General features: G+C 42.3%; 1 protein-coding gene and 1 pseudogene across 1 annotated transcript; one reads left to right on the top strand and one right to left on the bottom strand.

Annotated features, from left to right (window-relative positions):
* Positions 1-11,313: 11,313 nt before the first annotated feature.
* Positions 11,314-89,030, top strand: ARFIP1 (ADP ribosylation factor interacting protein 1). The gene is given in 10 exon segments (XM_030563516.1): positions 11,314-11,410; positions 19,710-19,811; positions 45,100-45,208; positions 48,807-48,902; positions 51,099-51,211; positions 65,953-66,174; positions 68,843-69,000; positions 74,073-74,220; positions 74,222-74,248; positions 87,439-89,030. Coding segments are annotated over 10 exon segments (1,209 nt in total). The 5' UTR covers positions 11,314-11,332; the 3' UTR covers positions 87,595-89,030.
* LOC115652981 lies at positions 66,822-66,949 on the bottom strand (annotated as a pseudogene).
* Positions 89,031-110,135: the final 21,105 nt, after the last annotated feature.

The following is a 110,135-nucleotide window of genomic DNA, read 5'->3' as shown; positions in this document are numbered from 1 at the left end:
AGCACCGGCTAGCAACGGGGTACATGGAGAATAATGCAGCTCTGCCTACTGATCTCTGGTCTGGCCACAAGAAACCAGGCAGCCCTCCCTGCTTAGGAAAAGGTTGTTAAACAGGCCTAACCTAAACAAAGGATTGTTTGTTTATCTTAATTTACATGGAAGTAATAAACAGAACAATCAAGACAGTTGGTGCGAATGGGGAAGGAGAGTGCAGGAAACTGAACAATGTCCAATTTAGCAAACTCCAGCTATGTCGGGGGGGAGAAAGCGGGGAGGGAATAGAGCATGGAGCCTCCTTCACCACCAGGCTCCATCTCATCTTCCTCATTTCTTGAATAAACTTTATTGTAAGGCGTGACCTTCAGAAGAATCCATTTCAAAGGTTCATTGGACTATAAGAGAAAGGGGCAGAAAATCTCAAATGTATTAACCTAAGAAAACAAAGGAACCCATATCTTTCTCTCTCTAGAAGAGAGACTGACTTGAACAAAGCCTGAACCAAACAAACCCTGCTAGATTAAGTTTTAGACTTTTACGAGTATTAGCACTTTTATTTGCTTCTGTATTTCTAACTTCATCTTATACTTAAACTCACTTAAAATCCTATCTTCTATTATTTTATTGTTCATATAAACCAACAGTGCTGTGTCTGTACCAAAGTGAATGTTAAATCCAGTTAAAGTTGCAGGCTGTTGCATTTTGTCTCCTTCAAGGAGCAACTGGATCTTACTGTTCCTCTGAACCAGGGGTCAGCAACCTTTCAGAAGTGGTGTGCCAAATTCACAGTAACTTAAGATTTCCTGTGTCTTAACATTTGTAGAAGGTCTTTCTCTCTCTCTGTCTATATTATATAAATAAGCTATTGTGTTTAAAATAAATAAGGTTTTAAAAATATTTAACTAGCTTTTATTTAAAATAAAACTAAAATGGAGATCTTATCAATTTAGTGTGATCCTTCCCTGGAATCGTTGTCTGGGGTTCCAGCCACCAGCCCCGCTCAGCACTCTGCTAGTCTGGGGTCCAGTCGCTGGTCCTGCTCAGCCCGCTGCCGGTCTGTGGTTCTATTTACTCAGCCAGCGGCGGGCTGAGCAGGGCTGGCGGCAGGCTGAGTGGGTCAGTCTGCTGCCAGTCTGGGGTGCCAGTGGTACTCAGCCGGCTGCCGGTCTGGGGTTTTGGCTGCCGGTCTGAGTTTCTGGCTACCGGCCTCTTGCCATTCGAGGTCCCAGCCTCCGGCCCCACGCAGCCTCCTGATGGCCTCAGTGAGCAGAACCCCAGGCCGGTAGCAGGCTGAGGGGGGCCAGCGGCCAGGATCCTGGCTGGCAACAGGGCAGCAGCCGGAACCCCAGAAGAGCACGTGCCATTAAAAATCGGCTTGCATGCCACCTTTGGCACCTGTGCCGTAGGTTGCCGACCCCTGCTCTGAATGTTGGAGGAGAGGGCTGGACATATCAGAGTGTATGAGTCTAGGGGAAGATCAGGACTGGGGTAGTGTTAGGGTCACAAGTCTGGTAAAGTCTGTGATAACTTCTGCAGGCTGTTGGACTCGAAGCAGTTGAATGAGAGCTGTACAGTGTACAGAGTGCAAAGTGCCTGCTGGCTATGTGTGTCCCAGATAGGGAAACACTAGTAGCAGAAGCATTTTGGGTCACTCAGGGTTATAATACAATAAGTGACACACCCTTTCACTGATCTGAATTGCACTCCCAGAGTATGACATATTGCCAAAAACTTCACCCCAAATATTAAAAAACCCTAACAAAATATAGATTTTGGAACTACCATGCCAATTGCAGACCATCACATTATTCATCCTACTTGTATGTTATATCCCTTCCATCAACCCTTTATCTCCTGTCTGTTTAGACAATAACTGTTTCAGGACAGGGGCCGTCTTATTCTATGTATAGTGCCTGTGCTGGAATTATTAATATGGGAGACCACAAAACACTAATTTAACTATAAATTCCTTTTAAGTCCAGTGGTCAAATGATATTTTATACAATTGCTCTAAACGCATCTAACAGCCTATAAAATAAGCAGTTACTGCACCCAATATAGTAACTCAGGGGTTGGCTACACTGGAGAGTTGCAGCGCTGGTGAGGGGGTTACAGCGCTGCAACTCAGGATGTGGCCACACTTGCAAACCACAGCCAGCGCTGCAACTCCCTGGTTGCAGTGCTGGCTGTACACCTGGTCTGCCTCGGGTGTAGCTATTCCAGCCCTGGTGATGCAGCGCTGGTCATCAAGTGTGGACACCAACAGCACTTTTATTGGCCTCCGGGGTATAAGGAGGTATCCCAGCATACCTTTTCAGCCACTCTGGTAATCGTTTCACACTCCACTGCCCTGGGCTCAGCTGACCCCCCCTTTAAATGCCCCGGGAATTTTAAAAATCCCCTTCCTGTTTGCTCAGCCAGGTGTGGAGTGCAATCAATCAATCAATCAGCGACCATGCCTCCATGCCCCAAACGAACCCCAGCATGGAACAGTTCCGAGCTGCAGGACCTCATCAGTGTTTGGGGTGAGGAAGCTGTGCAATCACAGCTGCGCTCCAGCCGGAGAAATTATGATACCTATGGGCAGATATCAAAGTCCTTGCTGCTAAGGGGCCATGAACGGGGCACGTTGCAGTGCAGGGTAAAAATAAAGGAGCTGCGCAGTGCCTATTGCAAAGCCCGTGAGGGAAATCGCCGCTCAGGAGCTGCCCCCACGACCTGCCGTTTTTACAAGGAGCTGGATGCCATACTTGGGTGTGACCCCATTGCCAATCCGAGGAGCACGATGGAGAGTTCAGAGCAGGGAGAAGTGGGGGAGGGGGTAGAGGAAGCCGAGAGTCAGGCTACTGGGGTGGAGGGAGACACCCCAGAGTCCCAGGAGGCATGCAGCCAGGAGCTCTTCTCAAGCCAGGAGGAGGCTAGCCAGTCGCAGCAGCTGGAAGTTTCTGGTGAGGAAGAAGCAGAGGAGCGTGTTCCGGGTAAGCAGATTTTATGTTTTGGGAGAGGAGGGTTGGGGTTATGGCTGCCTACATGCATGCCTAAATGTGGAATAGCCCATTGATTTGCTCTATCACGTCTCTGTAATCGGCCTCGGTAATCTCTTGAAAACTTGCAGCCAGAGCGTGGGCAATGTGCTTGCACAAGTTTATAGGGAGAGCCACCGTGGTCCTTGTCCCGGTCAGGCTAACTCGTCCGAGCCACTGTGCCGCGAGGGGTGGGGGGACCATTGCTGCACACAGGCAAGCTGCATAGGGACCAGGGCGGAATCCACATTGCTGTAGAAGACCCTCCCTCTCTTCCCAGGTAACACGCAGCAGTGATATATCTGGCAGTAGGAAACCCTGTTGAGAATGTAGGGATACTGCTCAGTGCAGGTCGGCAGCTTCGCGGCCCCCCCCCTTGCAGGTCGGCAGCTTCGCGGCCCCCCCCCTTGCAGGTCGGCAGCTTCGCGGTCCCCCCCTCCCCCCTTGCAGGTCGGCAGCTTCCTGTTCTCTCCTGTCCCCTGTGCAGGCCCCCAGCTCCCTCCTCTACCCAGTGCAGAGAAACCCCAGTGAGCCATCAGGCAGTTCCCCTTCCCAGGTGAAGTCGGGGCAGAAACACTCACCCCATTGCTCGCCATGCCTTTGCTTCTGTGGCCTCTCTGTGCTATGTTAGGTATGTGGGAATGATGCTACAAAAAGTCTACAAACTCCTTCACTGACTGTGTGATAATAAACAATGTAGCCTCTGCGTATTACATGTTTCTATCTATGTTTTTTTAAGTGACCTTGAATAATGCAGCCGGATCACCGCCTGCCCATCGCTTGCAGAACTTGAGGAAAAATCCGCGAAAATCAAAAGAAGAATTGATCAAAGCAGTTATGAATCAGTACGCCAGAGAAAGTAGGAAGACGCAGGAATGGAGAGAGAAAATGCATGAGTGGAGGCAAACACAAAGCAGGAGAAAGGAATTGGCTACCAGAAAAAACCTCGAAGCAGTTGATAAGCCTCCTGGCTCGCCAAACTGACTCTTTCCAGTCTCTCGTAGCTGTGCAGGCAGATCTGTACCGTGGTAACCCACACCCCTCCCAAAGCTCTCTTTCTTGTTCCCCAGTATTTGCACAAAACACCCTTCTCCAGCAGCCTGTTTCTTACTACCCCCAGCTGCCCCAACACCTGTACGATCACCTACCAGCCCTGTTAACTACAATCCTTACTCTGTGCATTCCACCACCATGACGCTGCAGCATATTAATCCTGAAGTGCAGCAGACATTGAACAGCAATCCAAACAGGACATATTCAAACCTATGAATGTACAGTCCACCCTCCTACCCCCCTACCCTTTTATGTACTGTATTTTGAATAAAGGATTCATGGCTTTTACAATAGTTTTTATTATTGCAGAAAGTGGTAATACTGTACCCCAGGGAAAAACGAGCACAGCAAAGGTACCAAACATTACTGTTGGCTCTCAGCATCAAATTGCTCCCTTAAGGCATCTCTAATCGTTGAAGCCCTTTGCTGGGACTCTCTAGTAGCCCTGCTCTCTGGCTGTGCAAATTCAGCCTCTAGGCGTTGAACCTCGGAGGTCCATTCCTCAGTGAATCTTTCACCCTTCCCTTCACAAATATTATGGAGGGTACAGCACGCGGATATAACAGCGGAGATGCTGCTTTCCCCCAATCTAGCTTCCCATAAGACAACGCCAGCGGGCTTTCAAACGGCCAAAAGCACAGTCATTCTGCACCGGCTCAGCCTGTAGTTGAACTGGTCCTTGCTCCTGTCAAGCTTCCCTGTATACGGTTTCATGAGCCATGGCATTAAGGGGTAAGCGGGGTCTCCAAGGATCACAGTGGGCATTTCGACGTCCCCTACTGTGATCTTGCGGTCTGGGAAAAAAGTCCCGGCCTGAACATGGCACTGTTCCGAAAGATGCGTGCATCATGCACCTTTCCAGGCCATCTTGAGTAAATGTCAGTGAAACGCCCACGGTGATCCACAAGTGCTTGGAGAACCACGGAGAAATACCCCTTGCGATTAATGTACTCTGATGCCAGGTGGGGTGGTGCCAGAATAGGAATATGCGTCCCATCTATTGCCCCTCCACAGTTAGGGAAACCCATTTGTGCAAAGCCATCCACAATGTCCTGCACGTTCCCCAGAGTCACAGTTCTTAGCAGGGTGCGATTAATGGCTGTGCAAACTTGCATCAGCACTATTCCAACGGTGGACTTTCCCATTCCAAACTGGTTCGCCACCGATCGGTAGCTGTCTGGAGTTGCCAGCTTCCAGATTGCAATAGCCACCCGCTTCTCCACTGGCAGGGCAGCTCTCAATCTCGTGTCCCTGCACCGCAGGGTAGGGGCGAGCTCAGCACACAGTCCCATGAAAGTGGCTTTTCTCATCCAGAAGTTCTGCAGCCACTGCTCATCATCCCAGACTTGCAGGACGATGTGATCCCACCACTCAGTGCTCGTTTCCCGAGCCCAAAGGCGCCATTCCACGGTGCTGAGCACGTCTGTTACTGCCACAAGCAATTTACTGTCTTGAGCGTCAGGCGAATCAATATCATCGTCTGACTCCTCACTGTCACTTTGCAGCTGAAGGAATAGCTCCACTGCCATGCGTGATGTGCTGGCAACATTCATCAGCAAGGTCCTCAGCAGCTCGGGCTCCATTTGTAACAGAAATCGCGCTGCAGACTCACAATGGCGCCAAACTGCTTGGAATGTGTAGCAAAGCACCACAGGGCGTTGGAACAGGAAGTGGAAAGACCCGCACCCTTCCGTCCCCTTCCCACAAGCCACAGCGCCAAAATGGGAGGTGCTTTGTGGGATAGCTGCCCACAATGCACCACTCCCAACAGCGCTGCAAGTGCTGCAAATGTGGTCACACTGCAGCGCTGGCCCTACACAGCTGTACGAACACAGCTGTAACTACCAGCGCTGCAGAACTGTAAGTGTAGCCATGGCCAAAGTGTTCTTAAGCATGTGACCAAGATGCTTCCCACCAGGCCAGACCTAGGGAAAACCATGTCATCCTGACATGCTCCAGCATGATCAGGTAGGGTCTCACAATGAAACCTCAAATTCATAATTCTTTTTATTTCTTTCAACAAGCAAATTATGCCCTAGCCAATTACCACTTTATCTAAACAACTAATTAGAGACAGCTCACCCTAATTTCCACGTTTAATCCAGGTAAGATTTACAGTCTCTTTCTACCCAAGGTCTTTCCTCCTTATCTCTTCCCCTCCTTTCTGTTAACACTGGTATGCAAGATGGGAAGGCCCATGCTGGCTCCTCTTAAGACATTCCTTTTGTTTTATTTAAACCCATCTGCAGTCACTCCTATTGATTGAAGGCCTTCTTTTCATGAACATCCCTTTATGTCGTGTTCTCAACCTTCTTTGCACCATGACTCCCTTCTGAGAACAAAAATGACTACACAACTCCAGGAGGGGGGACCAAACCCTGACCCTGCCGGAGCCCCACTGTCCTGGTTGTGGGGGGAGAGGGGACCAAAGCCAAAGCCCGAGCCTCACCACTATGGGCTTTGGCTTTGGCTTTGGCCCTGAGAGGTGGGGCTTGGGCCCTGGGCTTCCTGGGTGGTGGGGCTCAGGCTTTGGCCACAGGCCCCAGCAAGTCTAAGCCAACCCTAGCAATCCTACTACAATGGGCTTGTGACCCACTCTGGGATTCCAACCCACTGTTTGAGAACTGTTGCTGTATCTCATTAGTTACTTGAACCAGACATCATCCCTACTCCATTCCTTCTGGTCTTAAACTCATTATTTTCTAGGCCTTCCTGCTACTGCTAGTCAGGGCATTTTTTTACAACACCTAGTTGAAGTTTGGTTAAGGAAATATAACTCCAGTTCTTCAATTTTATATTTATTCTACAGCCTAGAATAATGGTTCCCTGGTCTTGCTTGGGATCTCTAGGTGCTATCATAGTAATAAATAATAAGGGCTTGACATTTTAAAAGCCCACCTTTTGGTTTGTAAACTAGGTATGTTTGCTGGTGGAAGTTGAACCTTGGTAACACTGGGCATTTTTGTCCAGTTCAAAGTAGAACCATACTTAAAAAGATATAAGGCCAAAATGCTGTTGGCACCTTCTGCTTTATAAATGATCGCAAAACCAGTAAAAGTCATGGGAAGTTTGTGCAGAATATGTTGTTTGTGCTCTTCTGCTATCACAGACATTGTTCCACGCTTTACTGACCATAAATGTGGGATTTGAGGCTAAGGTTGAAAGGGGTTTGTTATACATAACCCAGATGATGGTCTGATAAGTCTCTGAATGCAGAGCTCCTGCTGTTTGGCAGTAGTCTGATTCTCAGTAGTATCCGCTACAGGCCCCTCTCCATGCTAGCTCAAAAGGTTGAGACTTGGGACAGTTCAGTGATTGCAAGCCCAGAATGGATCTCTGTGATTATCTTGTCTGACCTCCTGTATAATACAGGCCATGGGACTTCTCCAAAATAATGGAGAAAGAAGTAATGTTTAATGGCAAATTAGAAGAGAAACTGTGAGCACAGAGTCCGGAGGATGAACATAGTGGACAGCCTGAAGAAGGGAAGAGTGGAGAGGAGAGAGGGCCAGGAGTCCCAGCAGGTAAAGGAGTGAGAGAGGCATCAGGACATAATGGGGCTTTTCAGGCAGCGAACAAAAATAATGCAGACTCTGATGGACCTGCACATTTAACAATCCTGGTCTCTCCTCCATCTGTAGCCCATTGAGAATTCAATATTGGGGCCGCTTTATACACCCCCTTCAACATTCCATGTGGTATCGGGGATTGGTGTACTACATCTACAACCACACCCTGGGATATATTAAAGACAATCACAGCTGCACATACACAGACCTGTGAAACCTACGGTTGGTGTATGTGTAGCTGAAATGGACATGAATATTCTTTCCCTCTTCACAAATTGGTTATATTAATTATTAAGTTTATTAAGTTTATAATGTATTAGATTTAAAATTTCAGAACTTTTGCACTGATTTTGTTGCAAATAGTACAATTTTATTCTATAACACAAGTCATCTTTATTATTTCACAACATATGCTGCTTGGTGCTCAGTAGTTCTGAAAGCAACTAATTACCGGTCCCAGCAGTACAGACCCCTGGGGGACACCACTACTTACCTCTCTCCATTCTGAAAACTGGCCATTTATTCTTACCTTTTGTTTCCTGTCTTTTAACCGGTTACCAATCCATGAGAGGACCTTCCCTCTTATCCATGACTGCTTACTTTTCTTAAGAGCCTTTGGTGAGGGACTTATCAAAGGCTTTCTGAAAAATCTAAGTACACTATATCCAGTGAGTCCCCCTTGTCCACATGCTTGTTGACCCCCTTAAACAATTCTAGTAGATTGGTAAGGCATGATTTCCCTTTACTAAAACCGTGTTGACTATTCCCCAACAAATTGTTAATCTGTGTCTGACAATTTTGTTCTTTACTGTAGTTTCAACCAGTTTGCCCAATACTGAAGTTAGGCTTACCTGCCTGTAATTGCCAGAGTTTCCTCCAGAGTCCTTTTTAAAAATTAGCATCACATTAGCTATCCTCCAGTCGTTTGGTACAGAAGCTAATTTAAATGGTAGGTTACAGATGATAGTTAATAGTCCACCAATTTCACATTTTAGTTCCTTTAGAACTCTTGGGTGAATACCATCTGGTCCTGGTGACTTCTTACTGTTTAGTTTATCAGTTTGTTCCAAAGCCTTCTCTAATGACACCTCAGTCTGGGACAGTTGCTCAGATTTGTCATTTAAAAAGAATGGCTCAGGTTTGGAAATCTCCCTCATGTCCTCAACTGTGAAGACCGATGCAAAGAATTAATTTAGTTTCTCTGCAATGGCCTTATCATCCTTGAGTGCTCCTTTATCATCTCAATCATACATCTCAATCATGGGCAGACACTTTTGCCATTTATTCATAGATATTTGAAGGGCACGCAGGCAGCTTAAACCATTGGGATATCTTTTCACTGAGGTCCAGTCTTGTGAATGGACATCATTGACTCTTCAAATGAGCATAGGCACATTCGGCTGTCATTCTGCACCTGCTGAGCTGGTGGGTCAATCATTCCTTGATGCTGTCAAGGTGGCCGGTGTATGGCTTCATGAGCAAGGGGTAGATTGGGTTCCCCAATTCACTATTGCCATTTCAGCATTTCCCCAATGGTAATCCGCTGGTCTGAAAAGGAAGTCCCTGCTTGTAGCTTTCTGAACATTTTGTGTTCTTAAGATATAGGGTCATGCACCTTCCCTGACGAGCCCACGTTGATGTTGGTGAAGCGTTCCTGGTGGTGCACCAGTGCTTTCATAACCACAGAAAAAGTATCCTTTCGGTTGATGTACTCAGTGACAAGATGGTCTTGTGCCAAAATAGGGATATGTGTGTCATCTGTCTGTCCACTGCAGTTTGGAAACCCTATAGCTGTGAAGCTGACCACTATGTCCTGCACATTGCCAAGGGTCTCAGTGCTGCTTAGCAGAATGTGATTAATGGCCCTGCACACTTGCATCCCCCATGGTGGATTTGCCTACTCCAAATTGATTCCCAACTGACCAGCAGCAATCGGGTATTTCGAGTTTCCACAGTACAATCCCTCTTGCTTCTCAGCTGTCAGTGCAGCTCTTGTTTTTGTGTCCCTTTGCTGGAAGCTCAGTGGACAGATCTAGGAATGTAGCCGTGTGCAGCCAGAGGTTCTGCAGCCAATGTTTATTTTCCCAAATGTGCATTATGATGGGATCCTACCAGTCAGTGCTAAATTCTCAGGCCCAGAAGCAGTGCTTCACCATCTGCAGCTGCTCGAATGCCACCAACAACCTTGAATTGGTTCTCATTATGTCCCACAGCAGTCTGTCCTCCAAGGAATCCTCATGCTCTCCACTCATTTGGTTCTTTTTGCAGCTTTGGAAATGCTACAGGATTGTACACCCTTTGCTTGCAAAGTTCATGACAAAAATGCAGAGCTGTGCAGGCTCCATGCTTCTGTCAGAGATGGTGGACAGTCAGGAGGGCCATGCGGGTTTGTGGGATTTTGAAAAAAGTCATAAAAATTATGGGATATTGATACCGTTATGGGATGGAAATAATTGCAAACTGATAAGTTGCTTGCATGCTCCCAGTCACTGCTGCATAACTTACTTTGCCCCATCCGACATTGCCAAAACTTCCCAAAAGTCAGTGTGCTGATGGTGGGGAGTTGCACAGCGGGATGCCTGTCAATGGTGCACCACATTCTGCATTGACACAAGCACTGCTAGTGAGTACATGCATCACTAACACAAGGAGTCAAGTATGCATGTGCACAAATGATGATGTACTAATTACAGCAGCTGTATGTCAACATACCTTGAGTCGACGTAAGTTTGTAGTGCAGACATGGCCTTAAACACTTATTACCTCAAAACATCTTAAGGTATGTCTATATAGTAATGTAAGACCAGGGGTTTGAACTCGGGATCAAGCCTAATCTTCCCTCCCCACCACCACCCTTTCTGTCTACACACACACAGTGCTAATCCGGGAGTCAGACCCACAGTCTCAGGACCCCACGGGGGTAGAAGGTCTGAGCTTGAGTCAAGTCAGGACCCTGGGTTACAGCCTTATTTCTTTGCAGTGTAGATGTAGCCCCACTGGACTTGTGCTCTGGCAGTCTGCCAAAAGTATTCCACAACCCCATGTCTGACTTTCTTTGTCCAGGACAGTCAAGTTTAGTGAACAAACCATTTTTGTCACATTGCACCATGAACAAAGGGCTAGAGTGGCCACATTTTAGGGGAGGGTGCTAGGGAATCTGGGATAAGGGTGACTGGACTGGGGCCCACATAATGCAATGTAGATTCTGGAGCCTCAGGTTGGGACCTAGGATTCAACAGTTCCCAACCTGGGGTTACAAATGAGTATAGGTGTTCAGGCTGTAGGTTAACAAAGTGTTTACTCTCTTGATTTCTATTAATCTTGGGCTTCCATTGCAGTGTAGACATACTCTTAATGTTTTATGTGGTTTTCCAGGTGGTGGACACCAAAATCATGCTGACTGTCTTGTATACTTATAATGTGCTTATGAACATATCTGGCTGCTAAGAGATAAAACTAATTAATCTGCTAAAAACTGGCTAGTGATACTGTCCCTTTGACTTTTATAAAATATTCTACTATACAGCAGCAGCTATAGTGAATTTAGAAGAATTACATTTTAATGCAGAAGGAGCATGGCATTAATATTTTCTGAAAGTTCACTATTTTTCATCAGTAATGTCTGTAAGGTACAACATATAATCACTTGCATAAGAATTAATGCATGCTCAACATATTTCGTTTTCAGATATGTCAGGACACAGCAACGATCCCACAGCAGTTGATGAATCTCATCCAGCCGCAGAAGAGGTCCGGTCTGACTCTGAGGTGATTGGGTGATATTTGTGTAATACTGTAAAATCAACCAATCCCGGTAACAGTTTCAGACTACCCAAAAATGCATAATGCAATGCATAATAAAATTCTTGGGTGTGCACCCATGCATGTGGTGCTGCTAGATTTATATTCTGGCCTTTTTAACTTTGGGTCCGGTTTCCGATTGTTCTGTTGCATCTGAAGCAGTGAAACTAAATTTAGTCCATAATTCAGGATCACTTCAGCCAGCAACTTTCCTGCTGTGCTGTGCTACTATTTGATTGTATGAGCTAAATGGGTTTAGGTGGGATGGGGATTAGAAGGAACACACAGGTACTGCAGGAAGGGGCACTCGTAATTTAAAAAGATGATGATCTTTCCTCAGTCTGCCTGGATTAGTTCCTCAGCATGATAGAGTAGGAGGGGACATCGCATAGAGTGAAAACTAAAACAGAGAATCTGACCACTTGTAGTTGATGATTTAAGGTAGTAAATTTTGCCATCCTTCAGGATGAAAAGGGCTATATTGGACATTGTTAGTCAAAGGACTAAAATATTATTGAGTTTGGACAAGATGTAAAAAAATAAAAATAAAAACCTTAGGGAAAATTTTCTTTTGACACTGAAAGAAAAGACCTTCTTGAGGGGATAAATAACATTCATTCTGTGTAGTCATCTTATGTATGTCTCGTAATACTTATCAGTCTGAAGAATTTGGGCAAATGCATAGTGCACATCCCATTGTCACTGGTGGGATGTACTGCAATCCCTTTCACATGTAGCTGACATGGGAAGATAATTAATATTGTCCATAGAATTACCTCAGTGGAATAGTTTGAGTTAACTCAAGAAACTTTAAAAATACACTTAATTTTTATATTTTTCTTTCCATTACCTAAAATGCACTTTTAATTCAATTCTTCGGAGATCATTTCATCTTGCAAAGTTGGTGGCAAAAAGCCAAGGAACTTGTGCAATAGTCTCCCTTGATGCAGGCATGGCTTTGACCACAAAGTGGAAGTACTTGTCAAACACTGACTCATAAAGGATTTGGGAATTTGAGTGGGCGCCCAACTGTGTATAAAGGTGCTTCCATAGTGAATCAGTTGATTTTGTTGAACACATTTTCCCCATCACACAATGGGCCAAATACAATTTAGAAAAAAGAGTGCATCAGTTGATAGGCAAAACTGTTACAAAATGAATGTGCTTCTAAATGTGTCTATTCTAGAGTTTCCCTGTTGGTTCAAAGAACAGATGTGTATTATCTGTGGACTAATAACCTCATTAGGTAGGCACTGTTTCTGAATTTCACCCTCAGTTTGTAATATAGTTAAATTAATAGACAAAAGAGAGAATATGGTAATTAAAGAATGATTAAATTACTTTGATTACATATATTTGTCTTGGATTAAAGTAGCCATTTTAAAATTTAAAATGGGACCCTATTTAATCTAGATCCCTCTTTAGCATTTAGTTCATGCAAAAGTTTGTGATTTCACAGAACTCTTCAGAACCTTTTCAGTTGCTCAAATACTCTGACTCTGCCACCCCCCCCCCCACTGCTGCACAAAAAATTACTCTCCACTGAGATTGGGATTTTGCTCATATTTTTTGTGATGCATTTTGGTTTTTCCCCCCTGAAAATCTCCACAAAATACATCCACTTCATACTGTTTTGCTTCCTGTTTTTTTGCCACAGACTTCATATATTGTTTGGGGCAAGTCAGGTAACATGACTGTACTTCAGTTCTACCATCAATATAATAGTAATTGAGAGGCTTAATTCATTAATATGAGTAAAGTGACAAAGTCTTTGATGGAAGGCATTTGAGCAAAATATTTAATGCTCAAATTGTTGGTAATCCAAAATGTGCTTACTATTAAACTCATGTTTCTTGCATGACAATATGGAACAACTCCCACTTCTTCTAACCTCAACCTAACTATCTATATGAAGAATATAGTCTCTTGCACAGTTGATAGGATAACAAAGTATTTTGACTTGTCCAGAAACTGCAGTATCACATATAGAAACAATTGGAGCCATCTTGCCAATATAACCGATTATATTCTATTTCAAGTTGAAGCAGGTCATAATTCTATCATAACTTGGTCTGTATGGAGACTTAGTGTATGAGAGTTCAGTTCTGGAGCAATTTTTAAAAACAGTTGAGTTGTTTATAGGTTTCTTAAAATAAAGCTTAATTTTGGCAAGTGATTTGCATCTCTGTGCCCAATGTTCTTTCATAGGAGTGGGACAGATTATCTGTCTATCCACCAAGTACTTCTAATGCATTTAAAACACACCTTAAATATGTACTGAAGAGCCATAGGGCTTGTGTGGTGCACCTTAATGTATTTTTAGCTACATATTCACCCAATAAACATTGTTGGGTTTGTTTTTGTTTGTTTGTTTGTTTTTTAAGAGGGACACAGCATGGAAAAACTTACTAATCTCTATACACTGGACATACACTATTGTAAAACTGGAAGGTTTGTTTGGAAAATGCGTGATCCGTTTCGGGAAAATGTGAGGATTTCCAGGAGAGGGAATTCAAGTGATAATATTTGCAAAGAAGGGCTGGCTGTATTGAGCATTAATAAGAGGATGCAGTTTGAATTGCATGTTGTTCTTATTTTTCTCTCAAACTCCCCTAAAGGCTGAAAATACTGAGTCTACTTTAAATATTTCTAAGGTGTCTGTCATACATGGTATCTTGCTATCTTCATAGCATTCTTGTACCCTTCTGCTTCAGAAATCTGAAGCAAAGTTGGGATGGTGCAGGATATTGCATCTGTGACAGTAAATATTTTCAGCGCTTTGATAAATTTTCAGCAAGCTGAAATAAATCTACTTAAATCCCATGACCTAAAGTCTCTAGTACAATATAATTTCCATAGAAAAGGACTTGTTCTACTAACACTATTTAGGGATTGTATGTAGATGACCATTACTGTGATACCTGAACGTCTTGGTTATACCCTCCAAATCAGGGTATGTGCAATTTTCACTCTATTATGTTGTATGTATTTATTACAAAAGAGAAAGTAACACTTTTTCAGAGTAGGAAAAGATAAACTAACAAATTACTGTTATGCATATAACCAAGGTAAGTAGGGACATGGTGCCAAAAAAAAGGGTTAAATATTCACAACAGCACATGCACATCAAATATAACAAAGGAGGAAGCCATTCTCTCCAGCTTAAAAACTGAACTGTTCCCACAAACTGGGTTTGTGCTCTGAGACCTGCACTGCTTTGTGTATGGCCCCCAAGTAACTCTGGCAGTTGTATTTTTGAATAGAGTCATTAGAGTTCTATAAATCAATTAAAAAAACAACAAAAACAAACACGAATTCCAATAGAATGAGGACAAAAATTACTTCCCTTCTACTATGATAGCAAGGCAGGATAAAATGCATCAGTGCTCCCTATATGTATACTTCCTGAGCAAGGAGACACTATGCGTGTGTGTGTGTGTGTGTGTGTGCGCACGCTACATAAGGGCACCTTCAGATAGTTCACTATATTGTAAATCTCATTTCCATCTCATTACTGTTAAAGGACAAATGATTTTGTACAGTAACTTAAGGTGTGCAGTTTATGGATGGATATTTGTCAAATCTCAATAGAACTAGACTGCACTTTTTGATTGGCCACAAAGATTTCATATGGGACAGGAATTCTTAAACTTGTTCATCATATGCATCACATCTTAATAGCAACAGTGTTTTTGTGGCACGTATCTTCCCCCCCACCCCCATCTTCCCCCGTTCATTGTTGCATGGATCATCTTCCCTCCCACTGACCATTGAATAACATCCTTGTAACAACCACAGTAATTGTTTATCTGGAAAGGTGGTGGGAAAGCATTTAGTGCATGTCTTAGCTTTTGACGTGACTCTCGCAGGTGGAAACAAGCACCATGTGATGCTTTATGGACATGCACAGTTGAAGTGAAGGTGCTTTTTGTTTTTTTTTTTTTTTTTTTTTTTTTTTTTGCTTTGGTGTTGGACTGTTTTACCTAGTTGGTTGTCTGAACCTAAAATCCAAATATATTTAAGTCTAGTGGATTTTTTTGTTATGCTTCATAATTCACTTGGTTAAAGATGTATAATTTCACAGTTTACTTTATAGAACCTTTAAAGGATCAATTAAAAATAACCTGTTATTTTGTATTTTTGAGGCTGCTTATTATTCAGTGTCAATGTGCTAGATACTGTAAGGCCCAAAATAAAGGCAGCCCCTGTCCTGAAAGAGCTATGTCATTTAATCAGCTGAGTCTATTGGATAATCTTGACAGAAAAAGTTTTATTTTCCTGATGTAAATGTGATGATCACAACCATGTTAATAGATTTCTGAAAGATATATTCACTTATATTTTTTTTTTGCTTAAACCTTTGTTTTGTGAACACAGCCAGTTCCAGTGCTCAGATAAATAGATCAGCTGCTATTCAGTACCCATATATTTCTCATGTTGGCCTTAGACTGTCCCAACTCAAGGATTTGTAAATATTCTGGATCTCAAGGATTTTGAAACTGATTTCTTCTAACTAATTTGGAGGAAAAATCCAAATACCGTAACTAACTTTTTGCAGTGATGATGGAAATTGTCTTTTTCCTTCCCCCAGCCCAAAGAGCTTTCCTGAAATAAACAAAAATCTGAAATATTCAAAAACAGAAACTTTATTTCCTGTCTCAATGGATGTTTCTAAATATTTTTCTTTTTCTTTAAGACAACATTCTTTAACAAACACAAAAATCACTAATTTGCTTTGGACAGTAGCATACTGCTTTTAGTAGGTGTTTCTGAATGTATAGTTGATTTAAATTATAGTAATTCCTCACTTAGTCATCCCGTTTAATGGTTTTTCATTATGTTGCTGAAACATGCTCTTTCAAAGTTGTGTTAATGCTCCCTTTAATATAAGCGTCGTTGGCAGCTGCCTCTTTCATCTACCTGCTTGCAGGAAGAGCAACCCATTGGAGCGAGCTGGTGGGGGCTTGGAACCAGGGTGGACCGGCAGCCCCCTATCAGCTCCCCACTCTCCTAAGTTCCCTGTGCAGCAGCTGCCTGCAGTTCAGCTGTGTCCCAGCCCCCATTGCCATGTGCTGCTCCTGCCCTCTGCCTTGGAGCTGCTCCCCAAGTCGCCTGCTTGCTGTGCCGGGGAGGAGGGAAGGAAGATGAGGGCTAATGTCAGGGTGTCTCCCTCCCCTCTGCTCCTGCATCCTGCTTACCCCATCTTCCACAGAGCAGGAGGGACACACCAGGGCTGCAGTCTCAGCAAGCTGATCTAATTAACAAGGCAGTGTACTTAAGGGAAATGCACGTATCTCCCTCCATTACTGCTGCCTTGCAGAGTGAGAGAGTTAACCCTTGAGGGCTCAGCCAACTGCTATTTCATCATTTAGCAGTAAGGGAAATATCCCACCCTCTGGTTCCTCCACCTCAACCAAGCTTCACAATCATCATCACTGTGTACCAGGATTAAATTGTTTGTTGAAAACATATATATATCAACACACACAAAAAATATCATTTTTTTTTTTTGGTCGGGTTAAAAAAATTTCCCTGGAACCTAACCCCCTTATTTACGTTAATTCTTATGGGGAAATTGGATTTGCTTAACATCGTTTCGCTTAAAGTCACATTTTTCAGGAACATAACTACAACGTTAAGTGAGGAGTTACTGTATCTGTAATCTACTCTTCCTAATTCATTTCTGAATGCTTATAAGAGTTCTTTCAAAAGCCTGGTATCAAAGCCTTTTTGTTTTACACTTACAGCTTGATAGCAATGTAAGTTGTGAGAAGTCTTTCAAAAGTATAGGATTAGTTAAATATGGAAATTAGTTGATTCTTTGTGGCTTAAATGGAGAATAAAACTATAAATATACAACTTCAGATTTTCTTGGACCCTTTACACCTGCTTGCAGTGTGTTGTATAACTTTCCTAAAAGAAAGGAAGATCGTAATTCGTAAGCAAGAGTGCTAAGAATCAGAAATATACTTTCTTTCTCCCTCACCACCGCCTCCAAAAGCAACACTTCATCAGGATTTAAGGGATTTTTTCATTTGTCTTCACACTTTCCCTGTTCTTACAGTTACAGATTGATAATAATGTAAGCTATGAGGTCTTTCAAAAGTATACGGTTATTAAAGCAAATTGGTGCTGCTAGACCAAATTTTATAGATATTGCACAAAATCTTGTATATTGTATTGCAAGAGCATAGCACTTTGCAAACCTTTGCACATTTTTAACCCAATTTAAGGACAGTTAATGTTTCTATCCTTAATGGCTAACGTTCTTGCTTTGTGGCTCATGCAACGGACTCCCTGATCCACATGGGAAGCTAAATATTTATTCCCAGGTCCCTCATTTTGCTCTTTCACTTTCCACTGTGTTATTTGCAGTTGGATGAAATTATGATCTCTTCTTCAAAAGACTGAGTGGTGTGAAAAATCATTACTATAGTCAGTGATTTTCTTTTTTTTTATGCATGCAAGTGTAATTCATATAATGTTAATTTGCTTTTGAAAATCATCTGGTGACTGAGAAACACATGGATTAAAGTCCATGCTTCAGACACATGCACATTCAGAGCTTAGTTAAAAAATGGATCAATGGTTATCAGAGTCTAGGGAGAGTCTCAAGTTATTAATGAAGTATTCCATGTTGAACCAGACTTATTCTGTCAGCCACACAGTTGAAACAACAATGGAAGAGAGGAAAATATATATGACAACAAGCTTTATCAGTATGATTATGCAGGCCATCTCACGCAAGTGTCAATAAATCTTTGTACTACACTAAGTTTTCTGTGTGAGGGGCAGGAGAGATGCTGGCCTTTAACCCTTTTGAAGGCTTAATTTGTTGTCTAAAATTGTAGTCTTCCTTCCCCTAGCTAATGGAACAGATAAGATGCTTTTTGTCTAGTCTCTTCAGGACTGTTTAACTAACTGCTGTGCTGGAGTGGGAAAAGATGAACTCAATAATTTGATCTTTCCTCAGCCCCTTTCCTTTGGGTCTGTCTTTCACATAAATGGTTCCAGTAACTGTCTTCTATTGCTTACTGCAGGGTTTCTCAAACTGAGGTCGCAGCTTGTGTAGGGAAAGCCCCTGGCGGCTCCCACTGGCTGTGGATTGCTGCTCTGGGCCAGTGGGAGCCGCTACAAACAGCGGCCAGTATGTCCCTCAGCCTGCGCTGCTTCCAGCAGCTCCCATTGGCTTGGAACAGTGATCCACAGCCAGTTGGAGCTCGGTTGGCTGGACCTGCGGACAGGGCGGGTGAACAAACCGGCCTGGCCTGCCAGGTGCTTTCCCTACTCAAGTGGCCACCCCAGTTTGAGAAACCCTGGCTTACTGCTTTACCAAGCAGCAGCAGTGTGAAGCTGAAATGATTCTTTCTGAGTAGCAAAAGTATTGATTGTTGATTTGGCTCTGCTGCTTCTGGCAGAGCCATGAACAGCAACAGAAGTGCTATTGTTGTTTGGTCCAGAAGACAGCACTGCATTGGTAACATTTGTTCCACATTGCGACAGAAGAGCTAGAATCATAACTTTTTTTAAAAAACACGAACTTAAATTCTGCAGCAATTGATGATTAAAGCCACTTCCTTCTTCCATGCTGCTTGCTATGATGAGTGGGGTTTTTCAAGCTTGGCTCATTTCATTAAGTACTCTGGAATATGTGAGATATGACGGATGCTGGATGTACCATCTGTCTCTGGGTGCATACATGTACAAGTACAAAATAATTATTTATTTAGGGCCTTCTGAATTTAATTCTACCTTTCAGATTCTATCTAGAAATATAGATGGGGGGAGGGATAGCTCAGCGGTTTGAGCATTTGCCTGCTAAACCCAGGGCTGTGAGTTCAGTCCTTGAGGGGACCATGTAGGGATCTTGGGCAAAAATCTGTCTGGGAATTTGTCCTGCTTTGAGCAGGGGATTGGACTACATGACCTCCTGAGATCCCTTCCAACCCTGATATTCTATGATTCTGTAAACTGAATGACATTATTTAATTACCCAACACTGTGATATGGGTCAGGTCCTAACTATGGAATTGTGTTACACAACTTGCAAAAAAGTATCTAACACACAGTGACTTTGTTTTTGTGTGATTTAAAATACTGACTGAGTTCAGTTTTTGTATCAATGAAATGTTAGAATTAGATTTCCATTTTGTAACAGCAGCTGATATGTAAAATTAATTGTTAAATTTTCTGTTGAGCACTTTTATAATATTCTAGTCACTCTGGTGTATTGGCAAATACTAACCTGTTTCTTTTTACACTGTAGGAGTTTGCAATGGCTCAAGAGTCTCCCAAAAATTCAGCAGCAGAAATTCCTGTGACCAGTAATGGAGAGCTTGAAGATTCACGTGAACGCAGTTTTAACAGGGTAAAAAGAATTTCTTCAGTGTTGTTAATTACTACTAAATCACTATCAGAAATCCAATTAATGAAATGCTGAGATTACAAGGTAATATGTAATAAACAGAATCTGGCCTGGGTTGATTCCCTAGGGCTCACAGAAGGCTAGTTTGGTTAATATTTTATCATGTCAGAGGTGAACATATACCTATTCTTGTAGTTGAGGAGAAGGTTAGACTACAAACCACTACCTCAGTGCTACTCAGTCCTCAGTTGTTCAGGAGCCAACTTAGCGATCAGCATTTCCCAAAATGCCACAATAGTGTGAATTCATTGTTTCATTTACTATAGTAATATGTAGTCATATTTAAACAATATGATGGGAAATACTTAGTTTTTATATATCCTTATTCTCTCAGCAAAATGACTGGCCAAGTATTATTTTATCAACTACAATGGGTTAATAACATAGTAAAAGCATCCTGATAGGTTTATAATTTAGACTGGTGAATAATTAAGTCACACAGTGTTTTAATATCATGTGCTGCAAAAGAGCTGCAGGAGACACATTAAAGAGTCACTTGCAGCTTGCAGGCCTCAGTCTGAGTATCACTGTGCTACATAAAGATGCCTGCAGGCTTGCATTTGTTCAAAGAAATTAAATGGAAAATCATTCTAGTGGTTTATTAAACAGACAGAAATATGATAAAAATTTGAGCTTACTAACGTTAGTTTGGATAGCCTTCTGGACTACTAGGTTGTCTTGTTCACCCTGAAGCATTTCGTTAAGATACATCTGTAAATATGTTTAGTACTTTTAAGTGTTTCTAGTAGAGACTTAAGAAAATGTAAGTACTTACAGATTTGTATTATTTCTGCGTATAAATTCACCCTAATTCCAACTACAGTTACTACTGGGGTTGAGTTGAAAGTAGAATGTCTCCCATTACACAGATGTTTTCTGGTGTCTCAGGTTGCCTTCTGTATTTGGGTTTTTTTTTTTTGGTACGCTTCTATCCTAGTTGTAAACTTAATTTTATATGGAAAAAAGTAAGTTTGCAACAAGCAGTACCTTGAATTTTATTTCTCTGTGGATGAAATGTCTATTGGAGGAGGTAAGGGGATGTCAGTGATCTTGGCAGTCTTCTGACAGCATTAATGGAAAAACTTGTTAAAAAGCTCTATTGAAAAATTAAAGTTTAAAGTAAATAAAATCAAGCAGGCATCGCAAACTGGAGTAAGTTTTTGTACTGAAATTACTTTATGCTTTCACTATTGTACATTTACAAAACTCTGCCACTAGTAATGTACCATATAGCTCATAGTCCAGCATGTAAATCTTACATTCATAATAAAATTTCTCTACCAAAACAAAGAGAGCCTGCGTTGGGTTTTTGCCCTCAAGTTTTTTATTCATTAAAATTTCAAAACACATTTTTAAAATGGGTACTTGAGGGGCAGTGCAAATACTGTACAGGCAGCTAGTTTACACGATTAGCTGGTTCTTAAGTTTTACTTGCTACAAAGCAGGCCACTTCAAAAGGCTTTAAAATAAGAGGTGGCACATTTAAAATTACATATAACTGCACCTTGGCTTCTGTATGCAACTGCACCAAGTAGTGTTGCAGAAGGGAGAGGAGTGTAATAGTTTTGTTCATTTGGGTAACTGAAGTTTTTGTGCCACATATCTATCTGAAATATACCTATTGCTATATGGCAGGGGTCGGCAACCTTTCAAAAGTGGTATGCTGAGTCATCATTTATTCACTCTTAAGTTTTTGCGTGCCAGTAATACATTGAACATTTTTAGAAGGTCTCTTTCTATAAGTCTAGCATATATAACTAAACTATTGTTGTATGTAAAGTAAATAAGGTTTCTAAAATGTTTAAGAAGCTTCATTTAAAATTAAATTAAAATGCAGAGCCCCCTAGACTGGTGGCCAGGACCCAGGCAGTGTGAGTGCCACTGAAAATCAGCTTGCGTGCCGCCTTTGGCACGCGTGCCATAGGTTGCCTACCCCTGCTATATGGTATCAATAGTTTCCATTCTCTAAGATGGAATACAAAATGGTAACATTTATATTACATGGTAAAGAATTTGTGTGTATGCATGTGCCATTTCTTTCAACACCCATGCTTTTTTCCCCCAGACATTTAATTGATAGCTAATAATTTGTTCCTTGACTGACCAGCAGGGGCTGCTGTGGTTTAAGCCATAGAGATTTGGGCATTTTCAATTTCAGACTGTAAAAACAAAGGCTGGTTCCTGCTCTAAATTTTTGTTTACTCTGGTAGTCTAGAGTTAAGTGAGATCTTCTAGTAGAACATGAATTGGAATTAGACCCATACAACACTGAACTGGGGATATTTTTTGTGTGTTTAAAAAAAAAAATTGCTGGCAAGACCTAAAAATTAGTAGATCCTTACTGGATCCTTGAGTGAGGAAGAAACTAATATATATATATTTTTTTTATTGGCTGGAAGAATTGTTTTCAAGGTTAACACAATTGTGGTCATCAGGTAGGTGTAGTGACTGGCTGACAAGAAGAATGGAACTTCAAGGGGATGGAACACAATATGGTGTCCAATAATAAAGATATAAAGTTACTACTGCTCTTATCCCCGGTCATAAGTATATTTTTTAGTCACCCTGGATGTGTGTCCCTTTGCGTTTCCATGACTATGCTGTTAATACACATTATGGGAGAAAAGATACTTCAGTGACTTTAAATCTATGCTGTCAAATGGGAACTTCAAGAGGGCCCCCAGAGTCAGGATATGTGTAATAAATAAAAAGAAAAATTACAAATGAAGTTGTCTTAAAGGTAATTGTGAATGATTAGGGCAACTAAAACAGAACTTAGAGTTCTGCTGTGGCAATGAACTTGGGCCTTGTGCAATAGGGAGAAACATTGGGCTTGTAATCTGTTAAGGAATTAATTTAATTGTTTTTATAAGGAGTTTCCTCAGTCCTTGGTTAGTATTGTGACAGCAAACCTACACTGTATGGTAAAGAATGTTAAATAGACCAAATAAAAGTTAGACTAGAAAGTGATGTTTCGGGCAGTGAGGGTGGGGGTGGTGGTTGTTGTTTTTAAGGTTAAAGAGTAAATATCTGAAAATCACTAACTACCCAATCTGTGAAGTCAACTTCAGTTCTTTTATGGTCATAGACTGTTTATGCTAAAGATCCCAGTTGGAGCAAGGCTAACAATTCTTTTGATGCCCAAACTTGAATAGAATTCTAACTTACTCTGCTGTATCTTTGACTCTGCAGGGCTAATAGGTGAAAAGTAGCAGAAACTTGCTTTAGTTAGTAAAGCAAGTACTTAAGCAGATGTGGCTTTGAATGCTCACAGAGAGCATAGTAACATGGTACCATTTTTACATAGTTACTTTTCAGGTTAAATCCTGCTGAGTAAGAATTCTGATTTTTATTTTGCTGTGTGGTGCATAAAGCAAATGACTTTATGCTTGTCTTTAAAAATACAAAACTCTGTGGGCTTTCAGCTAGCCAGGTGCCAAATGGAGCTACCTACTTTCTAAGCATGATATTTTACACCTATATTCAAAGGGTGTATCTCTACTGTTGCCCAAAGTAAATATCAGCAGTATTCTGGGTGCTGACTAAAATATAATACAGGCAGATGCACAAAAAAAAAGTTTGTTTATTTTTAACCAAAATTTTTGAATTTACTGTGTGCAAGCTAAAAATGGTAATCTGAAAACTTGTCATGTTTTAAACCTGTGCAACTGTTCCAATTCTTGTAACTTATGCATGACTGTGCAAAGATTAAGAGGAAATTTGTTTTTTAACTTAAAATCAGATTTAGAGTAAGAATGGTATTTGAGAACCTTCAAGGAAATTTTATTAAACATTTTAAAATATTTAAAATTTAATAAATGCTAATGTACTGTGTTCAGAGAATCTGTGTTCTCTTCTAAATTCACTGTGCAGGCAAAATAAGTGTTTTTTTTGTGTTACAGGGCTAAATAATAGAATTCTAACTATAGAAAATTGGAATTATGTATAACTGTATAGTAGCTTTAGTTCATGATTACATATGAAAAGTTGCAGCAGTTAGTTTTTTTTTGTTCACTGACTTTTTCAGAAGTTACTTACTTTCTGCGTAACCCAGAAAGTAGAAAATACAAGCAATCCTCAGAGTATAGTGTGCATATATCACCAGTTTTCTGCAGCCTGAAGACGAGATCTGAATGTCTTCCATCTGCAGTAAGGAAACGTTCTTAAATATTTACTGTAAACCAGTTGGTTTAAGAAAATGGTGATCTAGAAACTCTGAGTGATGGAGGGAGGGGGGTGGGGCAAGGATGAGTGTTCGGTTTTCTGTGATTAGAAAGTTGGCAACCATACCCCCATGCTTGACTTGACCCATATTTTCATATACATTTTGCAAATATAATAACTTTGCAGATATTTCAGCAGCTTTAGGCGTATTTGTTCTCATCTGTGTGCACAGAGATCTAGCTGTGCCAATCTTGTTCAATGCTAATATGATTTACACAAACTCTTGTTCTGAGAGTATACCCCAATTTTACACTCACATCTGAGACGCCCTCTTAACTTGGAATGTGTGATGATCAGAATTATTGCAAAAAGATTAAAGGCTCATAGGTTGTTTCCTTTGGGATAGCTTTCTGGATCTGTTTACTATTGTCAGTCTCCAAAATCAGAACTATTATGCCTTCAAAAAAAAAAAAAAAGTGGTGTTCATCTTGCTTCATCTTTGTTACTTTTAATGCCTCTCTTTTGCTTTTTCCTTTTCTCCTGTAATTTTGGTCATTATTTCTGAGTTTAATGTAAAACTATATGTAATGTGTTAGTTACTGCCCTGAAATTTCTTCAGCTTTGCTGTGAGTATTAATTTATTAGTTTGTAGGCAGAGCCAGCACAGGAATGGTTAAGAGTTCACCTAAGATTGGAGGAAGGAATGTACTTCAGTTGTATAATTATAGTAGTTCTTCATAAATAAAAGAGGGTGGTGGAGGTGATTACAATGAGTAAATGGACTTAATTTCAGGGAAGTCTTTTTTGTTTTAAATAAGTTGGATTCAGTTGAGAAACATTTTAGTATTTGTTTTTTTGCTTTTTTAAACATGTGGTAGTGCCCCACTCAGGGATCTAGGGCCCCACGTAGGGTTGCCAGATGTCCAGTTTTCGACTGGAGCACCTAGTTGAAAAGGGACCCTGGTGGCTCCAGTCAGCACCACTGACCAGGCTGTTAAAAGTCTGATTGGTGGTACTGCTGGCACAGCGGGGCTGCCAGGCGCCGTGCAGCTCCCAGAAGCAGCCGGCATGTCCCTCCGGCTCCGAGGCAGCACACAGAGCCCCATGGCTACCCCTTCGCCTAGGAGCTGGAGGGATACGCCAGCCACTTCTGGGAACTGCCTGAGGTAAACGCTGTCTGGAGCCTGTGTCCCAACCCCCTCCCATGCCTCAAGCCCCTACCTCAGCCCTAAGCCCCTTCCTGGACCTCCAACTCCTCATCCCTCGCCCCACCCCAGAGCCTGCACCCCCTCCTGCACCCCTCATCCCCTCCCACACGCCAGCCCAGAGACCCTCCCACATTGAGCCCCTCATTTCTGGCCCTACCCTGGGGCCCACATCTCTAGCCCAGAGCCCATGCTCCATTCCAAACCCCAACCCCTTGCCTCAAACCAGAGCCCCCTCATCCCTGGTTCCACTCCAGAACCTGCACCCCCAGCTAGAGCCCTCGCATCCCAGTGAAAATGAGTGAGTGAGCGATGGAGGGACCGGGGTGGGTCAAGGGTGAGTGTTCAGTTTTCTGTGATTAGAAAGTTGGCAACCATACCCCCATGCTTGACTTGACCCATATTTTCATTTACATTTTGCGAATGTAGTAACTTTGCAGATATTTCAGCAGCTTTAGGCATATTTGTTCTCATCTGTGTGCACAGAGATCTAGCTGTGTAAGTCTTGTTCAATGCTAATATGATTTACACAAACGCTTGCTCTGGGAATATACCCTTTAGCAACAAATTAACAGTAGAGACCAATTTGAGGTTCTGTTCTGCATAAATCCATTTTAATGCATGCACAAGCAAATGCAATATCTGATTTTGCAATAAACATCTCTCTTTGTTTCTGAGTTCTTGTAAAATGGTGGTATTGTTTAATTTTTGCACTACAGTGCACCTATAGTACTTGCATACAGCATCATGCAGGAATATACTGTTAAATAAAACACGAGTTACCAAATGTACTTGATTTTTAAAAAAAAATTAATAACATGTTAATATAGCAATATTTACTATTTGCATCACCTCCAGTAAACAATTGGTTCTCTAACAAAATCCAAATTAATAATTAAGAAGACACATTAGAGGCTTAAAGAGGATCCTCAAAATATTTTAATTAATTTTAAATTAGTTTTGTAACTGAAAGCTGCTTTCATTCCTCATGTTACACGGTTTCCTTTTAATTTTGCTTTTCATTTTTCACTGTGGGGTGAAGTACACAAATCTACATAACCAATAATAAATAGCGGGCTCAATTGTTAGTTAACAGATTCATATAGGCATTGTAAATCCATTAACAATCTGGTCACTAAATGAAGCACTGACCTATTTCTCAGACATAATCACTGATAACCATAACTGGTGATCTGGAAAAGGCGGGAATGTGTTATCAAAAATTAATAGCTGCAACAGCAGAGCAAAGATTAGTCTCCTTCCAGGCTTCCCCCAATCAGAACGTATGGCTTGCCATTATGTGCTTACTAAGTATTTGTCAGCCACCAACTTTGACTCAGATTAACTTTGCAGTATAGTGAAGCTGTTATGCTGATGGCTGTGTGTGCACCTGTCTCCCCATCCACCCCCCGCTCACCTGATTTACTGCTGAAGAATGCTATGCGAGTAATTTAATATGATTTACATTCAGGATGGTCCAGAATACAAATCCTGGATCCAGACCTTCCTAGACTCAGGGAAGGATGGTTTTTAAATCTGGGACTATCTCTATCCTACAAAAAGGAAACAAAATGTGGATCCAAACACTATCTAATCTGGGGAAAATTTGTGATCAAAATACAAATTTGTGGTTTGAGGCCCAGATTAGGCCCAATCACCGGAATTATAAAGAGAGAATGTCCTTTTCACAAATAAACATATCCCTCCACCCATTATAACCAGTTTTAGAGACATGCAATAAGTGAAACTAGTGTTGTTACCCTTTGTGTATTGTCTATATTGAGGCCAGTGACAAAAAAACACAAAGGAACTGTAACTAGCAGAAATGATGGGTGCACGCATCATTCTAAAGGGGCAGATGGTGTGAGCTCTAGCAGCCAAAGTTACATTTGGCTTGGGGAATAGAGAAGGGAAGCGGATCCCTCATGACTGTGGCCTGGTCTACACTACGCATTTAAACCGATTTTAGCAGCGTTAAACCATTTCAATGCATCCATTCACACAACGGGGCCCTTTATATCGATATAAAGGGCTCTTTAAACGGGTTTCTGTACGCCTCCCTGACGAGAGGAGTAGTGCTGAAATCGGTATTACCATATTGGATTAGGGTTAGGTGGCCGCAAATCGCGGTATTGGCCTCCAGGCGGTATCCCACAGTGCACCACTGTGACCGCTCTGGACAGCCAATCTGAACTTGGATGCACTGGCCTGGTAAACAGGAAAAGCCCCGCGAACTTTTGAATTTCATTTCCTGTTTGCCCATGGTGGAGCTCTGATCAGCACGGGTGGCGATGCAGTCCCAAATCCAAAAAGAGCTCCAGCATGGACCATACGGGAGATACTGGATTTGATCGCTGTATGGGGAGACCACATCTGTTCTATCACAGCTCCGTACAGAAGACGAAATGAGAAAGCATTTGAAAAAAATCTCCAGGTTATGATAGACAGAGGCCATAGCACAGTGCGGTGTGGACAAGCGTAACGGAAAGCCAAATAATCCAAATGGATGCTCATGGAGGGAAGGAGGGGGGTACTGACGACTCCAAGCTATCCCCAGAGGTCACGCAGTCTCCGAAAAGCATTTGCATTCTTGGCTGAGCTCCCAGTGCCTGTAGGGTCAAACACATTGTCCGGGGTGTTTCAGGGTATATGTCTTCAATTTACCCCTCCCTTACCCTCCCCCCGTGAAAGAAAAGGGAAAAAAATCGTTTCTTGACTTTTTTTATATGACACCGTATGTCTACTGCATGCTGCTGGTAGACGCGGTGCCACGGCAATGAATAGCAGCATCCTCTCCTCTCCCCTCCCCGGTGACAGACGGTACAATATGACTGCTATCCATCGTCATCATCAGCCCGTGAGTGCTCCTGGCTGGCCTCAGGTGAGGTCGGCCGGGGGCACCTGGGTAAAAATAGGAATGACTCCCGGTCATTCCCGGTAGATGGTACAGAACGGCTGGTAACTGTCCTCATCATAGCAACTGGGGGCTGAGTTCCATCAGCCCCCCACCACTCCCTGTCATGTCTAAAGAAAAGATTCTGTCCTGCCTGAACTATCATGGAAGCGGGATGCTGGGCTTCTCTCCCCCCCCACTGTTTAATGTCCTGCCTGGACTATCATAGCAGCTGGAGGCTGCCTCCCCCTCATTTTATCTCACTAAAAAGTCAGTGTTCCTTATTCCTGCATTCTTTATTACTTCATCACACGAATGGGGGACACTACCACGGTAGCCCAGAAAGGTTGGGGGAGAAGGGAATCAATGGGTGGGGTTGTTGCAGGGGCACCCTCCGTGAATGGCATGCAGCTCATCATTTCTGCGGGATCTGACACGGAGCGGCTGTGCTCTCTGATTCTCTGATACACTGGTTCTCTCGTACACTTCCCCCATATTCTAGGCAGGACTGACTCTATTTTTAGATAAACCATAAGGAGGGGATTGACTCAGGGAAGTCATTCCCATTTTTGTCTTTGCGCCCCTGGCCAACCTCAGCTAAGGCCTGCCAGGAGAACCCATGACAGCAGCAGACGGTACAGAATGACTGATAACCATCATCTCATCGCCAATTTAAAGCACAGCAGATGGTACAGAACAACTGGTTAACCATCTCTGCTACCTTGCAATGGCAAATGAATGCTGTACAGATATGGTGGCAGTGACAAAAGGCAAAACGGGCTCCATGGTTGCCATGCTGTGGCGTTTGCCAGGGCAATCCAGGGAAAAAGGGCACGAAATGACTGTCTGCCGTGCTTTCACAGAGAGAATGAGTGATGACATTTACCCAGAGTCACCCGCGACACTGTTTTTGCACCATCATGCTTGGGAATCTCAACCCAGAATTCCAGTGGGCGTGGGAGACTGCGGGAACTATGGGATAGCTACGGGATAGCTACCCACAGTGCAACGCTCCGAAATCGACGCTAGCCTTGGTACATGGACACACACCGCCAAATTAATGTGCTTAGTGTGGCTGCATGTACTTGACTTTATATAATCTGTTTACAAAACCGGTTTATGTAAATCAGAATATCCCGTAGTGTAGACATACCTTGTGGAGCCTCCTGTTGTTGGGGAAGTAGAGGGAGCTGAAGAAACTGCTACTCAGTTACTACCTCCTTTGCTTCAGAAGTGTCCGGTAAAATGTGTCCTATTCGGTTTCTGCTTCCACATATACTACTTGTATGGCTGTTCTGGTAGGTAAATAGTGGCACTGTTGCTCAGGAATTACTTGCACCTGCACCCTCACCATAGATGAAATCACTGCTCACTTAATTAAAATCGTTCATAAAAGAGCTGCTGTATTCTCACTTGTCCTCATGGTGCACTATCAAGAATTACCTTAAGTACAGTTTTGACTGAAATTCTAAACTTGGTTTGTCCAGCCAGTATGATAGATTTAAACTTTTGAAGTGACTGAACTGGGCTGTAGCCTTGAGCTGTATTGGGCCAAAAGTTGTTTTTATGTTATGACATTGTTTTGTCTCAGCCACACGATCTGAGCTTAAAGCATGCTTAAGCATACTGGTTTTGTTAGTGTCTATGCACCTTTAAAGTCCATTAGTATGGTAGTGTTAATGGGATGACTAATTGACACAGCCCTTTATATTGTTTGCTGGAGGAAACGCAGCCAATTGCAATTTTTTAACTTGTTGGTCCTGTAGTTCACACTCTTACAACATGAATAGTGTGAGAAATTTCATTTTGTCATTTAAATACTTGCCTTCAGTTTTTTTAATGTAGGTGAGAATACTTAATATTGTTTAACAAACTGGACCCTGAGACGGGAAAAGTGCTTATTCTTTGTAATCTTAAACATGTGATGTGTTTGTCCGAAAGAGTTTCTAAAGAATGAATTAAATTGTTGTGGTTAGGCTACCCAAGAGCCCAAATACGGTTATCTTACAAACTTACTTAAGTATTTGTCAAGTATCAGGGGGTAGCCGTTTAGTCTGGTTTCCACAAAAACAACAAGGAGTCAGGTGGCACCTTAAAGACTAACAGATTATAATGGGCATAAGCTTTTGTGAGTCAAAAACCACTTCTTCAGATGCATCATCATCATATGTTTGAATATGCTTTATGAAAATACGAAACCTGGTGTGTACATTGCATTCTGAAATTCCTTTGTATATCTTTTTGTTGTTTGTTTGTTGTTTCCCAGGACAGACTCTTTCCTCTGTCCCTTTTTGCCCTCTTCCAGAGCAAAAGCACTCTTCTAAGCATCTTTATTGCTGCCAATAGCACAGGATTCTGGCAGTGTGGGAAACTTGAGCTTCATTGTGAATCTTCAGTATGTGCTATTATAATAAAGAGTATCTTTAAGATCTGTTACTCACTGCACCTGCACTCATAACACCTTGAGCTGTAATCTTGTCAGATCACATAAACCATGTAAAGTCGAGCACTTATATGGGAGACTAACAAAGGAAACTCAGGTGCTTTAGGAAGTGCTTACACCTTCTGAGTCAATACTGAGCTAGTGTTCCAGCCTGGTGGTAGAGAACACTGTGGTGTGTGCTTCTTGTGGTGCTCTATTTTAGATAGAGTTGGAAATCAAACCCGTGATCAACCTGTAGTCATGTAAGATCCCAGTTCTCCTTTATTAAGTTTAGGTATGTTATCTCTGGCCTGGCCAAATTCCAGTTTGAGCAATATATTCAATTTTACTAAAATGTCTCAATTGGAGAAGCCATTTTTTGCTTCTTACCATAAAAACAAACCTTTAGAAACTTGTGGGTTTTTATTTTCTGCTGGCAGGTGGCTTATTTCATGCAGTTTAAAGAGGAAGGGGTCTGGACTTCATTGATAAGACTGGAGGAAAATTGTTCAGAAAGGTGGATTGTAAGGTGAGATTGGAGAAGACAAACCTGCTTAGTGGAGGAGGAAAAGACTTCTTTCAAGTGAGAGTAACATGATTAAGGCATGAGGCCAGAAGACAGAACAAAGAGATACAAAGAATAAGTAGTAAGCAAAGTGAATTAAATTAATGTAGAGCAGGGGTGGCCAACCTGTGGCTTCTTGCCTAGGCGCCAACTCCGGGGCTGGAGCTATAGGTGCCAACTTTCCAATGTGGTACACAAGGTGCTCACTGCTCAACCCCTGGCTCTGCCCCAGGCCCCGGCCCCACTCCACTCCTTCCCCCAAGGCCTCTGCCCCTTCCCCAAGTCTACCATGCCCTTGCTGCTGCTGCTCCTCCTCCTGCACACCACAAAACAGCTGATCACAGCAGGCGGGAGATGCAGGGATGGAGGGTTAGGTGCTGATCGACAGTGCTACTGGTGGGTGGGAGATACTGGGGGCAGGCAGGGGAGCTGACGGGGGGGGGGGCTGCTGATGTGTTACTGTGGCTCTTTGCAATGCACATTGGTAAATTCTGGCTCCTTCTCAGGCTCTGGTTGGCCACTCCGGTGTAGAGGGAAACCAAAACACAAATGTAGGTGCGGGCAAGTTAGTGGAGTATTTAGCTTAAGAGGCGAGCTTAGAATGGTAGTAATAAAGGAAAACAATGAATTGATTCAAAGCAAAGTGTGAGTAATATGGTTGTAGTGAGAGGAAGATGACTTTACAATGAGTATTGTAAAGTGGACACACTTGGTGAGGCTGGAGATTGAGAACTGAGAGGCCGTGTTAGTCAAGCAAAAGTGACCATGGCAAGTATCTTAATAGTGTGGACTAGATGGGAACATGATGAACAGATAGAGCCAATGTTTGTCTCATTGAAAGTCAGTGAAACTTAAATTCCTAAATGACTTTTGACAATCTGATTTAGGCTCCTAAGTAACTTCAGTGCTTTTGAAAAATGTAAAAGAAAGTAATATGAATCTATGTTAATTGTTGCTTCATTTGTTAGGAACGGCATCATCCTTAAGGAGACAACAGTGTATAGTCCTTTCCCAGTTGAATTCCCTAATTCTTATAATGGTTGCATAAGTGGACTAGTTTTTTTTATTCCACTTTCCTCCCAAAGAAGTACTTAAGTTACATCAATGATCATAAGCCGCTTTAATTACATCAGTTGTGTATGTCCACACAATACTCCTTGTGATGGCAGAGCGTGTCCACAGTCCTTGCCCTTACACTGACAGAGTGTTGCATTAGGGGTAGCTATCCCACTGTGCAACACACCACTCTCTGCTGCTGGGACCTCTGGGAATGGATCACGGTGCATTATAGGGGCATGCTTACCGTTCTGTGGTGTGGCTCTTTGCATCCCATCATTTCATGGGCTTCGAACTTCATTTCATGCCGTTTTTCAACAGTCCTTATTAACTGTGCGCCCACCATCTTTGCCTAACAGCATGGATCCTGAACCGTTGACCAGTCTGGTGATGAGCGTTATGAAGACAATGCGGCTGTCCTGTGGTATTTCATGAGCTGTGTGTAGTTGGGGGGTGGTTGTCCTTCCCCCTCTGGCTCAGAGGGAGGCCGCACTGCCTCACTGTGCTGTTGGGGTCTTTGCCAATATTAGGGAAATTAGCAAGTTGGGTGTTAATGTCCTGTTAAGAGCTAGTTAGAAAAATGCCTGTCAGGCAAGGTCTAGGTTTAGGTGGTCCTCCTCAGCTCAGGAGAATGGACTAATGACTTCTTGAGGTCCCTACCAGCACTAGCTTTTGTGACTAAGAGAGGATAAAACTTTAGATGGAAAAGAAACCGCACAGGCAAGATCCATAACAAAAAATGATTGGACTAAGTCTTATTGTTCCAATCTTGCAAAATCATCTAAATATAAAATCTATTTGTCCCACCCTCATAACGTGGTGATGTAAAAGTTATTTTTACTTAAAGTTACTGTTTAGACAGGTAGAAGAGTAATGTTTTGCAAGTTTGATGTTATACAAACTATCGTAAGCTCCATATGCTCTATAGGCTTTGATATGCTCCCCAGTGGTCACATGGATAATCATAGACATGCACAGCTGGAAGGAACCTTCAGGTCATACAGGCCAGCCCCTTACGCAGAGGCAGAACCAAATATACCTAGATTTCAATATGGGGATTCCACAACCTCCCTTGGAAACTACTTAATGGAACACAAGCCTGAATAAGGAAGAACAGCTAACTGCTTTGGCCAAGGGACATAATACTACTATCAGTAGTGGAACTACTACCATATAAAAGCTTATAGCACAATGTCAATGTTGTCACTATGTATCAGACACACACTTAATAAAGCAGTTATTTTTCAGAGTAGGGTAATCCATGAATTTCTCATAAATAGGTCACCTATGGCAATGTTTATTTCCTCTCTTTGACTGTTCACTCTGGAGCACACTTTAAAAAAAAAAGATTGTAAAGAAAGCACTGTTCAAGAAAGTGATTTGGTTTTTTGCTCGAATGAGAACTAATTCCTGCAGCACACTTGGTTTTCCAGTGCTTTCTGAAGGAATCAGAATGATGTTATATAATACCTTATGTTTCCAAGGAACTAACTTTTAGCATTTTTTAACGTTTTGTTTTTTCACTCCAAGATAAAGCCCCTTTAAGGCAGTGGTTTTAGTTGTGTATGTTACTTTAGATGTCTTATACTCTCCTCACTGAAACAGGTTTAATTGAAATGTTTAATTTGAGACCATAGTGGTATTGTAAACTAACTTTTCAGAGGAGAAATAATTAGTTTGAGTGAATATTTTTAAATGTACGCAGATTTCCCACAAATGCAGACTTCTGCACAGAATACACTGACCTCTATATAACTTACTGGTGGACCAGACCAGCTATTTTAAGAAGGCTGTCTAATCTTTGGATAGGTTTTGTTTGTTTGTTTGTTTTTAATATAACTGAATGTCATCAGCAGGCTAACTCCATAGTTTGAGCCTAGCGTGTGGCCAACTGTTACTAAATGTATGGAGTTACTTCACCAGTATGATGCACTAGCTCTCCCACTGCTATTTACAATATTTAATCATATTATATGTTGTGATTTATAATTAAAACAACTAAATTATTAGTCAAGCGTGTGACAGTATACTTGCAGCAGCAGCAGAATTATTTATTGGATCAAAAACTGGTCTCTTGCATTGATGGAAAAACACAAAAAAACTTTACAGATCATTATGTAAAATACCTTCGTACAGCAACTGTGTAGTAATGGTTTGTAATTATTTCTCATTCTATTAAAACATTAAATGAAAAAATCCCCAGTATGTTCAGATAATGTTATGTCCAACTATTAGGAAGCTTGACAATGTGGTACGCTTTTTCCTCTTGTCAGATGACATAAACAAGAAAATTCAAAGGTAAAGCTTGATACTCTCCTTTTCTATGTCAAGGGATTTTTAATAACTTACAGTATGTATTCACATGTATGGTTCAGTTTCTAGATTTCCGGATTCATTTCTGTTTATAACTTATCCGTACTTCAAGTGCATACATAACTAGCTTCTTTTAGATATTTTAATAGAAATACAGGGTAGCAGTTAATGGAATCTTTGTGGGGAACTAAATTAAACATACTTTAAAACGGTAGTTTCTTTCTGTAATTTAAGCTTTGTTTTAATTGCCTTCAACTCTAGATCTCATAAACTTGAAAAAAAAACTTGAGTAAAATGTTGGGGCCTGAAAAATGTAGAGTTAGGTAGTAAACGTATGCTGATGCAATCACATGATACAAATGCATTCTTGATCTTTTTTGGCTCTAACATGGGACTGAAGTCTGAAAAGATATGGAAGTGTCTTAACTTGTTTTTCTCATTAAGGTAAACAGATAATTTTCACTACTGAAAGCAGTGCATACTGAAAATAAGTTATGAAAGTTTCTAATCAACAAATTGTCATCAAGCTCTGATTATGGAATCTCTTTGCTACTTAAACCATCAGCCAAAAACAAAAAACCCAGACCATAGCTTGATAGTGTCTCAAATTCAAACTTGATTTTTTTCAGTGCTGGTATTTAGTTTTCAAGTAAAATTATTAATTTTACTGAGAATAAAATATGTATTGCAACTTTACAAATCTTTGTCGGTCATGTTTGGTTATAACAAATCTTACAAATGTATGTAGTGTTGTATCAAGTATATTATATCAATCAGTTCTTCTTCAAGTACTTGCTCATATCGATTCCAATTAGGTGTGCTCGCACCGTGTGCACGTTCACCGGAAGATTTTTACCCTAGCAACACTGGGTGGGTCAGCTAGGCACCCCCTGTAGTGGCGCCACTATGGCGTTGGATATATACCCCTGCCAACCCAACCGCCCCTCAGTTCCTTCTTACCACCCGTGTCGGTCGTTGGAACAATGGAGTGCGGTTTTACTGACCTCTACCTCCCTAGCTAGTTGTAGTTCTCTAGTTATTTTTGTGTATATAGTTATAGTTATAGTTAATTTTTATCGTTCATAGTTAGTGTTATAGTTAAGAGGGGTTCGGGGATTAGCCCCTTCCCAGCATCCAGTGCCGGGGCCCATTCCCGGTTCACCAGGTCGCAAAATGTGCTCGGCCTCTCACAAGCCGATGCCGACAGGAGATCCACACGACTCCTGTCTTAAGTGCCTCGGGGAATCTCACCTGGCAGATAAGTGTCGCATTTGCAAGACTTTTAAGCCGAGAACAAAAAAAGGAGCGGGACTTTCGACTAAAACAGCTCCTTATGGAGTCAGCTCGTACCCCTCCGCCTTCAGCACGGAGCGCTGGTCAATCGGCGGGCAGAAGCGCCTCCTCGGCACCGGACTGTGCCGGTACGGCCAAGGCCTCTCGGCATCGGCTGTCGCTGGCACCCAAGTCGACTCGGCACCGCTCCTTCTCCCCGAGGTCGAGAAAGACTAAGACTGCTGCTGCTTCCATGCCACCTGCACCACAGCCAGAGAGCTCGTCTAAGTCGGATCACCCAGCACCAATGACGTCGGCACCGTCGATTCCGGTCCCACAAGGGCCGTCGAGTCCGGTGCCGGTCAGCTCCCCGGCGCGAGCCGTGGTTGAGCTTACTATTCCATCCACGCTGGAGACATTCTCAATGGCGAGGGATCTGATTGCCATGACAGAGTCGACGCTGCCTCAACCCCCGGCACCGCTGGTGCGGGTAAAACAGTCTATCGGCAAGCCTGCCTTGATAAGACCATCCTCTGTTGGCACAGCAGAGCAGCACTGTTCACGATCACAGTCCTGCAGACATTCTAGGTCCCATCGGTGCTCCCGCTCCCCATGCCACTCGCAGTCCCGGCACAATTCTCCTCCTTGGTACCGGTTGCACTCGCGGCACCGTTCAGTATCCCGTTCGCTGGCCCACTACTCTCGGCACGGCTCCAGCTCCCGGCACGGCTCCAGGCACTGTGACTCCCATAGCCGCTCCTGACGTCGAGCCTCGAGATCTCGGTCAACCTCCTGGCACCGCTCTGGTCACAGGTTCCGATCTCGTTCCCAGTACCAGTATGCCTCCAGGTACCAGTCCCCGGTGCTGAGTAGAACAAGGTCCGCTAGAGACAGAGACTCTGCCCAGGGCTTTTCAGCCCCTCCATGGCCATCCAGACACGCCTCAATGTCGTCCCACGCGGACAGCTCTTATGCGCAGGACCGCGATTCTGATGTGCCCACGAGAGTCTTCCAAGAGACCCAGGCCCAGGACCAAGGCCCCATCAGCGGTCTTTCTAGACATCTTGGGCGTACCACCAGGCCCAAGGCGTACCAGTAGTTCCGTCCGGCTCTGTCCCATCAGAGCACCAAGTGCCAGAGGCGACAGTTAGCCGTCCTCCTCCAACTGCTACGGAGGAAACCCTAGTTCACCCACCGGACTCCCAGGTTCCACTGGAGCAGGAGGTCGCCCAAGAGCAAGAGGCCACACAGGACCCGCTCGTCACTGGCATCTCCTCTTCCTCTTCTCTAGATGAGACGGTGGCAGGAACATCCTCCTCGGGCCCTCCTCCAATCGACCTGAGAGCCCATCAGGACCTCTTCAGGAGGGTAGCACTCAATATGAACCTCCAGGTGGAGGAGGTCCCGGAGGTAGAGGACCCAGTAGTGGACATTCTGTCGGCGGATGCCCCCATCAGACTGGCCCTACCGTTTATTCGGACCATCCAGGCCAATGCCGATACTATATGGCAATCTCCAGCCTCTATCCCTCCTGCAGCCAGGGGAGTCGAGCGTAAATACATGGTGCCCTCTAAAGGGTACGAGTACTTGTATGTCCATCCTCCTCCTTGCTCACTAGTCGTCCAGTCTGTTAATGAGAGAGAATGCCATGGCCAGCAGGTACCAGCCCCAAAATCGAAGGAGGCTAGGCGAATGGACTTACTCGGCTGCAGAGTGTATTCAGCAGGTGCCCTACAGCTCCGGGTGGCAAATCAACAAGCCCTGCTTAGTCGCTATAATTATAACACCTGGGCGGCAGTGAGTAAGTTTATGGAGCTACTCCCTCAAGACTCCCACTAAGAGTTTGCTGCCCTCTTGGAGGAAGGGAAAAAGGTGGCCAGAACTTCCCTCCAGGCCTTGTTGGATGCAGCCGACTCAGCAGCCAGGACTCTGGCCTCGGGTGTTGCCATGAGGTGCATCTCATGGCTTCAGGTTTCAAGCCTCCCACCGGAGCTGCAGTATACCATTCAGGACTTGCCATTTGATGGTAAAGGTCTCTTCTCAGAAAAGACTGATCCCAGGCTGCAAAACCTGAAGGACAACAGGGTCATAATGCGCTCTGTCGGCATGCATACTCTGGTGACCCAATGTAGTCCTTTCCCTCCCCAGCCTCAGCGCCATACTCTGTGCCTAGACAAAGACAGGACTTTGGCAGGCGGCACGGCCGAGGTGGTCGTAGACGACAGTCAGGACCCCAAGGGGGCCAAAATCAAGGTCCTTCGAAACCACCAGCTGGACCAAAGACGAACTTTTGAAGGTGCGCCTGAGAGCGGCATACCAGTTACAGACCAGGATCCTTCTCCAGCCGTCTCTCCTACTTCTTCCTGGCATGGTCCCAGTTAACTTCAGATTTGCTGGATCCTATGCATGGTGGAGCATGGGTACCACCTCCAATTTATTTCAACCCCGTCCTCCCACCCTCCAACCCCATCCCTCTTCAGGGACCCCTCTCACGAGCAATTGTCTTGCAAGAGGTGCGGACGCTCCTCGCTGTGGAAGCTATAGAGGAGGTACCAAAGGACAAAAGGGGCAAGGGGTTTTACTCCCGTTATTTCCTAATCCCCAACTTGAAGGGAGGTCTCAGACCTATCCTAGACCTGCGAGGACTCAACCAGTTTATGACAAAGTTGAAGTTCCACATGGTATCCTTGGGGACCATTATCCCGTCCTTGGATCCTGGAGACTGGTGTGCCGCCCTCGATATGAAGGACGTGTACTTTCACAGTGCCATTTTTCCTCCACACAGGAGGTACCTCTGCTTCGTAGCCAACCGTCAGCACTTCCAGTTTACGGTCCTGCCGTTTGGCCTTTCCACAGCCTCAAGGGTATTTACAAAATGTATGGCCATAGTCACCGCCTATCTCCGCCAACGTAGGATACACATTTTTCCGTATCTGGACGATTGGCTCATCCGAGGGGCCTCCGAGACACAAGTCACCCAGCATGTGGGCATCATCAAGGACCTATTCACACATCTAGGCCTGATGATCAATACAGAAAAATCCACTCTGGTTCCCGCACAGAGGTTAGACTTCATAGGAGCTATCCAGGACTCCAGTCTAGCCAGGGCCTGCTTACTGCAGCCGTGGTTTCAAGCGATGGCAACAATTATCCAAAGTCTACAGAATTTCCCAACGACCTCGGCTCGCACTTGTCTCGGTCTCCTGTGTCACATGGCTACCTGCACGTTCGTAACCAATTATGCCAGACTCTGCCTCCGTCCTCTCCAAGCTTGGCTCATCTTGGTATACCACCCGGGCAGGGACCCAATAGACACGATAGTCACCATTCCCCCGAGCACTCTAGGCTCCCTAGACTGGTGGCTAACTCCCTCCATGGTGTGTTCAGGGCTGCCGTTCCATCCACCCCAGCCTTCAATGTCCCTAACGACGGACGTGTCATCTCTCGGCTAGGGTGCTCAGCTCGGACACCTTCATACTCAAAGCCTCTGGTCATCTCAGGAGCTGGCATTACACATAAATGTCTGAGAACTGAGAGCAGTCCGCCTGGCGTGCGAGGCGTTTCAGCAGCATTTACAAGGCCGTTGTGTCTCAGTGTTTACAGACAACACAATGGCCATGTATTACATAAACAAGCAGGGAGGGACACGATCCTCTCCCCTTTGTCAGGAGGCCATCCAACTCTGAGACTTTTGCATAGCCCACTCGATAGACTTGCTGTGTGGCTAAACCAGTCAGAGTTATGTTGCTGTGCATCAGTATGACAAGTTCTCCTGGGTAGCAGGAAACCTTCCACCTGGTCAGCGTATCTGGCCAAGTGGAAGCGTTTCTCCTGCTGGTGCCAAACGCATAATCTTACTCCCACTGAGGTCTCAATTCCCTCTATTTTGGACTATCTTTGGTCTCTCAAACAGCAGGGCCTAGCAGTATCATCACAGAGGGTACACTTGGCAGCCATCTCTACCTACCACCCGGGGGAAGATGGCTGTTCCGTGTTCTCACACCCTATTGTTTCGAGGTTCCTCAAGGGCTTGGAGCGCTTATACCCCCAAATATGCTGCCCAGCCCCTACCTGGGACCTCAACCTGGTTTTAACCAGGCTTATGTCTCCCCCATTCGAGCCGTTAGCAACCTGCTCGCTACTCTACCTGTCTTGGAAGACAGCTTTCCTCGTAGCCATTACATTGGCCAGACGAGTCTCTGAGCTAAGGGCTCTTACGGTGGATCCACCATACACTGTGTTCCACAGGGACAAGGTGCAGTTGCGGCCACACCCGGCATTCCTCCCTAAAGTGGTTTCGGCCTTTCATGTTAACCAGGACATCTTTCTCTCAGTCGTCTTCTCGAAGCCACACTCAACGCGACGGGAGCAACAGTTGTACTCCCTGGATGTTCGTAGAGCGCTCGCATTTTATATTGAGCGGACAAAACCCTTTCGTAAAATGCCCCAACTCTTTGTCGCAGTAGCAGACTGAATGAAAGGCCTACCTGTTTCCTCTCAGAGGATCTCATCTTGGATGACGGCGTGCATCCGCACTTGTTATGATTTGGCTCATGTTTCCCCAAGCCACATCACCGCGCATTCCACCAGAGCTCAGGCTTCATCAGTACTGGTGGCATCGATACTTTATATGTTGGAATATACAGTCTGACAAGGTTTCTCCTGGGACTCCACATTTGTACTGTTGATCACTATACAGAACAGAAACCGGGGGAGAACATCTGACTTTTCTAGTCAACTCAAGCCTTATAAATATTTCCAAATAGTAATGTTCTTCAATAAGTAAGCATCTGTTATTTTCAGTGTAAAATGGAGCAAATACCTGTATTTACTTTTCACCAACCATCAGTAGTTTGTTTGTTGTAGAGAAAACTTTTGCCCTAATTATTTTTGGTTTCAGTGCAGAGAATGTTTGTTTTCTTTATTTGGACTAGTTCAAGCAAAGTTGAAAAGCAAATTGGAAGTTAAAAAAAGCAGGAAAGCTTGTTTTTCTCTTCTAATCTATAAATAAAATCAGGTAGGAGAGGATGAGATCTAGTAATTCTGACTTCTTGGAAGGATTTGGGGCCAGACTTGCAATATACGTGAGCACTTAAAATGCAAGTAGGTGCCTACTGGTAATTTCAAGAGTACCTAAGGTTAGGTACTCCTAACAATCCCACTAGACACCTTCTGCATTTTTAGATCCTTATAACTTTGAAAATCCTGTTTGCATAGGTGATCTCTTCACTAAGTACTAAAGCAGAGCCAACTGTACCAGTGCAACTCTGGAGTCAGATGCAACAGATTACAAAATACCATTTTTAGGTCATCTTTCTGGGTAAAACCACTCTTCAGTCTTCAAATGTGTGCATCAATGGAAGTTGGGGGCTACACAGGTTCTACATTGACGAAGTGAAGGTTAACTGCATGAAGTTGGAAGGACTTGTCCCAGGACTAACAAAAAAGTGAAATGAGATAAAGTATAGTCACTTTCCTTTAAAATGAGGTTATTCACCTCACTTCCCACCTTGTACCAAATAACAAGCTTCTGAGGGAGTGCAGGTCAAAGCCACTTATTTTTTTATCCCTGTGCCCTTCAAAAATAAGTCTCCCACGCATATCATTTATCTATTTTTGTAAATAGGAATGTACATACCATGCCTCTTAATTTTTTTTCCCCACAATTTTTCTCAATTTTTTTTCTATAAAAACTGTCAGTGATAAATCCCTTCATCAAGACCATTATGGGCTGTTGGCAGCCTTCTTATTTAGGAGTGTTTTGTGTAATAAATCATAATTAGATGTCTGAGACTATATGCCATAAAACCGAACCCAGGTTTTCATGCAAGAACTCGTATGTCCAGAACAAACACCTCCTTTGCTTATTTAAACAAACAAACAGTACCCCTCAGGTCAGAGATGACTGATTTTTAAATCACCCATTTAAATCAGCAAGCAAGAACACTGATTTAAATAATTGATTCTATTCTTGTTTAGTATTTGTACTTTTCAGTTACATTCCACTATATTAAAAAAAATATATATTGATTGTCATTGGTTGGTATTGCCATTAAAACTTTTTGATTTGCAACCAAATACTTTATAGCATTACACTAAGGATATATCTATGCTGCATTCACACGCTGTGATTGCAGCTTGGGTAGACATACCCTAGGTAGCCCAGGCCCCAGAGCAGTGAAGCTGGGGCAGTGCAGGATAACCCGGTGAGTAATTACCCAGAATTCTGGATGGGTTTGTAGTGCATGCTGAAGCAGCTTCATTGCTCCGGAACCTAAACTAGCCTTAATCTAGCTAGCTTAGTTTACCGGCAGTTGCTCCACTTTAGACTGAAAATAATAATGCTTACTTAATTAAGGACATGATATCTTGACATGTTTTATAAAGTGTGAGTTGACTAGAAGAGTTGGATCTTTTCCTCTGTCTCTGTATTAACATTACATTTGAAATTGTGACAGCCTATAGTAAGCCCATAATTTACTATAATAAATAAAAATCCTTTAAATATTCTGCATCATTAAACATTGATATTGTGGGCTTTTTTTTAAATTGATTTAAATAACTCGATTTAAATAAAAATCTGATTAAAAATCATAGGTTTTTATCCATTCCACGTCAGGTTCACAATATATTAAGTCTTGGTAATACAGTTTATTACTATAATTTATTCTAGCAGTAAAGTCTTCTGTTTATTATCTTGTACTGTAGGTTCCTGACGTGCCGCTACACATGGATTAGTGTCCCATTATATTTGACATGGTACAAACTTAACAAAAAGATGGTCCCTGCCCCAGAGAGCGTATACTTTTGATTGTAAAATAAGTGATGCAGTAGGTGGATAAACGCATGGGAGCACCAAGAAACAATGAGACAATACTGTTTGCTATGATGGGCAATGGTCACAGGGGGTATGCCAGCTGCCATGCTATTGAGGCTTTTATAGGCATTGTAGTAGAAGAGTTTTAAAGGGGAGGGAGAAAACATGTAGGTACTCTTGTCAAAACTTAGCAAACACGCAATGAAGGCTTTCGTCAGTAGAGTGAGGGTGAGAGTACACATGTGCTATGGAGATTAGAGAATTGGGCGGGTGGGGATAGATTTTGAAGGGCCTTAAAAGTACAGAGAAGTAGCTGAGAATTTTAACACTTTCACAGGAAAGAGGCTTGGCTTCCACATCTTCAGGTGAAGAATGGGCCAGAGGATATGGGTGGGCTGAAGTTTAGAGTCTTTAGAAATTCAGCTTAAAATACAAAGCTTTACAGGAATCTAGTGCCCATAGGTAGATTGAGACTGAGGGTTGGTCTACACTACCGGGAGGATCAATCTAATTAAGCAACTTCAGTTATGTGAATAACATAGTTGAAGTTGACGTACTTAGATCTGCTTACTGCATGTGTTGATGGGAGATGCTCTCCTATTGATTCTCCTTGTGCTTCTCGTTGAGGTGGAGTACTGGAGTCTAGAGCAATCGGCTGTCTATTTATCGCATCTATACTAGACACGATAAATTAATCCCTGCTGGATCGATCGCTGCCCATCAATCTGACTGGTAGCATAAATAAGCCCTGAGGCTATGTCTACAGAACTTATGTCGCTCAGGGGGTCTGAATAAATCACCCCGAGTGACATAAGTTACACTGATCATAAGCACCGACGTGGCCCAAATTTTTCTGCTGCTTGCAGAGGTGATTTTATTATGCTGGTCGGAAAGCTCTCCCGTCAACTTAGTGTCTTCACCAAATGTGCTGCAGCGATGCATATGCAGCACTGTGCATGTAGACATGCCCCACGAAGCAGCTAGTGATCATGGTGCTGTTTATTCTTTTCCTTCTTTAATATTGCACTTAAATGATTTACTTTTTGTTTGGCCCTTTATAAATAACTAATAATCAGGAATCATGGTTAGTTTAACCAAAGTATAGTCTCTTCTGCTAAGGATACCTTTTTATTACTTTGGAGTTTGTGCGTTTGTAGGGTTACTTTTTCTTTCTTCCTGATACTTGGTTTGTATTGTAGGGGATTATTACTGTGGATTGGGATTATTCAGAGCTAGATTCTGCTAAGGATACCTTTTTATTACTTTGGAGTTTGTGCGTTTGTAGGGTTACTTTTTCTCTTTTCCTGATACTTGGTTTATATTGTAGGGAATTATTACTGTGGATTGGGATTATTCAGAGCTACATTCTAACTGCCAGTTTGGGCCTTTAGGTAATCTTACACCTATGCAGCAACTCCCATGGGGCTTGCAGATTAAGTGACTTCTGTAATATACCAAAAAAAATCAGTTGAGTTTTAAAGGTATTAATTCTTCGGAGTGTGTGTGTGTGTGTGTGTGTATGTATGTATGTATATATATAATGTTAGAAGAAGTTACTGCATATGCCCTGCAATAGCATCTTGAAAATTAATTTTTTTTCTCTGCATACTTCATGCATTGCTCATCTGTTCCTTTATTATTTATTTATTTTTCACCTTGCTAAGATCAGAAAGATTCAGAATTCCATGTCGGCAGTTAAGGTTTTCTGATTATGTAATCTACTGTGATGTGACTGAATTATTAGTCTGTGTCTCCTGCTCGCTGTTTTTAATACTTTTATTTTTACATAGTGTGGAACAGGGAAATTTGCGACGTTGGAAGGCATTCTGTCCTCTAACCCTGACTTACTTGCTGCATAACCTTTGAGAAGTACCTTAATCGTTTGCCTCAATTTCTCCATTTGTAAACATGGATAATACTAACTCTCCAACCTTAGACCATCTTTAAGGATTTGTTAGTGTTTTCACAGTGTTTTGAATGAGTAAAATGTGCAAAGTATTATATGGCATCATGATATATTTGGCACTTTACAGAACAAGTAAAATGATGCACAATCCAGAAAAACTTTCAGTCTAAATGAAGACTGTGACAACAGGAAAACCTTCTGTTAGCAATTACTATTAACTCTTTAGTTTCTAGGAGTTAATCTTGCACTCAACCACCTGGAAAAACTAGAATTTACCTTATTGTTTTTCTTCTGTAAGGACATTGGTAAGGAAGGGAAAAGTTTTTGTTTTGTTTTTTGCTTTGTTTTAATTTCTTTTTTTTTCACATACTTAACAAATCAGCACGCTTTTAAAATGAGCGTACAAACTGTTTCATCTAACACACATTGTAAAACAGTGTCCTATGTTGTAAATGTTTGCTACTAATGCATCACAATAGAATGCCATGACACCGTAAGACAAATTCCAGGCTATAGACAGGATTGTCTAAGATGCAATTGAAAAGATATTATGGTGCCTAAAAGTTTCCTTATCTAGGTTTTTATATGGATTTTCCCTTTTATTCAAACATTTCCAAGGATTTGAAACATTCGTTACCAGTTGGACTTGGTCTCTCGGAAACCCAAATAACATCTCATGGCTTTGACAGCACCAAAGAGGGAGTCATTGAAGCAGGGCCATTTCAAGGTAAAAACTACTTGTATACCTACATTATTTTTACATTTCAACAATTTACCTGATTTAGGCATGTTTTTAAAGCCATAGCCTCCTAAGACTCTTTTCAAACTCTGTACCTGCTTTGCACTTCAGCATAAATAGCAGTTATTCTGATGTGCCATGTATACTTTAGGTGTGAAAAGTGTTCTCCTCAGTCGCTGGGTTGCTAAAATGAGAAATTGATATCCACTTGTTAATGGGTTTTAATGAAAACTTATAGCACATTAGGTAACTTTTAACTAACCTGCAGTTAATTTTAATAGGCCCTTTCCTATAATCATGTTGGATTTCTTAATGAAAAGATTCTTGGTGTTACAAAAGTATGTATGTTGTTTGATGAATACTGGTAATTTAAAAACTGCTATATTAAGAAGGGAAAATTTAGGTTATTATAATAAAAGCTCTATACATAATTAGAGCTATATAACTAAATCATTAAGTTAGAGGTATTGTTTCAGTTGTAAACATAGCTCAAATCAGTCCCACTATCAGTAACCACTCCACTTCAATTTTCTAAAGAAAATAGAATTACAGTGAAATTCTCTTTTCCCAACTCTGTAGTGGGTTGTTCCAATGAGTCTAAATTGTTTCCTCTTTATTGTGATGTATATGTTGTAAAGGTTCTTAGACACCAAGCATAAGAATCAGTCCTAAAAATACTACAAAAATTTGGTTATATTGAAGATGGGTCCACCATTTTACTTGCTCAGCATAGAGCTGCAGGTTTCTTTAATTTTAATGGATTTATTTAAAAACTAACCTTGAGAAATGCAAAATTATTAAACAATCCAGTAATAGCACTTTCTCTTTAACCTACTGTCTGAAAATAATAAAGAATACAGGAAAAAGGACGTAAATGAAATCTTAATAAATCACTATATACAGTTTTACTTTATCTAGAGCAAGATTATGAGTTTAGAAAATCTGACTGAATTTGAGTGAGCAGCTGTGAAACTGAGTCTTTGTAGTAGTAGGTACTACTTGCTTGCTTTTATAAGTAAAACCTTAAAAATTCAAAAATGAAGGGAAAAAGTACAACTTGTTACATAATTAAAATGTTTCGGTGGCTCATGAGTGTTTGATGAAATATTCAGTACAGCTAATGAAAAGTTGCATAAATAATAAACGCTGCTTACCATTCCCTTTTCATTTCATTCTATCTGTAAGGAAGTAGTGCACTAGTTTAACAGAGCAGGTACAACAGAACTAATACCAAAATAAAGTGCACAGGACATTGTTCAAGGTATGCTAATAATTCTAAAATGTCATAAATGCTTTACAATGTAGGCAACAGAATTATTAATTTTCATACGTTATAGAAACAGGGAGCTTTGTGCTTTCTCTGTGTGAAATGTAGATTATTATCATGAACTGACTTGAATTTAAAAATAATACTCCAGTCTTTTTCCAAAACCAATTACTTCAGATTATTTCTGATTGTTTTTCCCAAATGAATGAGAGATGATGGAAATTAGGCTTTGAATAACCCAGTAGACAAAAACATAAAATATGATTAATGCCAAATTTTAAGAGCTTTGATTTCTGTCCAGTAGAATGGATAAAAAAGAAATACATGGGGGGGGGAAGCAAAATTAGTAGGGATGGGATGGGATGAGGGGAGGGATATAGCTCAGTGGCTTGAGCATTGACTTGCTAAACCCAGAGTTGTGAGTTCAGTCCTTGAGGGGGCCATTTAGAGATCTGGGACAAAAATCTGGGGATTGGTCCTTTTGAGCAGGGGGTTGGACTAGGTGACCTCCTGAGGACCCTTCCAACCCTGGTATTCTATGATTGTTATTGTGAACAATGAAGCTTAAGCGAAGTTGGATACTCTTGTGCCAGAAGCCAAGAAAACTTTAAGAAAGAAGAGTTGTTTTTAGCTTGCTTACATTCCATGATTAGACACTGCTCCTGTAATAGGGTCCTTGTGGGCAGACCTTTGTGCCTGCATGAATCCAGTTGCAGAACTGGGGACATTAGTACCTAAGGTATTGCTGTTCTTGTAGAACATATCATCATACTGTGACAAGATAGAGCAAGTTAAATAAATGTCTTTCAGCCTTAACTTTGTTTGTGTGTGCAGATTAATGGTGTTGCTAAAAATTTTATGCTTTGCTCTTACAGTTGAAATAATGAGGGGAGACAAATTCTCCATGCTACAGGGACATATATAAGAAACATATGCTGAGTCTTGCTTCAGTTATTTAAAGAGCTCTTTTGAGATGTTACTGAATTAATAAAGTATAGCTTTTGTGGAAGCCATTACAGCATACATAATTTCTGAGGGCACATTGACCCATTAGATTTTTATGCAGCCTTGAAAAAATGTTATGAAAATTAACATGCTCAGGCACGAAATTGACTTGCAAATACCATTGCAATACCATAATGATCAATTTGGGCGGGGAGAAGGGGTTGTTACTTTTTTTGATGGGTGACTAAAATCAGTATTTTGTCCTGGGCAAATGGGGTGATTTTTTTCATGGTTGCCTCTGTATAGTTAAATTGACTATTTTATTATATCCTTTCCTTGATGTGAAAGAGTATAAAGCCATGAGCTGTATGACTTGTTAAAATATGTATAATAGCTTTGGGAGCACAGCACTCTTACTGTTAACACAATGATGCCCGTAACTCAATATTTTAAATATAATTAATGTGTTTAGTAGGCCTCTTTCTTCTAGAACCACACAGGCTAATATTTTAACAGCCTAATGGCTCAGTCCTGTTCTCAGATACTTAAGTGTTCTTCCTGCATATTCTAGACATATAGCTACTGCACTTCATTAAAATCTGTTCCTGCACCTGCTTATCTGAAATTGGAATTGAATCCAGAGTCCAAGTATCAACCTTCAGGGTTAGGAGTATTGCATGATAACAGCAGAGAGACTTTTACTTAGATAAGGAAAATCAGTTTTCAGCTGAAAAGCAGCCATGTTGTTCAGTATGAAAGTAGTTTTATTTGTTTTCTTTGCTACCTCCTGTATCTGGCATTTTGTATTTTGGTTGATTACTTCCAGTCATACTGCCAATTTCTTTTAAAGAAAACACACAATTAAGTCAGGAGTAACTTTGAGGATTTCATATTAACAGCTGCTCCTTTCTAATATACAGGGGCTACTCCAGGCACCAGCGCAGCAAGTGTGTGCCTGGGATAGCAAGCCGTGGGGGGGTGGCCTGCCGGTCGCTGTGAGGGCAGCGGCCAGGCGGCTTTTGGCGGCATGCCTGCGGGAGGTCCGCCAGTCCCTCGGCTTCAGTGGCAATTCAGTTATGGGACTGGCGGACATCCTTCAGAAATGCCGCCGAATCTGTATTACAAGCGGACTACCCGCAGGCGTGCCGCCAAAAGCTCCCTGACTGCCATGCTTGGGGCTGCAAAATACATAGAGCCGCCCCTGCTAATATATCACTACCAGAAATCCCAAGAATTATTCCATACACTATTCTAATTTTGTATTGATGTTACAGGTATATCTCCAATACTAAAAGCTATCTCTGAACATAAAAGTACACATTTTCTTAGGAAAGAAGAGATGGTTTTTCATGGTTTAATGTGTCCCCTTTTCAGGTTCCGCAGCATCACCCATATCACCTGTTATATCTCCTAGCAATGCAGCAGCTAGCAGACTGGCTGGACAAGGGAGTGATTTAATTATTCCCACAGGTATTCACAACACTGACTGCTGGATACACTAGTGTTAGTGTTACACTAACACCTTTGTTACACTAACTCCTACTGTCTGTAATAATTTGACTTTTTTTTTTACTAGGTGGGTGTGTAATTCCTGCTATTTGGTGATTCTGTCATTTCTGGGCTTCAACATTTGCAAAGTAACCTATGCTTTCCCTTCTGAACAACTTTTCCTGCTCCAAAGCATTAAGTATAATCTGTACAGATCTTTACTTTTTATCAACAATAAATAAAAACAAATGACATTTAAAAAGTACTCTAGATGTAATTGTTAGTGCTGAAGCAGTCAGCTTTTTTCTCTTTGCCAGCCAAAACAGAGACATGTTCTAATACTCCAAGTATGAGATTCATAACACCCAAATTGGGCTTTGTCCCGACTGCCTCTGTGGCTTTGGTCAAGTTACTTAACCTCTTTGTGTCTGCTTCCTCCTCTTTAAAATGGGGAGAATACTTAGCTACATCAGAGAGGTGCTGTAAGGATTAATTACTTAGTATAAAAATTATGTTTTTAAAGTGTAAATCACATGTTGGTGCTCAGTGCAATAAAAGAATGTCTGGAGACACATGCAGAAGCATATTGTTTTTACAAACCCTTGTTTACAAATGACCTGGCAAGGTTAATACATAGTGTTCTGTATTATACAAGATGTGGCAGGTGCAGGGATAGTCTTTCTCTCTTTTTTCTCTCTCCAGTTTGAATGGGCCTTCTGAATAATTGCACCTTCATATGCCGATGGGTCTTCTGCTAATAAGTCAGTTTTTCAGCCTGGAATGCTATTGTAAAGCCTAATGACTAAACTTTCTTCCTTATATAACTTGTTGTATTTCTACCTAAAGAGAGATGGGGGCCACTATCAGATATCCTTATGTAAATTGCTTAGGTTTTTAACTCTGCCATGTGTGTAATACTTCCTTAGGAACTTGAAGAAAAACTTTTTCCATACTGACTCTGTCTTGCGTTTGATGCTAGGCATTTTATTTTGCTTTTCTTTTCAGAAGTGAAGTCAGCAAGGGTCTGTATGTGCTACTGAGTACACTGACATAGCATCAGGAGCCATGTGAAGTGTGTATAACTCTGGGAATTCGACCATGTACTAGCAAACCACCTTACTCTTTGTTAATTTTTTTTTCATTTGTACAATGCTAAACAGCACTTGGCATAACTTGGGTGGTCAGTGCATTTGTGGCAATGGAGGGTGCTCCCAACAAAATGACTGCAACATTTTTTATAATTTTGATATTGGGAGTCAGCTTTTCAATTCAAAATCAAAATGTGCAATTTGAATAACATTCTCTACTGACTGGTACCTGCAAAAACTTGGGACTGATTATAGTGTACTGATGGTGACCCTTTATTCTGTTTCACTGCTTGCTGTGGTTTCTTTATTGCTGATTTTGAATGAGGACTCGTGAGTTCCACTATCTTGTGAATGAGGACCTAATAAAACTATGAAATACACTAACCTTTTTACATGTACATGAGAGTTATGATTCTCCTGTTAATTTTAATTAAATATATTGAGACTAACAGCAGCACGATCTGGAAAAATGTGAATGTCTTACTCTTATGTTAACAAATATTGTGTTGACAATTCTGTACATCTTAAGTTGGCTGTACTTGGTGGCAGGAGTTTGATTTTACTTCATATACTTCTGTAACTTACTAACAATGCCTTGTAGTGTGTGTAAAAGTTTTTTAGGCTGGCTAATTCCGGCAGAACGTTGGACTGTTAGAGGTTGCCTAAATGCTGTTTTTAAAACAGTTTAAATAACTAAACAAATATCTGAATTACTTGTTGAGGGTAGTAAAAAGTCTATAAAGAAACACTCATGTAACTTTATCATACTTTCTTACTCAATTTAGTGTTAGTTTACCTAAATCATTCACTTACACAAATATTCTGGATTAACTTTAAAATCAATATAGATATACTTCCCTTTATTGTAGGCACTTTTAGGCCCTATTTGCATAAAACTGCTTTTTGAAAACAGTCTTTCATGTCCATTTACCTAGCACCATTCAAATAAAATCTAGTTCGATGCATAATTTGCTTTTCCATGCATGAGTGCTGCTTCATGACTCTTTTTGGATGTGCAGATATATGCTTGACTTAAAAAAAAAAAAAAAAAAAAAAAGTAGGCCCTAAAAATTTTCTGTGTCTTGTTCAGGTGGTGTAAGAATGCAGCAGAAAAGTGGGCCAGTTGTTCTAGCAGATGAAGTAAAGAATCCAGCAATGGAAAAATTAGAGCTTGTGAGAAAATGGAGCCTAAACACTTACAAGGTTTGCAAGTTTACACATGTAAATTTGTATTGCTGTTTCCAGATTATTGCTAATGTAAATTAAAATTTGTAAACGTATCATATTGCAGCATACGATGTATTGATAGATGCAGCATGTTACAGATAGCTAAAAATCTGTCATTGTTATGGAGAAGCATATTCTGAATTTGATGTAGATATGACTTACTTAAACTAGGCCTATTACTGATTTGTTCTTTTTCCCTCAGATTTTTTAATCTAGGTTAGAACTCCAGAATCTTCTGTTAGAACCTACATATGTGTAAAATTACATATAGATCTCTTAATTTTTTATGATGCAATGATAGCTTTTAAACCTTATTTACATGACAAAATAGGGAGTTGATTATATTTTTCCCACAAACACACTTACTTGAGCTAAAACATAAATCCTGTGTCTTTTTGCTAGTGGAACTGCTAAGTTTTATATGATTTGTCATTGGGTAACATTAACTGCAATAAAAATGTGAAATATGGTTGTTTTTATCACAAACTATCTAAAAAAAATTTAATTTGAGATTACATCTGGTATCAAGGTGACTTCTTTGAGATTTTTTTGCTCTGGTTTTTTTTTATATTTCCATTGCATTTCTTGTGTTCAAGTGCACCCAGTAGCCTGAATTTGATGGAACAGTACAGGAACAAGTGGATAAGTAATAACATGGTGATGATAAAGTGCATTTATTTTGCTAGTGACAATTGCAAATGGCTCCCCCATCCTCCCATTATATCAAGGGTCTGAAAAAGGATATATTGGTGCACTTGTGACAGTAAACCTACTACTGTCAAGAGCTCTAAATTTAGCCCAGTTCAGAGCAGCAGCTCCTTACTCTCCCTGAAACTTGGCTGACAGAGAGCTGGAGGGAAGGAATTTGGATTATATGTGTTTCGATCCATGTCAGGCTCTTCACCACTCCTTCAGCCTGTGGAGAGGAGAATGCTTTGCAGTGGAGAATCCCCACAAATCTAAGAACTCCTGCAAAGATACTAAGCCACCACCTTCCCATCTACCAGGGTCTCTAGTTGAGCTGGACAGGAAACTCTTCCTCTCCTGCAAAACTTCTTGAGATTTCAAAAATTTCCCCATTTTGCACTGAGATGAAATGAAAATCATTTGTCTTTCACAAAAAGCCCCCCAAAACCTGATTCTAACCATTGGACTCTCCAGTCTCTTGGGATGTGGGTGATGCAGGTTCAAATCCATGCTCTGAATCAGTCTTAACAGGGACTTGAAACTGAATGTCTGACGTCACTGGTGAGTGCCCTTAATACCAGGCCATTGGCTATTTTGAGGTGGTTTGTGCCCTCTTGTTTCAACCAGAAATTCCACCCTGGACCTCAGAAACCTTCCTGGTGAAAGTTTTGACAAAAATGGCAAGTGTCCACAAAAAAATTTGGTTTCAGCTGATTGGCATTTTTTGATGGGAGAAACAATTTCATCAAAATTCCCTATCCGTTCTAATCACTTGTAGAATCATAGACTATCAGAGTTGGAAGGGACCTCAGGAGATCATCTAGTCCAACTCCGTGCTCAAAGCAGGACCAATGCTCTTAGATCTATGTACTGACTTCCTCTTTAATAGGGGTGAGAACAAATGAGTAGCATTTTTCGGTAGCAAATGTGATACTGCTAATTGTAACTAGTTCAAAAGATTTGTTCAGGACAGAGGCCTCCATCTTTTTTTCTTGCTCAGTTCCATTGGTTCAGGGACTTCTGATTTCATGTAATCTAAATTGCAAAGGTCTGTCCAACTGCTGTTTCTGCCTACCGTGTTCCCTTTGAGAGGGAACTAATATTTTGCCTCCCCTTGTGAAGAAGTTCTTAGAAGTTCTCTGTACCCTCCAGTCAGGTAGCCTGCCGACCCTTGGGATTTGAATTGGTGCTCCACAAACTTTTGTTGAAAGGCCCTCAATCTGGCTTTTTGTTCCACCTCTTACTAAAAGATTCCTTCCTGCTGGCCATTGTCTTGGCCCAAAGTTGCGAACTGACTGCTCATTCACTTAATGCAGTCTTCTACAAAGAAAAGGTGGCTGAGGCATATACAAAACCTTGGCCAAGTCTCAGTTATTCATTTGAAACATTATTTCTCTGCCAGGCTCCTTACAAAGCCACATAGCCATCTCAGAGAGGTCAGGCTGCATGGTTAACTTACAAAAACATAGAGAACAAAGCGAAACAAAAACTCACATTCATTACTGCTCAGACTGACAGCACTAAACTTTTTGGAACATGGAGTAGGATGCTTTTTTACCTTAAGATCCTAAGATTAAACATTTGTTGCCTGAAGGTACCTAATGAGGTAGTTTGTGAATCCAGGTCATGTATGATGTCTCTGAAGTCCCTATGCTGGAACATTTTTGGGCTTTTTCCACCAAAAGGATGGGATAATTCAGGGCATACTTACGAAACATGCCCTCATTTGAAATCTATCTGGCATCTATACAGTGGTTGGTGGTTACATTTATGAACACCTGTACCTCTATTCTGAATCAGGAACAGATTATTAATTTGGGAGGACAGTGCTTTGTTGTGTGTGACTAGTGCGTTTCCTTGGTCCACCTCAGGGAGGTCATTGCTGGCTAATTTCCTGCACTGGGTTCTGTTGGGGCACATATGTAAAGGAGAAAAGGTCACTTACCTTGTGTAACTGCTGATCTGTGAATGTATGGAATCTGCATAGCCATACCAAAATCTGCTGCCCCTAGTTGGATGCCCAAATCACTTCTGGTAATGGAGAAATTGATGACAGTTATTGATGGGGCCAAGGGTTATTTATACCCTTGGCCTAAGGCAGGCATGCTTTCAACTAACTCTGCACAGAATTGTTCTATGGCTGTCTGCCAAGGTATGTAATTCCTACGAGATGGCTCTGAACACATTTGTAAAACAGGAGTTATATCATCTAATAATCCGCTTTCATGTCAAATGAATTAGCAATCCCTTACTGTTACACACCTTGATGGAATTTATATCCTCTAACAGAGATCTAATAGATTTCAGGCTCTGACTTCTTATTTCTCCAGGCTACTGTACCTAGTTACCATTTAGAAATTATTCTTGCTTTGAAATGAGTTATTGGCTAATCTGAATATAAATTCTTAAATCAGCCTACTACAGTCCATGAGCCTTTCTCCCACTTTCCATCAGGATTCAGCCTGAAATTGTGTAGCCTGTAGGCCATCTCTATTTAATGATACTTCCTTCAGAATTTTTCCATTTACCAGTGTTGGGCTCTTCTGTCTTCATCACTTGGGACTTCAGTATCCATGTTGATTATTCTTATTACCACTTTGCCTTTAGCTTCCTTTCTGTTCCCAGGCATTCTTGATGGTATCTGCCAATTCTCTCGACTACTGTAGGAGTCATATCATGAACACTGCAACTCCTTTCATTCATTCTGTTATTGGGAGATTCGCCACCTGGCCAAAGCTCCACTTGGTTGTGGGACAGGGGAGGAGCGGCTCGAAATTATTCCAGTAGAAGATTGGGTTTAGCAGAGCCGACACCCACCCAAGCAATGGAAAGTGGATTTACCCAGGGCTAGATTCGCTTGTCCAGTACCTGGAAGACCCTGTATTTGTAATAGAAACTAAAGTAAACTCTAACAAGGACTAAAGTAGCCAGTTCAGGCTGTGTGCTTAAACTTGTTTTTGCTGGCCAGCCATGGACTTGTGAGAAGTCTGAAATTGGCTAGATCAGACCTTGGAAAACACATTCTAGAAACAAGAAGGGCAGTTTTGATTGAATCTTGACATGAGTGGAGAGTAGGTGGAGTATTAGTGATTGTGGTGATGTGGTTCTGTTTGTGCATGTGAGAAGATATGGGGAGGAAGCATGCAAGAATCTGAAGAGCTGGGGCTGAGGGAGGCCTTAAAGAAGGGAGTTGCACATGTGAGGAGAGTGAGAAGATGAATTCAGTTGCAGCAAAGATTGAATTGATACAGTGGTGTTTACAGGCACAGTGGCATAGGTGATGAAAGGAAGATTCGCAGACACAGGAGATGTGGAGGAAAAGGAGAATATAGCTTTGAGAAGAGTATCAAGATTAAATAGTCAAGGTAAATAGGAGGGGAAGGGTGTTGATGATGACATAATGATACAGGAGATGGACTTGAGCTTAATTTCAAATTTGAGAAACCATTTGGGAGTCAACTAGTCTGTAATGGAAACAGTGTTGTCCACACCTGCAAGAGGATATTGCAGGCAAACTGGTTTATTTCTTAAACTCATTATCCAGGTAGCAGGCTGGCAATCTGCATCAGTTCAGTGGAACAGTTTTCTTTGATGTCAGCAGAAAGCATTGACTTTGGAAAAGGCCAGTTCTAGCCTTGAAATTAATATGATAAAGGGACAAAGTCACAGCATCCTCCTCCTCTATATCAATAGAACTTCATGCAAGTGTGAATGTACTGCACAAATTTCATTTTTGGGTAGCTATATTCTGCTTTACCCATATGCCTTTAACTTTTTCTTATGGAAAGTGTTTAATTTTTTATTTAAACAAAGCTTTAAAACTAGCAATTTTAAAATCACCTTTTATTTAAGTCCATTCCATCCTTCCTTCTACTTTTCTATCCCTGAAGGAAAAAAAATTCTCAGTTCTTTCTTAGGTCTGGTTTATATGCATTTTTGTACTGATATCATTATTTTGGTTAGGACTGAGATTTTAACTGTAGAGGTATATCAGGCCAGGTGTATAAAAATCAATGATTTTTAAAATCAGATTTTTTTAAATTAAATATTTATAAAAAATAAACATTTAAAATTAAATTTTGAAATTGACAACTTATGCTAAGGCCTACACACTGCAAATTGTGTAAAAAGCTATATTTAGATGCAATTCAACATGTTTTAATGAGAAGCAGCTTTTCTTTGTGAAAAAAACTAAAGAAGTACAAATGCAAAACATGATTAAAATTGATTATTTAAATAAGCGTTTCCTGCTTGCTGATTTAAATCAATATTAAAGCTGGTGATTTAAATCACTTCAATTTAAGTCAGTCTATCCTGATATCAGTACCATTCTTAGTGTGGATGTATAAAAGTATGTCTTGTATAAAAGTACTTATTCCCCTTCCTGTATGGGTGTAGACAAGACCGTAGGGAGGATCTATGGATAAGAGGTCAAGAGAAGATTTACTCCTTGCCATCAGTCAGTGCCTTCAACTCTGTCTTTTGAGCAGATTGATCAAGAACGAAGAATTCCCCAACATGTTAGGCTATGTCTATACGTACAGTGCTGCACCTGTACCAATATAGGTGCACAGCTGCAGCTTGTCTGGTGAAGACGCTCTATGCCAACGGGAGAGAACTTCTGCCATCGACATAAGCATTATGCGAGTGAGCACTTATGTCGGCATAACTTATGTCACTCAGGGGGGTGGTTTTTCAAACCCCTGGGCGACATAAGTTATGCCGACTTAGGCTGTAGTGTAGATATAGCATTAGTTATCACAATGTCATCTTTACATGGGAGACTTGTATCAAGTCCAAATGCTGGTACCCAGAGAAACAGTGGCACAAACAGGGAGGAGGCAATTTACATAGTCAGCTTTTTCATATCAGGGTATCGTTTTACAAACTGATAGCGCTCTGGTAGTACAGTAGAGCATAATTTTGCATGTGTAGACAATTTCAAAACAGGTTATTATGTTAGTCTTGCCCTGGTTTCAGAAGATATAACGTGTGATTCTGCCAGTGTGGATTTGATTTAAATCACTAGTCAGGAAGACTCAATTCAATCATGGATTTCTACATAAAAATGCATTCTTGTTGGTTGTAATAACCTTAATACATATTCTTCACAACTCGGAGATAGATGTAGGTTTCATTTTTAGAAGGTACACACTATACATTTTTAAGTGATTTATTTTGGAAACTTTTCAGATTAGTTTTACAGCTATATCAGAAAATGAATGATTGTTTGGTTATTTCATTTATCAAAGGTAATTGAAGCAGATAGTTATGAAGTCATTGGGAGGTGAAGTATCTCCAATTCAACTGGTTAATCATTAACATTTGAAGGATTTTCTTGCCATGCTGTATTAGGAGGAGAACATCACCAGACAGACATTTAAATTGTTTTATTTAAGTAAAACAACAACGTTATATATTCTGGATTTTTTTCTTCAACAGCAAACATATTATTATAACAAAACAAGCATATTAATTTTTGAATTTAGTTAAACATTCATGTTTCTTAAATTCAGGTTTGTTTTTGTTAAAATTGTTTTTAATTAAAATGGCTTAATGAAATATTTAAAAAAAATTAAATTGACTGTCATCCAAGTCAACATAAGAAACTTAAAATATTGGTTTCTGCTGCTAACTCAGTCATCTTCACCTTCATTTTCCTGTTTGTTCATAATCTGGGAAAGAAAAAAAAGCTTTCCTGCTTTTTCAGGACCAAAAGATTTCTCAATTTGGAATGAATTCGTCCAAAGGAAGAAAGTATTCTTTCTAACCAGCAGAAGAAGCTACTGCTGTTAAAAGTGAGATAAGCACTTGGATTCAGAGACTGAAGTGATAAAGTGATTTAATCCAGTTCACTGGTGTGACTTTCTTTCAGACATCATCAGCAAACATGTATTTCTTGAATGGTTCACCCTTAGCTCTGAACTTTATTATAGTTGACATATGCAGGGATGATTGCATGATGTCCATATCATAGCCAACTCCTCTTCTTCAGCAGTTAAGGTTTGACCCTGGTACTGAGTATTGAGAATGTTGTCAAGAAAATGAGCTGGAGATAGTGATTTGTTCCATTTGTTGTTGTTTTTTTTATGCTTGTAATTTAAGTCTGTCATTGCATATTTCTCTTTTTAAGATCTCACTTAGTTCCTTCCAAATTTCAACAGCGTCAGCAATAAAACAGCTATTTCCCTGCATTTTGTTCCAGGCTACAGAAATAGGCTTCAGGGTACTCAGCGCGTGTTCAACATTTCTCTTAAGCCCAGTGTTGAGAAGTTTGGCTGTGACAGTGCCATCTATTTTTTCATGATTTTGTTCACAAACTGTCATCAGATTAGGCCAGTTCTTGATATAGTGCTCAAAACAGTCCACTATGGAGTTCCATCATATGTTTTGTGGGAGAGTTAGCTTGGTTCCTCCCACTTTTTTCAAAGCAGCTGCTGCAAAGTGGTTGTTATGGAAGTATTTTGCAATTTCAACATTAGCCTTTATTTCTACAGTGCTCTGAAGTCTCTGGCTAGGAGGTACACCAAATGAGCACTGCAACTGTATGTTGTTAGCTTGGGACACTCTTCTAAACAAACTGGGCAATTTTTTCATCAATTACCTCTTTGAAATCTGCTGGTTCTTATCGCAAACTTATCTATGGTTGTTTCTAGGTGATGGATTTTTTATTTTTATTTTTTTTTTTGCTACAGGTGATATACTGTGGCTATGTGACATACATGATGTGACTGAAACAGTATCATTGACAGAACTCTGAAACCATAGAAAATGATGATGATCTTGAAGGTGGATAGTTTTCAGAATCTTGTATGTTGAGGATGGATTCTCCTAAACAAAACAAGTCAATGCAGTTATTTAATTATTATCACCATACTGCTCATTTAGTATTTACTCATTGCATTCCCTGACACTCAGTACTACTTTAAAGGTGAAATTGTAAAAGGAAGATCTGCCTATTTCAGCTGTTTATTTTTTATCACAACTACATCTAAAATGGTAGTACCATAGAGTAACAACTATATTTTTTGCTCAAACATGAGAATTCAAGAATAGTCCAGAAGGAAGACAGGTAGTCCTTAAGAAAAATAGTATGAAATAAAAAAGTTGACCAACCTGAAGATCCTGCATGATCAGACATGTTCCTTTCATCATCTTCAACAGCATCCTCCTGAGAAGGAACACTTCTCATGATGATGTTTCATTCAAGCAACCAGGCTTTGCATTTCTTTATTGCACTGTTTGCATTTTTCATGGATGCTTGTCTTACCCACAGGTAGAGGAACTTCATTAAAATATTTATTCTCAGTTTTAGTTTTTTCTCACTAATTTTTTTCCATGTCTTGCATCATAGATTGCCCAGCCAAAGCCACCTACTTTATGCAGGGCACCTGACCTCACTTAATACAGGTATTTTGATTTCTTGTCTCCATCTGCTGGTGGGATGATACAATAGCCACCACATGTCTGGACTAACCCACTGAAAAGAAAAAAAATCAAATGAGAAGATAATCATTTCCCCTCTCTACAGGTTCTCTGTTTAACTTCCTCTTTGTATAGTTTATCCTTTGGGGGCAACTCAGTTTAGCTGATTGCTGTTGTAAGCTTTGAACACCACTTCTATGGAATCCTCACTTTTTTTTTATTCCTTTTCTCACCCATTTGTGAATGTTGATTCTTAAGTTTGTTTTTTCCCTATGCTATGTTTCTGAAGCTGAATGCTTCAAGATCGTCTTTGATTTTAAAATAAAAACCATTTTGTGATGTCTAACATGTCTCCTTACCTCTTGCGCCCAAACATTTTGTTATCCCTTGCTCAGATTTCCTCTTACATGTCCCTTCTTTGTAAGTTTGCATATCACTATCTCTGGAAAATAGCCAGAACTTATCCTTACCCATACTGTACTTCTAATGCAACACTTACTCATACTCTAATCACATTCTGTCTAATCTGCTGCAATTCCTTTTATGGACTTTTTATAGTAACTCCATACTCCTCAATGTGCACTGTTTCTCTTGTGCTCGCTCAGAAATGGTACTGTATTGCCTTCATTCTCTTACCTTAATAGCTCTGATTCCAACTGAAAGTCATGTGCCCAGTTGGTCATTTTTAAAATAACATTCTGTGAACCGACTCCACTTTTTCCCCATTGGTCTCGTCTTTTGTACTTGCCAGATCTCCCACCATCTAGTTTTCGATTCTTGGGTGTCATTCACATTGTCAATTCAATTTAAAAATGTTTTATTGGCACAACAAAGCTATTCCAAAATATACAGGAAAGGCGACTCCTGAGTGTATCTGTCTTTGAGAGAGAGTCTGTGAGGTTGGTGGGCACTGTTAAAACACTGATCTTGAAGTGTAGAATAGATCAAACCATTTTTCCAAACCCTGCTATAGCCCTGCAAAGTCCAATACTGTAACATGTTTTGGAAACGGTTTGGTTTCATTTACACTGTTAGACTAAACTGTTATAATCAGGTCCCACCTTCCCAACACTGTAGTTGTGACCTTGATCATCTCAGTTCCATCAGGACTCTCTTCATGCAAGGTCATTCTTCCACTTGCACAACTCCATTCCATCTCGACCTCTTTCCGCTTCTCTTTTGGGCCACAGATTCGCTTTCTCTTTAAAGCTTGCTAAAAATAGCTTAGCACAGGAGTAAACCATTGGTTTAAACCTAAGGCCTGGTCTACACTACGATTTTAGGTCAAAATTAGCAGCACTAAATCAATTAACCCTGCAGCCATCCACACAACAAACCCATTTACTGCGACATAAAGGGCTCTTGAAATCGATTTCTGTACTCCTCCCCGACAAGGGGAGTAGTGCTGAAATCGACATTGCCGGTTCGGGACGCCATTCGACGATATTGGCCTCCGGGAGCTATCCCGCCAGGGGCGGCTCTAGGCATTTTGCCACCCAAGCATGACAGGCAGGCAGGCTGTCTTCAGCGGCTTGCCTGCGGGAGGTCCCCAGTCCCGCGAATTTGGCGGCAGCCTGCGGGAGGTCCGCTGAAGCCGCGGGACCAACAGACCCTCTGCAGGCATGCCGCCGAAGGCAATCTGCCTGCCACCCTTGCAGTGACCAGCAGAGCGCCTCCCGTGGCTTGCCGCCCGAGGCACACACTTGGCGTGCTGGTCCCTGGACACACCCCCATGTTCCACAATGCACCATTGTGACCGCTCTGGACAGCAATCTGAACTTGGATGCACTGGCCAGGTAGACAGGAAAAGCCCCGGGTACTTTCGAATTTCATTTCCTGTTTGGCTAGCATGGTGAGCTCATCAGCACAGGTGACCCTGAAGAACTCATCAGCACAGGTAACCATGCAGTCCAAGAATTGAAAAAGAGCTCCAGCAGGGACCGTATGGGAGATCGCTGTATGGGGAGAGGGTTCCGTGCTACCAGAACTATGTTCCAAAAGATGGCATTCCAAAACATTTGAAAGTCTCCAAGGGCATGATGGAGAGAGGCCACAATAGAGACTCACTACACTGCTGCATGAAAGTTAAGGAGCTCAGACAAGCGTACCAGAAAACCAAAGAAGCAAACGGACGGTCCGGTGCAAAGCCGCAGACATGCCGCTTCTACGCTGAGCTTCATGCATTCTAGGGAGCGTCGCCATCACTACCCCACCTCTGACCGTGGGTTCTGAGGAGCGGATACTCTCAGCCATGCCTGAGGAGTTTGTGGATGAGAAAGATGGTGATGAGGAGGATGACAAGCTTGTGCAGAGCACACAGCACACCGTTCTCTCCAACAGCCAGGATCTTTTCTCAACCTGACTGAAGTAGCCTTCCAACCCTCCCAAGGCGGTATCTCAGACCATGAAGCCATAGAAGGGACCTCTGGTGAGTGTACCTTTGTAAATATAAAACATGGTTTAAAAGCAAAAGTTTTTTTTAATTATTAATTTGTCCTGAGGACTTGAAATGCGTTCACGGCCAGTACAGCTACTGGAAAAGTCTGTAAACGTGTCTGGTGATGGAGTGGAAATCCTTCAGGGACACCTTTAGAAGCTGTCCTGGATGTACTCCCAAAACCTTTGCAGAAGGTTTCTGGGCAGGGCAGCCTTATTCTGTCCTCCATGGTAGGACACTTTACCACACCATGCTAGTAGCAAGTAATCTGGTATCATTGCATCACAAAGCATGGCAGCATATGGTCCTGGTGTTTGCTGGCATTCAAGCAACATCCATTCTTTATCTTTCTGTGTTATCCTCAGGAGAGTGATATAATTCATGGTCACCTGGTTGAAATAGGGGCATTTTATTAAGGGGACAGAGGTGGCCATTCCTATGGGACTGTTTGCCTATGGCTGAAAAGAAATCCTTCCCTGCAGTTAGCCAAGCGGTGGGGGGCAGCGGAGGCATTGGCGCTGAGTTGTTCGCATTTGTCTAGCAGGCTAGCATTTCCTGATACCAGCCACGTGATGGGGGGAGAGGTAGAGTGATCATCCCCGAGAATTGGATGGGAGGGGGTTAGTTTGGTTTCTGCTGCTGCATGTTAACATGAAACCCACAGCACTCAACAGGCTTTTCTTGGTATGGGAAAGGAGGGCACTGCTATTATAAAGGTTGCAGAAGCCGAAAGACAATGGCTTACCATGGTCACATGTGAGCTGAATTCTGTTGCCCGGCCCTGCATCTGCGGCTTTGGTGTTAGAGATCACAGGCACTCAATAGCAAGATGCAGAATGCGACCTTGTACCAAAATCACATGTGCTATGTAATGTGAATAGTGTTGTTCACAGTGAAAGAGTACACTTATTGTTCTGTAAAATGTATCTTTTTAAATACTTCTCTCCCTTTTTTCCCTCCTGCAGCTGCAAATTTTTCAAGCCTTCCCTCTCCGGCCCGAAAGCTATCTCAGATAAAGCGACAAAAAAAATGCATGTGAGATGAAATGTTCTCGGAGATCATGCAGTCGACCCGCAATGAAAGAGCTCATTTGAATGAGTGAAAGGACACAGTATCACAGTACAGGAAAGTGGCCAATGGACGTGAGGACAGGAGGGATGAACGTGAGGACAGGAGGGATGCTTGAAATGAGAGGTGGCGGCAGGAAGATCAGAGGAGGCAGGATGTAACGCTGCAGCTACTGCAGGATCAAATGGACATGCTCCGGCATCTGGTGGAGCTTCAGGACCGGCAGCAGGATCACAGAGTGCCCTGTATAACCACCCTCCCCATGTTCCATAGCCTCCTCACCCAGATGCCCAAGAACATGGGTGCGGGAGGCTCTGTGCACCCTGCAACTCCACCTCAGTGGACAGCCCAAGCAAAAGGCTGTCATTCAACAAGTTTTGAAGTGGCCTTTTCCTTCCTTCCCTCCTCCCGCACCCCACTTGTGCTACCTTGTCAGTTCTCTCCCTATTTTTATAATCAATTAATAAAGAATACATGGTTTTTAAACAATAGTGACTTTATTTCCTTTGCAAGCAAGCTGTGATCGAAGGGGGGATAGTGAGTGGCTTACAGAGAATGAGTCAATCAAGGGCGCAGGTTTTCGTCATGGAGGAACAAACAGAACTCTCGCACAGTAGCCTGTCCAGTCATGAAACTGGTTTTCAAAGCTTCTCTGATGTGCAGTGCTTCCTGGTGTGCTCTTCTGATCTCCCTGGTGTCTGGCTGCATATAATCAGTGGCCAGGCAATTTGCCTCGACCTCCCACCCCGCCGTAAATGTCTACCCCTTACTCTCACAGAGATTGTGGAGCACACAGCAAGCAGCAATAACAATGGGAATATTGGTTTGGCTGAGGTCTGAGCGAGTCAGTAAAGTGCTCCAGCATCCCTTTAAATGTTCAAATGCACATTCTACCACCATTCTGCACTTGCTCAGCCTATAGTTGAACAGCTCCTGTCCAGGGTGCCTGTGTATGGCTTCATGAGCCAGGGCATTAAGAAGTAGGCTGGGTCCCCAAGGATAACTACAGGCATTTCAGCATCCCCAACGGTTATTTTCTGGGCTGGGAAGTAAATCCCTTGCTGCAGCCATTTAAACAGATTAGTGTTCCTGAAGACGTGAGCGTCATGAACCCTTCCCGGCCATCCCAGCCATGTTGATGTTGGTGAAACGTCCCTTGTGATACACCAGTGCTTGCAGCACCATTGAAAAGTACCCCTTATGGTTTATGTACTGGCTGCCCTGGTGCTCCGGTGCCAAGATAGGGATATGGGTTCCGTCTATCGCTCCACCACAGTTAGGGAATCCCATTGCAGCAAAGCCATCCAATATGACCTGCACATTTCCCAGAGTCTCTACCTTTGGTAGCAGCAGCTCAGTGATTGCTTTGGCTACTTGCATCACAGCAGCCCCAACAGTAGATTTGCCCACTCCAAATTGATGCCCGACTGACCGGTAGCTGTCTGGTGTTGCAAGCTTCCACAGGGCCCTCACTTCTCAGCTGTGAGAGCTGCTCTCATCTTGGTATTCTGGTGCTTCAGAGTAGGGAAAGCAAGTCACAAAGTTCCATGAAAGTGGCCCTACACATACGAAAGTTTCTCAGCCACTGGGAATTGTCCCACACCTGCAACACTATGCAATCCCACCAGTCTGTGCTTGTTTCCCGGGCCCAGAATCGGCGTTCCATGGCATGAACCTGCCCCATAAACACCATGATCTCCAAAATTGCGGGGCCAGCGGTTTAAGAGAATTCTGTGTCCATATCCTCATCACTCTTGTCGCCATGCTGCTGCCTCCTCCTTGCCTGTTTTTGCAGGTTCTGGTTCAGCATAAACCGCACGATAATGCGTGAGGTGTTTACAATGTTCATGACTGCTGCGCTGAGCTGAGCAGGCTCCATGCTTGCCATGGTATGGCATCTGCACAGGTAACCTAGGAAAAAAGGCGCGAAATGGTTGTCTGCCATTGCTTTCATGGAGAGAGGGAGGGAGAAGGGGGACTAACGACACGTATCCAGAATCACCCGCGACAATGTTTTTTGCCCCATCAGGCATTGGGATCTCAACCCAGAATTCCAGTGGGCGGGGGAGACTGTGGGAACTATGGGATAGCTATTGGATAGCAACCCACAGTGCAATGCTCCGGAAATCGATGCTAGCCTTGGTACTGTGGACGCACACCGCCGAATTAATGTGCTTAGTGTGGCCGCATGCGCTCGACTTTATACAATCTGTTTCCAAAAATTGTATTCTGTAAAGTCGGAGTAATCCTGCAGTGTAGACATACCCTAAGTATCGTATCTTATCTTACCGTATCTTTTGAAGTGCTGAATTTGCTGCTCACTATACCGATGAATTGCAAGTCAATTTAGGAGTTTACTCCTGTGTCAGGGTATAGTAAACTTTACTTTTTAAATCCTAAGGTTTAAGATAATCAACATGCTTTTTTATAATCAGACAAGCACAAATTCAGTTTTAAGATTATCTTCCTATAAATTCCTTTGCAAAAGTTTCCAGTTTCTTAAAAATGCCTCCACAGTATGGGAAGAAGCAATTGTTTCCTAAAAGATTCTAAACGTTGAAATATAGGAACTTACATTTGAAGATGCTCTATATCCATTAGGCCTAACTTTGGAATTAAGTGGGTAATGCCTCTGGGATTGGATGGTTGGGTATATGAAGATGGAATGAATATTAGAATAGTTATTTAGAATCAGTAACATTCTGGTTTATGTTGTGTTTAATAAACTGACTTGAATGTATTGAACTAAATAATAATTGCTTTTACTTAATGAGATTCACCAAATCTAAAAAGTGAAGATCTGAAATCTCTCATTTGAGAATTGTAATTAGTTCTGCTCTTGATTTGTTACCTTACATATTTTTATTAGTAGGAGTTGAGACTTGTCCAACAAATGTTCTTGCTGAGTCTTGAAAAACTTCTAAAGGCTTGATATTTTTCTTCAGTTTGTTGTGCAAACTTAAATTGGGAGGGGTGATTGTGAAAGAATTGCTTATAATTATGTACTCCTTGAAGCCAAGAAATGGTGTGTGCTGTACTATCTTGAATGTAGAATTTTGTTTTGCTTTCACAGTAATTTTAAACTATTATGAATTTGCAGTGTACTCGTCAGATCATCTCCGAAAAGTTGGGCCGTGGCTCAAGAACAGTAGACCTGGAACTGGAAGCCCAAATAGACATACTAAGAGATAACAAAAAAAAGTATGAAAATATCTTAAGATTGGCACAGACTTTGTCCACGCAACTGTACCAGATGGTGAATACCCAAAGGCAACTTGGAGATGCATTTGCAGACCTGAGTTTGAAATCATTGGAACTCCATGTAAGACTTTAATAGTATTAGAAAATAAAATACAGATTTGAGGATGAACATCACTGGCTTATGCATGTTGTACAGTAGATAGTCTTCAATATTTAGGAAGATAGCTGCTATTTAATAACATTTGAGACTCTGAAGGAAATCACTGAAATTACAGTAAGGTCATCTAGTAGTTTTTAATGCCTGGCTTTAATTGGAATTTGAACTAAGACTACTAACATACATGTTTACTCTGTATAGTGAACAGTTTTGCTCCTCATTTGTCACTAATGAAATGTCAATAGAATTTTTCTAGATCATCATTTCCTGTAAAATACAACAAGCCTGTGGTGTCTATGTTTGGAAATAGAGTGGGGTTCATGCAAAAGAGGTGAGGTAACAATGTGGGTTAATCACTTTTTGTTTAGCAGATTGAAATGTTGAGTTCAGTTGTTTCATGGAGCACCATTTTGATCAGAGCCTTGCAACCTATATAGTATAATGAGAACCAGTTCCTTTTACAGCATTTAGACTCTCCATGCAAGAAAATTAGAGGTGATCACTTAGAAATCTTACAGTTAGTGTTGAGATAATTCTTCAGTTCAGAGTTATATCATATACTATTCAGGCAATATTGCTGTAACTGACTGTAAATTCTACATCTTGTAAGAAGCGGAAGCCAGGTAGCGTATACAAAAAAGATGAACGGATCTGGGTAGAAACTTATATATATTCCTTTTCACAGAAATCTTTAGTAAAAGGCAAAAGATCCATACAATCTGAAGAGAAACCAGAGTATGAACAGATCTGGGAGGAGAGAAGCAATCCTACTTCTCATATCTGTAGCAGTTCCCTCCTGCCACTCATTTCTTATTCTGTAGATAGTTGAAGAGGATTCTGTTAATAAATAAAGGTTTCCACAAATGTAACAAAGTAGTCTACCTTACCCTAGTTTTAATTGAACTTCACTGTAGTGATGAATCTGGGGCTGTTTTTATCACTAGAGCTAGCTGTTTGGATAACACTTTTTAAGACTTGAGCAAAACAAGTTTAAAAAGCTGGAATGTTAACATTCACAGTAGATAATCGGATATCCACATTTGAGCTGCAAAGCAGTTAGTTGCTGCTTGGTGAAAAATCAAGATTTTGACATGACATTGCTCTAATAAACTGAGCTCTTACCTTTTATAAAATCAGTGGGTGATAGCTTTAATCTTGAGCTCTCTACTGTGTTTATCCTTCAGATTCAAGAATTTCTCCTGTATTTATTCCCTGGTTTCAAGGCCTATTTATTTTGAATAGGGGTGTCACATTGGTTATCTTTAGAGAGCTGGATTCCATTTTTAATTATAATCTGTGTCAAGATGTAAATATGACTATCCTCAATCCAGAGAGGATTTCCCATTAATGTTTATAGGATGTACACACAAAGAACATGGGTAAAATGTGGCCCTATGTAATAACTAAACTCTTATTTATTCAGTACTTTATTATACGCTAAACAGAATAACATGACCCCTTTTAGGTTCCTTTTCTTCCCCATCTTTGTCTTTTTCTCTCCCTCTTGGCTGTTTCTCTTTTGTATTGTTTCCTCTGCGTCTTCTTTCCTCTAGGTTTCACTCCCTACTCCCATCCACTAAAATGATCAGATGTGAAACAGTTAATGTTAATATTTTAAGAGCCATAATTTGGCATTAGTGTTTACACCATCAGTTGGTTACATTAGGTTCACATCTTCACAACCATGATAGCTAGAAATTTACTTTGGTAAATGAAAGCTCAGGTTATGCAGAATATGAAAATGCTGTATGGAAAACACAAATACATCAGTGAGTCTTATGTGTGGGAGCCTTGCATTAAAAGAATAATCATTGCAATCTGACATTGAAATCTTTTGCTTTTGATAAATTGGTCCTTGCCTTTTGTCATACCTAAAACTTGATTGCAATTTTCTTTGGCAATAACTTCCATCTTAATCATGCCCCCTTAACATTTGTAGCTAATCTGTATTATTCCGTTTTTTCACCATCCATTATGATAGTACATTCTGCTGTCTCAGTCACTTACAACATATTAAAATAAATATCAGATCATGGTGTTCCAGGATTTAACAACCACTCTTGTTCATTAATTAATACCATTTACCCTCTCTGAATTTAGTTAACTACTCCAATTTTACTGTATAATTCATGGCGTTACTATTGTCTTTAAGGGAGACACTGAATTTAGACTAATCCTAAATGGTTACAAAATGATGTGAAGATTTTTGGCAGTGGTAATAAGGGTAACTTTTTTGTGTTTAGCCAAGATCTATAACTGTCTTTACCATAGAATTGGTATCAAGAATAGGTGCTATCCATTCTATTGGGACAGATTCTACTGAAATCAATGGGGTTTCAGGGAGAAACTTGAACAGTTGCTTGTAAAGGTCTAAAACAAAGGGATAGTTCTGGCTATGACTCTCTCTCTGAGCTAAATTTGTTGCCTAGACTATTATAATCACTATGTCTATTTAAATATACACACATTCAAACAGCAGTGATTAAATTCCATACAACATGGTTTATCGTATCTGTGTTTTCTAATAATAAGTATATGTGTTTTTTTTTCCAGTGTTAATGAGTATTTGGGTAAATGACATGATTTAATTATAAACCACAGTATTTTTTTTATTTTTTGTTCTTTATTGTAGGAGGAATTTGGATACAATGCAGACACTCAGAAACTTCTTGCTAAAAATGGAGACACTCTTCTTGGTGCTATTAACTTTTTTATTGCCAGTGTGAACACACTAGTGAATAAAACAATTGAAGATACTTTAATGACTGTGAAACAGTATGAAAGTGCCAGGTAGATATTTTGTGTCAGTTATTTTCATTTAACATAGTCTTCAGGTTTACTCCCTGTGTTTGGACTGGTAAACAGTGTTGAAAAGTTTGTAAATATAACACAACTTTCATATTTTAAATCCTGAGTACGTTCTCTCTTTACACTTTTATAATACTTCAAAATGATGTTTGAAATTTAAACTTGCAGAAAATTTTCTGTTAAACTCAGATCTTTCAGAAATGATTCTATTTAGGCCAGGTCTATACTAGAAGCCTACAGCGACACCGCTGTACTGATACAGTTGTGCCATTGTAAGATTGCTCATGTAGCCATAATATGCCGACAGGAAAGAGCTCTCCCACTGACATCATAACCACCTAAATGAGTAGCGGTAGCTATGTCAGTGAGAGAGCATCTCCCACCAACGTAGTGCTGTGCACACGAGCACTTATGTGGGCAAAACTTAAGTGACGTGGAGGGGGGTGGTGTTTTTTCACATCTGTGAGCAATGTAAGTTTTGCTGACATAAGGGGTAGTATAGACATGGCCTTAATGTTTCCTGTAGGGTAAAGATTGTTTGTTTGTTTCTTTCCCCCTCCCTGCCCTGGTAGAATAATAGTGGAAATTCTGGTAGGTTACATATAGTCACATATGAAGTACTGTTTCTGAATGAGAAATAAAATGTTCTTCCAGTTCCCTTTAGTGCATTCTTTAGATAACTAGTTACCCAACTTGGAGACACTTACCCACAGTAAAGGTATAGCTTAGTGGCAACAAAGCCAGATTTCTCAGTCTGCTTCCTGTTAGTATATATTTAACCTTGAATAGTGGTCCATTCAGTCACTGACCAATCTTTGGAGTCTGCTGACTAGGTGCCAGCTGAACTGATGGGGCTCTATAGTATGGATACCTATCTGCTATGAACTGGACTGAGCCCAGTACTTCAGTGCCTAGTTAATATGGTGTTATGTACAAGCTAAATTAATTTCATGTAAGATCTGTCAAACAGATCAGGTAGTAAGTTCAGCTCTTGTCTGAATTGGGCTGGATTCAAACTGATAATCTGGACATGACAGGCTTCTAACCTCTTGTCTGAATACTTAAACCATTTGGTCCCCCGTCTTTAATCTGTTAACAGTTTACTTTGAATGGAATGCTAAATAAATGACTTCAAAAGATTATACCAGTTATTTTCTTGTGCTCTCCATGCATGGGATGATGTAGCACAGTTCACAAAAGACTGGCATTAGTGTACTAATGTTCAGTGGTTAGTGTTCATATACTAGAGCAGTGATGCTGAGACCTCAGTGATTCAAGACCCAACTTTACCCAAAAGAGTATATACATGTATGTCTGACCAAGTATTACTATTTTATCAACTACAGTTGGTTAGTAACATACTAAAAGCATCCTGACTGGTTGTTAATTAAATCACACAGTGTTTTAATATCGTGCAGCAAAGGGCCACATGAGACACATTAAAGAGCCAATTCTGGCTCTTAAGCCTTAGTCTGAGTAACACTGTACTAGAGTTTAACCTTCCTTGAGAGCCTGAGCTTCCTTCTGTGAGAATTTTGCCATTGATTTCAGTGGGAGAAGGAGTAAGTCCCGAATACTATATATACATTCATATCGGGAAAACAATTTTGAGTCCACTTGTGTGAAAAGTTTTTAATTACATATGCCAAACATTCTTTCTAGCAGGAGAATAAAATAACGTGTTGTGAGTTTTTTTTCCAGACAATCTTAATATGAATCAATAGCTCTTGCCATTGCAAAACTTGAACTGTAGAAGTTTTATATAGTCATCTTATTTTTAGTTAGAGTCAGGTAATCATGCCAAATATAAATCAGTGATCTCGTCAAGTGGTATATGCATTCATGTGCAGAAAAGGGTGAAGGAATGATTCCTGCTACTTGGTTTTATTAAATCTCTTGGACTCTGTTCTACTATGTTCTCCTCTGCCTCCCCCTATCCTCTTTCATTGCTCCATTGTGAGCAGTGCTATTCATTCACCATGGAGCGTGGTGCAAAAAAATTCACAGCTCTCCAGAAAGATTCCTCTAAAGGCATCTGCTTTTATTATCTATAGAGCCTAAGAGCCCCGATTACGGACTAGGACCCCATTGTACTAGGTGCTGTACAAACACGGAACAAAAAGACTATCCATGCCCTAAGGACCTTACAATCCAAGTATAAGTCGAGACATCAGATGGATACACGCAGAGATGGGGAGTACAAGGAAACAGTAAGACAGTATCGGTCAGCATGATAGGCAGTGGTTTTTGCATAGCAGCATTCTAGCTTTTACTTTTTTTTTTTTTTTTTTATTTTTTTTTTTATTTTTTTTTTAAATAGGCCTTGTGGTAAAGGAGAGTTTGAAAGAGGGTAGCTTTGCAGATATTTATGGGGAGCTTCTCCCAAGTGTGAGGGAAGCATGGAAGAAAACACAAACATGCTTATTTGAAAATGTAACAAGTGGGCAATGGGCATGGCCTCATCAGAGGCAGGGTTGACCTTTCAGTACTGAATGAGATGATGAATAATAGGTCATGAAGGGCCTTGAAAGTAAAGACAAGCAGCTTGTGCTTAATACTGTGTGATAGAGAAGAGAGAACCAGTGAAGGGTTGCAAAGAGAGAAGAGTAACAAGAAGTCTCTACTTTGGATTGTGGATCATTCAAAATTTTGACTATTTTCTTTTTGACTGATTTCCCCTCCCCCTCGCCCTCCACCTCCCACCGCCCAAAAAGAAACCTTCTGCAGTTGGAGTGCCATCAGAGGCATACATCTCCTCTCTGGTGTCTGCAACATACATTAGTCCCTTTCATCCATACAAATGCACAAGAACAGCCAGTAAAATGATTTTACTCACCAGTCATTCTAACAAAATCTCCTTTCCTCTTGAAATCCCTCACTGGTACTGTTTCTATGCAATAACAAGTTTTAAAACTTCTTGTTGTTGCCTTGAAGCCTCTGCATAACTCTGCCCCACCCTACTTATTTGGGCTTTCTTATCTCACTGTTTCCTGCCCTATCCACTCTGCCAGTGACACCGCCTCCATGTCCATTCTTCCCACAAACATCTCCAAGCTGGTCCATTTATACTTGAAGGATTTAATGAGAACAAGTTCCCTTTTAACATGACACCTTCACAGATGAGTCAGATATAATTATCTCTAGGCTTCTCCTTGTTTACATTGGATAGTTATTAAAATGCCAATCTTATTTCCTCCCAGCAGACCTGTTTTATTACGCGCTTTGTTGTTTCATGTCTGAAGCTAAGTTGTAAGCTCTTTGGAATAGGGACCATATCTTTTTTCACTGTGAAAATGTAAAGTTTCCTCTTGGGGCAATTTTGCCACCACCAAACTGAAAAGCCAGGTTTGTTGGTGGCAAAATTCTTCCTGATTCCAGTTCACAGTACTTGATAGTACTTAATTCTGTTTTCTCAAGCAAAATGAAAGTAGATGACTCTTGTTTTCAGAATGGTTTAAACTAAACCACACAAAGTCACTCTTAGTGTGGAATAAGTGTGTATCCACACAGCGAGTTATTGTGGAATAGTTAATACACTGTAAATTCACACCTGGCTTATTTTACAATGTCTTCCCTGTCTAAATGAGTCCTTCAAGTCTACTCCATTCTTCAGCACCATCCAACTGTAGAAAAGCATTTCTTACTAAAATAAAACATCATGCATACCTTGCTAATTGGAGTCCAGGGAGTTCAGTAGGCTGGTGAATGTGACAATGGGAACTGGGAGACCAGAGTTCAGTTTTCAGATCTGGCATTATCTTGCTATGATACTGGAGGTGATTCATTTAACTTTAATGTACCTCAGTTTCTCCAGCTCTCAACTGGGAATGAGTCTTACCTTTTGAGACTGATGGCTGAAAAGTGCATTGCTTATTGGGAGTACTCTTTCCTAATGCCTTTTACTACAAAAATGTGGAAATAACGTTGACAAATATTCTAGGATCCTGAAAACAAGGATAGGCTTGCTGGCTACTCTGATTACATAATTTGCATAAAACATATGGCAGACCTGTGATGGTTATCTTATTAATTGGTATGATCTAATCTAGGAAGACATGTCAAGGTGTTTTGTAATTTGAGAGTTTAGGTTTTTCTAAGATCACGTTTATAAAGAATGATTTAGTATATTAAAGGCACTCTTCTAGCTGAGTGTTCTTAGAATAAATCGTATTTGAGGGCTGGATGGCTCTTATTCTCTAAGTACAACTTAAAATCCATCTTGTGCTGGTTGTGGGTAAGGGTAAAATGAATTGATTAGTTCGTCCATTCCCTGGAACCCTCATCTCAAAATTTTATGAACAGACAGATTGAATTACTCTGTCACATCTAGTAGTCCTTCAGTGTAGGTCTTCACTGCAGATTGTAATGCAGGCTTTTACTCAGGTGTTGGCTGTAATCTCCCTCCCATCCAGACACACAACCCTTGCCCAAAATCTGGTGCTTTCGCATAGGCTAGCTGGCTTGTCTGGGGCTGTAGGGTAAAACCCAGATGCTGTTTTCACTTGGGTTAGTAACCTGCCCTTTTTTGCAACGAGGATGCAGACTAAATCACTCAAGTGCTGATATTCCTCCAGTCCCTTCCCACAATTATCCCTTTGTGCCCAAAAGGACAGACTTTTTTCTGATTCCCTTTTCATACAGCAGTTCAGCTTACTATAGTGCAAAGAACCATAGGATATGCCCCTGAAACCCCACCAACACTTACGGATGAGTGTGGCATCAATGAGGACACTAGGTTGTGGCTTTATGGTGTGGCTGCTCATACCTGTTCTAGGCTAATGTGAATGCACAGGTGTAGGTGCTGATCACCTGAATTAACTCTGCAGTGAAGCCATACTCTTATAATGCGATTATGTTGTCGGCATGTTTCTTCATCCAGTACGACTACGTTACACATGTTTTGATGCATAACAAAGCATTGTCATTCTAGTACCTTTCATGAGCATTACATGCACTTGTATATTTGGTCCAGCTTTCTTTCTAATCTCCTCCTGGTTTTGGTGTGTAAGTTTTGAGACATTGTGACTCATTTAAACTTTTTTTTCCCCTCCTAGAATTGAGTATGATGCCTATCGCACAGATCTAGAAGAACTTAATCTTGGTCCCCGTGATGCAAACACGCTGCCAAAGATTGAACAGTCACAGCAGCTATTCCAAGTGCATAAAGAGAAATATGACAAAATGCGCAATGATGTATCTATTCAAATTGAAATTTTTGGAGGAAAACAAGGTAAGCTACAAACGTCACCTCCTACACTTTGTAGTGGAGTTGCTTTCTGCTAGATTCTGTCTCCTGAGATAAATATCTGATATAGCAGCACATTTTCTTGAAATACAGTTTGCTTCAAAATGTAAAACAAGAAAGAGAAGTAAAATAGATTGGTTTCTGGATTCTTATTGTACTATTGGAACATGCCTTCATGGAGTTAGAGACCTCAAGTCCCTCACTCTAAATTACTGAGGTAAAAGCATATAATAAAGATTACTTGAATATATGAAAGTATTTCTACTGCATTTTTTCACACTTATGTAATAGTGATCAATACAGTGATTTACTAATTTATCTGTGATTAGATTGTGGGCTTAAAATGCATAGCATTATTACTATGTTTGGTAATGCCTGCGGGAGGGATATGTGTAAAAGGCAGTGAGTAAGGTGTCGGAGAAAAATAGAGTGCTCACTGTCAGGTTTGGTGCAGCAAGTCAGATATTTTTTCTCTAATAATTGTGTGGACGGAGAGAGAAGAACAGGTCTCTCACTAGGTAAACAATTACAGCAAGCATTTATACCTTTTGTTAAGTATAATAATAGGCGACAGTTGCATTTTGTTTATATGTAAGCCCTCCTGATAGCTTATTTTCCTCAACAATTTAGACTATAGTCTGCATTCCATACTTATCTAACACAGGGTCACAACTTCTCCTACAGTTCTTTCCCACTTGCCTCACACACTCCTCGCTTCTGCAAATCTCACGTTATTAGGGTTACAGCTAGCCTGACTCTTGCTCATGTAAGGGGACTGTTTGAATATGAAATCCCCTTCAAATCCCTGTCAGTTCTTTCTCTACTTCCACAAAGGGCAGTAACGAGACCATTTCAAAACTAATCTTTCTCCTAATTAACAATTAATAATTATAGTGCCAAGATGTGTATATTTAATCAATGTTAGATGAGGATTAGACTGAGGAACTGTCACGATTGTTGTACATGCCAACCCTTCAACTCAGGGTATGTGTACACTATGAAATTGAGTTGAATTTATAGAAGTCGTTTTTAGAAATCGATTATATACAGTTGATTGTGTGTGTCCCCACTTAAGACCATTAAGTCGGCAGAGTGTGTCCACAATACCGAGGCTAGCGTCGACTTTTGAAGCATCGCACTGTGGGTAGCTATCCCACAGTTCCCACAGTCTCCGCCGCCCATTGGAATTCTGGATTGAGCTCCCAATACCTGATAGGGCAAAAACATTGTTGCGGGTGGTTCTGGGTAAATGTTATCAGCCCCCACCTCCCGTGAAAGCAACAGCAAAAAATCATTTCTCACCTTTTTTCCTGAGTTACCCATGCAGACGACATACCATGGCAAGCATGGAGCTCGCTCACCTCGCTGTCACCGTACATCTCCTGGGTGCTGCCAGATGTGATACTGCATTGCTACACAGCAGCAGATGGTGCATTATGACTGGTAGCCATCGTCATCATCTCCTGGGTGCTCTTTTAGCCAGCCTCAGTGAGGTCAGTTGGGGGCTCCTGGACATAAATGGGAGACAACGAATGCCAGCAGTCGCACTGCACCATCTTCTGGCGAGCAGCCAGGAGATAACAATGGCTAGCAGTCATACTGCATTGTCTGCTGCCAGCCCAAGATGTATAAGAGAGATGGAGTGGATCAAAACAATAAAGAGACCAGATTTGTTTTGTATTCATTTGTGAGTAGTGGGAGGAGAGAGAGCTCAGTGGTACACCGGGACCATACACTGCCATGCTTTGTTATGTAATGATTCCAGACTACAGGTTACTGGTCTGGCATGGTAAAGTGTCCTACCATGGAGGATGGAATAAGGCTGCCCTCCCCAGAAACCTTTTGCAAAGGCTTTAGGAGTACATCCAAGAGAGCTTCATTGAGATGTCCCTGGAGGATATCTGCAGGGCAGCCTGGGGGGCGGGAGGGGGCAAAAGGGGCAATTTGCCCCAGGCCCCATAGGGGCCCCCTGAGTTTTTTGGGGCCCCTGGAGCGGGGTCCTTCCCTCACTCTGGGGGCCTGGGCCCCGGAGCTTCTTCCGCTCCCGGTCTTCACCGGCGGGGGGTCCTTCTGCTCCAGGGCGGAAGGACCCCCTGCTGGTGAATTACCGCTGAAGCGGGACCCGCCGCCAAAGTGCAGCCAGGTCTTCGGCGGTAATTCGGTGGCGGGGGGCCCTTTCGTCCCGGACCCACAGCTGCCGAAGTGCCCCGAAGACCCGCAGCTGGGGCCCCCCGCTGCCAAATTACCGCTGAAGACCCAGCTGCACTTCGGCGATGGGTCCCGCTTTAGCGGTAATTTGGTGGCGGGAGGCCTCTTCTACGGGTCTTCGGGGCACTTCGGCGGCGGCAGGTCCCAGAACGGAAGGGCCCCCCACCGCCGAATTACCGCCAAAGCGGGGGCCCCCCGCCACCAATGACCCCAGGCCCCCAGAATCCTCTGGGCAGACCTGGATTTCCACTCCATCCCCAGACACGGTAACAGACTTTCCAGTAGCTGTACTGGCCTTGAATGCATGCCAAGTCTTCAGGGCAAATTAATCAATAAACATGCTTGCTTTTAAACCATGTATATATAATATTTACAAAAGTACACTCACCAGAGGTCCCTTCTCTGCCTTCAAGGTCTGTGAGCCCACCCTGGGTGGGTGGGAGAGTACTGGATCCAGGATGATAAATAGTTCCTGGCTGTCAGGGAAAACGGTTTCTCCGCTTGCATGCTGTGTGCTCTATCTTCAATGTCATTGTCCTCCTCTTATTCCTTGTCCCCAAAATCCACATCCCTGTTGTGTGAGAATCCATTGATGGAGTCCATGCACGGGGATGGGGTAGTTGTTGGGGCACCCCCTAGAATGGCACGCAGCTCATCATAGAAGCGGCAGATCTGAGGCGCTGACACAGAGTGGCCATTTGCCACTCTGGTTCTTTGTAGGCTTGCCTGAGCTCCTTAAGTTTCACACGGCACTGCTGCCAGTCTCTGTTATAGCCTCTGTCCTTCATACCCTTGGAGATTTTTTTCAAATACTTGGGCATTTCATCTTTTGGAACAGAGTTCTTTTCTTATAGCATGGATTCGTCTCCCCATACAGTGATCAGATCCAGTACCTCCTGTTTGGTCCATGCTGGAGCTCTTTTGTGATTCTGGGACTGCATGGTCATCTGTGTTAATAAGTTCACCTTGCTGGCCAAACAGGAAATGAAATTCAAAAGTTTGTGGGCCTTTTCCTGTCTACCTGGGCCAGTGCATCGGAGTTGAGAGTGCTGTCCAGAGCGGTCACAATAGAGCAATGTGGGTTAGCTCCTGGAGATCAATATTGTCAAATTGCATCCACGCTACTCCAAATTTGACCCAGCAGGGTCGATTTCAGCCCTAATCCCCTTGCCGGAAAGAAGTACCGAAATTGATTTTAAGAGCCCTTTAAGTCGACAAAAATGGTTTAGTTGTGTGGACAGGTGCAGGGTTAAATCAATCTAACGCTGCTAAATTTAATACAGAAAATAACTTTGTCAAAATGGATTTTTCCTATCTTCATTTTATCCTAATCCTGACATTGTCATTAACTTCCGGACCCATACATACAGAGATCAGTAGTGTTGGTTACTACTGTAGTAAGATGTTTGCATGAGAAGCCTTTATTTTTCTCGTTCACAGGAATAGGGGTGGGGTGGGGAATAACAGACGCTACTGATCTCTGCATGTACGGATTTGGAAGTTAATGACAATGTCAGGATTAGGATAAAATGAAGATAGGAAAAATCCATTTTGTCAAAGTTATTTTCTCTTAGATAGGTATAAAAATAGTACAGTCTTATTAATATGTGCTTGGAATGGCTAGAGTCTTTTCCTATAACTGCAGTTACTGCAAATGCCCATAGGGAAGGGAGAGTTAGCAACCTCTATCTCTAACAATGGATGAATATTTTCAGTAGAACACAGCTCATATTGTAAAAACCTTGACATTGGTAACATTACCTGTTACTCTGATGCAGGCTGTTTTCTTAAACACACCAAAAAAACCCAACCCTAAAACCCTTGCAGGTCTCTGACTTTCTCTTGAAAAGTGTTTTGGGCCAGATGTTCAGCTGGTGTAAAACAGCTTAGCTCCATTGAAGTCAATATAAGGCCTTATCTACACTACAAAATTAAGTCGACCTAAGTTAGGTCAGCGTACAGCCACCGCAGTAGTTACTATGGTGGTTCCTGTCCACACTATGCCCCCTGTGTTGGTTGTGCACGTCCTCACCAGGAGCTCTTCCACTGACTTACTGTGTGGGGCACAGACAGTTGGAGCTCCTCCTGCCTTCGGGCTAACAGGCAATGTAAGTAATGCAGTGTCTATGCAGACACTATTACCCTAACGACATCAACCTAAATGCTATGCCTCTCATGGAGGTGGAGTTATTAGGTCAATGTACTGGGCAACTTACATCTGCGGGAGCTGCCTTATGTTAACCTACCTCTGTCGTGAAGCCCAAACCTAAATTGGACAATACAGTTAGATTAAGCCTTAACACAATGGGAAAAGGTAGTAGAGAACAATAAACTAGTGGGGAGATGAAAAAGGAGAGAGTCTCAGCACGTACACTTACTAAAAACACCACTTCCCTCTGGTTTCCAGCTCTGCATCCACTGATTCAGCTCTTCTGAGCAATAAGATACTTTACTACACTGGCATCAGTATTAGGACCAGAGGTTCAGATTCCTTCAAGAACATCCTTATTGATATAGCTCTGCCATCTGCAAATAAACAGCACACCAAACCCTTAATGGGCAAGATCATCAACTGTTGAAAATCAGTGTTATCAGAGTTTTTCCTGTTAACACCATGTAAGGCACCTAGCCCATAAGTGTCTGATGCATAGTTCTTCCATTTGCAAATAAAGTTATAATTTATATTCTTGAAGCAGACTGAACCTCAGATCCCAACATTAATGCAGATAGTAAACTGTTAATTCTCAGACGAGCTGAACTGTCAGTGAATGCTGATCTGGAAACTGGAGATGAAAGTTTTTCTGCAAACTGGTGTACTGAGATAATTTTCTTTCATTGCTTCCTATTACGTCTATGATTAAGGACTTAATGTAATTGATATAGTTTGGCTTTTTGCCTTTTTTTTTCTCATTGAAATGATTTAACATTTATAAGGGAGCTATTGATGTATGTCTTTAAAAACAGCTGAAGGTAGCACTTGCTGAAATAGTTCCTTTGCACTTTTGCATTTTTATACTCATATCAAATGGCAGATTTCATGGTTGTGTAAATACAAATTGCATAAACACATCACACGTGCAGTTTGACAAACACAGCCAATCTAAAGTGGAGTTGGAATAATCTTGAAATTGAATTGACCCACAAGAGTCCATTTACTGCCACCTTGGTTTTTTTTTTCGTTTTTTTAATGAAACTGAATGTTGCAGAGACCCCTGATGAATTCTTCCTTCCTTCAGTTTTGATTAACAGCAGAATTATATTGACAGTTGCAGCCTGCAGTCCCCGAATCTGTCCCTGCCAGCCTCTGGTTTCCGCTACTACTACAAGGGGGACAAATAACTCAACAGGGCTGAGAACTGTGGTGGAAACTGCAAACAGCCTTTGGATTGGCAATAGGAACAGGGCCGGTGCAAGGAAGTTTCGCACTCTAGGTGCCCCCCCAGCCCTGCAGCAGTTCCCCTCTGCCCTGAGGCGCTCCCCGCCCCCTGCGGCAGCTCCCCATCCCCAGGCCCGGGGAGCGGTGCAGTACCACCCCACCCTAGCTCACCTCTGTTCCGCATCCTTTCCGAGCACGCTGTCCTGCTCTAATTCTCCTCCCAGGCTTGCGGCGCCAAACAGCTGATTGGTGCCACAAGCCTGGGAGGCGGGAGAAGCGAAGCAGCAACTGCATGGTGGGACCCCTGGGCTGCAGGTGGCGCGGTGACCCAGGAGGACCCCTGGGCTGCTGGTGGCAGCTCGGACTCCCTCTCCCTCCCAGCGGCAGCGGCCGCTCAAACACGTAACAAAAAAATTGGAGGGTGCTGCTTTTTGGTGCCCCCAAATCCTGGCACCCTAGGCAACTGCCTAGTCTGCCTAAATGGTAGCACCAGCCCTGAATAGGGAAGAAGAGAATTGCCTTGTAGTTAACCCTTTACTGGAGCTGGGAGACTTGCAAGCTCTTAAGGAAGCCCTATCCTACAGTAAAAAGGCTGAAGTCATTTCTGGGCTTGTGTGGGTTGGGTAGGAATTTGAGGTTGGGGGAAGGAGAATCCTTCATTGACTAAATACAACCTCTATACAGGGAATACATCCTTACCTTCTGGACACAGGATCTAGTATCAGAATTTCTGAGCTCCAGTGTTTTCTGCACAGTAGATATTTTGTACTTATGATAGTTCAAGTTGTATGTTTTTTCTTATGAGCATAGTACACAGTTCCTGACTTCTGTACTGTTGCCATAAAAATAAACATTTATACATAAATACCTATTTAAACACTAACACAGCAACACTATATTTTAAATTTTATTGAGATAATTTTTTAGAAATTAAGTAGAAATGTGTGCTAAAAAGGTCTTTTGAAAATTAGTGGAATCTTTCTGTGCATTTTCAACAAATACAATTGGAATTTGCACATAGATTTAAGGACTAATGGTTTGGCTAGAAATGGACAATTTCCTACATAAATTGTAAAATCTGGCAATCGGTGGTGATTATCTTAAGCTTTGAGAGAGGTTTGACTCAAACCTGTTCAAAAGGGGATTTGTAAAAACTGCTCTTGTGTGCTTAGCAGTCTTGGTACTGTTTCTCAACTACATGGCATTGGAAGCTTCAAAATATTTACTGTAGGACTTTTATAGCTACCATTTGAAAATAGAGGCCTCTAGGGTATTTTTCATAATCAAAACATCCATAATGAGGGGTCTTTTTAAATACATCTTTAGGCCCACCTCCTGACATCATCTTTGTGTTCTAAATCTACTATCTCTATATGGGGTCATTGAAAAAGAAACCAAAACAGGATTATGGTTACTTACTGTGATAGGAACCCATTTTTCTAGCCTGTGGCTTTGTCTGTATATAATTCCTAGTTTCCCTCATTTTTATGTAACAACTCTTCTTTCTTGTAGTGCTTACTGGGGTTTAATGGAAGATTCCTAAATCACAGAGCATATAGGAATCATAGTCTTCCAATGAATCCTTCTTAAATCACCACTCTCTTTTCATGTCAGTCTGTGCTGATGGGATTTTATCAGGAAAAACGAAGGAGCTCCTGCTGCAACTAGTACTTGTCCTGTATGTGATACTGGAAAATGTAATGTTATCAGTATTTCACTGGAATAGAAATTGAGGCTAAAATAGTACTTTGAGCTCTTCCCAGAATAAATTTGGTAGCCCTCAGAACAAAGTTTGAAGAAAGGTTCTTGAAATCCAGAGGGTTTACCGCACTCTAATTCAATTTCCTTTTGATTAAATAACCTGTGTCTTTTAGGTTTTTTCCCATTTTAGTTATGAAAGCTGAGACATCATTTAAACCTGTCCTACCAAAGGAACATTTGTGTGTCACCAGCACTCTAACAGATTTTACAACTAGTCAAATTATGACTCAATCTGTATCTGAAGGAGTGAAATACTGTACATGTAAAACAAGTCCCAGAGTAAGGCTGTAAGAGAATCTTTGTTACCTCATTGCTTCACTTGTTAGCTCAGTATACCATATAGGAGACTAGGTTTAAGAACAACTGCAGAACTTTCAACTCCCAAGCTGATGCAACAGTCTCCATAATACAATTATCCAGTAGTTGCAAAGACGTTGTTACATTATGCTTTGGTAAGCCCCTTATTAATTGGAGTTTGCCATTTCTTGTCTTCTCTTTATACCACAAGAGAAGTGCCACTGTTTAATTGAGGAAGAGAAGATTGAAATAAAGGGAGATAATTAAAAAAGCAATAGTCCATACTGGCCCGCTTGGCATTCATCTTTGGTTTGGAAAGCCCTCATTCATATGCCAGACTTACTGCATATGAAGAAAATCCTAAACATACTGTATGAACAAAGTTATCAAATGCAGTAGGAACACTGAGCTGTATTAATACATCTGTATCTCTAGAATGGACATCAGTCAATAAATTTCTGACTTAATATATGTGGTCTTGGTGCTGAAATAAATTATACATGAGAAATTTTTAATTCTAGAGCTTTTTTCTCCTGTAAGAGCCTTAGCTATGCAAAATGCTGACGAGTGGTAAAATCTTAAGAACTCAAAGCAGTCTGAAGGAAGCAGTCTTATGGATAAAAATGTGTTCTCTCTCCTATTATAGATGCCCTTATAGGTAGGGCAATCAAACAACCAAATGGTGTCTGGCCTTATCTGTTTAGATTGTAAGTTCTTTGAGGCTGTCCCTTATGTGTCTAGTCCCTTGAACAGTGTGGCCATGATATCAGTAGTGCTTCTAGGCAGTAGTATAATGAAAATAATCATGCAGTATTGTTACACCATACAATAGCCATATGATTCTAATAAACAATTCTAGTATTTGTAGTTCCAGATTAGATTTAATGGATTTTTTAAAAAAATACACTTTTTCCTTTCTTCCTACGTCTCACCCATGCTGCCCTCTTCCCCTGTATCACTACTGGGCAGAATTAGAGTTGTTTGGGTGGCCTAACCTTAACATATTTGGATTTCTTTTAAGTTTAAACTTAACTTTGAATGTTCTAGATTTATAACATTTGGTTTTGGGATAATGATATTGTAATGTATTTTACCCAGAGTTTATTTATATGTATTCTCAATTTAATGCCATCTTAATTTAGTTTTTTGTCTTGGAATTGAAAAGTTCATACATGTACACTAAACGAGAAATGCACAGAGAATGCTACTATATGATAGTTCTGTTGAGTAGAAAATACATAGTTTAAGGCTCATACTTTATTTAATGTTCCGGAGCAGAATCACTCTAGCTGCTTTAGCCACTCCAGAGCAGCACAAATCATCCAGATTATACTGGCCAGTTGAGGTGGATTTTATACCTGCTTTGCAGTGACAGACCACTGCAAAGGAGGCAGTGTACACCTGAGTTTTCCTCCTCATCCATCATGTTCCCCAGCACATGCATGCCCAACAGTACATGCACACCAGTTTTGTCCTTCCAGTTGCGTAGATCTAGGCAATGAGTAGCTTTTATTTTAAATAAATGTTTAGAATTAATGGTCACTTTTTGCCATTATCCTAACTAAATGTTTATCTGTTAGTAAATAAAATATATTTTCCTTCAGAGCAACTCAAATTGTCATCTTTCAAAGTAGTCACCATCTCCGCATTGTTTCAAATGAGTAATGCCAAGCTGCCCTTAAGGAAGAGGGTAGTGCCCAGTGCTTTCAAAGGCACTGAGAAATGATGTGAGGATCAGGTGAATGGAAGCAGTGGCCATTATTGCTAAGGGCAGCCTGCATCTTAAGTCCCACTGACAGGGGCGGCTCTAGGGATTTTGCCACCCCAAGCACAGCAGGCAGGCTGCCTCCAGCAGTTTGCCTGCGGAGGCAGCCTGCCTGCTGCCCTTGCGGCGCTGGCAGAGCGCCCCCTGTGGCTTGCCACCCCAAGCACGCGCTTGGCTTGCTGGGGCTTGGAGGCGTGCTGGGGCCTGGAGCCGTCCCTGCCCACTGAAAACAATGAGACATGGTGGCATTCTGAAGAACATGATTTGTCAGCCTCTGCCGAAGGAGAAACATTCAATTATGAAGAAAAGCAGCAAAAAATGACCATTAATCCTATTTCCCCCCCCCCCCCCCCCCGATATAGCTTATAAACAAGACTTCAGTGAGTTTTTATTATCTGGAAGGTGTGAAAAAGAAAAGAGATGGCCCATTATTTAAATCATTAAAAGCAAAAAGACTGACACAATGTGATAAATTTCCGAAAGGTCCAATTCTTAAATCCATAAATTCAGGAATTTTAAATTATGTGTAGATATTTGGAATAAGTGCTGTAGTTTTGGGGGAGGGTGATATGATGCATTTTTGATACATAAAATGAGGTGTGAATTCTTGCTTCACATGTAAAACTCAGCCGTAACTTTGGAATCATGACTGTTGCTTCTATAACATCCTAATTGTGATGCCATGAGGCAGTACTTGCGCAGCCCACAATGGGCAGCCAGAGCTTTCCAGAAGGTTCTAGAAGTTCATAACACCTGGGGTACTTCATCCTAGGAGAGTGACTTTGTATAGACAGCACTCTGAAAGCACTGTAACTCACTGATAAAGTAGCCTTTCTTTATTCTCCCGTTTAACAGAATACCCTGACCTTTTTAACACATGCAGTCCTTTTCCCCCCAACCCCTCACATAATTCACTGTCATCTGATGGTGCAGATTCAGAAATGGAAGCATGTCCACCTTTGTGATTAGAAATTATCAAGTTAACCCAATTTTGGTCAGTTTAAAGTGGTCAGTGGAGGGGAGCTTGCATTGTATATATAGATTGGCCATTTTTTTCATTTGTATCAAGCATTTCCAATACAATACCCAGTAAAATCAAGAGAACGTACTAGGAATGAAAACAGTGTGGCCCTGAAATTAATTTCTGTTACTCTGAATTTATCAAGGTCTAACTTCATAGAGTGTATTTGACACCACTATAATTTAGAAATAATCTATAGTATCTTTATAAAGATACTTAAGTTCAGTAAACATGGTTGCCTATTTTTTAAACAAGGATAATATACAGATTTGTGCCACAGAATGATTTTTGGAATTTTCATAACATTTTTGAAAAGATTGAGAGAGATCTTCCACTTACTAATTAATTTAAGTACTTGGATTTATTAGCTCAGATGACCCTCTTTCTAACCTCGGTGCCATAAGTTCCTTACAAATTATCTAAACAAACCATGGTACAGAACACTAAATTTAAACAGAAACCCATCCAGCCCAAATACTCAGCCCAGACAACATCAAACAAGTCTAAATAAGTGGACAATATTAAAGGAGACTAGATGATGGTCTGAAGGGAATCTCAATGGAGAGGTTAGAGTTGGAGCAGTGTTTAATGAAGACCAGACCAAGTAAGTGAGTGGAAGAGTTGATCCAGCATTTTATGAGATTAAGACAGTGAGGCAAGTAGTTCATCACTGAAGTCAGAGTGATGTTAGTGGACGAATTGTGACACAAGGAAGAGGAAAATGAAGTCATATCAGGTGAAGGTGATTGGGAAGAAGTAGACCATAGTTAGATGGCGTGTTCAATAGAGGAGTGAGATGCAGAACTGGAGCATTTGAAGTGACAGGATGGGAGACTCACCCCTTTTGGTTTGTCTGATCTCTTGCAAAGACAGATTGGTGCTGCAGAGTTTCACTGGGCAATTCTCCCTTTTGGCATACTTTTTTAAATGATAGGTTAGAAGTGTGGATCTGCACAAGATTCCTATGATCCCACACTTACTTCAGACTTTTGCATAGAAGTGTCTTCAGTTGCTGATAAGCAAAGGAATGGGCTTAAGGACAAACATTCATTTGTTCCTGAATTTCTTCACTTCTGTGAGGTAAAAGCAAGCTGTCATATTGTGATGAAATTTTCATTTACCTGTTGCATTTTGTCTGGAATCATGTAGCAAATGATTGAAAACAAGGATCTTGTGTATTTTAAACGTGTATCAATATAACATTGTTGCACAATGTAACGGACAATCCTGGTTCAATTATATGATATAGCGAGGGGGTGATATAGGGAACAATCCTGCATTGGCAGGGAGCTGGGCTGGATTACCTAACAGCACCCTGATGGAAAAAGACCTATAGTTCAATGAAGCAGATTACATCAGAAAAGTGACTTTTTTGTTTCCTCAAGGGCACATGAACAAGATAGACACTTTAAAAATAAGTTGCTATGTATATTATCTCGGAGGGGACAAATGTGAAGTAGATTTGGCCCACCAGCATTTTCTAAATTGTACACTGATTCGACATCTTTAATGAATTGTTAGCCTATCTATTCAAGTACTTAGTTTGTCTGATTATCATTATGCTGCTTAGTGGATTTCTTGCTGGCACAGTGATTAGTTGCATCCTACCTAGTGAGTAGATGGACTACCTAGTGTTTCAAAAGCAGACCCAAGATGCGAGATCCTGGGCAAAATGCATATATTATGGGGTGAACATTTATTAGGAGAAGAAATAGTTGTAATATATGCTTTAGTGATACTATCTGAAACCAGCAGTGTCCATTCAGAAAGGGCCGCTCACTATGCTGCCTGACAAATTAAGGGCCCATCTATACTAATCTGTCAGGTTAGGCTGTAACCCTATTCCCTAGAAATGTTTTGCGAACATATTCCTATTCGCATTCTATATGTTAAACACCCCTATCCATACACGGGTGGTGTTAGATGTAATATGTATGGGTCATAAGTGACCTAGGGGGAGATTTTCAAAGGCACACGTGGCAGTTAAGTGCCTAACTGCTGTGTGCCTTTGAAAATCTCCCCCTTAGTGTCAACTCAGTCACTGAAGAACAGTTGTTCTTAAATTACAAGTGAAGCTGAATTTTGTCTTTGCCTATTCCCTATTGTATCAAGTCACAAGTGCTAAACCCATGTCTTCACTATTTATTTTGAGAAAAATTGGTGATTCTCAGGAACTAATAAAGCTTAAAAGGGTTGGCAAGTGTGAATATATATATCATGTATCGCAAAAAGCGTTGCGGTGTGGGTTGAATTTATTATAATACCTAAATGAGAGAGAGAATTTCAGACATCAGCAAATGTATTTGTCTCCTAATAGAAGAGAATGTAAGTCTCTTACTAATGTTAACAAAGTCTTATGAGCATATCTGTATGCTGCTTTCTGCATGAAAATAAAGTAGAGCTAAATACAAGAACATGTTCAGACATATTTAGAATAAATGGCTGCAGAGTGTAAACACTTTAAAACAAATTCTCTCTTACATTACCTTAGTTTTCATTGTGACCGGAAAAATCTTGAAGTGGCAAATTGAATTTCCTTGAATTAATAGACCCTAATGACACTCAGATTGTATCACAAAAGGTTGGATTTTTGCATAAAATGTTAAATATGTATTGAATAACTCTTCTCTGTTAGTTAGAGTCTGAATTTTAAATTGGTACGTCCAATAAATCTCCTGTTATGTCTAAAGCCTCAAGTGTCAATCAAGTGCCTCTTCATCTTTAACTCCTTCTGTCCTTGTCCACAGGTTAAAGTATTGCACAATCAGCTTGTTCTGTTCCACAATGCCATTGCTGCATACTTCTCTGGGAATCAGAAGCAGCTTGAACAGACACTTAAACAGTTCCACATCAAATTGAAAACTCCTGGAGTAGATGCTCCATCCTGGCTCGAAGAACAGTGATCAAACTAGAAAAGAGGAGCATTGTTTAACCTAGAATCTATACATCTGATAAAAAATAAGGGGTTGGGATAGAAGGACTGTTGCAGTGATTCTTGCACAAACAGCTTTAATTTTTTCCCTTTTATAATACTGTAATTGAATACGGTTGGAGGGTGGTGTCTTTCCGGTGCCCAAGCATAATTTGTCATTTCAGATTTTGAGTACTCCTTTTGTATGTGAGGGCTGATGGCTATTTCTGTAGTTAAACAAAAAATATAGATTTGCACTGATAAGATGTTTGTAGTTTCTGGTCATTGTGGTGGCTAGTCAAAATATTTCCAAAGGGAAGTTTACATGATTTGTACCAACATCTGATATTTTATATATGAATATATTAAACATCTTTAATGAATCATTTTCATGTAATTGTGTTTTAAAAAGGAGAGTAAAAAGAATATTTTTCAGAGTAATAATATAAGTCCTTCATGCAGTACCTGCACAGAGGCAACAACTGTAATAGATGGCTGATTGACTCATGGAATTGCAGCAAATACCTTTTTAAAAGGTAGGTCTTTATCTGTCAATTGTATATTTAAAAACAAAAATTCTAAAGAAGCGAGAATCACTGTCAGTCTGAGGCTTCTAAGCACACATTTTAGCTTTGCACCAAGTGGCTAGCTGGATGAAGCCAACCACTTGCCATACTAATTCCATTTTTAAATGTTACTTTCTGCTTGAAACAAATACCATACTAGCCTTAAATCACAGGTATGTGCCTTTTCATGAGATACGTCTTTCGACCAGTGTGTATAATCCACAAGAGAGCCTTTTTAGTCTCTGTTCCCACAAGGGAAAGAATACTACATAATGCTATATTTCTTTCTACACTTTAGACTAAGATAAAGCTTCAGTTAAGATTGATGGATTGATGTGATGTTTATTTGAGAGAAAAATAGGGCCAGTATGATTAACTGTGGAGCATACTTCAGCAGCAGGGATAATGTGGCTGATATTTGTATGTTTCATTTCTCCATCAGTAGTGTAATCCTTATTTAAATGTAACTATATATGTTAATTTTATCATAGGCATTTTAAATTCAGTATATGTGAGAGTCCTGATTTGCACATGTTCCATTGCTTTGTGTTCTGTTAAGTAAAATGAAGTACTTCAGGACTATTACTTGCTTACAACTACGTGGATGATATGATTTATGTACTATATGTTCAAGTGTCTTTCAGCTGATGTTTCTTAAAAGTTTGTTTTCAGGGCTTAACACAATAATGTAACTATAAATCAAACATATTTACGTCATTCCTCATTAGATTCATAGTCTGACAGAGCCTTCTTTATTTTTGTATTCTGTCAGAATTTCTCTTGTAATCATTCCTTTTACATTTCCCCAGAATGTACCTCCATTGTGAATTTTTTATTCCTATTAAAGGTGTTTGCTGCAATATCTTTTTCCTTGTCAATAACTATAAATAGAATTCTGCTGTAATTCTCTGCAGTGAAAGCTCTGAGAACCACCAGGTGAACACGACACTTCAGTTTCAGTAAATGAGCACTGGGAGCATGGTAAGTTTTATAATTTACTACAGGGTGAGTTGGCATTATACGCAAGTTAAAATCCAGTGCAAACATATCTACTTGTGAGTAAATGTCAGTGATTGTATGTTGAAGCCACTTAAAAATGTGAGCTGAATTCTATTATTAAGGATGAATGCACATCACTGCTGTTGTCTTGGATTCCATGTTCATAATTACTGTTTTGCAGGGCTTCAGTCGTGCCAGAATACTCCAGAATGCCATCCCAGCATGTTAGCATAGGCACTGACTCTGTGGGTGCTCTGAGGATGGAGCACCCACAGGGAAAATTTAGTGGGTGCTCTGCACCCACCGTCAGCCAAGCTTTGGATTTTTGCAAGTGCGTGTGTATGTGACTGTGCAGGTGAAGTGGCTTTTGCAAATAGCCATATGACTGCACAGGAGACTCATTGAGGGCAGAGACACAGCAGAGACATGAAGGTGGTAGACTCCTATGCTGGTACTTGAATGCCAGCTGTCAGAGCAGTAAAGGAAAAATAATTCTTCTAAAATACACATCTGAGTATATCTTCCCCGTCTAAATTGGATCTTTAAGGGTGAAACTTGTGCTATGTCAGGCTAACCCTGGCCTGGGAGGAGACAACTGGGCAGAAATGGTAAATGCGAACTCAGTTTAAATTCCTGTTCTTTATCTTGCCCCCCAAGGCAAGACCGTAAACTGCTAATGTTGCTGTTAGACCTGCTTGGATGTTGAATTGCTGGATAAGACATTCCAAATATTACATAAGTATTAATTTTACTTTCTTCCTCCACTCCCTTTACTCGTTCTATATACTATTCATGGAATGGGTCAGGAAGCTGATGTATTGTAGTCAAAACTAATGTTTCCAGCCCAACCAATTCTAATACTTCTGGTAAGAGCATTTCCTACAGGTGTATCTTGCTGATTGTTTTCTTAATACTTGCATTTGGCAGTCTATACTCTTATTTATCCTGGTGTTCAGATACTAGAGTTATAGGAGCTAATAAGTGCCTGTACAGATGCTGTACACCTTTGTGGCCATGTCTACACTACAAAATTGTCGATCTAATTTATGTCAGCATAGTCACCACAGTTATTAAATTGCTTGTACATGACCTCACCAGGAGCGCTTGTATTAATTGTATTGTCTGTCAATGTGGGGTATTGTGGGACGGCTCCTGAAAGCCAGGAACAGTTGGCATGAGCAATTCAGTGTCTAAGGTGACACAGTGTCAACCTAATTACATTGACCATGACTATGCTGCTTGGGGAGAGGGTGTCACTACATGGGTGTACAAGAGGCACTTACGTCCTCAGGAGCCAAAGTTAAGCAAAGACTCCTCCACAGCTAGTTCAATGCAAGGCAGCTTAGGTCGATTTAACTGTGTGGTGTTTTTAGCTTGACACAAGTATTCTAAAATCGGAATAGTTTCTTAGGTTGGTTTGAAATTTGGTGTGCCTCATGGTGCGGGGGAGGAGGGAGGAGACAAAGGATAGTGTTAATTATCTATATTAGTGGTAATTTGACTGTAGGGTTTCCAAGTTACAGCCCCCTCAAAGAAACTACTGCCTTGTACTTAAACTGGAGAGGTGCTAGTGACTGGATGAATGATAGACCTAGGTGAGATTGACGGTTATGAACTCACTTTTCTATTAACGTAACTCAGGATATGTTAATCACAGGTCGTCCTCTAGGACAAAAGGAGTTTTGGACTGAAAGTATGCCTACATGGCAATTTAGGCCATATCTGCACTACCATTTAAGTCTGCAAAACTTGTGTGAAAAACACACCCACCCACCCCCCGAGCAACATAAGTGTCATCAGTATAAGTGGTAGTGTGCACAGCACTATTAGGGTTGTCAACCCTCCAGGACTGGTCTGGAGCAGGCCTGCACAACATATGGCCCGCGGGCCGCATGTGGCCCACAGAGGCTCACTGTGCGGCCCACAGCGGGATTCAAAAGGCTTTGAGCTGCCCACAGCGGTAAGGAGCTCAGAGCTCTTTAAATCTCAGCCACGGCAGGGATTCAAAAGGCTCTGAGCTGCCCGCAGTGGCGGGGAGCCCAGAGCTCTTTAAATCCCAGCTGCGGCAGGGATTCAAAAGGCTCTGAGCTGCCCGCAGCGGCAGGGAGCCCAGAGCTCTTTAAATCCCAGCCGTGGCCACAATTCAAAGGGCTCTGGGCTGCTTGCAGCGGCGGGGAGCTCAGAGCTCTTTAAATCCCACCCGCGGCCGGGATTCAAAAGGCTCTGGGCTGCCCGCAGCGGTGGGGAGCCCAGAGCCCTTTAAATCTCAGCCGCGGCCAGGATTCAAAAGGCTCTGGGTTGCTCACAGCAGTGGGGAGCCCAGAGCCATTTAAATTTCAGCCGCGGCCAGGATTCATTGGGCTCTGTGCTTCCCACAGTGACGGGGATCCCAGAGCTCTTTAGATCTCAGCCACGGCCCGGATTCAAAAGGTTCTGAGCTGCCCGCAGTGACGGGGAGCTCAGAGCTCTTTAAATCTCAGCTGCGGCTGGGATTCAGAAGGCTCTGGGCTGCCCGCAGCCGTGGGGAGCCCAGAGCCCTTTAAATCGCAGCCGCAGCCCTCATTCAAAAGGCTGTGAGCTGCAGGCAGCCGCGAGCTCAGAGCTCTTTAAATCTCAGCCACAGCCGGGATTCAAAGGGCTCTGGTCTGCCCGCAGCCGCAGAGAGCCCAGACCCCTTTAAATCTCAGCCGCCAGGGCTGGCGTTAGGCCAATTCAACCAATTCCCCTGAATCAGCCTGCCCCTAAGAGAGCCACATGCCCAAGCCCCAGTACGGTGTACTGGCAAAAGCCAGTGCGCTGTAGTGGGCTGGCCCAGCTTCTCCAGGAGGCAATTTAAAAGGCCTGTGGCTCCCAGGCCCTTTAAATTGCCACCAGAGCACCATTGCTGGAGCCCTGGGGTAGGCCTCTGGGTCTCTGGGGGCAAGCTGAAAAGTCCGGGGTTCCCGTCGCTTCTACCGCCCTGGCCCTTTAAATAGCCACCGGAGGCCCACCACTTCCCCAGGGTTCCCGTGGCTATTTAAAGGGCTGGGGCGGTAGAAGGAGGGGAGCCCTGGGCCCTTTAAATACCCCCAGAGCCCTGGGGTAGCGGGGAACTCAGGGGGCTATTTAAAGGGCCGGGGCTACAGCTGCCTCTGCCACCCCGGTCCTTAAATAGTCGCTGAAGCCACACCGCTTCCCCAGGGCTCCCTCGGCTATTTATAGGGCTGGGGCGGTAGAAGCAGGGGAGCCGTGAGCTCTTTAAATAGCCCCCAGAGCCCTGAGGTAGCGAGCGGGGGGTCTCCAGATGCCTTTGCTGCCCTGGTCCTTTAACTAGTCCCTGGAGCCTCACAACTTCCCCAGGGCTCCTGCAGCTATTTACAGGGCTGGGGCAGTGGAAGCAGGGGAGCCCCAGGCCCTTTAAATAGCTCCTGAGCCATGGGCTGCTACTCCTACCCTGGTGGTGGAGGTAGGAGGAGGGGGCACTCACCATACAGGATGGGCTGTACCCCCTGTACCTGCACCAGTTGCCCGCAGCCAACCCCTGCCACACCTCCTGCCCTGCCTGCATCAGTTCCTGTCTGCAGCCAGCCCTGCACCCGCTGCCCACAGCCAGCCCATCTCCAGCCAGCCCCTCACCCTCTGCCTTGCCTTCAGCCCTGCACCAACCCCTGTCTCCAGCCAGCCTTGCACTCCCTTCCCTGTCTCCAGCCAACGCCTGCCCCACCCCCCTGCCTGAAGCCAGCCAGTCCTGCACTCCTTTGTCTCCAGCCCTACCAACCCATGCCGCATCCCCCCTGTGGCCCTGCCTGAAGCCAGCCAGCCCATCGCACACGCCGTCTCCAGCCTGCCCCACACCCCTTGCCCAGCCTGCAGCCAGACCCTGCCTCCAGCCGCTTCCCCCCTACCTCCAGCCAGCCCCATGTCCACTGGTGCCCTGTAGTTCCCAGGGAAGTAACCCTGCACACCTGCTTCAATGAGGTGGGCAGGGAGCAGCTGGGACCCACACGTGCACCCTAGCAAACCCTGAGGGAGTGGTGGAGCTCATTTCTAGTTCAGACACATCTTTTTAAAAAAGAACTTTAGGTAGGGTTAACATACATCTGTACTTTCCCGGACATGTCAGGCTTTTTGGATCTTAAATCGCCATCCAGGAGGAAAATATAGACGTATGGAACCCTATTGGTACAAAAAATACATACTGTGGCAGAACTTTTTATAGGGAACCGGTTGCTAAGAAATGAAAGGCTTTTTTTTTACATTTTTTTTTTCTTTCAGTCATCCCTGCCGGGGCCCTGCCAAAAATGTTCGAATTGGGTCCCGCAGTTCCTAAAGCCGGCCCTGCCAGCTGCGGACGAGATTCAAAGGCTTTGGGCTCCCCACAGCCGTGGAGAGCCCGGAGCCCTTTCAATCTCAGTTGTGGCCGGGATTCAAAGGGCTCTCAGCTGCCCGCAGAGATTCTCGGCCGTGGCTGAGATTTAAAGGGCTCAGGGCTCCCCCCGCCACGGGCAGCCCAAAGCCCTTTGAATCCTGGCGACGGCTCCAGCGGATGCACTGGGGCTGGGATTTAAAAAGGGCTCTGGCTCCCCTCAGCAGCAGGAGCTCTGGGCCCTTTAAATCCCTGCCCCAGCCCCACAAAGCTCCGGGTTCCTGCAGCCCTTTAATTTGACCCTGAGGGCTTCCAGCCAGCTCTTCAGCTGGGAGCCCCTGGTTGATTTAAAGTCAAGTATCACCTCCCCACCCCCAACCCTCCTTTTTGGCCCACAGCTGTTTTGGTGGGGCGGCACTGGGAAAGGAGGGTTTGTTTCTGCAGGGCTGGGCTGTGCTGGGGCGGAGTGTTTCCGCTGGGCTGGGGCGGGGGGGGGGTTTCCGTGGGGCCGGCGGGTTTCGGCCCTCAGCCGTTTTCTTTGGAGTAATGTGGCCCTCGCTGCTTTACGAGTTGTGCAGGCCTGGTTGGGAGTCTCCCGCAATTGGCATTGATCTCCTGGTGACCAGCAGGAGAGCTTTTCCTGCCAACATAGCTACTCTGCTGCTCATTGGGGATGGTTTAATTATGTTGATGGGAGAGCTCTCCCATCGGCACAGAGCAGCTGCACAAGAGATCAGTACAGCTGTGCCACTGTAAGGTCTCTAGTGTAGACATAGCCTAAATACCCGTGGCTGGCTGATGCCAGCTGACTTGGGCTCTGGTTAACGGGTTGTTCAACTGAAGTGTAAATGTTTGGGCTCAAGCTAGAGCCCAAGCTCTAGCACTCTGCAAGGGAGGAGGGTCCGAGAGCTCAGGTTGCAGCTGGAATGTCTACGCCATAGTTAACCAGGCCCTTAGCTAGAGCCCTGTGAGCCCAAGTCAGCTGGTTTGGGCCCACCATGGGTGTCTAATTGCGGAGTAGACATATTCTGAAGGGCCTGAGGTTGCTTCAATTTATGAGTCATGGGTAGCAATTTTATTTTAGGGGGAAGATAGTCTTTCAGGAGGGAGGGATAACTAGACATGTGAATACTTCCTGAGAGGGATATTAGGAAAAGAGGCGTGTGGGGCTGCAGTGATGGGAAGGGTTTTTTGAGGAGGGGAGAGAGGTTGGGGACTTAAGGTTGGGGGAGTAGAGGTGGGATTCTGGGATAAGGGGAATGTTTTGGTGAGTGGCAGGATAACTGGGGAAAAATAGGGGCAGGGGCACCTGTCAACCCCACATTCTCCCCTTGTCAGTGTGTGCCCAGATCTGGGAACTCTTGGCTATCCTGGGAGGTCCATGACCATCTGTAGGAGTTGGACTCCCTCCCCCACTCCATATGTAAGCAGGGTTGGGGGAAGAGGGGAAATCCTTCTGGGAGGGTCTGAGACACCCCCCCCCCCACACACACACAACCTGTGAACCAGGATCTAGAGAAGTCCTGCCTCTTTGGGTGGGGAGCTGAGAAAGGGCATACTTCATGCATATCTCAGGCTCTAAAGCACTCTAAAGGGGGATGGGAACACCTGCTGGGATGAATGGAGTAATTCACACATCTCAGAGCTATTGTTTCAGTTTGTATTCATCTCCATGTGGTGGTCTTATTCAGTTGTAAAGTCTCCTCACTCTTCTGCTGGAATCCCTGATGTTTTAAAACTCTATCATTTGTGACAGTCTAAGCTGTTACCTCACACGTGTGTAATTCAAACTCTACAACTGACTGGAGAGGAGGTTCAGAATGAGCTCTTTCTAAATGTCCAATGGAGTCCAACCACTTCGCTACTATCAGCCCCATTTATTATAGAAGAAATAAACAAGACCTTCATGACCCAGAAAAGCTGCTGCCAAGATAGCATCTATCCCATGTTCCTTTAGAATTTAGGGCTAAAGGGATGAGCATCAGTGACAGACCTAATCATTACTGTACATCAGGGGTTGGCAATCTCTGGCACGCGGCTCCCTGGCGGGTCGGATCAGTTTGTTTACCTGCTGTCAGCAGGTTCAGCTGATTGCGGCTCCTACTGGCTGCGATTCACTGTCCCAGGCCAATGGGGGTGGCAGGAAGCCATGGCCAGCACATCCCTCAGCCCACACCGCTTCCCACAGCCCCCGTTGGCCTGGGACAGCGAACCGCGGCCAGTGGGAACCACAGTCGGCTGAACCTGCCGACACAGCAGGTAAACCAATTGGCCCATCCTCCAGGATGCTTACCCTGGCGAGCCATGTGCCGGAGGTTGCTGACCCCTGCTGTACATTCTGCAGAGAAGATCCCCAAGGCTTGCAGGAGGTGATGAGGGAACAGGAATGGAGGGAACGAGTTCTATGGGAACTCTTTGTATACCTAACGCTAGGCAGGAGAAACAATAGTGTTTAATTTTTTTTTGCCCTTTACTTGGCATCCCTCTTTGAAAGTGTTCAGTGGATGGAGTGAGGGTGAGCATGGGGAGACGGAGGGAATGAGACCGAGGGGATCTCTTGTGTAGCATCGTCAACTCAAGATAAACATGTCTGAAGCTGTAACATCCTCCTCATAACAACGTTTAGTCATAAACTGAAATCCCACCCTAAAAAACCCAAAGATTTAATCATGTGGCAGTAGTAATAAAAGTGATGGGAACTCTTACAGGGCTGTGGTTCAATGCCCTGGTCCTGCTCTGCTCTTTCTCCAAGTTCTGTCTCTCCAAGCTGGTCACTGGGTCCATTCCCAAACCAATCCTCAGAAAATGGGCCCCAAATGCTAATCCATCCAGCTGGGTTGTTGCATGATATGCTCTTCGGACAGTGAGTTCCCTGTGGTTCTATTCACTTTCTCCGGCCTCACAGTGAGACCCTCTGCTTGCAGGAGGATGTCAAGTGAGATGGAAGTCTCCATACTAGGGGCTCTGACAAGCTCCCTGTCAAGTTCCTCATGCGGGGGGAGAGGGGTGCTAGGCATGTCACCAGACCTACTGTTTTTGGCCTTGCCCTTGCAATATGGGGCCTTCAAATGTTTCAGCCGTTCCCTGCACTGCACTGCTCTGCTCTGCTATTGAATTGGTGCCTGCTCTGCCAGCCTCTATGAGATTCTTATAAATGTGCATATATGTCATGTGTTCTTGCTAAAGTCATGCTCTCGGTATGTATACTCACCCCAGCTGTTAGCTAGCATTCTGGTGCTTCTCCAGCTGCCTGGCAAGGTGCTGGGAGGGACAAAATTCAAAGGGCCAGTTGGGACTGATTTGAGCAAGTTGTAGAAGTGGAGCCATCCACGCACAAAAGAAGGGTTAAACTTTGAGCAAGAGTATAGAAATAGTAGGTAGCTTCTGGTCCACAGAGAAAAAGTGGGAGGAAAGTGAGGAGATTGAAAGGCCGGAAGAGAGAGAGGTACAGGAGTTTGGGGGAGTTATGGTGTGGAGGACTATGTAGACTTGAGGGCAGGTCAGCAGGCAGAAAGTGGGTGGCTAAAGTGGCTGGTCACAGGTGAGTGCATATTCTTACCCCATGCTCCAGGCAAGCATGCTAGCTGGGTTTCAGTATGCCGCTGAACACACAGCTATAGGCACTGAGTGTGGATGATGGGAGTGAAGTCTCTTTCCAACTGTGAATTGCTGTTTCTACAAATCTCTGCTTGGGGGGCTTGTGCTGAGATCCCCACACTACACTGCCACTGCTATGTTTGGAGGGAATCCTATGGATGGACATGCTGAACAAGAGGGAACATGCAGAGTCATTTCACCAGTACAAGTTACAACAAACAATCCAATTTTTATCATTTGAACATCTGCCTCACCCCCCCTCTAATCCTTACTAAATGTGGTTATCAAAATGATTTTGTTGTTCATTGCTCTGAGTAGATCCTTCCCCTCTTTAATGTTTTTCATTTGCTACTGTAATGTCCTTCTTTTTCTGACCTTCAAAGCCCATTCCCACTTTGCACCCCACTTTATCTTCTCTTGTCTTATTGCAACAACCTTTGATCTGTCCATGATGCTATTCTCATCTTCCACCTCTCCCATCAAGCTGTCTGCTTCCCCCACAACCACTCACACCTTTTGCCATGCCACCCTTTCCACACTGAACACTTTTGTTGTGCAGATCTTGTAACAATTACCTTCTTCTCTTTAGTCCTTGAAGCTCTCTTCTGTTGTGAGGCCGACATGAAATGAACCAAATTATAAAGGCTGGTTGTGGAGTAGTTAATACAAGTAATATTTAAACAGGAATAAATGACAAAAGAACATTGATTCTGTCTTATACCTCTCCCTGCTCATTTGTCACTTATCTCTTCACAGTAGCCTGGATAATTTTTTAGAATTACTGGAGAATTTTGAAATTTTAAACCAGTGGTACATGCATGGGCTCATGCATAAAATTACTATCAGTGGTGTACGGCTGTTTGCAACATCATCCAGATTGCAGTTGTTCTTAGCAAGACTAATTTCTATGTCTATTTGCACGTATTGTATTAATGTAGATGGCAAATGCTGGTAGTGCCATGTCTTGAACAACTTGATCCTACCAGTATGTGAGGTCATGGTACTGACCCCAAAGCAGCACTAAATGTCTCTTTCAAATAACAGGTGGACCCAGTTACTACAGATGTGGAGGAGACGGAGCCTTCCTGAGTTGCAGTAGGATTTTCATTAATTCCCCAGGCCCATGCTATACTGCTGTCCCAGGGCCTTATTACTTGGCAATGAATTTTCAAAACTTGTAAGAGAAAACCATTTCTCAGAGTGAAGAGCAATCACTGATCATTCTACTGAGGGTATGTCTATGCTACCGAGACTATACCAGTATATCTGAGGTGACATAGCCCTGTAGGGTAGATGCAGCCTAGACCAACAGAAAAGGTTTTTCTATCAGTGTAAGAACTCCACCTTCCCAACCAAAGTTAGCTATGTCAATGGAAGCCCTTTTCCATCGACATATCTCTATCTATACTAGGAGGCTTTCTGGAATAGCTATGTTGGTCAGGGATGTGGTTTCTTCGCACCTCCAAGTGATGTAGCTGTGCTGATATAACTTCTCCACATTGACCAGGCTTTAGCCTCCATTGTGAGGAGGTTGCAAATATGGTTACATTTCTGAAAGGGTAATGGATCCACAGTTCCCTTAGGATGCCTGAACCCCTTTCCACAAGATGCCACTTGAAGGAGTTGTGTTGAGAACTGTGGAATTCGTACCCCCATGGCTGGACAACTGCAATGCTTGACTAAAGTGCTATATTTGTATGTGGAGCAGAACTGTACTGGAAAGAGAATGGTTAGGGTCAGTAACAGCACAATTCTCTTGTGTAAATGCATCCATTGTAAGGTCTTCTGGACAGGGATAGTGTCTCACTATGCCCCCAATCCAAAGCTTATTGAAAGTCAGTGAAATTTTGGATTAAGCCCTATATCTTGAACAGTTTTTTTCAAGGTGTGCATGCTACTGTAATATAAATAGTTACACATACAACATTGTTAAAAGACCTTTATTAGAGTGCAAAGTCAACCACTCAAAAGTTAGGAAATACCAAAATTTCGGTTGCCTGGACAATCTTAATTTGGTCCATTTGTGCATATATATTATGATGCAGCCTTTAACAATCTGATCACATGCTGTTTTTTTCCTCTGAGATTCCTGCTTCATTCGGTACCCAGGATGGACAATGCTCACTTAAGCACCTATTCAGTATTTCTTTTGCTCCTTGGTCAGTGTGTGTCTTATGCTTTATTGACTGCACAATAGTTAAGCCCTGCTCTGAAGACAGGACTGCTGATTTCCTCATAGCGTTTACTAGTGATGTTTATCACTGTAGTACCTGAGTGCATCCCAAACACTAATAAATGCATTTTCTCAATACTCCTGTGAGGTGTATGTGAGTATTATCTCCATTTTACAGATGGGGAACAGAGGCACAAAGGTTAAGAGTTTCCACTAGCTTTGGGTGCCAAATTTGATACTTGGGACCTGATTTTTCAGTGTATTTCGCGTTATAGAGCACTTCATATGCTTAAAGCATGGCTCCCATTGTCTACAGTTGTACCAGAATGCTCAGGATGTCTCCAAATCAGACCCCAGGATCTTAAATCAAGCACCTAGAAAATGAGGAACACAATTAGTGATCACCTCTGAAAACATTGGTTTAAAATATCATAGATTAAAAGGCCAGAAGGGACCATTTTTATCATGTAGCATGAACTCCTGTATACACAGCTCATAGAACTTTCCCAAAATAATTCCTAGAGCACCTCTTTTAACAAAATAAAACAAATCTGATCTTGATTTAAAAATTGCCAGTGATGGAGAATCCACCAAAATCCTTGCTAAATTGTTCCAAAAGTTAATTTCTCATTGTTAAAAAGTTATGCCTTATTTCCAGTCTGAGTTTGTCTAGCTTCAACTTTCAGCTGTTGGATCATATTATACTTTTTTCTGCTAGATGGAAGAGTCCATTATTAAATATTTGTTCCCCACATAGGTACTAATAGACTGTAATCAAGTAACCCCTTAACCTTCTCTTTGTTAAGCTAAATAAATTGAGCTCTTAAAGTCTATCACTATCAGGTATGTTTTCTAATCCTTTAATCATTCTCGTGACTTTTCTCTGAACCCTCTCCAGTTTATCAACATCCTTCTTGAATTGCTGACACCCGAACTGGACACAGTGTTCCAGCAGTGGTCACACTAGTGCTGAATAGAGAGGTACAACAACCTCTCTATTCCTTGAGAGTTCCCTATTTATGCATCCCAGAATTGCTTTAGCTCTTTTGATCAGTGTCACACTGGGAGCTTGTGATCGCCATGACCCTCAAATCTGAATTTTTCAGTCACTGCTTCCCAGGATAGAGTCCCCCGTCATGTACATATGGACCACATTCTTTGTTCCTAGATGTATACATTTGTATTTAGCCGTATCGACACATTTTATGCTTGCACTCAGTTTACCAAGCAATCCATATCAGTGACCTGTCCTCTTCATTAATTACCACTCCCCCAATTTGTGTCATCTGCAAACTTTATCAGTGATGATTTTACATTTTCTTCCAGGGCATTGATAAAAATATGTTAAATAGTCTAGCATCACATAGGAACTCTGTGGCAGAGGCAGGGAGAAAATAAAGTTCTCTAGGTCAGCATTCAACTGTCTTAACCATGAGACCATCCTTACTCTTCCTGCAATCACCTGCCTCATTCACTATACACCTTTCAACTTCTGCAGCAAATGAGGCAGGGATCCTATGGACAAGCCTCCATCACAACACAACCCTGATTCATGTCCAAATCATGTCCATTCTGTGCACTGAGTGAGGCAGGGGTCTTGTGAAAAAAAGTGTGTGATCATATCTTTAAAAACTATATCATAATACATATGCACAAGGGAGCAAAATTAAGGTTGAATCAGGTCCTTTAATTCTGACATGTTTTAACTTTAGAGTGCTTGACTTTGCAACCTTAATAATGTTTGTAATGTAATTTTGTATGTATTCCTAGGTCTTAAATAAAGCAAACTGGAAAAAAAAAATTCTATCATGTGGCATCATATGAAAACCGACATGGGTCAGCAGGAGGGTTGAAACCTTCAGTTCATCACACAGACCCCTGCCACCTGAGTAATTGATAACAGTAACAGGTTGTCATCCTATGTGCAGACCAACATTAGCGAGAGATGAGACATGCACTTTGCCAGTGGATTTCACATGTATTTGCTTACACAGGAATGGTGAGACTCAGGAATCTTGGGTTCTATTCCAGGCTCTTGAGGGGAGTGTGTTCTAGGGGACACAAATCTTCTGCCCATTCCTCCCCCGATCCCTCCAACCTGTCCCAGTCTTGTGTCTCTCCCACCAAGTATTCCTCCCAGTCCCACATTCTTTGTCTACCCAGTGCCCTCATCTCCATTCCTCTGGCTTCTCAACCCAGGCTCCTACTATCACCCTTCAGACTCCCCAGCCCAGTGCCTTTACACAGTCATTCCTAGTTCCCCCAGCTCTGCCCACAGGGTTGTCATCTAATCTGTCTCCCCACTGGCCCATGTTCTTTATCCCTACTGGAGTCCCAGTCTCCTCTGGGCTCCTTGTTCATTTCACTCTTCCTCCCTCCATCTCCTTGTCCACCTAATCGTAGTCTCCCTACCCCCAGACTCCTTATCTGATTTCAATCTTCCTACATCTTTGCGGTCTGATTCCCGCCTCCCTCTCCTTTCACCCCTGCTTCTTGTCCCCTCTGCATTTGAATCAGACAGTTTCTTCCTCCATGCCGCCTGGGCCAAGCTGGAGTTTGCTGAGTGTATGTCCACACTGCACTGGGGAGCAAGCCTCTCAGCCTAGGCAAACAGATTCATATTAGTGGAGTGTGACCTAGCCCATGACAAAATAGCTCTGTGGACATTGTGGCTTGGCGTGCAACATGGTGCCCTAGGCTTGAGAGCCCTATCTCCTGCCTGAGCTGCAATATCCAAACTGGTATTTTTAGCATGCAAACTGTGAGCCCTGCTAGTGTGAGTCCGTTTACTTGTGCTGGGAGGCTTGCTCCCACCTGCAGCGTAGACACACCTTGAAAGCACAGGCGAGACAGGTTCCCTGCTGTCGGTTCAGGTGCCCAGACCCAGAGCCAGCAATGGCCCACAATAGCCCAGAGCTGAAAGTTTCAGGGAAAATTCTGTTGAGCCTCATGCTGGAGCATGCCCACTGCAAGGCAGAATCTTCAGGGAATGTAGCTGCTCAATCAAAACTAAGAAGTCTCTACAGAGCATGTGCAAGCTGTGATATCTCAAAAGCTTATAACTTGGCCAAATATGGGAAGATTTTCCATACTGATGGCAAAAGGCACATTCCTGACACAAAGGCCACTCCTTCTGCCAAAATTCAAGCCCCTGCTCCAAAGCATAGAAGAACCTGAGCTTTTCAAAGAAAAGGTTGTTGGATTTTTTTAAGTAAGCAAAACAATGTATGTTTTCCTTAGCTTTGTTCTCTGAAATTATTTGAAATGAAAACAAATAATAATTCAGACAGAGGCAGACACCCAGAATGGAAAATTTCAGCCCAAATGGTTCAGCTTTCACCAAGTTATGAACAACTGAAATCAGGGCAATCTAACGTTAAGTGTTGGGCAACTTTAGTAGGCTACCAGCCCCACCTATAATGAAAAATGTATTAAGTGGACCTCACTAGTGTAGACAATGAAGGGATAGTGTATGCTGTCAACAAAAATACTGTTTGAAGTTTATAGCATATTCAGGCCAGTTTCCAAAGCTGCTGTTTACTTTAACACATTACTGTTATCTCATTCTAGAAAAAAAATCAGAATACTTTCATCTTCCATTATTGTAAATGTAGCTCTTTTTAAGAGTACAAAGGCTTCTCATGAATTCAACTGATCACTCTAATTTAATGATCAAATAGAATAGTGTGGCTTATTTAAGTTTCACTAATGAGAATAAAGCTATTTACAGTACTTGAACAAAGCCTCTATTTTGAATGGAGTTTGTAATGCAGATTCACAAAACCCAGGCTGAAACTCTCCATGCCCAAACTCACCTGTCACATTAAAAAATAATAATAATAAAAAAATAAGTCAAATGCAATTTGGTTTTGGAATTGTAAATACTTTTGTTTGTTTCTTGAAACAAAACATTGAGACCACTTTGTACATAATGTGAGTTAATTCTTCCCCTTGGTGGGAGTAATAAGCATAAAACATGCCATTTAGTTATAAATAAGAGTTAGGACAGATTGATACCAAATAAATTACCTTCCTGGTGTTTCACTTTGATTTTTAATTACCTAACTATAGAAGCATCTATCTGTTAGTTTTAGTATAGCTGAGACTGTATGAACAAAAACACGTCAGATCAAGTATTTATTCATTATTGATGGATGAACTGTAGATGCTAGAAGTGTTGATTTAATAGGCCTTTGAGTGCCAAAATATCATTTTGCTTTATCATGTCAAATCTGCTTTTTAATAAGTTACTACTTACATGTTTCTTGTAGCTTCAAACAAGGCTGAAGTTGCATATATCAGATATTCCAACTCTGATTGAGGGGGAAAAAAGCAAGAATAGGGTTTAAAGATGTTTTCTGTTTTCATCAACTTCAGGAGGCATTTGATTCAGTTTGGAGGGAAGCATTATGAAAAGTAGTAGAATCATATGGATTTCCAGTTAAGAATTTATAATTGCAGTTATCCATCCACAGTGACTCCTGCAATGCCATAAAAACTGTTGGACAATTCAGCAACTGGTTCAGCTCAAAGTTTGTTGTGAGACAAGGGCACATAGAATTTTTAGTCACTTTTGATTATGTTCTTAACTGTACAACCGGCAGACAGATTTGAATTAGTGATGGTAGTCTTCCCTACCTTGGGAAAATGATGTAGTTGACTTAGACTTTCAGTGTATACCAGGAAGATGAAGTGGTCGTATCTTGGAAAAATAACAATAGATAAAGTGTTGAAATGCAGCAGCAGTGAAGTTGCAGAACAAGTAAAATCTTATGAGTGCCTAGGAAGATTGATTGGTGCTGATGGTTCCACCAAGAATGAGGTTAGAAAAGGTGTGTTTTAGCTAGAAGTGTTGCACAGAAATTGATGAAATTATGAACTGATAACATTACATCGGGTACCAAGATGAAAATTTATCAAACCAGTGTACTAACAGTATTACTGTATGGTCTGGAAGCAGCAGCATTAAATGAAACAGACATCAGAAGGCTGGAGGCAGTAGAGGAGTGTTCATTGCAAGATGGCAAGTGGGGAGTGGAATGATTTTAGAGACAAAAGAAATCACATCAATAGGATGTAAAATCAGAATAAGGGACTAGCTGCAACTGAAAAGATTATGGTGAGGACACTGTAGAAGATGGTAGGTTATCAAAGAAAATAAAGCAAATGCAACCAAAGTCCAAACTTGAGGCTGACCACTGACTAGATAGTGGGACATGACCAGGCTGGGCTTATATTGGGGGAAAAAGTTACGGAGAGGAATGAATGGCAACACTGTGACATTACTGCCAGTCATAAGCAAAAATATTCACTCAAAAAGGTTGAAAATCCATGCACCCATAAGAGACTTCCATTATGTCATTGTATTAATAATACTAAAAAGCCCAATCAACAGGTCAAGTTAGAGGCAGAGCACGAGCTTGGATGTGAAATTTAAACTGACCTTTCTCTCACCCTGTGGGGTTTTTGTCAGAAGCTTTTCAATACACAGTTTCTAGTAGTTTGTTAGGTTGTTTTCCCCAGGGCCGTCCTTAGGATTTATGGTGCCCTAGGCAGGATTATTAAACTGGTGCCCCTGTGCCTGTCTTGCTCTTAGCAACACAAACATAAGCTTACACTATTGGAAAACTTGCCACATGCATGTTATTAAAACTAGTTTAACTTAATTAAGCACACTGTAATGCTGATGGACTAGCACTAAAGAAGTAGCACTATAGAAAAAATTCTGATTTGACAGAATGATGCAAATAATATTTTTTAAATTTGTCTACATTTTATTGGAAATTTATATTGAAACTAGGATTTGTTTTTAATTAAAAGCAATTTATATTGAAACTAGGATTTGTTTTTAATTAAAAGCAATCTTTCTAGCTTTTCTGGCTGCAAAATCAGTAATAATCTCATTGTATGACAAAGACAAAGTGATGTCTTGTTTGATTGCAAGAATAGCAAGACCAGTCAAGTGTTCCTGACTCCTTGTAGAGTGGAGATAGTTTTTAAATGAACTTTAGTTTTGAGAAACTCTGTTCTCCTGATGCTACTGTTACAGGAATTGTCAGTAGAATACGAGTGGCAATGTACACATTAGGATATATGTCAACAAGTTTTGCTGGTATGAATAAACTGTACAATGTCCATCGATTTTGCGTGTGGCAACATTGATGACAGTGTACTCAATTCTTCATACAGTTCAAGTTCATTTAAATCAAAACAATCGCTGTGCTTCAGGAGGCTCTCTGTCAGGGGTCCCCAACGTGGTGCCCACAGGTGCCATGGCGCCCGCAGTGGCCTCTCAGTGCACCTGCGTACTGGCCGATGGACGAGCATCCGTCGAAATGCTGCCAAAATTCAGCGGCAACACCTCTGGATGATGCCGCTTGCCACTGACAAGCAGTGTCATCCAGAGGTGTCGCCACCAAAATGCCGCTGAATTTCAGCAGCATTTCGGCGGATCCTCGTCCGTCGCCACAGTCCTTGGTCTGGTGACCGCCAGACGAAAAAGATTGGGGTCCACTGCTGTAGGTTCTTGCACTTTGTCATTAGTTGCTCTTGTTCTCCTATTTCGTTGAATTTAGTCCTGCTCAGCCTGTTGCCAGCTGAGTGAATGGAACCCCAGGCTGACAGTGGGTTGAGTGGCTCACCCAGCGTATCAGCCGCCAGCCTGCTCAGCCCATTGCCAGCCTAGGGTTCCTTGGGGGTCCCCAGGCCAGCAGTGGGTGCTGAGTGGGGCCGGCAGCTGGGACCCCGAATGGCAATGGGGCAGCAGCCAGAACCCCAGAGCAGCGGCAGGCTGAGCCGCTCAGCCCGCCGCTGTGTACCATCAAAAATCAGCTTGCGTGCCACCTTTTGGCATGTGTGCTGTAGGTTGCCGACCCCTGCTCTATACACTAGTAAGGAGATGAGCATATTACAGTTATTGGAGGGCTCTATTTAGCAGTAACAGGGCTATAGGAAAGTCAGTCAACATTTTTTGTTTCTCTGATGAAAACTGGCCCACTCCCTTCCCCATACCAAACTTGTCACAAATAATTGTCAGCAACTTAATTTTGTGTTTTTGGCTGAGATATTGATTTAAAAAAAATATTGAAATTGAATTCAAGATTGTTACCAAGCATTTTTGGTGAACATATTTGTTAAATGACAATCTAAATGGAAACACAGCACTACTTTCATGCTTGGCTCACCCCCCAGGCTGCTGGTCCAACAGCTGCAGTAGAGGAGGAGATAGGTGGAAAACTGCAGGACCCCAAAATCCACCTCTTGGAGTGCAGAGTGGCAATAGCAGCAGCAAACCCTCAGGTCTGATCACACACCAATGGGCACCACTGCCAGCCCAACGGACCATGGTGAAGTTAACATAGCATCTGATGAGATGGATGACTGTGATCCCGGGGAAGAGACGCGCTCCCTACCTAGGGTGACCAGATCCAGATGTCCTGATTTTATAGGGCTAGTCCCGATATTTGAGACTTTGTCTTATATAGGCACCAATTACCCCCACCTAGGGTGACCAGACAGCAAGTGTGAAAAATCAGGATGGGAGGTGGGGAATAGGAGCCTATATAAGAAAAATACCCAAAAACTGGGACTGTCCCTATAAAAGTGGGACATCTTCTCACCCTACCCCAACCCCGTCCTGATTTTTCACGCATGCTATCTGGCTATCCCCAGCCCAGCCATGTGTGACCATTCCAATCCTGGCTGCCTGTGAGGAAGTGAGTTACTTTCACTGTCATTCCTCAGCAGGCAGGCAGCCAGCCTCCCCTCCCACCCAACCTAACCCTGACAGAGGGGAGGGAGGAGAGAGAGGTGCTCCGTGGAGGGGAGGGAGAAAAGGGGGGGTGCTCTGTGGGGCAGGGGAGAGAATGGATGTTATGGGGGACAACAAAGGATACTGCCAGAGCTGCCAAGCCTGCCTCACCTCATGCCAGGAGAAAGAGTCACACTCACAGGTGAGATCCTTCCCAGAAACCCCAGCAGCCAATCCCCTTCCTCAGACTGTGCTGCATTTGGCTCTCTCTAGGACCCAGCAGCCCTGCTCTTACATTCTCCACTGCTTCCCCTCTGTCTGGGCTCCCTGCAGAGCAGTGCCCCCAGACCTAGTGATGTCCTAGGTGGCAGCCTGTTCTGCCTCTGGCTAAGGACGGCCCTGGTTTTCCCACTCAAGTACTGCTTGGTGAACTGAGGACAGCTGTAACTGACAATTTCAGAGCACTGATTGACTGTTGAGAAAATATGTAATTCTTCTCCTCCTAAAGCATCTTTACAGACACAGGGAGCAGAAACAAGTCTTTTTAGTCCAGACACAAGAAGCTACAGTATAAGCAGCTCTGCGCTTCTTTGCTGGTGACCTCAACCCTGACCTCATATTCTCTTGGAATGCCCATGATGACTCAGACTTGAGCCTATCCTCTCCTGCTACTGTTAGTAGTGCCAAATTATGTGCTCAGTTGTGTGATATGAATTGCTGTTCAGTAGGACTGAGCTGTTTCCACTAAATTCATTTAAAACTAAAGCTAAACTTGACCATGTTCCTAAAGCTTTTTCTGGTTGGTAGTTTGTTTTGTTGTTGTTGTTGTTGTTTTTTTTAACAAAATGAATCAAACGGTTGTGCCAGCTGGTGAGCCCTGTAAACAGAAGACCTCAAGCTAGCCACAGAACAGGTACAATGTAGGCAATGACTGGAAACATGACTAGGGGTAAGAAAGTTCCATCTCTAGACTTATTCATTACTAGGCCTCTTTGCCGAATCGTCCATGGGGGCATCAGCTAGAATTAGCACCAAGTGTGAAATGAACTCTTATCTATTAGTACCTGGAATGAGACTACAAACAAATAAAGCCACTATATGGTAAGCTATATTAAAAACACCCCTCCACTACATTAAGGGTACAAAACCCTATGATAGTGCTTGTCAGGGTTCCTTTCCCACTATGAACTCTAGGCTACAGCCGTGGGGATCCGCATGAAAGCCCCCTAAGCTTATTTTTACCAGCTTAAGTTAAAACGTGGTACGCTGCCACCACCAAGTGATTTAACAAGAAACAGGGAAGGGACCACTTGGAGTTCCTCTTCCCCCAAAATATCCCCCAAGCCCTTACACCCCCTTTCCTGGGGAGGCTTGAGACTAATATCCTAACCAATTGGTTACAAAATGACCAAAGACCCAAACCCCTGGGTCTTTGGACAATGGAAAAATTAGTCAGGTTCTTAAAAGAAGGATTTTATTAAAAAGAAAAGGTAAAAATCATCTCTGTAAAATCCTGGCTATTACTTACAAGTTTGAAATATGAGAGATTTGTTCAGAAAGATTTGGAGAGCATGGATTGATGTCCAGTCCCTCTTAGTCCCAAGAGCGAACACCCACTAAAACAAGGAGCACAAACAAAAGCCTTTCAACCCCCTCCCCCACAAGATTTTAAACTATCTTGTCCCCTTATTGGTCCTTTGGGTCAGGTGTCAGCCAGGTTACCTGAATTTCTTAACCCTTTACAGGTAAAAGGATTTTGGTGTCTCTGACCAGGAGGGATTTTATAGTATTATACACAAGAGGGTTGTTACCCTTCCCTTTATAGTTATGACAGTGCTAATGTAGTATTTGTGGTTAATTCTGTAGCCAATGTCTAGAAACAGCTTTCAGTTCTTCTTCGAGTGATTGCTCATATCCATTCCAGTTAGGTGTGTGTGCCGCGCGTGCACATTCGTCGGAAAACTTTTACCCTAGCAACTCAGTGGGCCGGCAGGTCGCCCCCTAGAGTGGCGCCGTCATGGTGCTCGATATATACCCCTGCCGGCCCGCCCGCTCCTCAGTTCCTTCTTACCGCCCGTGTCGGTCGTTGGAACAGTGGAGCGCGGCTTAGCTGACCTCCACTTCCCTAGCTACTCGTAGTTCTCATATATAGTTATGCAGTTATAATCCTTTATATATATATTTGTATAGTTATACGTTTTTCTTTGCTAACATAGTCAGTTTAGTAATAGTTAGCGGGGTTCAGGAAGTAGCCCCTTCCATGAACCCAGTGCTGGAGCCCATGCACGGCTCACCGGGTTTTAAAATTGGCTCGGCCTGCCAGAAGCCGATGCCGAAGGGAGATCCACACGACTCCTGTTTGAAGTGCCTCAGGGAATCACACTTGACAGCTAAGTGCCCCATTTGCAAGGCTTTTAAGCCGAGAACAAAAAGGAGCGGGACTTTCACTTACCCCTCCACCTTTGGCGCCGAGCGATGATCAACCGGCTGGCAGAAGCGCCTCCTCGGCACCGGACCTCGCCGGTACTGCCAAGGCCTTTCAGCACCGGCCATCGCCAGCACCGAAATCGACTCGGCACCGCTCCCTTCCTCCGAGGTCGAGAGAGCCTACGATTCCTGCTGGTGCCTGACGACTCCCCGGCACACGCCATGGTTGAGCCCCCTACTCCTGCTGCTTTCGTGCCACCTGCATTGCAGCCAGAGAGCTCGTCTAAGTCGGATTGCCCAGCACCGACACCTGCAGATGCACCGATGACATCGGCACCGTCGATCCCGGTCCCACAAGAGCCGTCGAATCCGGTGCCTGACAGCTCCCCGGCACGCGCCGTGGTAGAGCTTACTGCTCCCGCTGCTTCTGTGCCAACTGCACCGCAGCCAGAGAGCTCGTCTAAGTCGGATCGCCCGGCACTGACACCTGCTGAGGCACCGACGATGTCGGCACCGTCGATCCCGGCCCCACAAGGGCCGTCGAATCCGGTGCCTGACGGCTCCCCGGCACGCGCCGTGGTTGAGCTTACTGCTCCTGCTGCTTCCGTGCCAACTGCACCGCAGCCAGAGAGCTCGTCTAAGTCTGATCGCCCAGCACCGACACCTCTGAGGCACT

The sequence above is a fragment of the Gopherus evgoodei genome, chromosome 5, assembly GCF_007399415.2.
Source record: "Gopherus evgoodei ecotype Sinaloan lineage chromosome 5, rGopEvg1_v1.p, whole genome shotgun sequence".
Taxonomy (NCBI): Eukaryota; Metazoa; Chordata; order Testudines; family Testudinidae; genus Gopherus; species Gopherus evgoodei.
This window is presented reverse-complemented; position numbering and strand designations above follow the sequence as displayed.